The sequence below is a fragment of the Balaenoptera borealis genome, assembly GCF_965194805.1.
Source record: "Balaenoptera borealis genome assembly, chromosome: 14".
In the NCBI taxonomy this organism is placed as follows: domain Eukaryota; kingdom Metazoa; phylum Chordata; class Mammalia; order Artiodactyla; family Balaenopteridae; genus Balaenoptera; species Balaenoptera borealis.
Genome location: NC_138875.1, coordinates 22888871 through 23021016, shown reverse-complemented (window position 1 = coordinate 23021016; position 132146 = coordinate 22888871). Strand labels below are relative to the sequence as shown.

The 132146-nt window shown below is 39.6% G+C and overlaps 2 protein-coding genes across 6 annotated transcripts; one reads left to right on the top strand and one right to left on the bottom strand.

The window, feature by feature from the left end:
* Positions 1–4253: 4253 nt before the first annotated feature.
* On the bottom strand, positions 4254–29330 carry MRO (maestro). 5 transcript variants are annotated; one of them, XM_082355440.1, is made up of 6 exons: positions 29211–29330; positions 17716–17818; positions 16290–16436; positions 15042–15224; positions 12434–12589; positions 4254–11276 (listed from the first exon to the last, which is right to left on the bottom strand). In XM_082355440.1, exons 2-6 carry the CDS (start codon positions 17812–17814, stop codon positions 11019–11021), a joined length of 843 nt encoding a protein of 280 aa, XP_082211566.1. In that variant the 5' UTR covers positions 17815–17818; positions 29211–29330; the 3' UTR covers positions 4254–11018. The 5 variants fall into 5 exon arrangements, with proteins under 5 accessions (XP_082211566.1, XP_082211567.1, XP_082211565.1 ...); XM_082355441.1 differs by lacking the exon at positions 29211–29330 and having other exon boundaries at positions 4254–10707; positions 11169–11276; positions 17716–21422; XM_082355439.1 differs by lacking the exon at positions 29211–29330 and having other exon boundaries at positions 17716–21422.
* A 38604-nt stretch (positions 29331–67934) lies between these two features.
* Positions 67935–131785, top strand: ME2 (malic enzyme 2). Its single transcript, XM_082355424.1, has 16 exons — positions 67935–68172; positions 89214–89333; positions 96457–96590; positions 99178–99327; positions 102058–102133; positions 103540–103701; positions 104015–104118; positions 106402–106511; positions 106607–106704; positions 107003–107116; positions 109786–109900; positions 112339–112481; positions 118953–119055; positions 126268–126338; positions 126841–126939; positions 130926–131785. The coding sequence occupies exons 2-16, from the start codon at positions 89226–89228 to the stop codon at positions 131091–131093; spliced, it is 1755 nt and encodes a 584-aa protein (XP_082211550.1). The 5' UTR covers positions 67935–68172; positions 89214–89225; the 3' UTR covers positions 131094–131785.
* Positions 131786–132146: the final 361 nt, after the last annotated feature.

The following is a 132146-nucleotide window of genomic DNA, read 5'->3' as shown; positions in this document are numbered from 1 at the left end:
GGTCATAATCTTTTTGCTGGTGGAAAGTCTTGCCTTTGATGACAAGTCTTGCCTTTGATGTTGATGACAGCTGACTGATCGAGGTGGTGGTTACTAAAGGTTGGGGCAGCTGTGGCAATTTCTTAAAACAAGACCTATTGAGTTTGCCACACCGACTGACTCTTCCTTTCATGAACTATTTCTCTTAGCGTGCAATGCTGCTTAAAAGCATTTTACCCACAGTGGAACTTCTTTAAAATTAGAGTCAATCCTCTCAACCTTTGCCACTGCTTTATCGACTAAGTTCATGGAATATTCTAAATCCTTTGTTGCCATTTCAACAATCTTCACAGCATCTTCACCAGGAGTAGTTTCCATCTCAAGAAACCTCTCTATTTGCTCATCCATAAGAAGCAACTCCACCTCCACTAAAGTTTTATCATAAGATGGCAGCCATTCAGTCACATCTTCAGGCTCCACTTCTAATTCTAGCTCTCTTGCTGTTTCTACCACATCTGCAGTTACTTCCTCCACTGAAGTCTTAAAACCCTCAAAGTCATCTGTGAGGGTTGGAATCAATTTCTTCCAAACTCTTATCAATGTTCTTAGTGGCATCTAGAATGGTGAATCCTTTCCAGAAGGTTTTCAATTTACCCTGCCCAGATCCATCAGAGGAATCACTGTCTATGGCAGCTATAGCCTTATGAAATGTGTTTCTTTTTTTTTTTTTTTTAAGAATTTTATAGTAATCTTTTTTTTTAAATTTATTTTTATATTTATTTTTGGCTGTGTTGGGTCTTCGTTTCTGTGCGAGGGCTTTCTCTAGTTGCGGCAAGCGGGAGCCACTCTTCATCGCGGTGCGCGGGCCTCTCTTGTTGCGGAGCACAGGCTCCAGACGCGCAGGCTCAGTAGTTGTGGCTCACGGGCCTAGTTGCTCCGCAGCATGTGGGATCTTCCCAAACCAGGGCTCGAACCCGTGTCCCCTGCATTAGCAGGCAGACTCTTAACCACTGCGCCACCAGGGAAGCCCATGAAATGTGTTTCTTAAAGAATAAGACTTGAAAGGCAAAATCACTCCTTGATCCATGGGCTGCAGAATGGCTGTTTTGTTACCAGGCATGACAACAACATTAATTTCATTGCACATGGAGCATCAGAGCTCTTGGGTGACCAGGTGCATTGTCAATGAGCAGTAAAACTTTGAAAGGAATCTTTATTTTCTGAGCAATAGGTCTCAACAGTCAGCTTAAAATATCCAGTAAACCATGTTGTAAACAGATGTGCTACCATCCAGGCTTTGTTGTTCCATTTATAGAGCACAGGTAGAGGAAATTTCGCATAATTCTTAAGAGCCTTGGGATTTTCAGAATGATAAATAAGCATTGGCTTCAACTTAAAGTCACTGGCTGCCATTAGCCCCTAACAAAGGGGTCAGCCTGTCATTTGAAATTTGGAGGCCAGGCATTGACTTCTCTTTAGCTATGAAGTCCTAGATGGCATCTTCTTCCAATATAGGGAGGGCTGTTTCATCTACATTGAAAACCTGTTGTTTAGTAGAGCCACCCACACTGGTTACCTTACCTAGATTTTCTGGATAATCTGCTGCAGCTTCTACATCAGCACTTGCTGCTTCACCTTGCACTTTGATATTATGGAGATGGCTTCTTTCCTTAAACTCCATGAGCAAACCTCTGCTAGCTTCAAACCTTTCTTCTGCAGCTTCCTTGTCTCTCTCAGCCTTCATAGAATTGAAGAAAGTTAGGGCCTTGCTCTGGATTAGGCCTTGGATTAAAGGAATGTTGGGACTGGTTTGATCTTCTATTGAGACCACTAAAACTTTCTCCACATCAGCAACAGGCTGTTTCACTTTCTTATTATTCTTGTGTTCACTGGAGTAGCACTCTCCATTTCCTTCAAGAACTTTTTCTTTGCATTCACAGTTTGGCTAACTGGCATGAGAGGCCGAGCTTTCGGCCTGTCTGTGCTCTCAACGTGCCTTCCTCACTAAGCCTCGTCATTTCTAGCTTTTGATTTAAAGTGAGAGATACGTGACTCTTCCTTTCACTTGAACACTGCGAGGCCACTGTAGGGTTATTAATTGGCCTAATTTCAATATTGTTGTGTCTCAGAGAATAGGGAGGCCCAATGAGAAGGGGAGAGATAAGGGAACAGCTGGATGGTAGAGCAGTCAGAACACACACAACATTTATTAAGTTCATCGTCTTATATGGGCATGTTTGTGACCCTTCCAAATCAATTACAATAGTAACACCATAGATCACTGATCATAGATCACCATAACAAATACAGTCATGAAAAAGTTTGAAATATTGAGAGAATTACCAAAATGTGACACAGAGACATGAAGTGAGCAAATGCTATTGGAAAAATGGCACTCGTGGGCTTGCTCAACGCAAGGTTGCCACAAACCTTCAATTTGTAAAAAATGCAATATCTGGGAAAGGCAATAAAATGAAGCACAATAAAATGAGGTACGCCTGAAAACAAACTTAACTGTGTATATTCCATTATCAAGATAATATCTTTTCTTTGTTTACTGGTAGCTAATAAGAAGCAACACATAAATAAAATAGGTTAACCATCTAAACAAGTAAACTGTGTTTAATACAGGAAATTAGATTGTTCCCTTAAGTCATAAAATTTTTGTTTAGGGAATTGAATTCATTTGCTAAGGTTGTAAGATGAGCTCACTAGTGAATTAATTTAATCCAGCGTTCTGCACATGGTGTAGATTTTCTTGCTGGTCAGAAAATCTCCAATTCCTGGGTTCGTTTTTCTCAGGCTTATAAGGGTCTAATAAATAAACTGTCACTCTAGCAGCTTTAAATCTAAACAGATTGAAACTTTTATTTTTCCCTAACAGAGTCATAAATGTTTTGAGTTAAATTTGATCCCAATATTCGAGTGATCCAAAAGAAAATCACCATGACTTCTGAACATTACTCTTCCTATCATATAGAAAAGGTTTGGGTGTAACTAAATTGTACAAAATAGATCCATGCTGAACTTGTAAATGGAATCCTATTTCACAGAGTAACAGGGGTACTTGTTATCTGGCAAAGCATCTTGATGTAAAGCCATGTACTGTACCTAATTTTACTGTTTTCATATTTTTAAGATTTTTAAATGTAGATTTTTTTGGGGGGGGGGTTGCATCAGGTCTTAGTTGCAGCTCGTCGGCTTCTCTCTAGTTGTGGTGTGTGGGCTCCAGAGCGCACAGGCTCTCTAGTTGCAGCACGCGGGCTCTCCAGTTGTGGCTCACGGGCTCCAGAGCACGTGGGCTCAGTAGTTGCAGCGCGTGGGCTTAGTTGCCCCATGGCATGCTGGACCTTAGTTCCCCGACCAGGGATCGAACCTGCTTCCCCTGTATTGGAAGGCGAATTCTTAACCACTGGACCACCACGGAAGTCCCGATTGTTTGTTATTTTTAAATAGAAACCTGTGTTAATATTGTATTTCATTCTTTCCACCGCTTTCCCTTGTGTAAATAGGCTACAATAATGAGTGGCTACCATGTAAATAACACCTCATCTTGGGGTAACATTTCACAGTTTACACAGAATGTCTCATTTGATTATCAGAATATCTTGTGTGGTGAGCTTTCCTCCCACTTCACAGATGAAGGAACGGAGGCTCTGAGAGATTACGTGACTTGCTGAAGGTAATAAGCCGGCAGGTGACAAAGTCAAGGTGCAGGTCTTCTGTTGCCAAGTCCTGTGTCCTTCCAGTGCACACGATGTCACATTTGGGAATCAAGTTTCTCTCTTTCTCCAGGGAAGCTATATCTGCTGATACAGTCAATATAAGCACGTGGAAAGCTTTGGACTTCTGGTCACATTTTTTCTATGGCAGAGGCCTGTGCCTCTAGTAGCATGGGTTAAGAAATGACATTTTAACTCTCTGATCTACATTTCTGAAAAACATTTCTTCTTGCAGGGAGACATTTGGGCCATTTCCTGGTTAACATTTGCAACTTACTGCAGGAAACTCATTAGCTTGAAAGGAACATGATTACAGCAGTCACATTTGGAAACAGAAGGTAAGGCGTTAATTATTAACAAGAGATCACTCCCAAGATACAACACAGAATGATTAACAGAGCTGTTGGAACCATTAGGACGGAATGAACAGAGCCCTTGGAGCTATCTCTGGAGCAAGAAAAGGCCCACCTCCTGCTCTGAGGAGTCACAGCACCCCAGCAAGAGCCCAGTGGAAAAGAACAACTTGTTATTCTTATTCAGGTACGATTCTTTCTTTTTTTTTTTTTTTTAATTATTTATTCATTTATTTATTTTTGGCGTGCTGGGTCTTCGTGTCTGTGCGAGGGCTTTCTCTAGTTGCGGCAAGCGGGGGCCACTCTTCATCACGGTGCGCGGGCCTCTCACTATCGCGGCCTCTCTTGTTGCGGAGCACAGGCTCCAGACGCGCAGGCTCAGTAGTTGTGGCTCACGGGCCTAGTTGCTCCGTGGCATGTGGGATCTTCCCAGACCAGGGCTCGAACCCATGTCCGCTGCATTGGCAGGCAGATTCTCAACCACTGCGCCACCAGAGAAGCCCACGATTCTTTCTTATTAAGATGCATTAAGCCATTCCAACACCTACAAGGTGGCAGATTCAGGCTTGGTTGAGGCACCAGCATTTGCAATTCAATAAACTCAACCATCTTCAGTGAATATGGGTGGGGGGCCAGGCTCAAAGCTACAGTCTTGGGGGCCTGGTGAGGAGCAGGATGCACAACTACCCCTGGGACTCCAGTCCTTCACTGGGGAGAATTGGGATGAGACCCACATCCCCATACTGCAGGCCAGAATGGACCTTGCTGAAGACCTGGGTGCCTTCAGAAAGAGAAGGAACAATATCTGGAGAGCTGGTTGCAGGTGAGGAGCAAAATTAACTAGAGTTTCCAGAGCACCTTCTATAAGCCAAATTTGTTACCGAGTCCAAGCTCCCTCTGCTTGCTGCACGACAGGCCAATAAATCGGAAGACAGGGTGTTGAGGCAAGGAATAGCGACTTTATTTGGAAAGCTAAGCATCTGAGAAGATGGCAGACTAATATCCTAGAGTACCATCTTATCGAGGTATGGATGCCAGTTTCCTTTATAGAACAGAGATGGGGAGGAGGTGAGGAAGTGAAGTGAAAAGGCCATTAGTCTTGCAAAATATCTCTTGGCTTGGCCAGCATCAGGGAGGGGATGTGTTAATTTCTTCTTTTCTGCAGCCATTCACAGGTGGGCACAGTCAGAATGTCTCCCTGTGAGTTGAACAAAGGCACTTTAGTTTAACATTCAGGCAGACGGGCAGGGTTCCCCTAGGCATGACATTATTTATGCCAACAGCTATAGACAACATCATTTTAGTGATTATAGGAACAAAAAGCAACAGAGAGCAAAGGTTAAATGTAAAAGAAACAGATCCAACATGGAGTCAGATTTTGTTCTTCCCTGTTACACAAGCACTGTGTGAAGAGCTCAGTGTTATTTAATTGGATATTTGTAGCACAGCAACTCTTTGAGTTGGGTTATTGTGTCCATTTCAGAGATCAGCAAACTGAGGCTTGGTGCCCTGGCTTACCCAGAGTCACATGGGTAAGTGGCAGAGCCAGATTCACACTGGGAGGAGGGGCAGGAGGGTGGCTAATTCCAGGCCCCATCCTCCCAACTGCTTTGTTCTCCCTCGGAAGAATAAGGGCATTTGGAATCAGCCCAGGGAATGGTGGGTGGAAACAAGGACATGGAGGGTGAAGTATTCAGGAAGTAGGAATTTAAGAAGAGCCAAGGGAAATTAGAGGTTGCTGTCTCTGAAGAGTCTTATACGTCAGGCTTGGAAGTCTGTGCTTAACTTGGTAAATAACAGGGGGCTTTGAATATCAAACTACCTCTCCTCAGTAAATTGGGATGTATTGGGTTTATCTAGAACCCAAGGATTTTCTAAGAACATTTAACACATAAATAAATATAGAAACAAGAGACTTATTCTCCTATGGTCAGACTGGAAGAATGTAAATTCAGTAACATCAATACCCTGATAATTACCCATAAGCCCTTTCACTTGTCAACAAGTTATGTCATCAACAAGTTAAAACAAAAATGCCACGAAAGGGGACTTCCCTGGTGGTCCAGCAGTAAAAGAATCTGCCTTCTAATACAGGGGATGCAGGTTTGATCCCTGGTCGGGGAACAAAGATCCCACATGCCGTGGGGCAACTAAGTCCCTGCTCCACAACTACTGAGCTCGTGCACCTCACCTAGAGCCCACGTGCCTCAAACTACAGAGCTCATGCGCTCTGGAGCCCCTGCACCACAACTAGAGAGAGAAAAACCTCATGCCACAACTAGAGAGAAGCCTGAGTGCCGCAATGAAGAGACTGCATGCCGCAACCAAAGATCCCGCATGCCTCAACAAAGATCCCACGTGCGGCAACTAAGACCCGATGCAGCCAAAAAATAAAGAGAATGCCACAAAAGGGCAAAGGCAAACACATACTACTGAGAGTAAACAATAACCATCCCAAGCTTTCCAAAATATATCACTTTACACACCAGTAGGCATTTAATTTTTACCTTAAAAGAGCATTTTGGCATGTGTTTTATGATTGTAAAAGTAATACATGCTTATTGCAGAAAACTTGGAAAATATAGAAGAGCAGAAATATGTGTCTGCCTTATTTACCAACACTACCTTCTGGCTCTCCTACTCGGCTGCCCATTCCTCTTTACAAACCACACTCTAGTGTTCTTATAACGTGTGAAGCATTCCCTCAATTACTCTCCAGGATTCTGTTCACACCGATGACCAGTACTGATCACACTTGTTAGGTCCTCAACTTCCTTCTGTGTCTTTTTCTCTCCCTTCTCCTCTCCCTTTAAAAAGACCGATTTCATGAGTGACCAGAAAGCTGGGACCAAGTTTTATGCACACCCCTCCCTGACCACTTAGCATGGTAGCACTTGAACTTTCCTTTCTCTTTCATTCATTCAACTGTCCTATGTCTAGTGTTTCAAAGTAAGAAATGTCAAAGCATTGTCTTTAGGTTGGCATTCAAATTAACAGGTATCTCATGGGGGAAGAGAAACTTTAAATACATAAGCGTAAAAGGAACCTGTAAATTGGTTATAAGGAGAGAAATGATCACCCTCACTTGTCAAAATGGGCTCCTCCCAAGGAGCAATAACTTCAGATGACTTTCTGACTTTTCCCCCCAATCAACATTCATTTACTAAGCACCTACTGAGCACCTTTGAGGTCATATAGGAGATACAAAAATATACAAGATAGGGCACAACCTTTAGCAGCTTCAATCTAACAGAGGGGGGAAAGAACTGTAGGTTAAAAAACTTTCAAATGAGGTAAAACATGTTAAGTGGCAGAAGACTGCTAGAATATTCTGGGCATTCAGAGATGCGAGTTCTTCCCTGATTGAGGGGATCAGGCATTTGACCCAGGTCTTGGAGTAAGGACAAGAAATACACACCAGATGTGCGTGTGTGTACGTGTGAGTGTGCCTGGGTGTGGGAGTGAAGGGATTCGAAGCACAAAGTACAGACTGAGCAAAGGCAGGGAACCTAAGAGACCCAGCAGTGTTTAGGGAAGAGATGGGCCAAACTTCACTGAAGCAGAGAGAGTAACAGAAGAAAAAGCTGGAAAGGAAGAGTGTGAGCCCATGGCTGAGAGCCCAGATGGCAAACTAGTGTTTGGACTCTATTCCCACTTGTTTGGAACTATTCAGTCATTTAGCAAATGTTTCCTTATCATCTGCTATGCGCTGGGTGCTGGGATAGATACAGTGAGATACGGAAAGAAAATCAAGGCATGGACCCTTGCTCTCCATGTTGACATTCCATGACGACATAATTTTCTAGAAGTATAAACTCAAAGTGGACTTATTAAGAGCAAAACAAAACTGGCCAAAAGACAACACTAGTGACAAGGAATTTTTTTTTTTTTTGGTTACTTATTGCTGAGTGACAAACTATCCCAAAAGTTAGTGACTTAAAAATAACACTCACTTGATTACTTACTCACAATTCTGCAGTTTGGGATGGGCTTGATGGAGACAGCTGGTCTCTTTTCCACACGATGACAGCTGGAGTAGCTTGAATGACTGGGGTCTGGCTGGAATGGCCAACTTGTGTCATATGTCTGGGTCTCAGACCTCACCAAGGGTTGGTGTTGGGCTGCACCCCACAGGCCTGCAAGCCTTGTAGCTGCCCAGCCTTGAGGCCAAAGAAAGAGCCTGGAGACGGCGGCGGGGACATCAATGGTTTATTGGACAGGGGGATCTTACGCAAAGGGTCCTGGAGCAACATCCCACCATGTGCGGCAGGCACCAGGCAGGACATGCCAGCAGTCTTGCTACTCAGGGGAGAAGGAGGCTACCATTTATAGGCGGAATTGACATCAGGTGGGCTCACTGGTTACCAGGGGCTAATTAAGCCCTATAATTAAGAGGATTGGATAGTCATGTGAGTGAAGCAGGGTCTGGCCGAGCAGGGCATGTACAGAGAGCAAGAGAATAGCCATCCTGAGTGGCTGAACCGTATAGTTGGGTTTCTCAATTCTCCTCCACGTGGCATCTCCATGAGGTTATCTTAGTCTTCCTTCCAAAATGGAGACTTCAGACATTCTTCTTCATTTCTGGTAGTCTGGCTTCTTACATGGCAGCTGGCTTAACCCAGACTGCAAAAGAGGAAGCTGTTGGGCTCTTAAAGCATAGCCTAGAACTAGCACATGGCACTTCCAGAACATGCTAATGGTTAAAGCAGGTCCCAAAGCCAGCCCAGATCTGAAGGGAGAGATTTACACAAGGACATGAATATCAGGAGGCATGATTCATTGGAGGCCACCGAAGCAACAGTCTACCACAAGTCTTAAAGTCAAAGAATTCAACAGCATCTTCCACAATTTTAATCAACTGAGGGGCATTCAGTGCACAGATGTTTGTACTCTAGAGCATGTAACCTGCCTGCCCCGCTCTACCCCTGCCTTTTTGAAAGCTGGCAGAATGCAGTCATTTCTCACACCACTTACTGATCACTTACTAGAACTGCATCAGATTCTGAACCAACCTTGCGATATAGTTTCAAACAGGCCAACATCTAGGAAGGAAGAGGGCTCTTAGCTCAGAAGCATCTCACCAGCTCACTCCTGAGCCTGGGTCACTCTCAAGAGCTCCTGGTCAGGTACCCAAGCTTCAAAACAGGAAGAAAGAAACCCCATTCGTGTCTGGCTCCAACTGCCCCTTCGGCCACCTCCCACATCCCATCTCTTCTAGGACACACCTCGCCCCTCATCTGTGTTACATGGTCCTGTCTCTGGAGAGCTAGGGCAGAAAAACGGAGCTCCTGGTTCTCAGACCGACATTAAGATCCCTCTGTAGCATGTGTGACCTTCTTGTGTTTTCCATTTTCAATACTGGACATAGTTGTTCCAGGTTTGACCCAAGCACCAAGTTCAGTGGTAGTAACAGGATTTCCGGGAGAAGCTTGGGGAGCAATCTGGTTGGAGGGAAGGTGAGAGGAACTCTGAGAGTTTTCTTGAAACTTTTTATAAGAGTAATGTGACCCTATTTATAACTAGGATTGATCACCAAAACATTGACATAATAGCCAAGACATGATTAATAAAAATATATATTTAGCTCACAAATTAAATAAAAATGTGTACTTAGTACACACAAAAGCGGAAGTTAACTGAGTCAAACAGAAGAGCAGAAGTGGCGGGTTTTTTAAATTTCTTTTATTTTTTACATTTCTAACCATCGGTCAATTATTCCATAACAAGGCAGTATCACACGATGACTGAACGTAGGCTCCAGAAGTCAGGGCTTGAATTCCAGCTCCATCAATTACTGGTCATCTTGGGCAAGTTACTCAATTTCCCTGTGCCTTAGTTTTCTCATCTACACAATGAGGGTAGTAACAGTACCTTTCTCACAGCTTGCTGTGAGTATTAAGTAATACTCGCAAAGCGCTTAGAGAATACCCAGTAAACTACAAACATTCTTAATATATGTTATTTATTATTACTATTCCACACATTACCATTAACTTGAGGTTTTTCAACACATGTTCATCGATTTTTTTCTCTTTATTAATTCTTGTTTGGAATGATCTTGGAGGCACTGACTGTTGAAGATGATGAGAAGCTAATTATCCCCCTCCACACCAACGTCTTGGTACCTTGGCCAACTTTAAATAGGTCTCGCCAAGAAAAGGTGTTAATAGCAAGTGGCAAAGTATCAATAGCAGATTAAAAACAACAACAACAACAAAACACTTCAGGTAGTAGTTATTCTCCTAAGCCTTAGAAATTAAAAGTAAAATTAAAGATAAAAATTGGTGACAGGGATACCCTTAAGAAGAAAAAAGCTGAGAAATAAGCACTGAATCTACATATACTTCAAATGTTTTAAAGTATGCACCTTCTCATCAAATTTGTGTGGGGAGAAAATGAGACATACAAAAGCTATTTAGAATTTACTTTGGGTGTAATTATACAATTCCACAGTATTATTTTTTGCCATCAGTTGCTCTCCCAACATCCCCTTTTCTTTCATAATCACAAGAAGCAGCAGAAGTATCCAAAGAGTTAAAAGGGGGAATATCAGCCCCCAGCAATGTGTTCACTAGAACCATTTCCCTGCTGCTCTGTGTTTACAGGATTTTATTTGCATAGAAGAACTGCAGGAGCTCTGGATGATAGTGGCTCTGAAAGAAATTGGCAAAGGAACACGTGAGGAAGGGAGTCAGTAAACCTCCTTGCCTCTAGAATGAGTAGACAGTTGTCAAAGGCAAAGCATGAGGATAAACAATCTTCAGATTCTCAGAGGAGGAGGAGTCATTATCCAAATGATGATCTAAACTGGAACTGCCAATATATTTCACCCAACGATCTAAGCTGGAACTGCCAATATATTTCACCCAATGATCTAAGCTGGAACTGCCAATATATTTCACCCAATGATCTCAGCTGGCACTGCCAATATATTTTATGCATAATCCTCTGGGTGTTTTGCCATTTACATCGCATTATGGGTCAATTGCAGTTGAAACATACTTGGCCTGAGTCGTTTTATGGGAGTAACTCCCTGGTGTGCCTGACCGCCTTCTGCATTAACACTGGGAGGGCAGGGAATCTGGGAGAACCTCTCCTGCCCTCGCTCACTCACCAGCTGCCGGCAGAGTTTAGGGTTCCTTTGATCCTCTTCACTCTGGAAGCTGTAGTCCTTCCTTTGTCTCAGATATGGAGAACAGGCTCGAAAAGTTGTTTTGCAAGCCTGAGAGAAATAATATTACCATTTTATTGTCAAAAATATTAGAGAGGGCTTCCCGGGTGGTGCAGTGGTTGAGAATCTGCCTGCCAATGCAGGGGACGCAGGTTCGAGCCCTGGTCTGGGAAGATCCCACATGCCGCGGAGCAACTGGGCCCGTGAGCCACAACTACTGAGCCTGTGCGTCTGGAGCCTGTGCTCCGCAACAAGAGAGGCCGCAATAGTGAGAAGCCCGTGCACCGCGATGAAGAGTGGCCCCCACTCGCCGCAACTAGAGAAAACCCTCGCACAGAAACGAAGACCCAACACAGCCAAAAATAAAAATAAATTAATTAATTAAAAATATATATATATTAGAGAGTTTTATAATCCCAAGCAAGGAAAAGTGTTGCACCCAATCTGTGGTCTGGGGGCCACTAAGAGTGAAAGTAACTTCCAGGAAGTTTGAAAACTTGAATCTTAAAGGATTTATGCTTATAAAACGACCATGTCTGTAATTTGGGGCTGGTGGGGAGGGCAAAGCTTTACACTTTACCACAGCCCTTATTGTCTCATCAAAAGTAGTGCTGGATTCCTAAATTCAATCTCAACCTCTCTCTCCCTCTCTCTCTCCCCCTCCCTCATGCGTGACCTTAAAGAAGACAGGTGATTTGGTGGAACCTTCGCTCCTGATGGGTTTGAAACACTCACCTGCTCCAAAGCAGCCCTGAGGTTGATCCAACCCCGTTAGGACACATTTTCTCCAAGAATAAAACAAAAGCTTCACAGAAAACTAAGAAGCCAAGGGTGGGAAATCCGTACCAGGTGCAGTGACAAAAGCTAATTGGGTATGAATAAATCTCCTCTGATAGGAGGTGTTGCCCCACGGAGCAAGCAGCACCTCCCTGCCCCCCCCCCCATTAACCTGAGTGTGTCTGGCGTTGACAGGTCCTGGGACCGGGCAAGTGGGGCAAGAGCAAATGGAAAATAACACTCCTGCTCAGAGAGAGATTAGCCATCGAGGAGGCACTTTCTCCAGGATTCACATGGATACACGGCTGAGTGTCCGACACCGAACTGGCAGGAACTTAGGGCCTGGCATCTCGACTCGGCAGGGCTGCATTCCAACTCCCTTGAGGAATGGCACTGAGGTTTCATGCGGTTGGTTAGAGTCACGGACTTACCTTGGCAACCTGGGGATTCCTATCCTGTAAATGGGTCAGGAGAGAATCCTGAGTCTGATTCACCTGACAGGTGAAAAATCTCTTCCATTTCCGCCCAGGAAAGGCAGCCAGTTGCCCAAACAAGACAAAGGCCGAGTATCTCAGGCTGTCATTCTCCTGTGGGTCCCCCGTGAACAAAACAACAAACCTCGGGTCAGTACCAAAAGGCAGCTGCATCAGAGAACAGCACAGCCCTAGCTCCTTGCTGCATGTTACAGGTGGGCCATCAGTTCCAGTCTATGGCACTCAGCCAGCCGGGCTCGGGGACAGAGTGGAGACGGGCTGAGTCTTCAGTGAACCTCTTCTTCAGCAGACGAGAGGGTTAGACTGGGGGCTCACTGGTGCTACTCCCAGCTTCCCAGCTTTTTTCTTCATTATTTAACATTTTGGAGATGGATTATATTTACTTGGTTCGAAATTCAAAATAACCAAAAAGGTTTATAAAAAAGTAAGTCCCCCTTCCTACACCTCTCCACCTGCCACCAAATTTCCCTCCCCACAAAGTCATAAATTTTGTGTGATTCCTCCAAAAAATAAAGAAGAAAAAAATGAAATATATATTACATAGCCCTTTCCCACATTTTTAAACAAATGGATGTGGACCATCCCACTGTTATACACCTTGATTTTTCATCATTCTCTCTGGGAGCTCTTTCCATGTCAATACGTAAAGGGATTTTTTTTGGCTGCATCATAATTCATTCGACCCATCCCCTGCTTACTACTTCCAGCATGTTTGCCAGACCATCTCTCTTTACCCTGGTCTGAGTTTCTCCCACCTGCAGCAGAAATAACAATTCTGTTTCTTCCCTGACGCCCTGCCAGCTCTCCCTGCTTTGGGTCTGATTCACTGGTTTGTCCCTGAATGCAAGTCAGTGGCTTCCACCCTTCCTCCCTCTCCCAGGAGAGCTGTCTGGTCCGAGTATCTCCCTGCCCCGGTGAGGAGACGGAGGCCCAGGGCATTTCAGTGATTCACCTAGAGTCACACCATCAGGGAACAGCGAATCAGGGTAGCAACCCAGCCTCCTGACTCATGGTGAAGGGATTTTTATATCAATGTCTCTTGATCTTGTCCAGCTCCAAGTGAACCAGAAGGGACTGGTCTGGGACAGGCCTCCTCACCTAGAAATGGGGGTCACAGACACTCAGCAAGAGTGGAGACCACTGATCATCTTCTGAAGTATTTAAAACAATTTTTTAGCACACATGACACGTACAGAAACTGCTTTAGTGTTGCACTTTCTTCACTGTTCTACGTGTGTGTGTGTGTATGTGTTTAATTCAATTCAACTAGCACTTATGGAGACCTAACTCTATCTGAAGCATGACCCTAATGCTGTGAGATGTACAGAGATGTGTAAGGGGGTGCCTGTCCCCCTGGGAGTCTGACAATCATCTGATGGGGCGGAGCCCAGGCAGGCAGTGAAGAGAATTATGACAGGGATACAAACTGTCAGAAACAGCTCCCCATGAGTATTCCCAGGTTTCCCCATGACAAGGAGTTTCTGATCAAAAATTACAGTCGACCTGGGTTTAAAAAATACTTGCATGGCAAACAAGCCCTGGCCATTAAGATGGCACCTCCAGAGAGATTTAGAGACACTTACCCCCAGATATCTGCTTATATTCCAGGGAGGTGGAGAGAGACCTTCCTCTCCCAGCCCCAGAGAGAGCTGGTTTACATCCCAGAGCAAAGGCCTCTCTGCCTCTCTGAGCGGGAGGAGAGGCCAATGTGCCAGCAGCTCCTCTATATGCTCCAAGTTTTAGAATTTCGAGGTTTCGCTTCCTCCCGTGAGGTGCAGGTACCCCGCTTTCGCTGGGTTACTCCTGGGGAATTAGGTGTGGGGAACTCACGCGAGACGCTCTGCGAGTAAATGCAAGTTCCCTGTTGCTATGTTCCCTGTTCTAAAGGTCTTGTCTTAGTGTGTGTGTGTGTGCATGTGTGTATGTGTGTGTGTGTGTGTGTTTGTAACTGGGGTAAGCTAACTGATTAGCTTCTGAGTCCTCGCGTTTTCTGTATCTGTGCACTTTTTGCTCCACCTGCCTCGTCACCTGGCAGTTAAGAGTGCAGGCCCTGGGCAAAGGGCCTGGCTTCATGTGCACTTACTGGCTCTGTGAACCGTGGGCAAGTTACCTAACCTTTCTAGGCCTTGGTTTCCTCCTCTATAAAGTGAAGATAACAGTGCCTGCCTCACAGGGTTATTGTGAAGATTAGATGAGACAATCCATGTAAATTGCCCAGCACCGTGCCTGGCACACAGTAAGGGCTCACTAAGCGCAAACTACTCTTATTGTTACATTTATAAGAGAGCACTGAGTACACACGTGCATCACCATCATCAGTGTATATGTACTCACTGCTCTATTACAGTGAAAACTCCTTGCGGAGTGGTGATGAAATCCTACATGTCTTTATACGTCTTCCATAACCCCCAGCACGGTACCAATCTCTCAACAAGATTTCTTAATAAATAGTGAACAGTAGAGACCTTGTTTCCTGAGCAACACACCAACCAGGGCTCACATTTGACTTTAAGAACCCGGAATCTTCCTGCGTTGTCTCACTTACGTCATCTAACAAAGTCCTGGTCCGAAGGGTGATGTCAATGAAGAAGGAGCCCAAGCCTTTCCCCTGGATCTTGCCCAGGATGATGGTCAGGGTCTTCAGGCTCTCGTGGATGACTTCAGAACTCACGGGGTCATACAGTCCATGCACCAGCAGGTCCAGGACAATCATTTTATACTTTCTCACCTGTTACCAAGGTTTGGAAAGCATTAGCAGCACAGGAGTTGCTCCCCATGAGTTGAAAAGTATCTCCACTCCTAATCTTCCAATAACCCGGGACTTGGACTAAGAGGCCATGGCTTTCTTCAGCACCTGCTGCCACAACTCTCAGCAAAGTACAAATGCTTCCGTTAACCCGACCCAAGAGCCCAATTTGGTCTTGGGAGGAGAGCAGTCTGGAGCATGGCCTATGGGTGGGTGAGGCTGGGGAGGGCACGTCAAGGAAGGTGGTGGACCTGGATGATCTAGCGATCTGGGTGTATTGGGTACCTTTACAGGGGATAAGGCGAAATGGTCCCTTAAGTTTACAGATGCTGAAGGAAGAGGTGGGGAAAACATCTTTTACTAAACAAGCATTAATTATTAGAAAAATTAAATTCACCGGAGGGTGATGTCTAGCTGTGTGTTAATCCTACCTGCAGCTCTGTTTCCCAAGGCTGATGATACTGAGGTGTGATGACCCTAAGATGACCCCAAAAAAGTCATGTGTGCCTTTGTACAATCTCCTTCCCTTGAGTGTGTAAGGAGCCAGTGACTTGCTTGTGGCCTCTCAAACATGACAGTGGTGATGGACGTCATTTCCATGGTTCCCTTACATTATATGAGACTCCATCTAGCAGACAGGAGTGGGAGACACTCTCCCACTGGCCGTGAAGAAGTGAGCTGCCGTGTTGTGAGAGGGTGGCCTCAAGGAGCTGAGGGCGGCCACTCAGCAAGGAAATAGGGACCTTAGTTCTACAACTAGAAGGAAATGAATTCTTCCAACAGCCACATAAGCTTGGAAGATGACCCTGAACTTCAGAAAGGGATGCAGTCTGGCCCACACCTTGATGGCAGCCTTGCAAGACCTTGAGTAGAGGAAGCAGCTAAGTGGTACCTGGACTCCTGACCCAAGGAAACTGTGAGATAATAAACGCCAGGCCCCTGATGTACTGTTACACAGCGGTAGACAACTAGTACATGAAGCCCCACATCCCAGTACTGAGGGCTCCAGGCCATGAGGGCTGGCCAAGCGCCCCCTGCCCTTCCTACCTTGTCCGGGGTCTCACAGGCCATAGTTCCCAGGCTTCTCATTGCCATATGACGTTTTTTAACACTGGGGTCCCAGGCTCTCTCTGCCAAGTTGAAAAACACATTCTTCAGAGGCTCCTGCTTCTGGAGCCTCAGTTTCCAAGAGACCTGGGTGGCGAGTCAAAAATGTATTGATTTGGGAGTGTTCAGGGTCACACCCTACCCATCGCCAACCCTAATCCCTCCCTCTAAAGAAAATCCTGTGTTGCCCGCTCAATTTTAATCCTTATTTCTCCACCTAAAGACATCTGGGTTTTGCTGGGAATATATTAGTTTGATCTACATAATGAAGAATGGATGGAGGAAGAGGAAAGGGGTGGAGAAAAATAATACAGAGCTAATGTTGAGGTAGGTTTGGGGGCATTATGGAGAGAGGTGTCTAGACAGTTGTGGGTGTGACAGAAATAAGAAAAGGGGGCTTTAGAAGTGTTGATGTGATCTGAGAATAGGGATCCCTTTAAGAGGACAAGGTAAGCTGTGTTCCTCCTGTCTCAGAGTTTCCTTGACCCTTCTCCCTCCCCCAGCCCTTCCCCATTTTTCTGCTCTACTTTGTAGCTAAAGCTTGAAAGACATGTGTATACTTGCTTTCTTCAGCTCCTCTCCTCCATTCTCCCTTGAACCTTCTGCAATCAGGTTAATGGCATCCATACCCGCTCCCCACCCCCTGCCCCCCAGTGTAATTAAATCCCAGGGTCAATTCTCAGAGCTCACCTCACTCAGCCTCTCAACAGCATTTGACACAATTAGCAAAGCACATCTACAGGCATTTCAGGGCACCTGAAGGATGTCCTACCTCAGAATGCGAGCATCTGAGCAATTAAGATTAGGAAAAGAAATGCATAAATAATGCAAATTGGAAGCGCTGTGTGGCTGATGCAGAAATCTGTACTTCAAGGACTAAACTCTAATTAAGTGCAAGGCAAGAGATAGGTTTTTAGAGCATTTAACCCCTGATGCTAGGAAGGCCCTGGTGTTCTGCGCATCACAGGACATACCAACATGTCCTGGAGTCAGAACCAAGATCCAGACAAGATCCAAGAACAAACCACTTCCTCACCATCCTTATTAGTGGGTGGGGGCTGGAGAGGAGACCCACAGCCCTATTTGGTATTCAGGTGATTACCAAGTCTCATCAGTATTTCTGAATATTCACTGCAGTTCATTCTATATTTTTATCATTAAGTTCGCAGCAAGCTAAATTCTTCCCAACTCATCTTCTTGTTATCATATAAACATCCTATTCGTGTTAAAAGAGCTGTCATCAAACTTTTTTTCAGGAGAAGGAACCTCAGTAGAAGGAATGGAAGGAACCAAACGAAGGCAGAACAGCAAGCACACAAAGTCGTTGCTGAGCAGGGACATTTGTTCATAATCATTTGTCTCAGACCTTGGAAAAGAAAGATATCACTGATGTCCTTTTCTTCTTGGGCTGGGCAGTGGGGATGGAACGGGGCTGGTCCAGCATTCTTCTCTGTGTTTGGTCCATGGAACTAAAAAAAGAACAAATCATCATACAAGCCACAAACACTCTTTGAAGCCTCATCATTAACAAGCATCGTCACACAAAGCCCTGTGCCAGGGTAAGAATGTAAAGAAACGGCATCCCCGAGGCCTCCTCAGGATGTCACCTTGGTGAGCAAATGGAACAGCTGCATCAAAAGATAAAGAGCAACGCCAACATCACTAATCAGCAGAGAAACGCAAACCAAAACCACAATGAGGGATCACCTCACACCTCTCAGAGGGCACTGTCGGTCAAAGACTGCAGTGGGTTAGGACTTACTTCTTGAGGAACTGGGTGGTGAGCAATGCTCTTTTTTTTTTTTTAATAGATCTTTATTGGAGTACAATTGCTTTACAATGTTGTGTTAGTTGCTGCTGTATAACAAAGTGAATCAGCTATATGTATACATATATCCCCATATCCCCTCCCTCTGGAACCTCCCTCCCATCCTCCCTATCCCACTCCTCTAGGTCATCACAAAGCACCGAGCCAGTCTCGCTGTGCTATGTGGCTGCTTCCCACCAGCCAACTATTTTACATTCGGTAGTGTATACATGTCAATGTTACTCTCACTTCGCCCCAGCTTCGCCCTCCCACCCCATGTCCTCAAGTCCATTTTCTATGTCTACCTCTTTATTCCTGCCCTGCAACTAGGTTCATCAGTACCTTTTTTTTTTTTTTTTTAGATTCCATATCTGTATGCACTAGCATACGGTATTTGTTTTTCTCTTTCTGACTTACTTCACTCTGTATGACACACTCTAGGTCCATCACCTCACTACAAGTAACTCAATTTCATTTCTTTATATGGCTGAGTAATATTCCATTATATATATATGTGCCACATCTTCTTTATCCATTCGTTTGTCGATGGACACTTAGGTTGCTTCCATGTCCTGGCTATTGTAAACAGTGTTGCAATGAACATTGGGGTACATGCCTCTTTTTGAATTATAGTTTTCTCAGGGTATATGCCCAGTAGTGGGATTGCTGGGTCATATGGTAGTTCTATTTTTAGTTTTTTAAGGATGCTCCATACTGTTCTCCATAGTGGTTGTATCAATTTACATTCCCACCAATAGTGCAGGAGGGTTCCCTTTTCACCACACCCTTTCCAGCATTTATTGTTTCTAGATTTTTTGATAATGGCCATTCTGACAGGCATGAGGTGATACCTCATTGTAGTTTTGATTTGCATTTCTCTAATAATTAGTGATGTTGAGCATCTTTTCATGTGCCTCTTGGCCATCTGTATGTCTTCCTTGGTGAAATGTCTATTTAGGTCTTCCACCCATTTTTTAACTGGATTGTTTGGTTTTTTTGCTATTGAGCTCCATGAGCTGTTTGTATATTTTGGAGATTAATTCTTTGTTGATTCATTTGCAAATATTTTCTCCCATTCTGAGGGTTGTCTTTTTGTCTTGCTTATGGTTTTCTTTGCTGTGCAAAAGCTTTTAAGCTTAATTAAGTCCCATTTATTTATTTTTATTTTTTTTTCTGTTACTCTAGGAGGTGGGTCAAAAAAGATCTTGCTGTGGTTTATGTCAAAGAGTGTTTTTTCCTATGTTTTCTTCTAAGAGTTTTAGAGTGTCTGGTCTTACATTTAAGTCTTTAATCCATTTGGAGTTTACATTTGGGTATGGTGTTAGGTAGTGTTCTAATTTCATTCTTTTACATGTAGCTGTCCAGTTTTCCCAGCACCACTTACTGAAGAGGCTGTCTTTTCTCCATTGCATGTTCTTGCCTCCTTTGTCATAAATTAGGTGCCCATATGTGCGTGGGTTTATCTCTGGGCATTCTATCCTGCACCATTGATCTATATTTCTGTTTTTGTGCCAGTACCATACTGTCTTGATTACTGTAGCTTTGTAGTATAGTTTGAAGTCAGGGAGCCTGATTCCTCCAACTCCGTTTTTCTTTCTCAAGAGACCCACAAAAACAAACCCAAAACAATTAAGAAAATGGTCATAGGAACACACATACCAATAATAACCTTGAACGTAAATGGATTAAATGCCCCAAACAAAACAGACTGGCTGAATGGATACAAAAACAAGACCCATATATATGCTGTCTACAAGAGACTCACTTCAGACCTAGGGACACATACAGACTGAAAGTGAAGAGATGAAAAAAGATATTCCATGCAAATGGAAATTAAAAGAAAGCTGGAGTAGCAATATTCATATCAGATAAAATAGACTTTAAAATAAAGACTGCTACAAGAGATAAGGAGGGATACTACATAATGATCAAGCGATCAATCCAAGAAGAAGATATAACAATTATAAATGTTTATGCACCCAACATAGGAGCACCTCAATACATAAGGCAAATGCTAACAACCATGAAAGGAGAAATCGACAGTAACACAATAATAGTAGGGGCTTTAACACCCCACTTACACCAATGGACAGTTCATCCAAACAGAAAATAAATAAGGAAACACAAGCTTTAAATGACACAATAGACCAGATAGATCTAACTGATATTTATAGAACATTCTACCCCAAAGTGGCAGAATACACTTTCTTCTCAAGTGCACATGGAACATTCTCCAGGATAGATCACATCTTGGGTCACAAATCAAGCCTCAGAAAATTTAAGAAAATTGAAATCTTATCAAGCATCTTTTCTGACCACAATGCTATGAGATTGGAAATCAATTACAGGAAAAAAAACTGTAAAAAACACAAATACATGGAGGCTAAACACTGTGCTACTAAATAACCAAGAGATCACTGAAGAAATCAAAGAAGAAATTTTTAAAAACATAGAAACAAATGACAACGAAAACATGACAACCCAAAACCTATGGGACGCAGCAAAAGCAGTTCTAAGAGGGAAGTTTATAGCAATACAATCTCACCTCAAGAAACAAGAAAAATCTCAAATAAATAATCTAACCCTACACTTAAAACAACTAGAGAAAGAAGAACAAAGAAAACCCAAAGTCAGTAGAAGGAAAGAAATTATAAAGATCAGAGCAGAAGTAAACGAAATAGAAAAGAAGAAAACAATAGCAAAGATCAATAAAACTAAAAGCTGGTTCTTTGAGAAGATAAACAAAATTGATAAACCCTTAGCCAGACTCATCAAGAAAAAAAGGGAGAGGATGCAAATCAATAGAATTAGAAATGAAAAAGGAGAAATCACAGCTGACACTGCAGAAATACAAAGGATTATAAGAGACTACTACAAACAACTATATGCCAGTAAAATGGACAACCACAAAGAAATGGACAAATTCTTGGAAAGGTACAGTTTTCCAAGACTGAACCAGGAAGAATTAGAAAATACAAACAGACCTATCACAAGTAATGAAATTGACTGTAATTTAAAATCTTCCAACAAACAAAAGTCCAGGACCAGATGGCTTCACAGGCAAATTCTATCAGACATTTAGAGAAGAGCTAACACATATCCTTCTCAAACTCTTCCAAAAATTTGCAGAGGGAGAAACACTCCCAAATACATTCTATGAAGCCACCATCACCCTGATGCCAAAACCAGAAAAAGATATCACAAAAAAAGAAAATTATAGACCAATATCACTGATGAACATAGATGCAAATCTCCTGAACAAAATACTAGCAAAAAGAATCTAACAACACATTGAAAGGATCATACACCATGATCAAGTGGGATTTATCCCAATGATGCAAGGATTCTTCAATATATGCAAATCAATCAATGTGATACACCACATTAACAAATTAAGGGAAAAATACTATACGATCATCTCAAAAGATGCAGAAAAAGGCTTTTGACAAAATTCAACACCTATTTATGATAAAAACCCTCCAGAAAATGGGCATAGAGGGAACCTACCTCAACATAATAAAGGCCATATATGACAAACCCACAGCAAGCATCATACTCAATGGTGAAAAACTGAAAGCATTTCCACTAAGATCAGGAACAAGACAAGGATGTCCACTCTCACCACTATTATTCAACATAGTTTTGGAAGTCCTAGCCACAGCAATCAGAGAAGAAAAAGAAGTAAAAGGAATACAGATTGGAAAAGAAGAAGTAAAACTGTCACTGTTTGCAGATGACATGATACTATACCTAGAAAATCCTAAAGGTGCCACCAGAAAACTACTAGAACTAATCAATGAATTTGGTAAGGTTGCAGGATACAAAATTAATGCACAGAAATCTCCGGCATTCCTATACACCAACAATGAAAAATCAGAAAGAGAAATTAAGGAAACACTCCCATTTACCACTGCAACAAAAAGAATAAAATACCTAGGAATAAACCTGCCTAAGGAGACGAAAGACTTGTACTCAGAAAACTATAAAATACTGGTGAAAGAAATCAAAGATGACATAAACAGAGGGAGAAATATACCATGTTCTTGGATTGGAAGAATCAATATTGTGAAAATGACTATACTACCCAAAGAAATCTACAGATTCAATGCAATCCCTGTCAAACTACCAATGACATTCTTCACAGAATTAGAACAAAAAATTTTACAATTCGTATGGAAACACAAAACCCGAATGGCCAGAGCAATGCTGTTTGTTCTTTGTTTACGAGGTATAGAATTTGTAATTTTTCCATGTGTATATATTATTTAAAATCTACATTATAAATAAATACAGCTTGCAAAGTGATTCTGATCTACAGCCTGACTTGAGACCCACTAAAGTAAACCAGTGCATCTCAGACTTTAATGTGCACTTGAATCATCAGAGGAACTTGTTAAAATGCAGGTTCGGACTCAGTGGGTTTCGGGCGGGGGCTCCAGATTCTGCCATTCTTATAAGCTCCCAGGTGACACCAATGCTGCCGGGTCCCAAGTTCCACGCTTTGAGGAATGCAAAGTTAGGAGCTCCAAGAGATAAGAGAGGACTGTGGGCTGGAAGAGCTGGTAGAGACGTTCCACTGCATGTGGGTGAGCTTTAATGGAGAGGCAGAAGCGTATTTCACACATTGGGATTCTAATGGGATTCTATGTAGTAAGTATCATGATAGTGGTAGTAATAACAGTTAAAATAGGAGAGTGGTAAAAGATAAGGCTACAGGAAGTAATTAAAGGCCAGCTGTGAAGGACTGACTGCTGAAGAGTTTAGTTTTAATTGTATTTTGTAGATAAGAGTGAGCCACTGATTTTTTTTTTTTTGAGATGAAATCCATGTAACATACAATTAACTATTTTAACAACATTGTGCAACCACCACGTTTATCTGGTCCTAAAACTTTTTCATTATCCCAAAAGAACACCCCATACCCATTAAGAAATCACTCCCCATTCTGCCCTCCCCCCCAGTCCCATTAATTGGCTCTCTGTCTCTATGGATTACCTATTCTGGATATTTAATATAAATGGGAATCAAATAATATTATGACTTTTGTGTCTGGCTTCTTTCTCTTGGCATGACCTTTTTGAGGTTCATCCGTGTTGTAGCATGTATGGGTACTTCATTCCTTTTTAGGTCTGGACAATATTTCATTATATGGATAGGCCACATTTGTTTATCCATTCATCTGTTGTTAGACACTTGGGTCGTTTTCACCTTCTGGGTATTGTGGATAGAGCTTCTATGAACAATGGTGTACAAGTGTTTGGTATCTGCTTTCAATTCTTTGGGTATATACCCAGGAATGGAATTGCTGAGACATATAGTGATTCTACGTTTAACTTTTTGAGGAACCGCCAAACTGTTTTCCACAGTGGCTGCAATGTGCAAGGGTTCCAGTTTCCCCACATCACCAACCGTTGTTATTTTCCAGTTTTATTATTATTATTATTATACATTCAGCTTAGTGGGTGTACAGTCGTATTATTATTATTACATTCAGCCTAGTGGGTGTACAGTGGTATGCCATTATGGGTTTGATTAGCACTTTTTTAATGACTACTGGTGTCTTTTTGTATGTTTGTGATTTGTGTACCTTTTTCAGAGAAATGTCTATTCAAATCCTTTGCCCATTTTTAATTAGGTTGTCTATCTTTTTGTTTTTTTAGTTGTAGAGTTCTTTATATATTCTGGATACTAGACCCTTATCAGATATATGATTTACAAATATTTTTTCCTATTCTGTATGTTGGCTTTTCATTTTCTTGATAATGTTTTTTATGCATAATAGTTTTTCATTTTGACAAAGTCTAATTTATCTATCTTTGTTGTTGTCATTGTTGCTCAGGCTTTTCGTGCTGTATCTAAGAATTCACTGCCAACTCCGGTCATGAAGATTTACCCTTATGTTTTCTAAGATTTTTATAGTTTTATCTCTTAGACTGTTGATCCATTTTGAGTCAACTTTTGTGTATGGTGCGCAGTAGGGGTTCAACTTCATCAGAACCATTGACCTTTACTTGTTTTGGTTTTTAACTTTTTTTTTAGTAGGAGAAATAACAGTGGTTCTCAACCCTAGCTGCATTAGAATCCCCTAAGGAACTTTTAAACATTTTAATGCCCTGTCTATACCCCAGACCAAGTCTACCATCATATCTGGAGGTGGACCTGAGCATCAGTAATTTTTAAAACTCACCAGGTAATTCCAATGGGCAGTCACTGAATAGGGTGACCAGTGACCAATCATCTTGTTTTGTCCCTGTGATATTGTGATTTCTAATAAGAAATATATATTTGGTCTTGGTCCCCATTCCTGGCACAAAACCCTTGGAATTTCCTAAGTGATTAAAGGTATCTTGTATTATATTAATGAAGTGACCCTAGGTCACCTAAGGGTGGGGGCTGACTGCCAGGGGAACCAATCCTGTAATTAGATGGTTGGAAATTTCAGTCTCACCCCCTCTTCTCCTGGGAGGAGAGGAGGGCTAGAGATTGAGTTCAGTACCCAGTGGTGAATGATTTAAGCAATCGTCCCTAGGTAATGAGGCTTCCACAAAAAAACAAAAGGATAGAGAGCTTCCGGATTGGTGACCACATGGAGATTTAGGGACAGTTGTGCACTTGGAGAGGGCATGGAAGCTCCTCGCCCTTTCCCCATGTCTTGCCCTGGGCATCTCTTCCATCTGGCTGTTGCTGAGTTACATCCTTTTATAATAAACCAGTGATTCAGGAAGTAAAACGTTCCTCTGAGTTTTATGAGCTGCTCTAGCAAATTAATCGAACCCAAGGACAGGGTTGTGGGAACCTCCAATCTTTAGCATGTTGGTCACAAGCAGAGGTGACAACATGGACTTGTGATTGGCCTCTAAAGTATGAGGACTGAGCCCTTAACCTGTGGGATCTGACGCTATTTTCAAGTAGACAGTGTCTGAGTTGAATTGAACTGAATTGTAGGACACCCAGTCAGTGTTCACTGAGAACTGGAGAACTGATTGGTGGTGTGCAAAAAACACACATTGGAGCTTGGCCCTGAAGGCTTTCCTGGGACATGGGACCTTCAGTGCTAAGACCAGGAAAGTCCTGGGCAAACAAGGGCAAGTTGGCCACGCTGATTTTACTGGAGTTTGGAACTTATTTAATGCAAGTTACGGATAGAACCCAGTCCTGTTAAACAGCCATGCTTTGGAACATTTGACTCTGTTTGACCTGGAGGTACATGGGGATTTGGTTTCTCCATCATCTCTGTGCCCCTCCCCCCCAGCAGGTTTAGGTCATGCTCTCTTGGTCAGAAGACACTCAAGAGAACCATGAATACACCTCTTCACCCCAGAGCCGCAGTCTCTATTTCTTCTCCATCTCTGGCCAGCAGACCTCCCCTCACCATTGCAATGAGGGAGCCCAACCCACCCCATCCCCCCCCCAGAAAATTGCACTCCCACTAACTAGCAAGATTTTCTTTGAGCGAAAAGGTGTTCCCATACACTTTACATTAAGCCAGTGGTTCACACACCCGAGTCCGCATCAGAATCACCTGGAGGACTCGTTAAAACACAGATTCCCACACCCAATCCCCAGAGCTTCTGATTCTGTACATCTGAAGCAGGACCCAGTAATGTGCATCTGTAACAAGCTCCCAGGTGATGCTGGGATGCTCCTGGTCTGGGGACCACACTTTGAGAAGCAATGCATTGACAGAAAGAAACCAGTATTACTATGCGATTCCTCTCCAGGACAAGAGGATTTAAAAATTCACACAGGACAAAAACATGCTTGGTTGTTTCTTTCTGGGGAATTTCTGGACACAACCTTCTGTATCAATGGAACCTGCCACTCCTCAGGTTGAATGCTCTGGATCGGAGCCGATGGGCGCCAGACAGTGGGTATGGGGAGCTTAGAAGAAGCAAAGTTCCCTCAAGCTGATGGTCACTCACCAAGGGGGGCACAGGTCTCATTAAAAAAACAGCTGGTGTCCCTGTTCTGAGGCATAAGAAAATCATGCCTGAAGCTTCCCTCCATTGGGAAGGAAAGCAAACGTGGTTCCCTTTTCTTCACACTGGCCTTCTCTTGCAGCATTAGCACAGCAGCTGAGGGCTTTAGCCACCCAAGGCCACTTCCCCAGGCCTCAGAAGCCAAGCATCCTGCCTTGTCACTTCTTAAAAGGCACGTCTAGAATTTAAGGTCATGGAAGGCTCTCAAGCAGAGCAAAGTACATGAGGGTTGAGCGCCCTGCTTGGGAGATTCGGCATGTGGTTAGAAAAACACAGGGTGGGACTTCCCTGGTGGCACAGTGTTTGAGACTCCGCGCTCCCAATGCAGGGGGCTGGGGTTCGCGATTCCTGGTCGGGGAACTAGATCCCATACGCATGCCGCAACTAAGACCTGGCGCAGCCAAATAAATAAATAAGAATAAATAAATAAGGATAGTTTTATTTAAAAAAGAAAGAAAAACACAGGGCTCACCACCTCCCACCTCCTGCCTCCCCAGCACAAGATAAAAACTGTGATCTCGTTCAATCTCGGGTCGTCAGGGCTCATCTCCATCTTTGGGGCAGAGAAAGCAAAGCATTCTTTGGCTGGGCCTCCTACATCAGAATCCCCCAGAGTGCTTGTTATAAGCGCCAGGCCGGCTCCATAATTACGGGGTCAGAGTCTCAGGGAGTGGAGGGCCTGAGCGCTGCCCGTTTTTACAAGGTGCCTTGTGACGGTACACACACGCTGGTGTAGAAGGACCCCCGGAATACTCCAGAGGAAATTAACTACCTCCAGAAGTGGCATACTCCACTCACCTGAGGCCACTGGCAGGAGAGATCCCGGAAGTGGGAGGAGCAGCTGGGGCCAGAGGGCACAACAGGGGAGAGGTCAGTGTCTTTGCCGAGAACTGGGGATGGAGGGCACATGTTTGTGAAGCACAATGAACTTCTCGTTCGAAATAAAATTAAAATCACATCGAGCTGCACAGGCTATGATTTGTACACTCCTCTTGGATACTATTCTTAAATTAAAAGTCTGCTTAAAGAATAAAACAAAAGTAAAAGTTCATTCGGGGCTGCAGAGCCCCTTATGGCAAATTAAGTCCTTTTGACCCAACCCAATGAAACAAAACTGTTGCAATACAGGAGCTCCCAGCGGAATGTTGTAAACAAACTCTGAAGAAACAGAGTATATGGATTCAAAGAATTCTTTAGGTGTTCATAACTCCACCTACAAACCCACTCGCCCACAGACAGTCGTTCTTTGCTGGGAGTGTTGGGTCCTCCTTCTGGCGGGTTGCTCTGGGCTTCCCAGGTGCCTCGTCTAGTGTGACTGAGTCCGGGAGGACACCTGGACACCTAAGGCAAGGTTCTGCTTGTAGTTTCATTCATCCCTGCGTACGTTCTTCAACGAATTCTTCCCCCTCTGGGAAGGCCTTCCCTCTGTGCTAATGCCCTGTCCCCGATGGGGACAGTTTCACCGTCACTGCGACCCTGCAGCTTGTCTCCATTGCCATGTTGTGGTCCTACCTGGTCTTCCTGAACAGACATGGATTTGGGGTGACTTAGATGAGTTTTGTGCTTTATGCTGACTCCCAGATGCCTTTGCAAATTTAAATCCTTCTGACTCAAAATATTACGTTTATCGTCATTAATCCTTTAACTTATTAAAGCCAAAATCGATATTACGAAGGCCAAAATTACATAATACTTTGATCTTATCTGTAAAATGAGGGGAAGAAACTGTTAGATGTGTAACAATCCTTCCAACACTGAAGGTATTCATGCTAATAATATTAGTAGCTACTATTACTGGACACGTGTATACTAGGCACTATACTTAGCATTTTGTGTACACGGCAGGAGAGCCTGTTTAGCTGACCTCTGCTTAACCAACTCGTCAGGTTAACCGTGTTCTGCAGGCCCTCCGCGAACGGTACCAACCAATGCTTGTGGCTGACAGTACCCACTGCTAACTTCTGCTCCACTAGTTCTCATAGGCTTACCAAACATCAGCTTATGACAGCTGTACTTGTTACTGTAACTGTGAAATTTAAATATTATAGAAACTGATGAAATAGGAGAATACAAAGAAAGGAAGTTGTTTCTGTGAAGGCAAAATTGAATATTCTGGAAGGATTCAACAATGGGAAGTTGCTAAAAATAGCTGCTGTCCAATTAGGATTCGTGTGGACAGAAGTTTGGAAACAGTCTTAATAATCTGGAATGATTTACTGGAATTGGGATGATCTTACAGAAAGTGATTTTACACGCGTCTTCCCAGAAGCCTTTAAAGTCTCACTACATTGACAGAAGCCAAAACTAGAACTCATAGATGTATGAGTATTATGCATGTGGCTTGTGCAAGAGAGACATATCAAAAAATGCCCACTAGAGGATCCATGTTCAAAGAAAAGGCCATGGCCCTACATTAAAGATTGGGAAATTCTATATTTTAAGGTAAAGTATTGGATTACGTATCATTTTTTATAATTCACTGCTTTAACCAACTTCTTCCGTAAGCTCTCTAAAATCCAATCTCTCAAATAAGAGGTCTTTTCTGTACTTCACTTAACCTTTACAATCATCTTGAGATGTAGGTTTACTTACGCCCATTTTAGAGGAGAAACTGGGGCTTAGAGTAATACAAACAACTCACCCAAAGTAAAAGAGCTAGTAGTGGCAGAGCGGAGTTCCAGACTCCAAAATCTATACTTTCCATCACTGTGCTCTAAGCCTATATCCAGCTCCTAGACGGTGTCCTGGGTGCTGACCAGGTAAGGACACACGGCAGAGACACTTCAGTTTGAAGCATCCATACCTTCCCTTCAGTTCCCTCCCATCTAAAGCTCTTAATACAGTGATCTTAATATAATGATCTATAATCCATCTATTGATCATAGACGGATTGACATAGTTTGCGAAAAGAAAAAACGGCTTCGTCAACATTGCCTAGTACATTTTTACAAAGAGAACGTCAGCTCTCTGATACAACGACCTGAGTGACATTCCAGAAGGGACTGGGGAACCCAAGTGGACCTTAGCCTCTTCCCGCCGCAGCCCGGGCCGCCCCAGCCAGCAGCCGGCCCTTACCTGCGGCGGTCACGTGGTGAAGAAGAGCGGTTTGGCCGAAGCTCAGGTCCCGGGCGGCGCGGAGAGCGGCTGTTCCCGGGGGAGCAGCCAGATGGGGTGAGTCGGCTCAGTTTTCCCAGCCCTGAGTTCCTAACATAGAAGAAGGGAAATGAGAAGGTGAAGCAGGATCTGTTGAGGATAACGGGTCAGCGCAGAGTGTTGGAAAGAGAGACTCATACGAGGGAAAAAAAAAAAAAAAAATCAAAGTTTAGATGGAATTGAAGTGGGGGAGGGAACTGTCCTCTGATACCCACAAGGTTGTTCTAGGTGGGAATAAGCATCCCTTGTGCCCTTTACTGCGCCAAACTGTGCTGAGGTGTTTTTCCTCCTTTCCTATGCTGTGTTTGCCCTCATTCCGAGTCCCTCATTCCGAGTCCCACCCACAGTTTCTAAAGAAAAGACTGCAATTCTAGGGTCCTGCCCCTGCAGCGAATGAAAGGACTCTGCCCAGCGCCGTTCCCCGTGAGACCACTAGATGGCGGCATCACTCAATGGACCGGTTCCAGGCGGCCTCCGTACCCAGCAGCCGCTGCAGCGCTTCCCTCCCTAATCCCTGTTGGAGCAGCTTTTAATCTCAGGACAGGACACTGTGCTCCAGGCCAAGTAGCTTCATTGTGACTGACTGGTGTACCACCAGCCAAAGCTTTAACCGTTGAAGCCCCTTGCAGCCCAACAAACACCACAGGACCTGAAACGACTGACACTCAACAATTTAAATGATTTATTGGGAAAACCAAACCAAACCAAAAAAACCTGGGTACTTGCAGATTTGGGGAGCTTCCTTCCCCCCATCCTTCCCTGGACTCTCCATCCAAGTGCGAGAATCTATTTATCAATAATTACTTATTGTCTGGCTCTGTGTTGGGTGACGTAGGCAATGTGTCCTAAAAGGAAAAAGTTATATTTTCAAAACTCTAGGAGCTTATTGTTATGCTAATAGGTAATGTTCATTGAATATTTCTATGTGCCAAACATTGGGGTAAATACTGCATAGACTATCTTGTTTGATTCTTATGTTAGTACTCTTATTATGATCCTCATTTTCATAATGGGGAGATTGAGGCACAGAGATGACCTTGCCCAAGGTCACACAGTTAATTAGTGGCAGAGTTAGAATTCACCCACAGGCAGGCTTATGTCAGAGCCTAGACCCTTAGCCACAATGCTAGGCAGTGGGCAAGTTTGGGAAATCTAACTAGGAGTCAGATGGGCAAATATAAACCAGAGAAGTACATCAGAGTGGAAGGTTGGAAGAAAAAAGCAGAGGGATAGAAAACCAATGCCCTGAGAAAATAAGAATGAGGCTAAAACAAAACCCTCTTTGGGTGCACAAGGGCACCCAGGTGACTACTGAGAATGCAATTTCAACAAAGAAGCTAGACTGCAGAGCTCAGGGGCTATGTGGAAAGAGGAAATGGAGGCATCTTGCTGCAAAAGGAAGGCAATAAATAGACTAGAAGGGACAGCAAGGTCAAAAAAGGCATTTCGGCTTTGTTGTGTGATTTTAAAATAGAATAAAGCTTGGGCATGTTTGAAAACAGTTGCAAGGGAACCCTAAGAGGTGGGTAATGCAAGCAGTGAAAAGCAAAATAGAAAGAGCTGAAGGGAGGGATCAAGGGGACAGGGGACAGGGTTAGCTCTGGGGAGGAGGGAGAGAGATGCCTCCTCTTTTTATCTGAAACTGGGAGACAACCACAGAGATGGAGATCCATCAGCGTGAAAATGAGAAGGATGGGCAAGTTCAGTTCATCCAAATCAGCCTCCGTCTTCTCAGTAAGACCAGAGTTGGGTTATCTGCCAAGAGTGAGAATAAGATTGGGGAGGTCATATCCTTGCATTGAACTAATCCGTGTAGTGCTTAGGATGACCAAAAAGCAGATAAAATTAAACCAGGCCACAGAAGCAGCTGGAGAAATAAAATCTGTGCTGCAAGTATAAGGATTCTCTGCCGAGTCTCACAGGTGACTCAGGACTGAAATCCCACACACACACACAGCATGGACAGAAATACAACAGATAGACTCTTAATAACCCCTTGTGTCTAAAGTTTCTTTGTGTTCAGGTGTTGAGACATTTTGCAGAGAAATAATGTCTTCCTCACTTGCCAAATGGGAAAACAAAAGGGCAGACAAGTTTTCCTGATTGGCTTAAGGTCACAGAGAATCAGGGCACAACCAGAATTGGTACCCAGGAGACTTATTGATCCAAATTCAGCTCTATTAAGCACTTCCCACAAAGGACACAGCTAACAGCCCCAAAGAGTCCCAGACACAGCACAAACTTGGGAAGCATCCAGACCAGGACATGATGCCAAAAGAACAAAGGTTCTCCTAACATGGCCTTAGGACACAGCACAGTTCTTCTGGGAATGAGAGGGGAAGTCTCTCTCATAATTCGATTGCAACAGATTGATGGGCTGATGACATGATGTCCTTCACATACCATAATTATTTAATTTTATTGTTTAACAACTCGGTTTTCACTCTCAATATTTCCTTATTGTCAGAAGTGCAAGGGCTGATGCCACTGGAAAAAATCAAAAGAGGGTAATTATTAGTCTGCATTATTGATGAAAAGGGCAACAGGCAGAACTAAATCAATCAGCATTTCACTTTTGATTTAGACTTGGGAAGTGAAGACAAATGATCGCAGCAATCAACATGGCTTGATCTCTAGTGTCAGGATTTTCAGAAGCCCCTCCTTGTGCGTAGTCTTATCAGGAAACTGTTAAAAGGAATGGTTTTTAATTTCTTCCCTCTCATCTTCTTTCAGGAACTACCCCCAGGTCAGGCCAAACTCTGTCTTGATTTTCACTTCGAAAAAGAAATCAAATTGGCTGTCTGCTGAGCCACTAATTGGGAATGCCAACTTCTCATTCATTCATTCCTTGTTCTTCAAATGCTTATGGAGATCCTACTTTCAACAAGGCAGAGCGCGCATATCAGGTGGCACTGTGCCCTCTGGAGACCACTGGGAACGCAGGTGAGATATGGTCTCGGTAAGGGCCATAGAGAGGAGGTGACGAAGAGCAGTCCCTCAGGATATCCTTCGTAAAAGAAGGTGCATCAGCACCTGGGCTTACTGGTTTAGCAGGGAGAGGCAGAGAAGGAAGGCAAAGGCGTTCCAGGAGACAGGAGGAGCACGGGCGCGGGGCCCCAGATGGAGGACCATGGATGAGCCGGGGAACCTCGTGCTCCCCAGACTCTTCCACGAGCCCCCAGCACTGATGGGAACCCAGAGCTGCCCGTGGCAGGCGGACATCCCTTGGGAAGCTCTTCTCAAATGTCACCCGCCCCCCCCCGCCCCCCGTTTGCTTCCCACTCTACTACATATCTGGTTTATTTTAATATAAAAGCAATAGTCTTTTTGTTTCAAATCTTTGAGTATAGTAGATGCCACAGGGAGAAGCTCCAGCTTTATCCCTCTTCTTCAAATACCCTCAGGCACAGAGAAGCAGGAGCCTATGAAGTCTCTCCAGTTCTACAAACTATGAACAGAAAGCCGTTCTCAGCCGTTTCCTTATCCAGCCCACCGTCCAGCTGTCCTGCCTTCTGTTTTCCTGACTATATTACTTGGCAGTCTTTATTAGTACCGGGATGCGAGAATATATTCAAACTCTTCTGTAAATAGCCTGCAATGATCTCTGAAAATGCTTCGCTACTCACTTGACCCAGGAAGCTGACAGAATCATGCAAATCGAGAGGTTCAAATCTCCATGTTCACTGCCCAAACCACCAAAGTGTGCATATCTAAAAAAAACCACCAAGTCTCTGAAAGATGCCACTTTGCAGAAGCAATGTGTGCCCCTCCATCGTCACGATGGCGGAATGCCCAGGAGAAACGGTGGGGCTGGCACAGCATTGGTGGCCCCTAAAGAGTGCTGAGTGTTTTCTGCAAATGCTTTAACATGCAGAGAGTAATGCTGAACTTAAGTGCTCTGATGTCAATTCTCTCTGGGCATTGAGCTCATCCAGGTGAACAAAGCCCCAAGATGTGCCTCTGGATTTACAGAGCTCATGGTCCGATTCACCCCTGCGTGAACTCCCTCTGCCACCATCCAGTGAGCCTTACTGAAAAAGGGCAGATTGTTGCACAGAAAAAAAGATATCCCAGAAGAAGCTGAAGAAGCAAAAACTTATGGGGCAAGAATAAATTCAGCATTAAACAAATGCAAATAAAAGTAAAAAAAAAAAAAGAAGAAGAAGAAGAAGTTCAAGTTTAAACACCTTTCCTATCTGAGACATTAATTCACACCATCACCAACACCCCTACTTCCAAAAATTAACCATAAACGTATATAAACATTTTCCAGCCCAACTGGTTAAATCTGTAGCAGTCAATGAACTGTGTTGAACTACAAGGTTTAGTAGAATCGGTTGAATCCAGAACATGTTCTGTGCTGTCTTACCTGAGCTGGGTGATGAGGCTTCTTCCTCAGAACTCATCCTGATAAAAGGCAAAGTGATTACCCCCAGGAACGCCACTGTCCTTTAAACAAGCTCGGGGCCGGCTGTAAGCTGCATTTTGTCCTTGAAAATGAAACATTAAACAGATCAGAGTTTTATCACGAGAGGGAAATACATAATAACACCTTTTTAGGCTATCTGCCCCTGATAGTTGCTAGAGATTCATTACAGGCCATGCTGTTTTGCAAACTTTGAAGATTCTCATGTTAGTTTCCTATTTCTGCAAGGGCCCAGGGAGAAAGCTACACGAGCTTCATCCTGGAAGAGAATTGGATCAATAGACAGCACCATGAGCAGCAGATCAAGCCCACGGACATGACCACGTGTCATCTTGGCCCTGCTTTCAACATCCCCAAGCATTCTCATGCTCTTTGTCACGTTGTACCCCACAATCCTAGGAAGGGGGTCATTCTCAGGCCTCTTTGACAAGTAGGGAAACTGAGGGGCAGGCAGAGTGAGCAGGGGACTTGCCCAAAGTCTCAAAGCTGGTTGATGGGGCTGGGCTTCCTCTCCTGCTTTGACCAATCAGAGTCATTGGAGGGTTCGGCCACTCACCTCTACAGGCCATTCTTACTCTCTATGGTCTTCCTTTCTCTCAACTTTGACCTTTCCCCACCTTGGTTTCTTCCCCCATCCCTCACCTTCCTTGTCTCCATTTTCAGTTTGCTGTGGACATTGCTTCACACGTTCCTTCCTCCTCAATGAATCTGTCTCAGGATTGCACTTACTTTTCCTTCAATTTTGCATTTACAGTAGAATCCAATAGAATTCCAGTGACTGACAAGTGTATAGGCATTTTATGACAATGAGAACAACGTCAGGCACAATTTGACCAACAGAACAGTACATCCATGTCCAAAAGTGCCCTATAATGTGTACTGGATTAGAAATCCAGGCTATGATTGGGACAGCTGACTCTTCCTTGAGGGACTGGAGAAAACTACAGTAATAGAGCATTCTTTCATATAGCCCACAACAGATGTATTTCAACAATTCCATCTTTATCCCACAATACCGACCTCCCACCATAGCTCCATCACAGTGTTCCTGCACCTTTCCCAATATTGTTCATTTAATTCCCCCAGAAAAGAACAAAAAGGGGCTTCCCTGGTAGTCCAGTCGTTAAAACTACGCTCTTCCACTGAGATTCCACATGCCGCGTGTGCGGTGCAGCCAAAAAAAAAAAAAAGAAAAGAAAAGAAAAGAAAATAGAAAAAGAAGTCAATTTTATCAACATATATTTGTTCAGGAATCAAGTCTGCAGACTTTAGGTGCTCTGGGCCTAGAGCAGCTGCTTCTCTCTCCTACTGGTCTCTGTTCCTTCAAGAGAGTATACGTTAGATCGTCCCCTGAAAGGAAGGGAAATTAGCTAATGAGCAAATCACCCAATTTTACCCACTAGGAATTTTTTTTGTAGCTCTTAAGTTTGGGAGGAAACTTGACAATATCTATCAAAAGTCCATGTGCATGTGCCCTTTGACTCAGCAGTTCTGTTGATAGTGGCTCACCCAGGGCGGTGATGATTTTGTGCAAATTAGAAAAAAGAACCTCTTCTTCAAGACATTTTATGTCTATCTGCCAAGAAAGTATCATAATAAGTATTTAAAATTATGACGTCCACCTGAAACTAACACAGCATTGTAAATCAACTCTACTCCAATAAAAACTTTTAAAATATATATATATATAAAATATTTAAAAAATAAAGTTATGATGTCTACAAAGTGATTGGTGCCCACACAGATGAGGCACTTTGTGCAGTGTACAACCTATGCAACTGTATACGTTAACCCTGGTTACCTTGTAAATACATATGAAGAATGACATCAGGATATATGTTAAAATGTGTTCATTGAAATATTATTTGTAATATCAAATAAATTATTGCAATGTCCATCAGCAGGGGACAGTTTAAATAAATTAGGGTACCTTTATACAATGGAATACTAGGGAGCATTATAAAACAAATAGAGTAGATCTATATGTGCTGATATATCAAGGTATATTATTAAGTAAAAAAATCAAGGTTCAGAGAATATATTATAAATCAATGTACGTAAATTTTTAAAAAGAAATATGTGCTGATATAGCCATTTTTTTTTCTAAAAGGGCACTCAAGAGATCATTAACAGGAGTATCCTAGGAGGAGAGTAATTGGGTGAAGAAGGAAGCTTTTAGTTCAAATGTATACCTTTTTGTGTAGTTTGAATTTTTCTTACCAAACATATTTATTGCTTTCAATTTAAGAAATCAACAGGGATTATCAGAATAGAAAGTTACAGGTGTTTTTTATTTCATGCACTTTTAAGCATAAAAAAAGTCTAAGACATATTTCTTAATTGCTGTGCACATCCCCCCAAGAGAACACATTAAAAAAAAAAAGCTGTAGTGTTGTGTTTTGTTTTGTTTTTTGTAGCAGTGGGGCTGAGGAGGGGAAGGAGGGAGAAGGCTGGTTGGAGAAGCAGGAAGGCAGAGCCCTCTGTACATCTTAGGACATTTTCACCTCTGAATTCGTGCTTCTGAAAACAAATACTAAAGTCATTTATCTGTTAGACAACGAATATATTTAATCATAGATGAAGAGTATCATTAACTCACCTTTTTCTATTAATTCAGTTCTAGTTGGGTGTAAATTCAGTGCTTCCAGAGTTGCCCATTATTTAAAACCCAGGGACCTGGTAGAAAGCTACTAATTGTGTGTTACTTCACTTTACAGTACGAAGTGGGTGTAGAAGAAGCACATTAGCTGTCTTTCTCCCTTTGATTTTGATCCCTAGAGAAAAGAGAGTTCCAATTGTTCCTTTCTATTTGTTCCTGAATTTAAAACTCTATTAGAATAAAAGTAAAGTTGAATTCATTATTACAAATTTTGTGCTAAGAATTCACTTTCCCAAATGAATGTTTATTTAGGCCACAGATACGTTATTCCTCAAAAAAGGGAGAGAAGGAAAAGAAAGATTGTTCTTGGATGAGCAGAAGTGACATTTAATATAATCAAGTAACATAGCAACTGCAAATCTAACAATAGAGTGACATTTATATTTTTTTTTAAAAAGAACTATTTGTATTTCTTTCAAAAAATATTCCCTCCAGGAACGAATGTAGGAGGAGAGCACACTGAATGTGATAAATTTTACAGAACATTTTTTCTACTTCGGAGTTTTACATTGTGAATCATGCATTTGTTCCAGTGTTAAGGGTATCAGACCAGTGTTAAGGGTATCAGATCCAGTGTTATGGGTATCAGACCAAGTTATACACATTCTACACATTGGAAAATAAGTTTTAAATACTGAACTCATTCCAGGGCAAGGTCTTCCCTCCACACATTAATGTAACAAATACTCTTTCTACCTTGCTGAATTTCTGTTTGGAGACTGATTATTTAGAGGCCAGTATTTATTTGCTGACAACATTTGCCTTGGTTGCCCTGACTGTGTCGTTAAACAAATATTTATTCATTCAATAAACATTTATTGAGAGTCTCCTTGGTGCCATGCTCTCTGCCCAACACGAGGGCATAGGGAATATAAAGATAAATATACAAATAAAAATATCAATACATGATCCCCGCCCTCTGAGAGGTCACAGGCTGGGAGCCTAAGGGCTCTTCTGGATGTTTGTTCTGTACAATCAGGGCCAGGACTAATGTAAGGCAAGAGAGACACCTAGGACAAAATTCTAGGAGACGCCCGCTCTTCGGGGTGTGCAAAATGCAGACAGCATTACCTGGCCACCTGGCTGCCTGACCTCCCCACATGGCCTCCTCTTCCTTTCTGCTACCCTTCTCCCAATTCACTGACACACTCACTGTTATCTCAGTCACTTCCCCCCACAATGTCTACACTCGGTGTCTATTTTTCATGCCCAGGTTACCCTCCCTGTAACCACCACTTGTTTAACCACTTCTTCCAGGTCTTGTTCAAACCCCATCCTGAAAGTCCTCCCCAGGCCTAACAGCCTGGTCAGTTTCTCCTCATGCACTTGCACTCCTGCAATGGCCTTTATCACTAACCAATTTTTGAAAAATAATTTTGATTTTTTTGGAGACACTGCTTTGGGAGAGATCCTTGATGTTCTCCTTACTTGCTAGAAGTAATAAATCCTTCCTTCTCCTGAAAAAAAATTTTCTTCTAATTTTTAAAATTGAAGTATCATTTTTTTTTTAAGATTTATTATTTATTTATTTATATTTGCCTGTGGCACGTGGGATCTTAGCTCCCTGACCAGGGATCGAACCCGCGTCCCCTGCATTGTAAGGCAGATTCTTTACCACTGGACCACAAGGGAAGTCCCGAAGTATCATTTTTTTGTTTGTTTGTTTGTTTTGTTGTTTGGTGTTTTGGGTTTTCTTGGGCCACACCACAGCTTGCATGATCTAAGTTCCCTGACCAGGGACTGAACATGGGCCATGGCAGTGAAAGCATGGAGTCCTAACTACTGGACCACCAGAGAATTCCCTAATTGAGGTATAGTTAGTTGATTTACAATGTTTCAGATGTATAGCAAAGTGATTCAGTTGTATGTATGTATGTCTGTGTGTGTGTGTATAAAATATTCTTTTTCAGATTCTTTTCCATTATAGGTGATTACAAGATTATCACTTGTATTCAAATTATTACATAGGAACCTATCTCCCTGACCCAGAGTTGGGAGGCTGTGGAAAGCAAGGCCTGTGTTCCAGTCTTTGCAGACCTCACTCCAAACCTGTGGAACTCAGCACAGTGCTTTACACATGTGTGTGTCTTAGTCCATTCAGGCTGCTATAACAAATTACTGCAGACTGGGTGGCTCACCAACAAACATTCATTTCTCACAATTCTGGAGGCAGTGAAGTCCAAGATCAAGGAGCCAGTAGATGTGGTGTCTTGTGAGGGCTAGCTTCCTGGTTTGCAGACAGCTGCCTTCTTGCTGTGTCCTCACATGGCGGACAGCAGAGAGAGAAGCAAGCTCTCTCTCAGCTCTTCTTTGTAAGGGCACTAATCCCTTTCCTGAGGGCTCCACTCTCATGACCCAATCACCTCCCAAAGGCCCCGCCTCCAAACACCATCACATTGGGAACTAAGTTTCAACATATGGATTTGGGAAAGGATGCAAATATTCGGTCCATTAGAGCAGACTTTTAGCAAATGATTCCTTCATTTATCTGAATCTTTACAACCTTCAGCACATATTTAGTGTTTCTTTTTGCTTTAACAAGAGCAAACATTGGTTTGAGGCATTTGCAACACTTGAGTTTAATTCTACAGAAGCGAGATAGGAACTGTAATAAGTTAGCTTGCTAAAAAAATGTGTTTTCTTATTTCCCAGCAGCTAATTAAATGCAATAAGAGATTAAGTAAATGGACATTTTGCTAAGCACTAATTTCATTTGCATGGGTGGTGTTGGGGGGGAAAGTAAATTGTTCATGACCAACTAGGCTCTCTCTTTATTGTATAAAAGATGGCCACTGGGTGAAGGTCTCCACGGCTACTTTGGGGCTGGCGGGGATAACACCACTATTGAATGGCTCCTAATAAGGAATCACACTGGTGACCCTCCTCAGATTGGGAAGCAACAGCAAGATCTTCTCTTTACTGGTGTTGATAATGTGGTATGGAATAGAATTGGATGCAGCCAATTTTATAAGCAGCGTTCCCTATGTATTTCTAAAACACACCACTCCCTCATTGTTGGAAACACCACACATGCACCACAAATGGCCATCTAAGTGTGCAGTTACAGTACTTCTTGAGATGGTGTCCTGGAGGAGTTAGTGGCCTGGGACCCTTAGCATAGCTCTACTAATGGCATTTGCTCTATACAATGACATTTGATCTATCACAATTATTTCGGTATTGATCCCACCTGAGCTTTTGTGAAATCCATCCTGGAATTAACTTAATGGCCAAAGCTTGAATCTGCCCAATCACTGGAACTCAAGAGTCACCCTTCCCTCTTCTTGCTGTTTCCTTACTATAAGGACCTGCTGGATGAGATGTTTGTCTTCATGGCGTGACTTGATAATGCAGAGTAATTTTACCAAAATAGTTTAGGCAAGCAAATGCAAAATACTGAATGGAAACCCCTTATCTTTTTTGGAAGATCTTAAAGCTCTTTGTTTTTCCTCCCTCCTCCCTGCACATTCAGGCATCACTCCTCTTCTACCTAAAATGTGTAAAAATCAAAATAAGCACCACATGCTGAATGTAGAACAGAACAGCGTTTTTCTAGTCCATGACGACTTTACAACTGCAATCAAAATAGGTCTTGTCAACCCGGAATGGTTCCAAATTTGGAAGTCCCAGAGCACATTCAGGAGATGTGCCTTGAAATGTAGCAACATTATAGCCAGAGGGTAAATAAAGGGAAACTGACACTGCTCAGTATATGTGCTTCTGAACTTCTGTAAGATCAATGAGATTTTTAAATTAGTTAATTGGAAGTTGGTTGTTTGAAAGGAGATAGGAATGAAGAATCATTGATTTTATCTGCTTATAAGTTTTGACTTTAGGGCTTCCTAAAAGTATGGAGGTTCCTCAAAAAATTAAAAATATATCTGCCAAACCTATCTATGAAGCAGAAACAGACTCAGAGAACAGACTTGTGGTTGCCAAGGGGGAGGCGGGGTGAAGGAGGGAAGGATTGGGAGTTTGGGATTAGTAGATGCAAACTGTTATATATAGGATGGATAAACAAGATCCTACTGTATAGCACAGGGAACTATATTCAGTATCGTGTGATAAACTATAATGGAAAAGAATATGAAAAAGAATATATATATGTATAACTGAATCACTTTGCTGTAGAAGAAATTTTGCTTCGCAGAAATTAACACATTGTAAATCAACTATACTTCAATAAAATTTTTAAATAAATAAATAAATAAAATCTTTTTCATAAAGTCCAATTTTCTTTTTTGCAACTTATTTTTCCTCAATAAGTTAACTGTCTGTACTTTTCCTATTAATACCTTTCCCACCTATTTGAACCAATATCATTCAATTGTTTTACAAACATTGACAAAGCTCTTATTTTCTACCTCATTCTGGGAATATAAAGATGGAGAAGAAACCATTTTTTTGTCTACAAGCAGTTTATAACCTAGGAGAGAGACAGATTTATAAGTCAATAACGTATAAGAAATAGGGTGTCATAGGTGCTACCAGAGAATTATAAAGGTGAAGGGGAGAGAAAGGCAGGAGTGGTCACTTCTTGAGCAGATCGAGTCAGAATTCTAAGAATCTGAGTCATTAACATCAGACAGCTTCTCCAGAACTAGCAGTTTCTGGTTTGAGTGTATCTTCGAGGGACTCGTTCAGATGTGTCTGCCCTTAGTTAATTGCGTATGTCATAAACTCTTCAGTTAAAGATTATTTGTTAGCAGGGGAAAGTCTTTGTGTTTTCAGTGATGACAGGTATATTAGTCATTGCCTATCATGATGATCTCTGGTTTATGGGAAGATAGCCAAAGGGGAAATTTAATTTCCCAGTTTCCTTCAGGGTCAATGGGAGATCACTCACTTTTCTGCCTTTTGGCCACGTGGCTCCCCTGACACACTTTTGTACACAACACTAGTAGGTAAGCAGGCATCTACTTGTGATCACCAGCTTCTGAATTCACTCCCTCAACTCTTAGCTAAATATGGATGAAATTTAAAATTCAGTGACTTCTTATATCAACTAGTGTTTCCAAACTGCAGATCGTGACTCATTAATAGGTTATGAAATCAATTCAGTGGGTCTTCATCAGCTTTTTAAACAAGAAGTAGAATAGAAAAAAAAACAGAATAGAAAAATCAGAATTCCTTTCACCCAGTAAGATAAAAATCGTTTGGTGAAACTTTTTTTCCAGTTTTGTGTGTATGTAGTCACAACATAAAATGTGTTTCTTACTGTGTCACAGGGAGAAAGTTAAGCCACTGAGCTAAATTCTAATCCTCATAAAGGCACTTATTAGCCATCTAGCAAATATTTGTTGAATTGACCGAATTTGTATGTGTGTTTGTGGATTTACTCAACAAATACGAAGTCTGCATGTGTCAGTATGATACTGACCATTGCAACCCCTCATTTAAATTTTGTAAAAATGAAGGACAAGAGCAGGTTTTCAAAGGTTAATCAGATTCGGTAAATGCTCTTTTTTTAGGGAAAAGTCATTCCATTTACCAGGACTGCTTTATAACCTTTAATCTGGCTTAACCCCCCACCTGCTGTATAAAACAGACCCTAAGGTCTCTAAACGATGTCCAGAAACAGATCGTAGGAAAGTGTGAAGCCCATGGGTCCTTAGCAAATAGAGCCTTCAGATACTTATCTGTCCGCTGCTGGTCCAAACCCCTCCCTCACAGTCAACCCAAGCAGGTGGGCACAAGTGTCCTTGCCCCCAGCATAGAGGTTGTCACAGGTGCCTGTCCCTAGTGTTCCTTTTTCAGGCCTTGGATGCTGAGTGCTGATCTTTCCTGGCTATGGTGAACCCCACCCCACCGGCACTGCCACCGGAGGTTTGGCTCTTCCTGGAAGCCACATCCACACTGTCCCTCAGCGGGCAGAGCCTCTCCGTCCAGGACTATCACGATCCTCAGCGCCCATGAGGGTCACGTGCTGTACCCAGCTTGCCAGATCTGGGCCAAGCTGAAAGGCGCCTGCACCATCCCAACCACTCTTCCGTTCTTCCATCTCCCTGCCTGCGTGGGGTAGACTGTCCTACGAATTCTTAAGTTCTCTGCCTGTGGGTGCACAGTGGGTGGGGGGAGGGCTGGGAGCGGGCTGCGGGGAGAGGAGTTGTGGCAGAGGCATCCGGTGAAGAATGCAGTTGGTGACTAAGACGCAGCCTCCGACCGCTTGCAGCCTGGTGGAGGGCATGGTACCATGATGGTCCACAGATAACCTGAGCAACCAGGGTATTGGGCAAGACTCTCAGAGATCCCCTCCTCCCTCACCCTCCCTACTCCAAAATAGAGCGCACCACCTGTGCCCTAGTAGCAGGGACCAGGTTTCTAAGGTTTCACAGCTGCCGCCACGACATGTGTGCGAGTGCTTCCTGGAGCAGGGGCTTATCACATCCCCAGTCCCCACCCCTGAAGGTCAGGCACGTTCCTATCAACTAAGCTCCGAAGCTTGGGCAACCCTTACGAAAGTTCACCCTGGGTCAGTTAGGCTCTGAACAACCTTTGCTGCTTTTCTGAGCTTTCTGAAACTCCCTGGCAAACAGGCAAAGTGTGAATGCTTTCACAGTAAGCAATCAACATTCTGAAAGTCCTCTTTGCCTCTGACCTGAACCTGATCTACCTTATGCTGAAGGTGAGTGGGTTTGCGGGTGTGTCTCAGCCTTGTTCCCAATCAAACCCTTGGCTGTGGGCTGGTTCTTCCTCCTCTCTGCCAAGACTTCCCCAGGCCCCGGGACCCCAGAGACATCTGTTGCCTGCCTCTCATGTGAGGCCATTCCTATCCTGAGTCAGGAAAAGAGCATCCCGGTCAACAGGCAGCCAGGGCTGAACTGTCTTGTCTTACAAATTCTCCCAGTGTCTCGTCATTGTGGACACTCCCTAGTTTGTTCTGTGCAGAGAGTCCAGAGCCCTCTAGATTTCTGTGGGGAGCACAGATGTGGCTCCAGCGGGATGGAACACCAAAGCCCGCTACCCAGACAGAATCTGCAGTGGGGTCCATTTCTGTGCCCTTGGTCCCAAATCCAAACATCCCAGCAGCCTTGTCTGTCTCTTAGTACAACCCAGAGTCCCAGCATCCCAAGGAGGACAACTCGTGAATGGGGCAACACAAAAATGAAATAGACTCTCTGAAACCCCCTTAAGGAGCCCCTGCTCAGAAACTGAAGAGAAATTCGCTATCATTCCTGTGTGATCTGGAAGATCAATTACATTCCAGAATCTTCCTCTAATTAAAAAAAGCCAGCAACCAGCAAGGAGTTTTTAGGCTGTCAGTTGTCTAGATTTTGGCACTGCAGCAAAATGGCTAAATCTAGATCTGAATCAATTATACCCCAATAAAAATTTTTTAAAAATTAAAAAAAATAAATACTATACTACTTCTTAAAAAAAAAAAATCTAGATCTGGGATCAAATCCCAGCTTTGACACTTAAAATCACTTAACCCTCTAAGCCTCAGTTTCTCTGTCTATAAAATAGGGATAATTCTACAGCTTACCACATTAGGTTGTTATGAGGATTGATAGAGAGAACCTATTTTTTTTTTTTTTTTGGCCTCACAGCACATGGGATCTTAGTTCCTGGACCAGGAATCGAACCTGTGCCCCCTGCAGTGGAAGCACAGAGTTCTAACCACTGGACCCAAGAGAAACTATCTTAATTATAGAATATAGTATCTGACACATAGGAAACAATAAATGTTAATTATTGTTGTTACAATTATTAGCAATTATGAGAACTGGTAAAAGAGTAGGATAAGGTAATTAAGACTAAGACAAATGATAGAGAGTTTATAGACCAGGGTCCTTACGTCAAGGTAGAAATTAAATTGATTATATTTCAATGTAACCTACTTGTTTGCTTGTCCACACGACAATGCATTAGAGACACAGCACATAGTACAGTGGAAAGAACATGGACTTCGGAGTCAGACTGTGCTCACATCCCTTTCTTCTACTTCCTGAGAGATTTGGGCAAATTATCTAACCTATCTAAGTCTCAGTTTACTCATCTACAAAATGGAGTAATAATAATTAACTTGCAGGATTGTGCTGAGGATTTAAAAAGCCTCCTCTCATCCCCAGCTCTCCCAGGCTGGCAGCCCCTCCCATGGGCACAAACAATTCTTACCCTGTGGGAGCCCGTATCACATTGTACCATATTATCTCCCCCACTATAATGTCAACGTCTCGATTGGAGTAAGTCTATTTTGTTTGTCTTTCAATCTCTGGTATTTAGCGAGGTCCTTGGACATAGCTGGTGCCCAGCAAAAGCTTGCCAGCTGACTGAATGAATTACTGAAAATGGCAGAAAAATAGAGTTGATAGGAAAAATGACCCATGTTTATTACCCATATTCCAGGAACAACCTTAGTAGCTATTATCATAAGCTAACTGTGTTGTATGCTGAGATTTTCTCACTGTAGTAGATGTAATTTGATTTATGGTTCATCCAAATCTTCATGATAAGTGGTATTATAATGCATCCCACCATATCCCTGTGTCCTCTGGGTTGTTATCTGACCTTGCTTCTAAGCATTCCTCCGAATGGAAATCTTTTCTTAAATTTCATTACACAAATAACACATGGTCACAAAAAAAATCACAAGTCTGGATAAGCTAAACTAAAAATAAACCTAAAACACTCCAAATTCTACCACCAAATAATTATTGTTAACATTTTGGATGTAGCCTTCTGAAATTTTTTTACACAGTCTTATTGAATTATAATTCTCATATTGTATTAGTTTGCTAGAGCAAGATATGAGTCAGGGTTCTCCGGAGAAACAGAATAGGATGTGTGTGTGTGCATGTGTGTGTATGTGAGAGAGAGAGGAAAAAAAACAGACAGAGAGAGAGAGAGAGATTTATTGATTAATTTTAAGGAATTGTCTCACACGATTGTGGAGATGCAAGTCTGAAATCTGCAGGGTAGGCCAGGAGGCTGGAAACCCAGGGAAGAATTGCAGCCCAAATGCAGTATTCTGGCAGAATTCCTTCTTGCTCAGGGGAGGTCAGTCTTTGTTCCATTAAGGCCTTGATTGATTGGATGAGACTCACCCACATTAGGGAGGGTAAACAGCTTTACTCAAAGTCCATGATTGAAATATTAATCTCATTCAAAAACACTTTCACAGAAAGTCCAAAATAATGTTTGACCAAATATATGGGCACTGGTTGTCCAACCAAGTTGATACTTAAAAGTAACCATTGCAGGTGACCATGACAAAATACCACAGAGTGGGTGGCTTAAACGATAGGAATTACTTTCTCACAATTCTGGAGGGTACAAGTCCAAGATCAAGGTGTTGGCAGGGTTGGTTTCTTCTGAGGCCTCTCTCCTTGGCTTATAGATGACCATCTTTTCCCTGTGTCTCCACATGGTCTTTCCTCTGTGTCTGTGTCTTAATCTCCTCTTCTTAAAAAGACACCAGTCATATTCGACTAGGGTTCATCCTAATGACCTTCATTTTAACTGAATTGCCTCTTTAAAGACCCTCTCTCCAAATATAGTCACATTCTGAAGTACTGGAGGTTAAGACCTCAACAAATGGATTTTGAGGGGAACATAATTCAGTCGATAACAGTACCATTCTGAAACTGAGCAGGAGTGGGGTCCTCCCAGTACATAAACCTTCTGTGTCCCCTGTTTCTTTTTTTTTATTAAATAGTTTTAGTTAGCAATAAATGCTCATTATATAATATTCAAAAAACAGAAGAAAATTAAAAAGACAATAATTGTACCCAGAAACGTAGTAGAAAATTTTAACAGCTGTGCAGAAATAGCTTTCTTGGGGACTTCCCTGGTGGTCCAGTGGTTAAGAATCTGCCTTCCAATGCAGAGGACGCGGATTTAATCCCTGGTCAGGGAACTAAGATCCCACATGCCATGGGGCAACTAAGCCTGTGCGCCATGACTACTGAGCCCGCATGCCACAACTAGAGAGCCTGTGTCACAACTACAGAGCCCACGTGCTCTGGAGCCCACGAGCCACAACTAGACTGAAGCCCGCATGCCGCAACTAAGACCCAAGGCAGCCAAAAGTAAATAAATAAATAAATGTTAAAAAATCCTTTTTTTGCTTAACTGCTTTTCCCTTGTTTCTGCATTCCCTCACTTTCCTAATTAGTAACTGATGTGTCTTTGGAACTAGGGGAAGGCCTAGGAGACTAAAGCCTTTTTACTACAAACAAGAAACAGATGGGCTTTTGTACCTGGGAAGGCCCCACAGGGTCTTGCTTGGCTTCACAACCAACACCACAATGAAATATAGAACATTTTTGTCACCCCCAGAAGAATTCCCACACCCATTACCAGTCACTTTGCATTTGCCACCCCCAGTTTGAGGAAACTGAGGTCTGGAGATTAGTCCAGGGCTAGAATCCAGCTGAGGAAAACCACAGGGCTTCCTCCAGGGAGGAATTTGAGATACTGATCGACAGTATAACTTGTTCAGTTATACTAATTCTTTTGTGTCAAAATAAGAATTAATATCCCAAGAATTTTTCCATCTGTCAGTAATTCCCATGGCTATCCCAACTGTGTGACTGTGCTGCTAGATATTTGCTTCTTGTACTCTGGTTCATCAGCATGTCACAGCCTTCTACTTATGCATCCTGTTTATTCCCCCCTGGAAGTAGGTACAAGGTGCCCTTCTTAGGGAGTGAAGAGCTATCCAAGTCAAAAGCACTTGCTTTCCCACACACCTAGGGTTTAGCTCATAACATGAATGTCAGCAAAGAACCATGATATCAATTGTTCAGAAGTGCTTCCACAGTATCCCCACTTCGAAAAGACACACCACTTAGTTTTATTTACGTGCTTTAGAAAGGACGTTGGGAAATGCCACGATAAGTTATGTCATGGGTTATACAGTTTTTTGGTTGAAAAATAAAGCACAAGGGAGGGGGATTTCCCTTCTAACGATATACGTCCCTAAGATGCTGGTTTCTTTAGAATTTTTGTTACTTTTACTGACTAAAGTGACCTTAAGCACAGCACTTGGCAGCCACCATAGATTTCAAGCATCATCACTGTGTGGTTTGAAGATGCCCACCCAGTACACTACTGTTTTATAAAACAAATAAAAACAAATAAGTAAAATTATTCTGGGGTTCTGGGGTGCTGGGGTTTCTATAAAAGAAAGCATGGTAGGAGACAAGTTCCAAGAGTTCAAAAACACTGTCATGGTGGGGTGGGGTAGATACTGGGTTGCAAAATAGCGTAATTAACCCAGAATTGCCTATGGTTTAATAGCTGACTACAGCCCGCTGCTAGGGCCAAATTCCTATCAGTGAGAGAGGCTTATAGCCACTTGCTTGGACTTTGCTTTGCTGTGCAAAGATATTCCAGTCCTATAATCTGGGAACTGGCCCAACAGCACTTCTTGAGAATCAAAAGTCAGAGCATGGTCAAAGTTGCTGTTATACTCCTGTTTCAGTTCATGCCCCTTCTGGCTTGACAAGCCAGTCCACGCCCATATTTCCAGCTCTTCAGGTCCAAGAATAAAACCAGAAATGTGCACCATCCTCAACGGAGAAAAAGACAGGGAGGCTGCAAATGTACACACCCCTGCTCAGTCGGATACCCCTCTCTCAGCCTAAACAAAGACAGAGATTGTCCATTTTTGAGAGGTAGTCAAAAAAGGATAATCCAGAATTTACATACAGATTATGTTCTTGCTTCTCTATAATGTAATTATCTGTTAAGAATAAAATAGGAAGCTACCATTAGCAGCATTAATTGTCTTTCAGATGAACTCATTGAAATAGGGAATCCTGAAAATACAGACAGATTCAGGTCAACAAGGAGAAGCAAGAAGTACTAGGACCCATGGTTTCTCCCCCTCAGTTTAGGGAAAAGTCTTCTTTCCCAACTTCCCTAGCTTTGTCTAATGACATCAGCAATTTCTCAGTCACTTAAAATTCCAAAAGAAGCACCTTTGACTCACTCTTCTTTTTTACCTCCCTTATCCCTTTAGTCATCAATTTCTAGGCATTTTTTCCTTGAAAAGTCTCACATCCTCCCTTCTTCTGTCCTCAGCCAGGGTAAGTCCTCAGTAACCACACGCCGATCATCACATCTGACTCTAAGCTCCTCTCCATCCCGTCTGCTTGATACATCCATGCCGGATATCCCTGAAATGCCATCTTCATTGAGTCATTCCTCAGCACAAACACATCGAGTGGCAGCCCCCTGGCACCTCCAACATCAGTCTGTAATCCCCTACCAGGTTTTTGAAGTCCTTTGTAAATGAGATTCCTCCACTAGACTTTCAACTCCTGGATGGCAAGGCTGGTCTTGATGATCCCCCATTGTCACACAGAGTAGGCAGGGAGTAAATTCACCAAATGAACCAACAACAAACCCTGAAGCCCACGGAGCAGGTCATATCACTCATTTGATTATATTTACTGGAACAGAGAAGTTAAAGAGGGGTGTGGATGTTTTGCTTTTGTACAGGTGAGGAAGCACAGGAAGGGCATTTTGACAGGTCAGTGCTTTGCCTGGTCATGTAAGCTCTTGAGATCTTTCTTGAGTGCAGAACAACAAAACACAATTATTTCATGACTACTTATAAACAGTAGTATAGACTCAGAGGAATTGATGTCAAACATTTCTTATAAACAGTAGAATAGACTCAGAGGAATTGATGTCAAACATTTCTTAAAGTTGACTGCAATATTGTGATTTATAGGAAAAATATATATTTGGTCTTTATCCACAGTTCCTGGCTCACAGCTCCCAAAACCCTTGGAATTTCCTGAACGATAAGAGCAATGGGATATTTGGCTTCTTGTCCTCTGTTCCTGAAAATACTTCAGGGAAGGTGACATTTGGATCCCACCCGAGGGTGGGGCTGGTTGCCAGGAGAACCGACCCCATGTTTAGAGGGTTGGAACTTTCAGTCCCACTCCCCACCTCACATTCCTCATTTCTGGGGAGCATGGAGGGGCTTGAGGTTGAATCCATTGCCTTTAGCCAATGATTTAGTCAATCATGACTATGTAGTGAAGCCTCCATGAACACCCAAAAAGGACAGCTTCTTGGTCCTTTTTGGAGAGCTTTCATGTTGGGGAAGAAGAAGGCTTCTGTGTGCCCTTGAGCCAGGCCCCAAGCACATCAAGGACAGAAGCTCCTTTGTTGGGGACCTCTCCCAATGTATCTCTTCATCTGGCTGTTGATTCATGCCCTTTAATATCCTTTCATAATAAACTGGTAATCTAGCAAGTAAAATGTTTCTCTGAGTTTTGAAAGCCGTTCTAGCAAATTAATTGAACCCAAGGAAGGGGTCAGTCAGAAGCACAGGTTAACAACCTGGACTTGCTCTTGGCCTCTGAAGTGGAGGGTGGTCTTGTGGGACTGAGCACTTAACCTGTGGAATCTGATTCTATCTCCAGGTAGAGAGTGTCAGACTGAGTTGAATTGTAGGACACCCTGCTGGCATCCGAGAATTGGATGTGGGGAAGCCTCCACGGACACAGGTTGGAATTGGGTCCAGGAACCCTTTTCACTTACTGTACATAATTTGAGGTTATGATAAATACCCTGTCTGACAAAAGCACATTGTTTTGTTTGATCACATACACTCACACACAAGTCAGATACACTTTAAATAGAGCCACTTGAAAATATAAAAATAAAAGGACACATAACTGGGGCAGTCACTTGACATTTCTGGACCTCAGATTCCTTATCTGTAAAATGAGGGGGTTGCACAAACTAGATGATCTCTGTGTTCCCTTCAAATTCTGATATTATTTTATTCCGTATTCTAGAAAACCATCCTCTGCTCCTTAAATTAGCAAGTTTATTAGTTTGAGTATTTAGTTTTAAGAGTACACAGGCCAGTAAATTCTCTTATCTCCAGTGTATTTCTGTGGAATCTTCAGAAAGGAGATTTTTATTTTTAGCACCACCATGCTACCAACAGTTACCATCATATCATTTTTTTTTTTGGCTAGTTATTTATTTCTTTATTGCACTTAATCTTGGCAAACTATCTCTGATCTTTGATCTATGAATGAATCAGACCAAGTTTATTCATCGTCGTTTTTCTCATCTCTTTTCTGGCTCTTTTTCTCTCATTGTGAAAGGATTATTTTAAAGAATGTTTTTAATTATAAAATGCCATCTAATGTTGCAGAAACTTAGGAAGCAAGAGAAATTTATTATAATCCTATAATCACCAATTTTTCTGTGTGTTCCTTTCTAGTCCTTCCTTTCCAGAAATTCTTACAAAACTGTACATTACTCCTGCTTTTCTTAGTTAGCTTTATAGCACAGACTTTTTTCTATTTTAAATTAGTGTTCACAATCATCATTTTTAATGGCTGCATAATATGATGTTGGCTAAATGTACCATAATTACCATCATATCATTTTAACACTACATTTTAAGACCAAAAATTTAATCTCTGGATAAAGGATAATCCTTGTGTTTAATACATTTATTTTATTAAAAAAAAAAAACTCACTGCAGCCTCTTTATTTTTCTCATTTCACCACAGACTAGTGAAAACTTTGTCACAGACTGATATCTGTTATCATCCTGACATCATTTCTTTTCCTCTATGTGACCTAGGATGTATTAAATCCAGCTTCCCCATCTGCAGCATAAGGATATGAGTAAATCCACCATTTTATCATCCATAAATATAAAATCAAAATTTCAGCATTGGAAGATATATTAAAATTAAATAGAAGTACTGAAAAGATACATTCCACCCCAATGTTTATAGCTGCACTATTTACAATAGCCAAGATATGGAAGCAACCCAAATGCCCATCAACAGATGAATGGATAAAGATGTAGTATACAGACAATGGAATACTGCTCAGCCATAAAAAAGAATGAAATAATGCCATTTGCAGCAGCATGGATGGACCTGAGAATATTAAGCTTAGTGAAATAAAATACTGCATGATATCACTTATATGTGGAATCTAAACAAAAATACAAATAAATGTATATGCAAAATAGACTCACAGATGTAGGAAAAAAGTAGTGGTTACCAAAGGGAAGAGGGAAGGAGGGAGGGGCAAATTAGGGGTATGGGATTAAGAGATACAAACTACTGTGTATAAATAGATAAGCAACAAGGATACAGCACAGGGAATTACAGCCATAATTTTGTAATAGGTTTTAAGAGAGTATAATCTGTAAAAATACTGAGTCACTATGCTTACACCTGAAACTAATATGATATTATAAGTCAACAATATTTCAATTAAAAAAAAAAAGAAGTAAGGGTAATTGGGTCCATCCATCCATCAGAGGATGTTTGCATTCTTTCTGCTACACCACCACCAGTTATCCAAACTGACAGCTGACGACGGGGAGGTTCTCTGATTCTGAAGGTGAGGATGGAGCCATAACAACACACAACACTTAAAAATGCTTATTTACCATCAGCTTCCTTTTTACAAATCCCACATCTGTGCTTTCTGCACTCTGAAAGGAGACTGAGAAACATGAACGTTGTTAAGTGTATGCATTTGGTATAATACAGATAGAATGCCCCATTTCTACATGTTTAAATTGTCTCCAGTTTTCAAGGCTTAATGCAAATGTCCCCCCCTCCAGGAAGTCTTCCTCACCCCTTCCAGCCAGAAGCAATCTGCCCTCTTCTGACCTTCCTCAGTTTTGTTTCACCCTATTTTATTGCACTTTCCAGTTTCTTCCACCTTCCAGCACCAATATTATGGTAAAGGATGTAAAAAATCTTATTTCTCTACTCAGTTGTAAAGTCCTTGGTGTCAAGAATGAAGTCTTTGGACTTCATGTGTGGCCAGGCACATTTAGCAGAGGATCCTACAGGAGATGGATTCTCAGTAAATCGAGGGAAGAATGAAGCAAGGGAAGAAAAAAAAAAAAAAAAAAAGACGTGTGTTACTTAAAGGAGAGGACTTCCTACCTGGAGAAGTCCTTTAAGGGGGTATTCAGGAGAAAGCGAAGAAGCAGAAAAGAAAAGAGAGCTGGTTTAAAAAGCCAGCTGATGAATGAAAGAGATTATGTCTAAACAAACAAGGGGCAGATAGAGGAGGGAGAGGGATGCGTCTGCGAACGTTTTCTTTATGGAAGATGCTTTGCTTCATAGCCTTTCCTTCTTCTCTCTCCTGTTGCATTTCAAGTCCACTTGTTGAATGTGTTTACCTGCTACCGGAAAGAAGTCAGAGCTAGCCGTGTATATGCAATAACTGCAGACAGGCTTGCACTCTAAGAAGCCACATTAATTCCTTCTCTAGGATATAAGCTCTATCCCTCTGAAGGCAGTCAGCTGACTGACTTAGTCAGGAACTTTTCTCCACTGCAAATGAGCAGATTCGTTCCTACAGCGAAATCACTGGAACATCTTATTCAGCCAAATCATTTCTTCTTCGACAAAGCTATGCCAGCTGTCACAATGCCAGGCTGTTCCTCCCTCACCCAGGACATTGTCTTGATAAAGCAACTTAGCCTGAGTCAGCAGGGTCATGGGGCAGAACACTCCGTCTTAGATAAGAGGCATATCACCCATATACTACCTGTCTGACCATCCTTCCCAACTCAGAGCTTATTTTCATTTGATGCTAGCTTTGTTCCAACCATTGAGCCCCGTCAGTCCAGGTCTGGCTCCCCACGACTAGACTATCTTCATAGAGTCAGCACCTCAGACTCAAGGGTTCAAAATAGAACACTTTGCCTTTCCACACATCAAGCTTGCTTTTCTTTCTGATTCCTCAACCCTTGATAAACATCTCTCTCCCAGGTCAGGAAGCCTCCAGACCTTTCTACTAAGCAGCCCTTGGTGTTGCTTAGGCTTAGGCTGACCTGTGGCCGGCCAAACAATACCCACTTGTCATGCCAAATGAAGAAAGAAATGTTACGGAAGAGGCAAAAGGCTTTCAGCCCTCAAGATCTGCAGCTCAGCAGGAACTTGACGGGAAACGTGCTTCTCTTACTCCTGTTATTGTGGGTCCCCCCACGGCCAACAAAGAAGAAAAGAGTTTACTTGAACTGGAAGTAGATTTGGATAATTTGGAATTAGAAGATATTGACACAACAGGTATCAACCTGGATGAAGATATTTTGGATGACTGAATAATGCTTCCCATTTACTCAACTAAACAGATCATTATTATGGACAGGTATAGGTCGTCACCCTGACCACAGTGCTTTGGACTCTGAGAAACTCCTTAGATTTTTATATGTAGATACTGTGGTCCACTGAGAGCACAATGCCCTCATATTCGGAGGAGTTTATGTGTAGCATCTAAATCACAATGTTTCCTTGTTAACTAAGACTGCTGTGGGCTTTGACTTTTTTCATACTGTCATTAGACTGTATCTCATAAAATCTTTTGAATTAAAAAAAAAACAAAAACCCTTAACTCTTTCTCTCTTGAGCCTAATTAAATGCCAGGATCTCCATCCATCTTTGCTACAAAGTCCAGGGATGAAGCCAGAGTTCCCCTCCTTATCCAAAAGTTGCCACCAAAGCCAAAATTAAGTCAAAAAACCCCTAATCAAACCTATTGTATAGCACAGGGAACTATACTCAGTATCTTGTAATAACTTACAATGGACAAGAATCTGAAAAAGAATATAGATAGATATAATATATATATAATTGAATCACTTTATATCTGAAACTAACACATTATAAATCAACTATATTTCAATAAAAATTAAAAAAAAAAAAAGATAATGAGGACTAATCACACCACAAAAAAAAAACACCAAACTTAATCACTTTTCCTAGGAAGGGTTTTATAGCCACTCCCATGGCACAGGAAACAGTAGTTCTCTATAAATACACAGTACATAGTTTACAGTGTTCAAAAGGTCATGGTCTTAGGAGGTTTCCAGACTCTGTTTCCAGAGGCAAAGCCTATCAAAGCTCACTACTCTGCCCCCTCTGGCTGGACCTTCACCCCAAGAGTGGGAAATGCTCACAGAACAGTTGAGCTGCCCGCTATCAAGTAGGTGGTTCGCATTTCTAACACTCTCCTGTTCCTGAGATCTGACCAAAGAATGATCACTTTCCATTTTCTTACATTTTTCTTTTAACCAACGACGCTTTTTTTCTTTTTAATTTATTTTTGGCTGCATTGGGTCTTCGTTGCTGTGCGTGGGCTTTTCTCTAGTTGTGCGAGCGGGGGCTTCTCATTGCAGTGGCTTCTCTTGTTGCAGAGCACTGGCTCTAGGCGCGCGGGCTTCAGTAGTTGTGGTGCGCGGGCTCAGTAGTTGTGGCTCGCGGGCTCTAGAGCACAGGCTCAGTAGTTGTGGAGCACGGGCTTAGTTGCCCTGCGGCATGTGGGATCTTCCTGGACCAGGGCTCAAACCCGTGTCCCCTGCATTGGCAGGTGGATTCTTAATCACTGCTCCAGCAGGGAAGCCCTGGTCTTTGTTTTTTAAATAATAATTTGTTTTTGTTAAATAATTTAAAGGCTAAATTATTTAACTTCAAGGTCCTGCAAATCATCTTGTGCCTGTCCCTCTCACCTCATCATCTTGGTATCAATCAAACAGTCCTCTGTCAAAGTCTCCTTCTTTGGAGTCACCATACACCCTGAATACTCTTTCTTCACTTTGCCCATTTTCTGCTCAGCTTCAGGCCTCAGCTTTAATGTCATTTCCCCAGGAAAGCCTTCACTGATTCCTAAGCCAGATTACCTCCCCCTGTTAAACACTCTCTGGCACTTTGTGCTTATCTCTTTGGAGAACTTATCTCAATTATAAAATTGTATGACTCGTTTAATGTCTGTTTCTCCCACTTAGTAGATTGTAAGCTCCATGAAGGCAAGAACTAGGCTTATCTTGCAGCCTTAGTGCCTGGCTTGATAACTGACAGATAGTAGGTCCTTGCTACAGTTTGCTGAATGAATGTTAATTAATGTTTGAATTAAAATTAATGAGTTTTCCTTTACTTTTGTCTCTATATGAGATGATGGATGTTCATTAAACTTACCTTGGTCATCATTTCATGATATATGTAAGTCCAGACATTATGCTGAATACCTTAAACTTGAGCAGTGCTGTATGTCAATTATATCTCAATAAAACTGGAAGAAAAAAATATGATACAATTAAATTAAATGAATGAGTTTCCTCACCCCTATCCCAGATGGGTTAGATGTGTCTTCTCTGTGTCCCCATTATACATTGTAATGCTCTTTCTGTTACTGTACTGACATAATTATCTGCAGATGTGTCTGCTTCCCACCTCTCTTCACTCTGCAGTCCTTCACCTGCCCTGCCACCTCCGTCACCTGAACCCTCCTTGAGGGTGGGGACAACCAAATGTTTGTTTGAAACCAAGTAGGCACTCAAAAAATGTTTACTGAATGAATGGAGCCTTTTGGGGGGAAAAGAACAGGATCAAAGGTGAAAACTCAGCATAAGACCCAGATCTGTGGGTCATCTCAGTGGGTTACATTTAGGATTGAACCTTGGGGGTCACCCTTCATTATGGAGCAGGAAGAAGAGGAGATGGCAAAGGTGAGGCCAGAGATCCAGAGGAGTATTGTGCCAGGGACAACAAAAAGAGTTTCAAGAAGGAAGGACAAGTCCATTGGGTCAGATTTTGCTGAAAGAATAAGGAAGTTGAGGACTAAAAAAATATGGTTGAATTCTACTAAAAAAGAGGAAGTTTTGCACAGTTTTAAAAAACATTGTGGAGATGGAAGCCAGATTGTATGAAATGAAGAAAGGAACGGTTTCACAGGAGAGAGCAGAGACGTAGGCTGTTTGTTGAAAGGGCTTGGCAGCATGGAGGCGAGTCCAGCTCCCCTATTTGGACAGAGTAAAATGAGCTCCAGAATGTTCCTTGTCACATTTTCTTCTAACTTCTCCTTTCTCCCCTAATAAGTATGGAATGGGCTGAATTCATGACAGAGAGTTCAATTTCCGTTTTCTCACTGTTGGCAATAATGCTTATTGAATGTTATTTTCACAGTTGGCATGAAATAACATTCTATTCCTTCCCCAAACTTACATAAGGACTACTGCTGCTTTTCATGTCTATTCAGAAAATGTGAATGAAATCTAAAAATGTAAAAATCATTTTTCTTCACAAAAGGCGCTAAAATACATTTTTCTACCAAGAAAAAAAAATTGAAAATGCTTTTAAAAAAAATCTTCATGGAAGCTTTTGAAAATGTATTCCAGAGCAATTACTCCAAGAGTAAGAATGTCAGGAATAAATTACTTTCTTAATACGTCTAACAATACGTGCCTCTGGCACAGGGAGAGACGTGAACAAATTCCTCTTAACAAAGAACAGATGATGACTAACAGAAGTTTCCTAAATTACAGACCTTGGAGACTGGGAAATTTGGCCACCTTTCAACTTGAAAGCAACCTCTGCAATGCTAGACAGGTAAATCTGCATTCGTGTCATAATTCTGAGTCACCAGACTACAGGAAAGCCCAGGTAACATTGTCCCAAGCAACGCTCAACAAATTAAAATGGAGTAAAATTTACTGAAAGTCACAAAAGACCTTTTGACAGAGAATGTCTCCACATAACCTTGAAATTGGAGCTCTGACAACAGAAATTGCTACAGGAAACTATTTTCCAATATCTAAAGTTGAACTCGTAAATTGCCAACAGGTAGAACGAGGTTCTTAGCTGAACTCGGACCAAAACAGCCTAGTACAGGGGGGTTCTTAACCATAGGTAGTATCTGAACTTGGACTAAGAAAAATATATTTATTCTCACTAATCTCTACCTGGAATTTAGCATTTTCTTCAATTATGGATGTAGGTAACAAACTGCTACGATTATAGAAACCATGAATTTTCGTATCACCTTCCAGTTGTTGTAGGTACTGTGTAATATCATTTATACTCATCTTTACTAGTTATTAGACCCATCGTTAGATTTTTATTTAATGCAATATAAAGTAGCATATGTATTATTATACCAGAAATTTGAGGTTTAAAATATTTTGATAACTTTATTTCATTATAATTGGATTCTTCAGTTATTCTATGTATTTTATTTTATGCACTTAAAAAAACATTCTGAGGAGTCTGTAGGCTTCACCAGACTGTCAGTGGTGTCCATTGCACACAAAAGATTAAGTACCCCGATCTGGTATTTTATGAATAAAGCTTATGGTTCATCATTTCTAATTGCAGGCACAAAGATATGAACAACAGATTCTGTTTGCACCATTTGGTGCCCTTAGTAAGTTAGAATCCAGATATTTTTGCAAGGTTGCATTGTTTAGGTTGCATTGCATTGTTGTTCTGTGCAATTTAATTTTGGTTCAAGTGTAAGAAAGGAAAGATATTCTATTTCCCTTTGGATGCCTGTTAAAACAGAATGCTCCCTATTAATTGCTGGAGCTGTTGCAGACCCCAACATGAACCATCAGAATTGAATCAAACCTCCAGGGAGGTCCTGGGGTCCCCCAGACATTCCTAAGATAACCAATGGCCATGGAAATAACATCTAGAATTCCCAGCCCAGGAATGCAGCTTGGTTGAGGAGGTGATTCATTTTGGGAAGCATTTCAGAGTGCTAGTAAGTTTAAGGTCAAAGACCACTGGGAGGAGAGCACACCAGGTTTCCTTTGTGGTTAGACCACATCTTGTTGATGTAAAAAATATGAAATATTCAACTTAGTATCAGAGCTGTTCTAGGGTTCTAATATTCCATGCACCAAGAACCCACCATTTATTGCTCAGTAGGAAAATATATTGGATAATCAAACTCAAGTTATCAATTCAGGTTCTTCTGTAGCTACTCTCTTGGCCAGAGAAATCTTGAACACTTTATAGAAAAATGTCCCTGTACTGCCCCCAAGAGATAGAATCTCAGGTAGCTTTTCATCCCACGTAGTCAGAGAGCCATGAAGCCTGCTGGGTCTATTAAGGACCTGTATATAAAATTATGCTCAAGATACCAGGAACACTACTTGGATGGTCAAGGCAGATATTCCTGAGATTTTGTTCCTAGACATTATTCAGAGACTTTACATGCATCCTATTCGGTGCAAACATTCCACCTGGTGCCTAGTTCGTAATTACACATCTGGTGAATTAACAATAAAATTGTACTGCTCAAGATTTAAGCATTACGTACTCTCAGTGTGAGAAGGAAAGAATAACTGTTTGCCCTGGCATAGGAACCTTTTGAAGGTACAGAAAGTATCATGGGCTTCTTCTTATTCTGTATCTAGAAATAAAAATCCATTCACAGCAACATGAATTCACAGAATCTAGGACTTCAGGAGTCCTCCGTGCTTCTCAAGTGCTAATTTGTGTGGAACCGCCTAAACCTGTTGGATTCTGATGCTGTAGGTCTGGAGTGGGGATCCTGATTTCATTTGTCTAACAAGTTCACAGGTGATACCAACGTTGCTGATCCTGGAGCCCTCCCTTAAGAGCTTATAGATAATGATGGAGCCCGGACTAGGATTTAGAATAAGTAACACCAAGCAGCCTCTGACTCAGGAAGATCTTAGGGGCAGCTTAGCAAGACCATATCACTTTGGATCACTGAAAGAAAGAGGTTATTTCCCCAATGACATGACGTAGTAAATTTTTGCCTTACTCTCTCCAGTATACTTGAAAGTCTTAGAGAAAAATCAAGTGTGATACAATATTATCCATAAACATCAAAATGCTATTTTTCCTTGAGGGGTAAAAGTTCTTCGATTATTAACAAGCCTATGATATTAACCTCTTTGTTCTTCACAAAAATTTCCAGAACTTTCCTTAAAATATTTTGGTAATGAAGGCACTGTTTATTATGCTATTAGTTTACTCTTTCAGACAGCCTGTAAAGTTATATTTATTTTAATTATATAAAGAATTGTTAGCACTTTTTTGGAGGTAATTATCATCACTAGCACATCGTTTTTGGGAATAATGAAAACATTGTTGTTTCTTAATGATAGTACTTACCTTCACCAAATGTTTTTATGTCTCACCCCCAGACTAGGCTGACAAGTTTGTTTTTGCAGAGTGTCTAGCACAAATGCCTTTAGATATACTGTTTACTTTCTCTTGTATTTTTAAAGAGTTTGCATTTTTAATAACCCTAATTTACTGAGGGATAATTCCCAGCAGTGCGGTCAGCATTCATTATTCATATTTCCTATTCTAAGGCAGATGGAGTTGTGTAAATCTAAACATGTGATTATGACTTCCCTGGTGGTGCAGTGGCTAAGAATCAGCCTGCCAGTGCAGGGGACACGGGTTCGAGTCCTGGTCTGGGAAGATCCCACATGCCGCGGAGCAACTAAGCCCGTGCGCCACAACTACTGAGCCTGCGCTCTAGAGCCCAAGAGCCACAATTACTGAAGCCCGTTTACCTAGAGCCGGTGCTCCGCAACAAGAGAAGACACTGCAATGAGAAGCTCGCGCACCGCAACGAAGAGTAGCCCCCGCTCGCTGCAACCAAAGCCCGCGCACAGCAACGAAGACCCGATGCAGCCAAAAATAAATTGATTAATTAATTTAGAAAAATAAACATGTGATTAGCACAGTCTGCTTTTGCGATAGATGATGTGCCAACCTAAAACCAATGATCCTGCTCACGTATATTCTCATTACAAAGAGAATGACCTTCCATAATTCTCTGAAACCTCAATAATACGGTTTTCCCTTAAGAAAACACATTGTGGTGTTTGGATGAAATCAAGCTGCTCTAGGGAATTACCTGGCGGCCCAGTAGTTAAGACTTGGTGCTTTCACTGCCAGGGCCCAGGTTCAATCCCTGGTTTGGGGAACTAAGATCCCGCAAGCAAAAAAACAAACAAAAAAAGAAAGAAAGAAAGAAATCAAGCTGCTCTATTTTCATGGCAATTGATACAAAAGTTTTTCCAAGCATCCTTCTTTGATTTTGAGAAAGTGGGCAAATGTGTACCCATCTCGAGACAACTGGCTACACACCTCTTTAAACTTTGCCTAATGAAGTTTTACAGGGAAGTCATGTAGCCAAGTGTGCTGCAGCAACCTGCCCCTTTATAGCTCCTCCCACTTCACAGGTGAACCAGCCAAACCAAAGGCAAACCCAGAGATGGTGGGTGGCCTCAACTCCCAACAGCACAGGACTCACACAGGCTGCTCCACACCCACATGCTTCTCTGTTTGTTCAGTGACCTACCCCAATATGTATTTCTTCCTCCTAGTTTCCTGTTGATTTGGGCCTTGGCGCCTTGTTTTACCAGATCACCTGCCTTGTAATCATCCTTCCAGGAAACGCTTGTGCCTTCTTTCCAGGCTCAGCATTTTTTTGTATTTTCTGCATGGCTATTTTGACAACTCCAGAAGGCCTGGTGAGCTACATTCTGAGCAGCCAAGAATGGTCCCCACCTTTTTCTTAGAGGGTCCAGTGGAGGACACCAAGGAGGAAAGCCTAGAAGAAAGGTATTAGATCCATAACAGTTTCCATGGGGAACATTTGCTCCAAAAGAAATAGCAATGCACAATGCAAATGGTTTATTTTATATATTTATTGGGGTGAATATAAAATTCATGCAGTAAGGTATGTAAATTACCTCACTCAAACTTGATGAATTTTTACACATGTATACACTTGTATAGCTAGTGTCCAGACTGAGATATAGAATGTTCCCTTGTGTCTCTTTTCAGCCAACCCCCTTAAAGCTAACCTTTACTGACTTCTATCATCAAAAATTTCTCCTTAAAAGCTAAGTTCTCATAACTCATCCAATCAGTCATTTCTGTGCTCACAGCACCAAGTAAACTGTCATGATCATTTCTCACTCACAATAAATTTAGCTTTTTAAGTATTGTAATAAACAGTATTTACATAAAAAATTTTCTGCTTAATCCCAGCAAAATTGAAATTAAGAACTATACATAGTTTTTCCCTAATTTCTTTTGCCATAAGAAGGATTGCACTTTTGGCTCATCCAAATGGATGAAGTGCTTGGAGCCAGTTGGGCTTCAGAATTTAGAAACTTTGGGATTTGGGAAAACATTATAAGGAGCATATACTGTATGTTTTATAATATCCTCAGTGGGATCTGGGGTAGTGCCACAGAACATTCTTGTTACTGAAGAGAAACGTGAATATTTACATTATGTTGGAGAAATGAAGACTATAGACAGCCTTGTGACAAATTCTTATTTGTCACCAAATAAATTCTGGCTCCACCAAAATTACAAAATCATGGGGAAAAAAAACCTTCTGGATTCCAGAATTATGGATAAGAGTTAGTGAACTTGTAGGTAATACATTATTTAAGGAACTTAAGTCAAGATTTGCTCTTGTGTTCTTCCACAGAGCTTTCTAGGTGACCCAAGTTTAAGAGGTAATCGCTTCTGGGAGTATGTCTCTGTTTGCCAGATGAGATGCTGCCTGATTCATGAATAAAGCCAATTAAATCTTCAAATTTACTCAGTTAAATTTTGTTTTTTAACAGATTGGAGACAGTGATGGGCTCCAAACTGAATTTCTGACATTTGGGGACAATGAGAAACAAAGGTATGGCACCCAAGAACTCTTTGAGTTCATTGTCTTTCTCATCATTGCTGAGGGTTGTTGAATGAAAACTTATTTCCTGGTATAGAGGAAACCGGTCAGCAGTTGGGGAGAGAGGCTGCGTGCAGGGGTGCAATGGCTCTCCTCAGAAGCTTCTCACCCTGGCAACCTGCCTATCTCTCCCACCATCACACAAAGTCAGCCCTGCACCCACGACCTCTGTCCAATCACATGGACACAGGACGGAGTAGACATGCAAGAGGAGATCTCATGCTTGAAGATGCCTGCTCTAGAGCTATATTACAAAATTCATATCTAGTCTATTTCAGGTGATATAATGGTAATGGCAATGAAAATAATCAATAAACAATCCATAATAGGAATAGAAAGGAGTCTTATTTGCGCCAAGCTGAGGACTATAGCCTGGAGACACAGATTCGAGGAGCACTTGAATTGTGTTCTGCCAGACTACAAAATGGGGGAGGCTTATAAAGGCAAAACCCACAAAGTTGATAAGTTGTTTGTCAATAATTAGGATTGGAGCTGGCAAGAAGTTAGGGTGCTTATTAAGCAAGGATTGGTTGGGGTTTGAAATGGTGGCAGAGTTACAGGAGAGACGTTGAGACCATAATGTTGCAGCTGGCAGCTGCTAGCAGACATCGTTTTGAGAAAGGCTGGTGGTGTCCTTGAGTCTGATTATAGTTCAGAAAATTCAAGTTCTCAGTAATGCAGGCATGTGTCTGAAAGCATATCCACAATGGCCACGAGGCTCCATTTTGAATGCCTGAACCACAGTTACCCCATTTTGATTTTTTAAATGCATCCTTTTCTTTAATGGTTAAAGCAGATGTGCAATGCATGTTTAACAGGCCTCAAAATAGGCTGTCCTAGTTAGCTTAAGGTTTAAGTTATGTAAGCCAGAATGACTTTCTCATACCTCAGTGTGAACATTTCTTCCATCAGTAACAAGAAGAAAATATTTTTTAAAAGCTCTGCATCGTGTTTAGATCTAGAAAATAGTGGAAGCACTTTTGTTTAAATTTATTATAAACTTCTTCAGAAGGGAAATCAAATTATAATTGCCATTGCAAAAACAAAGACTGCTGGGATTTTATATTTTGGAAAACCGAGAGAAGCAGGAAAAGAATTTTAAAATGTTCATTTTGAGTTAACATCTTAACATCCCAACATCTCACTTTACGATGTCATAAATACAATAATGAAATAAAAAAGAAGTAATCACTCCTTTTGAACAACTACAATGCTTTGAGCTTATTCTTTACATATTGCCTTTATATTTTTTATAATGAAATGCTCAATTATATGCAAAAGTAGAGAATATAGTATAATAATCCTAAAAGACAGCACCTAGCCTTAACAAATAGTGACATTTTGCCAATCTTGTTTCATCTATCCCTATTTTTCTCCCTAATGTAAAGCAAACTCAAGACGTCATGATTATGTCATTTCATCTGTAAATCATACTTAAAAACAAACTTCTTTTTAAATTATACCTACGTGAAAAAAAGCTTTGTCTCCATATTATAAGGTAGACTCCTTGAGGGTAAGCATTTTGTCTTCTTCATCCGTGTTTCCCAGTTAGCTCCTCTCAGTGAAACTTTTATGCAAAAAGTAAACCACACTCTGAGGATTGCTTAATCAATACATGGCCTCAGACAGTAGTTCTTAAACTTGAGCGTGTATCTAAATCACCTGGAGGGCTTGTCAAAACACAGATTGCTGGGTCTCAACCACAGAGTTTCTGATTCAGTGGGTGTGGGGTGGGGCCTGAGTATTTGCATGTCTAACAAGTTCCCAGGTGATGATGATGATGATGATGATGATGATGATGCTCCAGAACCACACTCTGAGAACTCTTTCATTAGGACAAGGAAGATGTCAACATTCAAAACCTGCCCACTAATTACTGAAACATTAATCATATGTGAGGACTTAGGAGGAATACAGGGAGAAACAATTTTTATAAATCCCTACTTTCATGGAGCTTATACTACATGAAAAGTACTTAAAAAATACAAACATGAGAACTAATAAGAAACACAGGTGCTGGAGTCTCACATCAGAAGATTCTCTATTTAACTGGTATAGTGAAGGCAATATTTTTTTTAAGCACCAAGGTAACTCCAATGTGTATTTACATACTATTACACCAGGAGTCACTGAAGAGATTAGAATTTGTCTTTGAGTCATGAAGGGGATTTCAATAGACAGTTTAAGTGGGGAGAGCCTTCCCACTTTCCAGGTTGGGGTGGGGGGTTCCAGATGCTCTTTCTGGTCTTTCCAAGACATTGAATTGCACATAAAAATACTCAAAAATGTTCAGAGCGAGTACAGCATAATTTGTATCTCTCTTCCTCTTATTATTGGTACCCTTGGACGAGTCCAACCTGTAAGTCCTCAGTTTGTAAAATGGGGATAATAATAATACCTACCTCATAGTGTTAAGACATTTAACACTTAAAATGTTAAGTCATTTTAATATATACACAAGGAGCCTTAAAGCAATGCTTAGCAGATAATAAGTGCTCAGTGAATGATAATTATTATTTATTGAACATCACCTACATGCCTGGCAGGGAACCTGAATGAGAATGCTTCATCTGCATTGGTATCCTTTTAACTTTACAAAGCCCTTGCTTATTTTTTGTCACATTTCCTCCTTTCAATGCCCTTTGATACAGGAAGGGGAAGTTTAACTTTGTCCACTTGACAGGAGAAAGATGTTGAGTGATTTTTTCAAGACAGTGTGAGAGATAGTACTAGAATTGAGTATTCGAAAATCCCAAGGTAAGTAAAAAAAAAAAAAAAAGGAAAAAATGGTTGAAGAACTGAGGGATTTGTTCAGATAATTTGCAAACACACCTCCCAACACACATACGTGTTCATAGAGATCTTGACGATCTTCTTCTATCATTCCCAAATTATCCATAAATGGGATGTCTAATCTGTTGATAATCTATATTCCACTTGGAGTTGTATTTCTTGTTCAGCTGTATTTCTAGTCAGGATTGTCAGCTTCTAACTCCATTTACTGAAGAGAACCCTGCATTTTGGAGAGGTTCTTTCATTCTTGCAAGGAAATCCAGAAAGTGGAAAACATAAAACAAGTTTCAACAAAAAAGTCCTCTTCTCCAACACACACACATGCATACTGGAAGTTAATATAGCAACTAACATGTTCCTTTCATCTCACAGGTACTTGGTGATATATTACATATATTCTGCGTCTAAATAATGAAAGCATAGGAAAAAGAACAATGTAATTGATTACATGAATAATCATTAATAGAGACATAAAATCTAAAACCTTCCACAGTTTCTCTGCTGGTTTCTATAAGCAAGGACCACACCAAAAGATACAACTCCTGGGTTAAAGTGGTTGTCACTCTGCAACCAGTGGTGAATTTTCTGTATGATTGAAAACAAATGTGTGGAACGTCATTCCAACACTTTAAACACAATAAGCCTCCTAAGCTTTGAAAAATACTGTGCTCTTCTGAATTTGCCTTTTTAGCCTCTATAGGTCCAACATTCTTGCTTGAATTGAGCTATTTCATCTGTAAGTGATGCTATTTTGATTCAGTAATAAAGTGAGACACTAAGATGTCTCATTAGTTTAAATTTAAATAAGCCAAGTGCAATTACATACTACATCCCTAGGTCTCTAGAATTAATATGTGTATAGACAAATTTCAAGTATAGAATTATTTTTAAATGAATTTAAAGGTCCAGTATCTAATATAGTAGGTTAGGGGCACACAAAATCAAAGCAGTATTATTATCATTATTAATGCAGTAGTAAAATAGTAACTTTAGATCTGACATCCTCGATTTGACCTAATGGGAATTATGAGCTATTCTAAAGAAAGAAATATAAATTAAGATAATATGACAGGAACCAAGATTTTTGTGCATTTTAACAGTAACTATTAGAAGTTATTGTTAGCCCAAATAACAGAAAACCCTATTTGAGGTGATTTATACAAACAGAGGCTTATTTCACAAAACAGGAAATACAAGCATAGGAATCAAGGCTGAACGTGGCTCAGTAATACTATTGGGGACCCTGGTTTTTCAATCCTGCCAACATACTTAGAGTGTAGGCCTTCAATCTCTTGCTTGTCATCTTATGGTCTGATGATAGGTGCCAGGCTTCCAAACATTTCTAGTGAGGAGAAGTGGGATGAAGCAAAAGGTACATGCCAGTTGAGTCTTTTGGAAAAAGCCTTCCCTTTTTTAAAAAAGCCTTTTCAAAAGTCCCACCCAACACCTTCCATGTATGTGACTCCAACAGGGTCCTTGCCCAACTGAAATATAAAGCAAGCCACAAATGGGAGCTACATATGTAATTTTAAGTTTTATAGTAGTCGTGCTAAAAAAATAAAAAGGGAGGTGAAATTAATTTTAATAATATATTTAATTTAACCCCAAATATCCAAACTATTATTTCAACATGTGATCAATATTTTAAAAATTGAGATATTTCATCTTTTTTTTTTTTTTGCACTGTTCTGGAACTCAGTGTGTATCTTAATTTAGACTAACCATATTTCAAGTGCTCCATAGCCACATATCACTGTACTGGATAGGAAGCCTCAGACCAATCTCCTAAGCGACTAAGAAGTGCATTGGGGCGGACCAGCGAAACAGCGCTGTGTGCCTCTTTGACATTAACATATATTTCACTTAATAAGGAATGAACTGACCTCGATTTAACCAAAAAAAGTCCCATCCATGATAGCTCTCTACAACCCTTCAACCTGGGATTATTCTACTGTAGGACAAACTACCTTTCAAAGACAAAATAATTTTACCTCTACTAATGAAGCATTTATAATGACACTTCTAATTTTTAAATTTTCTGTCATTCCGCTTGCGGCATCTTGACAATTTCTGGCAAGCAGGGTTATTTTAGGTCATGCTTGTTTATAGTTTCTCTTTCCCAGCGGTGGTTACTAGAGTAGCCATACCTATCATTTATGCTCCAACTACTGTTTCCCCAATATGCCCCACCCTTCCATGCTTAGAGTGACATGGCTACTCCAAATTTTACATAATTGTCAATGAGTTTAGGAGGGGAGGGAATTCACTTTTTTCTACTTCTGCTCAATTTTCTCTATCCTGCATCTCCATCGCTTTTAATTTTCTCATTCAATCTGCCTTGCCTCTTTATCCTTTACATCTTTAGTTAAAAACTATTATTACTATACTTTAAAAGCACACGAACTCGATTACAGTAAAGAATTTTTGGTGATAACATTTTCCGAAGTAAGAATGAAGAAATATCCTCCAATATCATAACCGTGGGTGGGTATAGATGTATTAAGCTATGGTCCTGCAGCTTTCAAGATGACAATTTAGGGTTCCTGTGCTTTTCTGAGAGGGAACATTGAATATCTATTTATGGTGACTGTGATTGTAGGGATCATTAGTAAATTCCCTGCAGGCCAAAAAGTGTGTCAGCAACCGTGGAGAGTAGCAGAGAATTCGGCAGAAGAGCAACTCTTAGACAAACAAAAATTGCTCAGAAACATAAAGCGTTCCTCAAGTGCGGAGGCTTCGCATTTCCTGGGTCCTCCCTCTTCTGCTTCTCCAGTCTCCTGGCGTGTATCCCGCTCTTAAATCTCTCTATCCTCTCCCTGCCTCCACTGGCTGTCCAGAACCGACCCAAACTCACAGCCTTCCTCTCTTCTCGGGATCAGAGACTGGTACCCGTCGACACGCCCCACCCCACCCTATTCCCGGCCTCGCCCGCGCCTGCGCAGAGCCTCTAATCGCGCGAACGCGCAGCCATCACCCTCAACCATACCGCCAGCCGCGGGAATGCGAAGTCGGCTGTAGCCAGCCCCAGGTCTTTTCGTGGGGCGGTGGTTATCGTCTTTATATCCGGACTCCTCCCACCCTACACGACCCCTCTCTCACTCCTTGGGGTCGGGCCCTTAAGGGCATGCACCTGGCCCCAAATGGTAACCTCTAGCCACCAGACAGAGTACGGTCCTGCGAAGCTAGAACGCGGGTGCGCCGGTCGCGAAACCTCAAAGCGGAGCCCCGCCCCTCAAGGCTGGCTTCCTGCCTCCGTATTGGTCTGCGCGCCCGTCAGTCTCCCCCCATGGGGCCGCGCCGGCGGTACTCCCTGTTCCCTCTTCTCAGTACGCGGATTTACTGGTTGCCTCGGCTAGTAGCCAGCCGACCCAGCCAGTTCGATCCTGACCTGGAGCCGGCTCCGGGAAGCCTCGAGCAGGGGAGGGCCGAACTCGGCCGGAGCTGAGCATCATCCGGGTGGGCTGCGAGGCCGCGGCCTCTCCGCCGGCAGCACCACCTGTCGCCTGGCTAGACGTCGGGTAAGGCTCCGCACGGCTCGCAGCTGCGGGCGGCCTGCCGCGGCGGGGCCCGGGCGGGAGTTCCGGGATGGGAGCGGCGCCGGTCTCCTCACCCCGGCCCGGGGAGCCGAGCGCGGACCCGCTGCCGGCCTCCGCGCGTGCGGCCCACAAGGTCCCAGCTTGGCGGATGGGAGGGCGGGGTGAAGGGAAGGGGTTCGTCGAGTCCTGGCTGAGAGCGTGGGGAACGGTGGGGTCTCGGCACCCCCTGTTTGACCGTGGGCGGCTCTTCCCTGGCGCACGGTTTGGGGACGCGACTTCCCGGTCGAGACTCGCTAGTCCCAGGGCGCCCCGCCTTCCCGACCTGGAGTAAGGCCCTGCGGCTTCCTTAACAGGAGCATCTCTTCTACCCTTTACTCCCGCGCCCCTTAAAGACCGATTTTGTGGCTCCAAATCCCTTTATCGAATAGTTCTCTTTTTCTGCAGGGATGAATTAATGGCAGGAGTTAGGCATTTTGTTTATGTGTTGTGATTGATCCTTGCTTTAATGGAAGTTTGTTGCAGGCTAGAAAGTTCTAAGATTGGAACGGTTCTGTCCATTCATGTGAAATGACATCTGTGGACCAGGTTTGGCAGGTGTTTCTTTGATGCTGGTGATATCCATTTCTGCTTGTGTGGTGTTACATTGAGGTCCCGGATTTGACTTTCTTGGTTCCAAAGATAATTCTAGAAAATTTCCGTTGCCGTTTAGTGAGAAGAAGCTTAATCAAAATAACAGATCTCAACAGAAGTGCTTCCTTACAAAACGTGTAATCGCGTATCTGTTTGATTTACCTTCTTAATGTTTGTGGCAGTCACTTGAAAACAAAACAGTTGATAGCACTGTTATTTCTTTTAGTGTTGCAACTGATAACATGGAAGCACGTATTAATTGTTAATCATTGTTAATCAGGAGCCGAGCGCTGTTTTCTGCAAGAATTATTTCAAAATAATGCCCTGAGGTTGGTACTCTTTATTATCTCCAGGTTACAAATGAAAATTAGAAAGGCTAAGTAACTTACCCAAGGTCACAGGTTTTACGTGGCAAAGCCTGGATTCGAACTCAGGCAATCTAACTTAATAGCTCCAGCCTCCTCTTAAGCTTGTATGCTCCTTAAGCATTGTTCATGCTGTAAAGCTAAGTGCAGTGTTGTGCTCCTAAGTTTTGATCTTTAGTTGCCAAGCATCCTGGAAATTAGAGAAGAAACAGTCATTTCCTTACAACCCCCCCCCCCGCCACATACACAGCTGTGTGTGTGCGCGTGTGTGTATACATATATATATACACACACTATAGTAGTTACGCAAATGATAGGTAAATATATATTGTGTAACTACTATAACTAGTTGAGTTATGTTACATGGTTTGCAGAAATAAAGGAAAAATGTTTAGTGTTATCTTCTAATAGTGGACCTTTAAATAATAAACTTTGAGCACTGATTTATAATCTGTTATCTGATTCTTTTATGGTAGCTATAAAGACTTAATTAAAAGTTAGGCATAGAGGCTAGAAATGCTGATATACCTTTACCATATGTTAAAAGGAAATGTTGGGCTATGCTTTTGTAGAAGTTTTGCATTCTCTTGAGAATTAAAACTTACTCTTGCTCAATAGTTATTCCTGAGAAAGAACCGCTTACAGGTTTCACTCTTAGAAGGTGTTTATGTATAATGTTTTTGTCTTTTAATAAATTTGTTATGAAAATGCATTAAAAATTCATAAAGAAAAAACCCATTTACCATTTGAGAATTTCTTTTGTAAATTAACTCTTACCGTAATGCTGTTTGTGCATAAATTGTATTTAATTTCATATAAAAAAGTAAGCTATTCTGAACTACATTACATTTTATATTAAGTTAAACTAAAATTAATTATAATTTATATTGGTGAATTTCAGACCAACTTAACCATATTTTAAAACATAAATAACTATGGACACCAAGGGGGGAAAGCTGCGGGAGGGTGGGGATGGTGGTGTGATGAATTGGGCGATTGGGATTAACATGTATACACTGATGTGTATAAAATTGATGACTAATAAGAACCTGCTGTATAAAAAAATAAAATAAAATTTAAAAAAACAGTTAAAAATAAATAACACTAAAATGTATAGTTGTTTACCGAGGGTCAATATTACAGAACAAAATTCATACTAAATATCAAAATTACTCCACATTTGATTTAATAAAACAGTAACCATTTTATTAAAAGTTAATTATTTTATTTGAAAGTCACCACTTTGATTATATGGCTGCATATTGTACCTGCCTTGATCAATATGTACAAATTTCAAAAGTTATGAAAAATATATTGATTATGTAGATATTGTTTAGGATGACATTTGGTATTTGTCTGGATCTGTATGTCATCCAGATTCTCATTCTTGACCTAGAGATTTAATTTGAAATAGTTTAAATAAATGTTAACCATGATTTTCCTCATAGCCTCCTTTTAAACAAAAAACTTTTTATTGAAGTATAGTTAATATACAAACCTCATAGCCTCTTTTTTTTTTTTTTAAGTTATTTTTTTGGCTGTGTTGGGTCTTCATTGCCGTGTGCGGGCTTTCTCTAGTTGCGGCAAGTGGAGGCTACTTTTTGTTGCGGCGCGCGGGCTTCTCATTGCGGTGGCTTCTCTTGTTGCAGAGCACTGTCTAGGCCCGTGGGCTTCAGTAGTTGTAGCACGCAGGCTCAGTAGTTGTGGCTCACGGGCTTAGTTGCTCTGCGGCATGTGGGATCTTCCCAGACCAGGGCTCGAACCCGTGTCCCCTGCATTGACAGGCAGATTCTTAACCACTGCGCCACCAGGGAAGCCCCCTCATAGCCTCTTAATATGGATTTTACATTGGAAGATGTTGATGCAGAAACAGGCATTTAGAAAGCATCTTCTGACCTCTTCAGTTTATTACTACTAATAACAATAATGCATAGATAAATAACATTTATAGAGCACTTAGAGGGCACTGTGATAATCATCTTACATGGATTACCTAATTTTAATCTTAAAATGGCCCTATTTAGTAGGTCCTGTTGTTTATCATCTCCATTCAAGTGATGAGATAACTGCAGTCCAAGGAGACTGAGGCTTAACTCCGACTTACTCAAGATCATGGAGCTAGCAGTGTAGCAGGGGCAAAGCTAGGATTTAAGTCCAGTGGTCTGATTCCAGAGCTTGCCTTTGACCACTCTGCCAGATTGCCTGGATATGGATTTTATTGAATAAACCAAGTAAAGTGGTCGAGCTCTTTATGATGATGATAAAAAAGCTCTAAGGGGTTGATGCTTTGTTTAAATATTATCATTACTGCACACAACTGCAAAATAGAGTTTTCCTTCCCCTTCCCTACTTTATTGATAAGAAAAGTGAGACTTAAGTTAGGGGTTCCCAGACCGTTGGACTTCATGGGTAAGTTAAAAAAAGAAAAGTGTGTGTGTAGGGGGTCAGTTGGGACCAGACGTAAGATCACCAACTTTTAATTCTGTCAAGGTTATGGACCTTTTTAAAAACTACTACAATCTACCATCCCCATCCTTTCAAAACAAAAAAAATTTTTTTTTACCACCAAAAAGGGAGGAAGATAATTACAACATGAAAACGCAGACAATAAATTTAGTATTATGAAAAACTATACTGAAACCACGCACCTCAGATTGGAACTTGAACCCACGCGGCCGGGACTCAAACCTGGCCAAAACCCAGACTGGGACTTGAACCCACGAGGCCAGGACTCGAACCCAGGGAAAACCCACAGTCTTCCAACTGAGATCACACACCTGGTTTCAGGACTTAATGAAGCTCAGGTTCTTGATGTCTCATCGCAGAAAGAATTCAGTGAGAGACAAAGTGACAGGTAAGAAGTAGGATTATTTAGAGAGAAACACACTCCGCAGAGAGAGTGTGGGCCATCTCAGAAGGCAAGTGCGGCCTTGGGAGAAATGCACTCCACAAACAGAGCGTGGGCCATCTCAGAAGGTGAGAAAGGCACCAGGGTACGGGGTTGTCAGTGTTTATAGTGGTGGGTAATTTCATAGGCTAATGAGTGAGAGGAGTATTCCAGCTGTTGCGGGAAGGGGCAGGGATTTCCAGGAATTGGGCCACCGCCCACTTTTTGATCCTTATGGTCACCTTAGAACTGTCATGGCACCTGTGGGTTTGTCATTTAGCTTGCTGATGTGTTACAGTGAGCGTCTACTGAGGCTCGAGGTCTAATGGAAGTCAACTTGTCCACCGTCTTGGACCCATTTGGTTCTAATCCGTTTATGTCATGTCCTTGGGCTATGTCATTCTTTCAAAGGTTGTGCCCTGCCCCCTTCCCTCCTGTTTCAATACTACGTTGTCCTAGTTTTTCTCATTTGGTTAGACTAGTGAAAAACGTGTCCCAGACAGACACCAATTCAGAGACCATTTGGGAATGCTTGGGTAACATAACTGATTCCAAACTGGTAATTAGCTGCATCCAGATTCAGACTGACGGCAGAGCTTGTGCTCACTGTACCTAGTCATGACCTCTCTCTAATTTTGGTCTATTACATTGAACTTCTGCTTTCTACCCCCAGCTAGGGAGCCAGGGAGAGTGTTCTCCAGCAGCCAGTGGCCTAGCGGTTTCAGTCCCAGTCCAGTTTATAAACACCACCCAGAGAGTAAATTCACTAACCCCCAGGGTAAGGCAGGATGAATGGCACACCAGAGGGAGAAACCACAGGCATACCTCAATATCCAGGAAACTCAGGTAAGCAGCTTGAGTTTTCATATTTATTCAAAACGGGAAGCCCCACCTTATTTTGTTTCCTGTTTTTACTTCACTCATTTTTACAGTTCTTCCATCCTGTCTGTATAACATGAGGAGTTAGGTGTGGGTTTTCCCCATTTTGTCCTGTTGCCTCCAGCTGCTATTAAGCCTGCTGTCTGTCTGTCTCTCTCCTTAGTCCTTGGTTCTATTTTTGGCAGAGATTGATTTTTCTCCTTAAGTTGTTTCTTAACTTATGCCTACTTGTTTTAAAGACACTATTAAAATTACTTTTATATTTTATTTTACTCTCTATCACTTAGTCATAAAGTAATAATTTGAGTGCTGTAACACTTTACTCTTTAAGTCTTTAATACTCTTCTGCATCCATTCTCTCATTTGATCATTACAGTTACCTATGAGGTAGATTTAAAAGGTAATCTTTATTTTACAGACTAAATTCAGTATTTGATAGAAGCAAAATTTTAGCCAGGAGCTGAAAATAGAAGATTTTATATGTCAGAATGCTGATCTTAAGTTAACTACTGAAGGGAAAAACTGTTTCTTCCTACTCACAGACTCAACTCTTCTGGCCCCCAAATGTGTTTTTTCCCCACACCCAGGAATTCTCCAGCTCTAGGCAGACACTGATGGGGTGTGCTACAACTTAATTCTAACACTGTCTACCTGGAGGTAACTTCGGATCACACAAGTTAGGGACTCAGCCCGGAAAGACCCCCCACTTCAGATGCCAGTCGCAAGCCCCAGGTTTTGACCTATCCTTCTTACCAACCAGCTGTAAATCAGGGCTTCCCACAACCCCTTCCTCAGGTTAGATCATTTGCTGTAATGGCTCACAGAACTCAGGGAGACACTTTACTTATATTTACCGGTTTCTTATAAAAGGATACAACTCAGGAACAGATGGAAAAGACACATAGGACTAGGTATTGGGGTCGGGGAGGGCATGGCACTTCCTTGTCCTCTGCGCTTGCCACCCCCCAGCACCTAGGTGTGTTCACCAACCTGAAAGCTCATCAACTCTCCTTGTTCAAAAGTTTTTATGGATCTTAATTGCCATCGTTCCCACCCCCTTTCCCGGGGGAACTGGAGTGGTACTGAAAGCTCCCACTCTCTAATAATCACTTGGTCTTTCTGGTGACCGAGGTTCTGTAGTGACCTCACCCTAAGTCACCTCATTAGCATAAACTCAGGTCTGATCAAAAGGGGCTGCTTATGAATAACAAAAGATACTCCTGTCACTCAAGAAATTCCAGCAGTTTTTAGGAACTCTGTACAAGAACTGGGGACAAAGACCAAATATATTTCTTATTACACCACAAGTACTAATTGCAAAGTGTATTTTTCTCAGATAGTCTTTGATTTTAAATAAACTAAAAGGTATTCCATACTGTTTTAGATTTTCCAACCTCACCAATATGCTGCAATACTAATCCAGTCTTTTGGTACCAAAGTTTTAATTGTGATAAATAATGCTTTCTCTCCTGGAAGAACCACACAAACATGATCAGGGCTGCACTTTCAATTTCTGTCTTTCAAAATTTATTTTGAAATAATTTGAAAGACGTGGTTGTATACATCATACTTCTTGGCCCCTTAATACTTCGCTGTGTATTTTCAGAAAAGGATACCTCTTACATATGGTTATCGAACTCAGAATATTTAAAATTATACAGGACGTTTATGTAAGTTACAATATATCTCCCAATTTTGCCAGTTATCCCAGTAATATCCTTGATGGCATTTTGGGGGATCAGGTTTTGCATTTCGTTGTCCTATCTGTCCGGTCTTCTTTAAATTGCAATGGTTCTTTAGTGTTTTTCATGGCATTTACATTTTTGAAGAAAACCAATCAGTTATTTTATGGTGTCTCTCTTGATTCTTTTTTATTACCATTATTGAAATACATTTCACATAGAACATTGTGTAAATTTAAGGTGTACAACAGGTTAATTTGATACACTGTAATATTGCCACTGTACTGATAATTAGCACCTCTGCACATTATGTAATTATAATTTCTTTTTACTGGTTGGAATAATTAAGTTCTAGTCTCTTTGCAAGTTAGATGATTATAATACAGTACTGTTGTCTGTGTTCACTATGTATTAGATCTCTAGGACTTATCTCTTAGGCCTCTTGCTGAAAGTTTGTACCTTTAAACAACATCTGTCCTATCCCTTTCCCCAGTTCCCGTCTCTCATGATTCTTGATGTGCTTATGATCATTTAGATTTCTTGTTTTCTGCCCATATTTAGGTAGCACATTTATATGAAATATCCAGAATAGGTAAATACAAAAATACAGAAAGCAGATTGGTGGTTGCAGTCACTGGGGAAGTGGGGAAAACTGCTTAATGGGTATGGTATTTCCTTCTGGGATGATGAAAATGTTTTGGAACTAGATAGAGGTGGTTGTACAACATTATGGATTTTCTAAATCCCTCTGAATTGTTTATTTTAAAACAGTGTATTTTGTTATGTGGATTTCATCTCCATAAAAATTAACTTAAAATACTAATGTAGATGATTTTGCTGCACCCCCATATACAGCCCATGGATTTCTCAGCAAAAAGAAATTCCATTTAAAAACTATTGCATGAAGAAAGATACACAAGATGAAAAGGCAGAGGGCTACATACCAGATGAAGGAACAAGATAAAAACCCAGAAAAACAACTAAATGAAGTGGAGATAGGCAACCTTCCAGAAAAAGAATTCAGAATAATGATAGTGAAGATGATCCAGGACCTCGGAATAAGAATGGAGGCAAAGATCGAGAAGATGCAAGAAATGTTTAACAAAGTTCTAGAAGAATTAAAGAACAAACAAACAGAGATGAACAATACAATAACTGAAATGAAAACTACACTAGAAGGAATCAATAGCAGAATAACTGAGGCAGAAGAACGGATAAGTGACCTGGAAGACAGAATGGTGGAATTCACTGCTGCGGAACAAACTAAAGAAAAAAGAATGAAAAGAAATGAAGACAGCCTAAGAGACCTCTGGGACAACATTAAATGCAACAACATTCGCATTATAGGGGTCCCAGAAGGAGAAGAGAGAGAGAAAGGACCAGAGAAAATATTTGAAGAGATTATAGTCGAAAACTTCCCTAACATGGGAAAGGAAATAGCCACCCAAGTCCAGGAAGCACAGAGAGTCCCATACAGGATAAACCCAAGGGGAAACATGCTGAGACACATAGTAATCAAACTGGCAAAAATTAAAGACAAAGAAAAATTATTGAAAGCAGCAAGGGAGAAATGACAAATAACATACAAGGGAACTCCCATAAGGTTAACAGCTGATTTCTCAGCAGAAACTCTACAATCCAGAAGGGAGTGGCATGATATACTTAAAGTGATGAAACGGAAGAACCTACAACCAAGATTACTCTACCCGGCAAGGATCTCATTCAAATTTGATGGAGAAATCAAAAGCTTTACAGACAAGCAAAAGCTAAGAGAATTCAGGACCACCAAACCAGCTCTACAACAAATGCTAAAGGAACTTCTCTAAGTGTGAAGCACAGAGAAGAAAAGGACCTACAAAAACAAACCCATAACAATTAAGAAAATGGTCATAGGAACATACATATCGATAATTACCTTAAACGTGAATGGATTAAATGCTCCAACCAAAAGACACAGGCTTGCTGAATGGATACAAAGACAAGACCCATATATATGCTGTCTACAAGAGACCCACTTCAGACCTAGGGACACATACAGACTGAAAGTGAGGGGATGGAAAAAGATATTCCATGCAAATGGAAATCAAAAGAAAGGTGGAGTAGCTATACTCATATCAGATAAAATAGACTTTAAAATAAAGAATGTTACAAGAGACAAGGATGGACACTACATAATGATCAAGGGATCAATCCAAGAAGAAGATATAACAATTATAAATATATGTGCACCCAACATAGGAGCACCTCAATACATAAGGCAACTGCTAACAGCTATAGAAGGGGAAATCGACAGTAACACAATAATAGTGGGGGACTTTAACACCTCACTTACACCAATGGACAGATCATCCAAAATGAAAATAAATAAGGAAACAGAAGCTTTAAATGACACAATAGACCAGATAGATTTAATTGATATTTATAGGACATTCCATCCAAAAACAGCAGATTACACTTTCTTCTCAAGTGCACACGGAACATTCTCCAGGATAGATCACATCTTGGGTCACAAATCAAGCCTCAGTAAATTTAAGAAAATCGAAATCACATCAAGCATCTTTTCTGACCACAACACTATGAGATTAGAAATCAATTACAGGGAAAAAAACGTAAAAAACACAAACACATGGAGGCTAAACAATACGTTACTAACTAACCAAGAGATCACTGAAGAAATCAAAAAATACCTAGAGACAAATGACAATGAACATACGATGATCCAAAACCTATGGGATGTGGCAAAAGCAGTTCTAAGAGGGAAATTTATAGCTATACAAGCCTACATGAAGAAACAAGAAAAATCTCAAGTAAACAATCTAAGCTTACACCTAAAGGAACTAGAGAAAGAAGAACAAACAAAACCCAAAGTTAGCAGAAGGAAAGAAATCATAACAATCAGAGCAGAAATAAATGAAATAGAAACAAAGAATAGCAAAGATCAGTAAAACTAAAAGCTGGTTCTTTGAGAAGATAAACAAAATTGATAAGCCATTAGCCAGACTCATCAAGAAAAAGAGGGAGAGGACTCAAATCAATAAAATTAAAAATGAAAAAGGAGACGTTACAACAGACACCGCAGAAATACAAAGCATCCTAAGAGACTACTACAAGCAACTCTATGCCAATAAAATGGACAACCTGGAAGAAAGGGACAAATTCTTAGAAAGGTATAACCTTCTAAGACTGAACCAGAAAGAAACAGAAAATATGAACAGACCAATCCCAAGTAATGAAATTGAAACTGTGATTAAAAATCTTCCAACAAACAAAAGTCCAGGACCAGATGGCTTCACAGGTGAATTCTATCAAACATTTAGAGAAGAGCTAACACCCATCCTTCTCAAACTCTTCCAAAAAATTGCAGAGGAAGGAACACTCCCAAACTGATTCTATGACGCCACCATCACCCTGATACCAAAACCAGACAAAGATACTACAAAAAAAGAAAATTACAGACCAATATCACTGATGAATATAGATGCAAAAATCCTCAACAAAATATTGGCAAACAGAATCCAACAACACATTAAAAGGATCATACACCACGATCAAGTAGGATTTATCCCAGGGATGCAAGGATTCTTCAATATACGCAAATCAATCAATGTGATACACCATATTAACAAATTGAAGAATAAAAACCATATGATCATCTCAATAGATGCAGAAAAAGCTTTTGACAAAATTCAACACCCATTTATGATAAAAACTCTCCAGAAAGTGGGCATAGAGGGAACTTTCCTCAACATAATAAAGGCCATATACGACAAACCCACAGCAAACATCATTCTCAATGGTGAAAAACTGGAAGCATTTCCTCTAAGATCAGGAACAAGACAAGGATGTCCACTCTCACCACTATTATTCAACATAGTTTTGGATGTCCTAGCCACGGCAATCAGAGAAGAAAAAGAAATAAAAGGAATACAAATTGGAAAAGAAGAAGTAAAACTGTCACTGTTTGCAGATGACATGATACTATACATAGAGAATCCTAAAAATGCCACCAGAAAACTACTAGAGTTAATCAATGAATTTGGTAAAGTTGCAGGATACAAAATTAATGCACAGAAATCTCTTGCATTCCTATACACCAATGATGAAAAATCTGAAAGAGAAATTATGGAAACACTCCCATTTACCATTGCAACAAAAAGAATAAAATATCTAGGAATAAACCTACCTAGGGAGACAAAAGACCTGTATGCAGAAAACTATAAGACACTGATGAAAGAAATTAAAGATGATACCAACAGGTGGAGAGATATACCATGTTCTTGGATTGGAAGAATCAATATTGTGAAAATGACTCTACTACCCAAAGCAATTACAGATCCAATGCATTCCCTATCAAATTACCAATGGCATTTTTTACGGAACTAGAACAAATCATCTTAAAATTTGTATGGAGACACAAAAGACCCCGAATAGCCAAAGCAGTCTTGAGGGAAAAAAACGGAGCTGGAGGAATCAGACTCCCTGACTTCAGACTATACTACAAAGCTACAGTAATCAAGACAATATGGTACTGGCACAAAAACGGAAACATAGATCAGTGCAACGGGATAGAAAGCCCAGAGATAAACCCACGCACCTATGGTCAACTAATCTATGACAAAGGAGGCAAAGATATACAATGGATAAAAGACAGTCTCTTCAATAAGTGTTGCTGGGAAAACTGGACAGCTACATGTAAAAGAATGAAATTAGAACACTCCCTAACACCATACACAAAAATAAACTCAAAATGGATTTGAGACCTAAATGTAAGACCGGACACTATAAAACTCTTAGTGGAAAACATAGGAAGAACACTCTTTGACATCAATCACAGCAAGATCTTTTTTGATCCACCTCCTAGAGTAATGGAAATAAAAACAAAAATAAACAAATGGGACCTAATGAAACTTCAAAGCTTTTGCACAGCAAAGGAAACGATAAGCAAGATGAAAAGACATCCCTCAGAATGGGAGAAAATATTTGCAAACGAATCAACGGACAAAAGATTAATCTCCAAAATATATAAACAGCTCATTCAGCTCAATATTAAAGAAACAAACAACCCAATCCAAAAATGGGCAGAAGACCTAAATAAACATTTCTCCAAAGAAAACATACAGATGGCCAAGAAGCACATGAAAAGATGCTCAACATCACTAATTATTAGAGAAATGCAAATCAAAACTACAATGAGGTATCACCTCACACCAGTTAGAATTGGCATCATCAGAAAATCTACAAACAACAAATGCTGGAGTGGGTGTGGAGAAAAGGGAACCCTCTTGCACTGTTGGTGGGTATGTAAATTGATACAGCCACTATGGAGAACAGTGTGGAGGTTCCTTAAAAAACTAAAAATAGAATTACCATATGACCCAGCAATCCCACTACTGGGCATATACCCAGAGAAAACCATAATTCAAAAAGACACATGCACCCCAATGTTCATTGCAGCACTATTTACAATAACCAGGTCATGGAAGCAACCTAAATGCCCATCGACAGACAAATGGTTAAAGAAGTTGTGGTACATATATACAATGGAATATTACTCAGCCATAAAAAGGAACGAAATTGAGTCATTTGCTGAGACGTGGATAGATCTAGAGATTGTCATACAGAGTGAAGTAAGTCAGAAAGAGAAAAACAAATATCGTCTATTAACGCATGTATGTGGAACCTAGAAAAATGGTACAGATGAGCCGGTTTGTAGGGCAGAAGTTGAGACACAGATGTAGAGAACAGACATATGGACATCAAGGGGGGAAAACTGCGGTGGAGTGGGGATGGTGGTGTGCTGATTTGGGCGATTGGGATTGACATGTATACACTGATGTGTATAAAATTGATGACTAACAAGAACCTGCAGTATAAAAACAAACCAACAAAACAACTAATACTAAACTTTCATTGGGTTATTTGTATGGAAATATGTTAATATAAATGTTTCAGACATTACATGAAATTTCTAAAAATCTTATATGTTCTGGTATAATGTTATAAGTCATAATTCTAGTTATTACTTTAAAATGTATATCTCAGAAATAAAAAAAAAGAAGATTAACTATGAGTTGAACCTGGATGATGGATACAGAAGAGTTCATTATACTGCTATTTTTGTTTATATTTTATTGTTTTTATTGTTTTCTATAATAAAATGTTTTTTAAAAAAATAAAAATGAAAAAAATTAAAAAAAATATAAACTATTGCATGATAATTATAATGGTTTATGATGATTAAAGAAATAAATGAGCGTTGCAAATTGATATTTAGTAGGAGAATTGATATGCAGAAGAATCTATTATATTCCCATCAGTAAATATTTAAGGTTTAATGTATTATGTAGTTTTCCATTTTGAAAAATTCTCATAATGTTTGCGATGGATGTGAAATGACAGAAACATGTTTTCAAGACAATTTGCATGATTTTTAAATATTACATAACAGGTTTTCTAAAAAAAAATTTTAGTACACTGAATTTAAATATTGAATAATATTAGTACCTTAAAATTTGACGTCTAGATTAAGAATCTGGATGGCTTCACTTCCTCTGAAAGTGTGTGCTCCAGGCTTTTCTCTTATTTACATTTCCACCTTCAACCTAAACTGTCCCACACCTGTTTACATTGAAATCACTTCCATGAAAACACTTGCTGTTTACTAGATGTTTCATACCTTGTGTAATACACTTGTGTGGATTAGAAAAAGGGTAAATATTTGGCACACTGTAGTAGGTAATACATAAAAAGTAGCAATGATTATTATCCAAGGACTTAGACTGTTGTCAGGAAAAGTAAATCTTTGCCTTCACCTTATGTTTTGTTACTCTTTTATAATCCCTTACAACCTGTACCAACATAACTGTATTTTTTTAACATCTTTATTGGCGTATAATTGCTTTACATTGTTGTGTTAGTTGCTGCTGTATAACAAAGTGAACCAGCTATACATATACATATATCCCCATATCCCCTCCCTCTTGCATCTCCCTCCTACCCTCCGAATCCCACCCCTCTAGGTGGTCACAAAGCACTGAGCTGATCTCCCTGTGCTATGTGGCTGCTTCCCACCAGCTATCTATTTTACATTTGGTAGTGTATATATGTCCATGCCACTCTCTCACTTCGTCCCAGCTTACCCTTCCCCCTGCCCGTGTCCTCAAGTCCATTCTCTACATCTGCGTCTTTATTCCTGTCCTGCCCCTAGGTTCTTCAGAACCTTTTTTTTTTTTTTTAATTCTCTATATAAGTGTTAGCATACAGTATTTGTTTTTCTCTTTCTGACTTACTGCACTCTGAATGACAGATTCTAGGTCCATCCACCTTACTACAATTAACTCAATTTCATTTCTTTTTGTGGCTGAGTAATATTCCATTATATATGTGCCACATCTTTATCCATTCATCTGTCAGTGGACACTTAGGTTGCTTCCATGTCCTGACTATTGTAAATAGTGCTGCAGTGAACATTGTGGTACATGACTCTTTGAGTTATGGTTTTCTCAGGGTATATGCCCAGTAGTGGGATTACTGGATCATATGGTAATTCTATTTTTAGTTTTTTAAGGAACCTCCATACTGTTCTCCATAGTGGCTGTATCAGTTTACATTCCCACCAACAGTGTAGGAGGGTTCCCTTTTCACTGCACCCTCTGCAGCACTTATTGTAGATTTTTTGATGATGGCCATTCTGACTGGTGTGAGGTGATACCTCACTGTAGTTTTCATTTGCATTTCTCTAATGATTAGTTATGTTGAGCATCCTTTCATGTGTTTGTTGGCAATCTTTATATCTTCTTTGGAGAAAGGTCTAGGTCTTCTGCCCATTTTTCGATTGAGTGTTTGTTTTTTTGATATTGAGCTGCATGAGCTGCTTGTATATTTTGGAGATTAATCCTTTGTCCGTTGATTTGTTTGCAAATATTTTCTCCCATTCTAAGGGTTGTCTTTTCATCTTGTTTATAGTTTCCTTTGCTGTGCAAAAGCTTTTAAGTTTCATTATGTCCCATTTGTTTATTTTTGGTTTTATTTCCATTTCTCTAGGAGGTGGGTCAGAAAGGATCTTGTTGTGATTTATGCCGTAGAGTGTTCTGCCTATGTTTTCCTCTAAGAGTTTTATAGTGTCTCGCCTTACATTTAGGTCTTTAGTCCATTTTGAGTTTATTTTTGTGTATGGTGTTAGGAAGTGTTCTAATTTCATTCTTTTACATGTAGCTGTCCAGTTTTCCCAGCACCACTTATTGAAGAGGCTGTCTTTTCTCCATTGTATATTCTTGCCTAATTTATCAAAGATAAGGTGACCATATGTGCGTGGGTTTATCTCTGGGCTTTCTGTCCTGTTCCACTGATCTATATTTCTGTTTTTGTGCCAGTACTGTAGCTTTTTAGTATAGTCTGAAGTCAGGGAACCTGATTCCTCCAGCTCCGTTTTTCTTTCTCAAGATTGCTTTGGCTATTTGGGGTCTTTTGTCTTTCCATACAAATTGTGAAATTTTTTGTTCTAGTTCTGTGCAAAATGCCATTGGTAGTTTGATAGGGATTACATTGAATCTGTAGATTGCTTTGGGTAGTATAGTCATTTCACAATGTTGATTCTTCCAATGCAAGAACATGGTATATCTCTCCATCTGTTTGTATCGTCTTTAATTTCTTTCATCAGTGTCTTATAGTTTTCTGCATATAGGTCTTTTGTCTCCTTAGGTAGGTTTATTCCTAGGTATTTTATTCTTTTTCTTGCAATGGTAAGTGAGAGTGTTTCTTTAATTCCTCTTTCAGATTTTTCATCATTAGTGTATAGGAATGCAAGAGATTTCTGTGCATTAATTTTGTATCCTGCTACTTTACCAGATTCATTGATTAGCTCTAGTAGTTTTCTGGTAGCATCTTTAGGATTCTCTGTGTATAGTATCAGGTCATCTGCAAACAGTGACAGTTTTACTTCTTCTTTTCCGATTTGGGTTCCTTTTATTTCTTTTTCTTCTCTGATTGCTGTGCCTAACACTTCCAAAACTATGTTGAATAATAGTGGTGAGAGTGGACAACCTTGTTTTGTTCCTGATCTTAGTGGAAATGGTTTCAGCTTTTCACCATTGAGAACGATGCTGGCTGTAGGTTTGTCATATATGACCTTTATTATGTTGAGGTGAGTTCCCTCTATGCCTACTTTCTGGAGGGTTTTTATCATAAATGGGTGTTGAATTTTGTCGAAAGCTTTCTCTGCATCTATTGAGATGATCATATGGGTTTTATCCTTCAGTTTGTTTATATGGTGTATCACATTGATTGATTTTTGTTTATTGAAGAATCCTTGCATTCCTGGGATAAACCCCACTTGATCACGGTGTATGATCCCTTTAATGTGCTGTTGGATTCTGTTTGCTAGTATTTTGCTGAGGATTTTTGCATCTATGTTCATCAGTGATATTCGCCTGTAGTTTTCTTTTTTTGTGACATCTATGTCTGGTTTTGGTATCACGGTGATGGTGGCCTCATAGAATGAGTTTTGGAGTGTTCCTCCCTCTGCTATATTTTGGAAGAGTTTGAGAAGGATTGGTGTTAGCTCTTCTCTAAATGTTCAATAGAATTCGCCTGTGAAGCCATCTGGTCTTGAGCTTTTGTTTGTTGGAAGATTTTTAAGCACAGTTTCAATTCCAGTGCTTGTGATTGGTCTGTTAATATTTTCTATTTCTTCCTAGTTCAGTCTCGGAAGGTTGTGCTTTTCTAAGAATTTGTCCATTTCTTCCAGGTTGTCCATTTTATTGGCACAGAGTTGCTTGTAGTAATCTCTCATGATCCTTTGTATTTCTGCAGTGTCAGTTTTTTTTTTTGTTTTTTTTTTTTAAGAAATTCACATTCTTTTATTTATTTATTTATTTATTTTGGCTGTGTTGGGTCTTCGTTTCTGTGCGAGGGCTTTCTCTAGTTGTGGCAAGTGGGGACCACTCTTCATCGCGGTGCGCGGGCCTCTCACCATCGCGGCCTCTCTTGTTGCGGAGCACAGGCTCCAGACGCGCAGGCTCAGTAATTGTGGCTCACGGGCCCAGTTGCTCCGTGGCATGTGGGATCTTCCCAGACCAGGGCTCGAACCCGTGTCCCCTGCATTGGCAGGCAGATTCTCAACCACTGTGCCACCAGGGAAGCCCTGCAGTGTCAGTTTTTACTTCTCCTTTTTCATTTCTAATTCTGTTGATTTGAGTCTTCTCCTTTTTTTTCTTGATGCGACTGGCTAATGGTTTATCAATTTTGTTTATCTTCTCAAAGAACCAGCTTTTAGTTTTATTGATCTTTACTATTGTTTCCTTCACTTCTTTTTCATTTATGTCTGATCTGATCTTTATGATTTCTTTCCTTCTGCTAACTTTGGGGTTTTTTTTTTCTTCTTTCTCTAATTGCTTTAGGTATAAGTTTAGCTTGTTTATTTGAGATGTTTCTTGTGTCTTGAGGTAGGATTGTATTGCTCTAAACTTCCCTCTTAGAACTGCTTTTGCTGCATCCCATAGGTTTTGGGCCGTCGTGTTTTGACTGTCATTTGTTTCTAGGTATTTTTTGATTTCCTCTTTGATTTCTTCAGTGATCTCTTGGTTATTTAGTAGTGTATTGTTTAACCTCCATGTGTTTGTATTTTTTACAGATTTTTTCCTGTAATGGATATCTAGTCTCATAGCGTTGTGGTCAGAAATGATACTTGATATGGTTTCAATTCTTAAATTTACCAGGGCTTGATTTGTGACCCAAGATATGATCCATCCTGGAGAATGTTCCATGAGCACTTGAGAAGAAAGTGTAATCTATTGTTTTGGGATGGAATGTCCTATAAATATCAATTAAGTCCATCTTGTATAATGTATCATTTAAAGCTTCTGTTTCCTTATTTATTTTTATTTTGGATGATATGTCCATTGGTGAAAGTGAGGTGTTAAACTCCCCTACTATGACTGTGTTACTGTCGATTTTCCCTTTTATGGCTGTTAGCACTTGCCTTATGTATTGAGGTGCTCCTATGTTGGGTGCGTATATATTTACAATTGTTACGTCTTCTTCTTGGATTGATCCCTTGATCATTAGGTAGTGTCACTCTTTGTCTCTTGTAATAGTCTTTATTTTAAAGCCTATTTTGTCTGATATGAGAATTGCTACACCAGCTTTCTTTTGATTTCCATTTGCATGGAATATCTTTTTCCATCCCCTCTCTTTCAGTCTGTATGTGTTCCTGGGTATGACGTTGGTCTCTTGTAGGCAGCGTATTTACAGGTCTTGTTTTTGTATCCATTCAGCCAGTCTCTGTCTTTTGGTTGGAGCATTTAATCCATTTACATTTAAGGTGGTTATTGATATGTATGTTACTGTTACCATTTTCTTAATTGTTTTGGGTTGGTTATTGTAGGTCTTTTCCTTCTCTTGTGTTTCCTGCCTAGAGAAGTTCTTTTAGCATTTGTTGTAAAGCTGGTTTGGTGGTGCTGAATTCTCTTAGCTTTTGCTTGTCTGTAAAGGTTTTAATTTCTCCATCAAATCTGAACGAGATCCTTGCTGGGTAGAGTAATCTTGGTTGTAGGTTTTTCCCTTTCATCACTTTAAATATGTCCTGCCACTCCCCTCTGGCTTGCAGAGTTTCTGCTGAAAGGTCAGCTGTTAACCTTATGGGCATTCCCTTGTATGTTATTTGTTGCTTTTCCTTTGCTGCTTTTAATATTTTTCCTTTGTATTTAATTTTTGATAGTATGATTAATATGTGTCTTGGCGTGTTTCTCCTTGGATTTGTCCTGTATGGGGCTCTCTGCACTTCCTGGACTTGATTGACTATTTCCTTTCCCATATTAGGGAAGTTTACAACTATAATCTCTTCAAATATTTTCTCAGTCCCTTTCTTTTTCTCTTCTTCTTTTGGGACCCCTATAATTCGAATGTTGGTGCATTTAATGTTGTCCCAGAGGTCTCTGAGACTGTCCTCAATTCTTTTCATTCTTTTTTCTTTATTCTGCTCTGCGGTAGTTATTTCCACTATTTTATCTTCCAGGTCACTTATCTGTTCTTCTTCCTCAGTTATTCTGCTATTGATTCCTTCTAGAGAATTTTTTATTTCATTTATTGTGTTGTTCATCATTGTTTGTTTGCTCTTTAGTTCTTCTAGGTCCTTGTTAAACATTTCTTGTATTTTCTCCATTTTATTTCCAAGATTTTGGATCATCTTTACTATCATTACTCTGAATACTTTTTCAGGTACCCTGCCTATTTCCTCTTCATTTGTTTGGTCTGGTGGGTTTTTACCTTGCTCCTTCATCTGCTGTGTATTTCTCTGTCTTCTCATTTTGCTTAACTTACTGTGTTTGGGGTCTTCTTTTTGCAGTCTGCAGATTTGTAGTTCCCGTTGTTTTTGGTGTCTGCCCCCAGTGGGTAAGGTTGGTTCAGTGGGTTATGTAGGCTTCCTGGTGGAGGGGACTGGTGCCTGTGTTCTGGTGGATGAGGCTGAATCTTGTCTTTCTGGTGGGCAGGACTGCGTCCGGTGGTGTGTTTTGGGGTGTCTGTGAACTTATTATGATTTTAGGCAGCCTTTCTGCTAATGGGTGGGGTTGTGTTCCTGTCTTGCTAGCTGTTTGGCATAGGGTGTCCAGCACTGTAGCTTGCTGGTCATTGAGTGGAGCTGGGTCTTAGCGTTGAGATGGAGATCTCTGGGAGAGCTTTTGCTGTTTGATATTATGTGGGGCCTGGAGGTCTCTGGTGGACCAGTGTCCTCAACTCGGCTCTCCCACCTCAGAAGCTCAGGCCTGACACCCTGCTGGAGCACCAAGACCCTGTCAGCCACTCGGCTCAGAAGAAAATGGAGAAAAAAAAAGAGAAAAAATGAAATAAAATAAGAAATAAAAAAATATTATTACAAATAAATTTTTTAAAAAGTAATAAAAAAAAAGAAAGAACAACCAAACCAAAAAACAAATCCACCAATGGTAACAAGCGCTAAAACGTATACAAAAAAAAAAAAGGACAGACAGAACCCTAGGACAAATGGTAAAAACAAAGCTATACAGACAAAATCACACAAAGAAGCATACACATACACACTCACAAAAAGAGAAAAAGTAAAATATATTTTTTTAAAAAAAGGAAGAGAGCAATCAAATCAATAAACAAATCTACCAATGATAATAAGCTCTAAATAAGCTTAAGCTCTAAACTAAGATAAACATAAAACCAGAAACAAATTAGATGCAGAAAGCAAACCTCAAGTCTACAGTTGCTCCCAAAGTCCACCGCCTCAATTTTGGGATGGTTTGTTGTCTATTCAGGTATTCCACAGATTCAGGGTACATCAAGTTGATTGTGGAAATTTAATCCGCTGCTCCTGAGGCTGCGGGGAGAGATTTCCCTTTCTCTTCTTTGTTCGCACAGCTCCTAGGGTTCACCTTTGGATTTGGACCCGTCTCTGGGTGTAGGTCGCCTGAGGGTGTCTGTTTCCTGCCCAGACAGGATGGGGTTAAAGGAGCAGCTGATTCGGGGGCTCTGGCTCACTTAGGCTGGGCGGTGGGAGGGGTACGGAATGCTGGGCGAGCTGCAACAGCAGAGGCCAGAGTGACATTTCAGCAGCCTGAGGCATGCTGTGTGTTCTCCCAGGGAAGATGTCCCTGGATCACGGACCCTGGCCGTGGCGAGCTGCACAGGTTCCCGGGACGGGAAGTGTGGATAGTGACCTGTGCTTGCACACAGGCTTCTTGGTGGCTGCAGCAGCAGCCTTAGCGTTTCATGCCCATCTGTGGTGTCTGCGCTGACAGCTGCGGCTCGTGCCCTTCTCTGGAGCTCACTTAGGCGGTTCTCTGAATTCCCTCTCCTTGTGCACCCGGAAACAATGGTCTCTTGCCTCTTAGGCAGTTCCAGACTTTTCCCTGGACTCCCTCCCGGCTAGCTGTGGCTCACTAGCCCCCTTCAGGCTGTGTTCATGCAGCCAACCCCAGTCCTCTCCCTGGGATCCGACTTCCGAAGCCCGAGCCTCAGCTCCCAGCCCCTGCCCGCCCTGGCGGGTGAGCAGACAAGCCTCTCGGGCTGGTGAGTGCTGGTCGGCACCGATCCTCTGTGCGGGAATCTCTCCGCTTTGCCCTCTGCACCCCTGTGGCTGCGCTCTCCTCCTTGGCTCCGAAGCTTCCCCCCTCTGCCACCCGCAGTCTCCGCCCGCGAAGGGGCTTCCTAGTGTGTGGAAACCTTTCCTCCTTCACAGCTCCCTCCCAGAGGTGCAGGTCCCGTGCCTATTCTTTTGTCTCTGTTTTTCCTTTTTTCTTTTGCCCTACCCAGGTACGTGGGGGAATTTCTTGCCTTTGGGGAAGTCTGAGGTCTTCTGCCAGCATTCAGTAGGTGCTCTGTAGGAGTTGTTCCACGTGTAGATGTATTTTTGATGTATTTGTGAGGAGGAAGGTGATTTCCACGTCTTACTCCTCCACCATCTTGAAGGTTCTGCCAACATAAATGTATTTTGAAAAATTCTTTTCACTTGTGGGTAGTGAAGCTTTCTAAATCTGCTTTTGAAAACTAGTCCCTGATATACATGCAGTTGTATAATATGTTTCTCATCATCTTTATTTGCTTTGTTTTTCCCAGGTGAGAGAAACCATGTTGTCCAGGTTTAAAATAGTTGCCGCTCCTTGTACTCTGGCATGTCGTCATTTGCACATAAAAGAGAAAGGCAAGCCACTTATGTTGAACCCAAGAACAAACAAGGTTAGTAACATTAATACGAATACACATTTTCTCTCTTCCCGGTAAAGGTTTGATATATCTTAGACTGATAAAGTATGAAATTTTTGTATTCTGTAGCTTTATACTAAAACTATTCAGAAGTCCTTGTTTTTTCTGCATGAACTTTCCTCTTTTTTCTGCATTGCAACAATTATGGCTGCTTTATACCTCCCAAATTTCACCCTCACAGTTTCTACCACCCAAAAAGGATTGAGTTTATTTCCTAGTTCTAGCTCAAAAGCAAAACAAAACAAAAACCCAAGAATAGCATATTGGCCAGAACTTTTGGCCAGATGCAGTATATTTAGATTTATCCCATTTAGTCATATTGTCATTTTTATAAATAAGTGTTTGGTGATTTCCTAATCCCTGATGGATTATTCTAACTGCACTTGGAGGGAAAGAAATAGAAGGGGCCTTTTATTTCCCCCCCTAATATGCTTACCTGCACACTGAAGAGTCTAGTTAAGGGATTTTTATCAATATTGACTTATGTGGAGAAGTGGCATGTGTCTAAAGGAAAATAGCTCAAGATCAGCCGAAGTGTAACCGAAAGTAGGGTCCAGCTGCTCGCTGCTCAAAAGCCATTAAAGAGGCAAGATTGGTGGAAAGTTAAGTTTGCTTTATTTTGGATGCCAGCAACTGGGGGGAGGGCAGATGCCCGTCCAAAGGCGTACACGCCCCCTGCAACCAGTGGCCAAGAGCTTTCATAGGTTGAGGGAGGGGCCTACGTGCAGAAGCAGCACAGTCAGCTCTGACAGTCATCTTGAAATTGGCCATTGGTGGTCCGACCAGTGTCACCTTGATTGTTTTAGGTACAGTTCATCTTCAGTTCCAGGGTCGGTTTGTTTCCGTTTCTTTGAGGCCAGTTCTCGCAGTTGTGGCAGCTTATGTCGTGGCTACAGCCTGGTCATCACGTAGTTCACTTCTTCCACCTGGTGGGGGCTTCATTATCTATAAGACAGCTCCCAGGATATGGCACAGAATGTTATCTGTAGCCCTTAAGGAGGAACTAAAGGGCCTTGACTATGCTTAATGACTAAAACTATGTTATTTGGTCTCCTTTGACTGTTTTCCTTTGTTTCTGCATTTTCTCACTTCTCCGATTAAACTTATTCTCTGGCTGGAGTCTTTCCACAGACAAAAGGTACGCTGAGGACATGGGGGTGGGCAAGGACCATAGGGTCCTGCTCTGTTTCAGAGGGAGGTACACTTCTATGTAAATTGGGAGGGCGTTGCGGTTGCGTAGATGAGCAAAAGAGTTTTGGTGGAACAAGTGGCGTTGGAAGACAGAAAAGAGTAGGAGAAGGGCAGGTGAGAGGAAGGTTGTTTCTGCTGACTGTTAAAGAGCTAATCAAGACATCTATTTTAAACTATGTTGTCTTCACTTACACCAGGCCAGCAAATTTAAGAATTTTATCAACTATTAACATAAATACTTAATACATAAAATTATTTCTATAATAATTTTAATTTCTACTGTACATTATAAATAAAACACTTTTGAGTGTCTCTTAAATCTAAATAGGAGATAGGCAGTGAAACCATGTGTAGCTACTCATTTATCTTTGACAATAGGATAGGTAAAGCACTTTTAAATGAACTGCACAGTTCATTTAAAACTATATAAAAATACAGGGGTTTTAACCCCTTTATATTTTCCAGCCTTAGATAAAATCTTATAAGGAGCAACATGAGGCACAAAGGATTTAGTGATTTGAGTCTTCTCCCCCTTTTTTCATTGTAAAAGTTCATCAATTTTGTAGGTCTTTACAAAGAACCAACTTTCGGTTTAATCTTTTAATTTTTCCAATTTTTTTTTCTATTTTATTTATTTATTTTCACTGTAATCTTTATTATTTCCTTCCTTCTTGCTTCAGCTTTAGTTTGTTCCTTTTTCCCCCTAGTTTCTTAAGATGGAAGGTTAGGCAATTGATTTGAGATCGTTCTGCTTTTTTAAGCTACATTTACAGCTACAAATTTCCCTTAGCATTATTTTCACTGTATCCTATAAGTTTTGGTGTGTGTGTTTTAATTCATCTGGAAGTATCTTCTGATTTCCCTGTGCTTTCTTCTCTGACCAATTGGTTTTTAGGAGTGTGTTGTTTAAGATCAAAGTATTTGTGAATTCCCCAAATGTCCATTATTAATTTCTTTTATTTTTAATTTTTCAAAATTTAATTAATTAATTAATTAATTAATTTATGGCTGCATTGGGTCTTCGTTGCCATGCGCAGGCTTTCTCTAGTTGCGGCGAGTGGGGGCTACTCTTCGTTGTGGTGCACGGGCTTCTCATTGCGGTGGCTTCTCTTGTTGTGGAGCATGGGCTCTAGGTGAACGGGCTTCAGTAGTTGTGGCTCGCGGGCTCTAGAGCACAGGCTCAGTAGTTGTGGCGCACAGGCTTAGTTGCTCTGTGGTATGTGGGATCTTCCTGGACCAGGGCTCGAACCAGTGTCCCCTGTGTTGGCAGGCAGATTCTTAACCACTTTGCCACCAGGGAATTATTAGTTTGTAATCTCATTGCATTGTGGTTGAAGATCATACTTTGGGTGACTTAAATCCTTTTAAATTTATTGAGACTTGTTTTATGGCCTGATGAATGGTCTGTCCTGGGGAATATTCCTTGTGCACTTGAAAAGAATGTGTATCCTGCTTCTTTTGAGGGGAGTGTCTGCTAGGTCTAGTTGCTTTATGGTGTTGTTCAAGTCTTCTTTTTCCGTGTTGATTTTCTGTCTAGTTGCTTTCTCCATTATTGAAAATGAGATATTGAAATTTTCAGCTTGTTGAATTGTCTTACTCCCTAATTCTGTCAGTTTTTGCTTCATGTATTTTGTTATCCTCTTTTGTTATCTAACAAAATATGTTTATAATTGTTGTATCTTCTTAATGGATTGATGCTTTCAGCAAAATGCCCTCCTCTAGTAAGGATGTTTGTTTCAAAGTCTATTTTGTCTGTTACTAATATAGCTACTCCAGCTCTCTTTTGGTTACTATTGACATGGTGTGTCTTTTTCCATTCTTTTGCTTTCCACCTATTTGTATCTTTGAATCGAAGTGTGTCTGTTGTAGTCAGCATATGATTGGATCATGTTTTTTTATCCATTCTGCCAATCCTTTTAATTAGAGTTTATTCCATCTACATTAATGTAATAACTAATAAGGTATGATTTATGTCTGCTATTTTGCTATTTGTTTTAAATGTCTTATGTGCTTTTTGTTCCTCTTTCCTCCATTGTTCCCTTCATTTGTGTTAAATTTTCTACGATGCCATTTAAATTCCCTCGTCTTTTCTTTTCCTTCCTATTTCTGAGTTATTTTCTTAGTGGTTTGCCCTGGGGATTACAATTACCATCTTTAAAACAGTCTAGTTCAGTTTGATATCAATTTAATTTAAACAGTACACCAAAATTTTGCTCCTGTAGAGGTTCATCTCCTTCTTTTGTGCTGCTTCGTCATACAAATTACAAAGTACAAATTACATTTTATACTTTGTATGACCGTCAACACAGATTTATAATTACTGCTTTATGTAATTGTCTTTTAAATTGGGTAGGAGAAAAAAAGACCTACAAACAAAAAGTACATTTATACTGTCTTTTATATTATGTAGTCATTTTATCTGTGTTCTTTATTTCTTTGTATGGATTTGGATTATTGTCTAATGTCTTTCATTTAGACTTGAAGGACTCCCTTTAGTATTTCTTGTGAGACGGGTCTGTTAGCAATGAATTCTCTGTTTTTGCTTATCTGGGAATGTCTTAATTTCTCCATTTTTGAAGGATGGATTTGTAGGATTTAGAAATTCTTGGTTGACAGGTTATTTTTCTTTCAGCACTGTCTATGGCCTCCATGGTTTCTGATAAGAAATCAGCTGTTACTCTTTCTGAGGATCCCCTGCACGTGATGAGTCACTTCTCTTTGCTTTCAGATTTCTCCTGTCTTTGGCTTTTGACAGTTTGAATATGATGTGTCTAGGGGTAGAGTTCTTTGAGTTTTTCTTGATTGGAGCTATTGAGCTTCTTGGATGTGTGGATTAATGCTTCTCATCAAATTTGGGAGGTTTTTAGCCATTATTTTTTCAAATATTCTTTAGCCTTTTCTCTCCTCACCTCTGGGCGTCCTGTTATGTACATGTTGGTACTCTTGCTGGTCTCTCAGGTCTGTTCACATTTATTCCTTATTTTTCCTTTCTGTTTCTCAGACTGGATTATCTCAGTGACCCATCTTTAAATCTGATGGTTTTTTTCTTCCACTGCTCAAATCTGCTTGTTGAGCCCCTTTAGTGAATTTTTTATTTCAGTTGTAGTTTCAATTCCAGAATTTCTATTTAGTTCCTTTTTTAGCTTCTCTGTTTATCGATATTCTCTGTTTAGTAGGATGTCATTCTCATACTTCTCTTTTAGTTCATTAGACAATGGTGTTTTTTTAGTTTTTTTGATATATTTAGAATAACTAATTTTTTTCTTTTTTTAAATTGAAGTATAGTTGATTTACAGTGTTTCAGGTATACAGCAAAGTATATTCTTTTTCAGATTCTTTTCCATTATAGATTATTACAAGATATTGAATATAGTTCCCTGTGCTGTACAGTAGGTCCTTGTTGTTTATCTATTTTATATATAGTAGTGTGTTAATCCCAAATTCCCAATTCATCCCTCCCCTAGAATAACTAATTTAAAGTCTTTGTCTAGTAAGTGCAATGTTTGGGCTTCCCCAGGGGCAATTTCAATTAACTGCCCTTTTTTCCTGTATATGAGTCAGACTTTATGTGTTTTGTTGCTGTTGTTTGTTTGTTTGTTTTTTGCTTGCCTTATGATTTTTGGTTGAAAACTGGGCTTTTAAAATAATGTGGCTGCCCTGGAAACCAGATATTCATTCCTCCCAGTCGTTTCTGAACTAATTCTTTCTTCTTGTTATATATGCCTACTGAAGTCTCTGCTTTGTTAACTTAGTGATCAGCCAATGATTAAACAGAAACTTAAATACCTAGAACCATTAAGTCTCCCATTCTTTGCCAAGGGGCTTTGTGTACCTGCTGGGGTGTGCCTTCAGGACTCAGCTAGGCAGTTTACAGCTACGCATCAGCCTTCACTTCCTGCTTACACAGAGCCTCAAGGTTAGCCAGAGGTGGGAGCTTAGGGCTTTCTCAAGTCTTTCCTGGACATGCGTACAGCTGTGCATATGACCTTCTAGGTTCTCAGGAATATGTCTCAGCATTTCAAAGTTCCCCATGGACATCTCGTTTCTCAGCTTTTCCTTTTCAGCTTTTTGGTTAGCCTGTTGTTTGCCCCAGCTGTTATCTACTGCCTTGGGGAGCTGCTATGTTAAATAATTGCCTCTGATTGTTTTCAACAGACTCTTCTGGCGGGAAAGGCTGTTCACACTGCCTGAGCTCCAAGTCAGGTCAAATAAAGACAGCCTTGCAGATAGGGTTTTCCAGGTCAAATAATAACAGTTTCCTGGATATGGGGCTTTAGAAGAATCTCCAAACCCTCCTGCCTTCTCCAGTGACTGGCAGGCTCTGATTTTCAAAGTGATTGTTTCCCAGTGATTGCGTTTTCAAGGTTACTGTGGAGCTGGGGAGGGGAGAATAGGAACAAGGCAAGTTAAATGCCATGAAGCTTGCTGTTCTTACTGAAATTCAGCAGTTTTTCTTGAATAAATGCTCTCCAGTTGCTGAAAGCTTTGGTTAATTTCCAGAATTCTGATCATTTGGCCAGGGTTCTTGTTGCTTTTATGGAGGAAAAGATTTTTAGAAGTCCTTTCTCTGGCATTTTTACTGATATCACTTTGATAAAAAAAAAATTTAACCCATAGCTGAATACCAGAAACTGAAAAAGAATTTATTACATAGGTTAATTTTTCTTAAGTATCATTCTTCCTTCCCCCTCCCTTTGTTCAGCCTCACTCCTTTCTAGTCATGGTAGCCTCTTAATTTGGTTTGTGTTCTTTCAAACTGTATTCTGTTGATTTCATTTTTAATGTATGCATACATCTGTATATAATATGTACTTTATGGGGGTTTTCTAAACATAATAATAAACAGTGAATTTGTTTTGATTTTCAACTTGACTTTTTTTCCTAACTGTGTATCTGGGAGATCATTCTACTGCACACTTACAGATACATGTTTAAGTGTTTGTATGGAAATACCGTAGGTTGCTAACTCTTCCATAATTGATGGACTTTTAGTTAGTTTGTAATAGGCAAGAGAACTGGAAACAAGGCTACAACTAATCTCTTCATATATGCATCTTTATATATGAATATATCTCTAGGATAACTAACTAGAAGTAGAATTGCTTTATGTGCACTCAAGATATGGAAGCGACCTAAGTGTCCCTCAACAGATGAATGGATAAAGAAGATATATGTACACACAATGGAATATCATTCAGCCATAAAGAAGAATGAAATTCTGCCATTTGCAACAATATGGATGGACCTGGAGTATTATGCTTAGTGAAATAAGTCAGACAAAGACAAATACTGTGTGATGTCACTTATATGTGGAATCTGAAAAACAAAACAAGTGAATGGATATAACAAAACAGAAACAGACTCACAGATATAGAGAACAAACTAGTGGTTAGGAGGAGAGGAGAGGCAAGGGGAGAAGGGCAAGGTAGGGGTAGAGGATTAAGAGGTACAAACTACTTTGTATAAAATAAATAAGCTACAAGGATATATTGTACGGCACAGGGAAATATAGTCATTATTTTATAATAATTTTAAATGGAGTTTAATCTATAAAAACATTGAATCACTATGTTGTACTCCTGAAACTAATATTGTAAGTCAACTATACTTCAGTTAAAAAAATAATAAAGTATGTGCATTTAAAAAAAAATCTAAGAGTACTTTGAAATTGGCTTTCAAAAAGCCTAAACCAGTTTATATTCCCAGCAATGGTATGTGAGAGTAATTCTTTTACTATACCCTCCCCAGTACTAGATATGATCAATCTTATAAATTTATGAAAGTCTGGGCAAAAATGATATCTTGTTGATCTTTTTAAGTTTATGTTTAAATTATGTTTGGTAGGACGCACCATTGCTACCCCTGTAAGTAATAATTTTTAATCCTTTTATTTTTTCCTTTTTAGGGGATGGCATTTACATTACAGGAACGACAAATGCTTGGTCTTCAAGGACTTCTACCTCCCAAAATAGAGACACAAGATATTCAAGCCTTACGATTCCACAGAAATGTGAAGAAGTTGAATGGCCCTTTGGAAAAGTAAGAGTTGATTAGATGTTTAGTTTTTTTATTGGTGTTCTGATCAGAAAAATTGGGAGTATTATGATTATTATGGCATGAGAAATATACAGTCTCATAATGAAACTTTTGTTTTAGTCAGTTGGTTTATAATGATTGTTTCCTTCACTTATTTTCACTATTGTAAAATTTAGCAGAAATCAGTTTTTTATGGTTAAAATCACAGAGCATTTCAGGTTTGAATGGAATGTTAGAAGCAGAGGCTATCACCTAATTTGCACCCATTCTATTCAATAACTTTTACTGATCACCTACTTTGTGTGTGCCGTTGCTAGCCACTGAGGATATAAACTGGGTGATAGATAGGGTGGCCATGTAATATATCATCCAATCCCGGACACTTTGGGGAGTAAAAAAGAAGTAACTGAAACTGTCCCGGGCAAATTAGAATGTATGGCTACCGCAGTAACTCACAGCCTGCCTTCTAGGAGCTTATCAATAGATAGTTATACTATGACTGTCATTGTGTAGCACAGTGAGAAAAAGGGACCTGTAGAGTACATTCTGAAAACCTGAAGAGGAGTGCCGGCCAAGCCTGGGGAATCACTTCCTGGAGGAAGTGATGCCTGAGCTGAATTTGAAACAGTATGTTACAAGGAACAGGCAAAATGAGAAGGAAGGGCAGGGTATTCTGGTAGAGGGATCAGTCTGACTGTAGAACTAAAAATATTTATTGGGTTTATAAAATATAGGGGATTATTAGATATTGGTGACTAGTGAGAGTGGTTTCTTTACATTATAGGGCATATATATATACATGAAAATATCTATAGTCTCGAACTCATGTTACCATGGAGGGAAGACAAATTCAAGAAGTGGCATGAGAGTTACAGAAGAGGGAGGAGAGTATTAACGGGACCTGAAGACAGGAAACTCTAAAGTGTATCTGTGTGTGGTGGGGGGCAGGGAATGACGGAAAAGGACCCCCGAGAGTGTGCCAACTGAGCTGCATTTGGAGAGCATGAGTAGAGGACTGTGCCTGGGCAGAGGGTGTTCCAGGCAAAGGGTGTGTCGTCCTATGCTGCAACTCCAAGGTCAGAGTTGTGGTGCATTTGAGGAGGTGAAGTAATTCAGTATGAAGATGACGCAGGAAAGTAGTCATTGAGGTCTAGTTAACTATTTTAGGAGCTTAAGCCTATGAAACTGGCGTTTGGAAGCCATTCAGGGAGAATAGAAATGATCAGAGGTATGTTTTTCAGAGAAGAATAGGATTGGAGCAGGGGAACAAAATTGTGAGAATAGAGACTACAACACTGTAAAACATCTATACTCCAATTAAAAAAAAAACTAACTTTACTATCTTTATTTTTAATTTTCTTCAACAATACCTCTGTGCTCTTTTAATCTTTGGTTACTTGTTCTCTAGTTTTTAGCTTAATGGTTTGTTTACTAAACAAATAAACATAGAAGCTTTAATCCTAAAATTAAAAAATAAAATAAAATAAAGGCTGTTGCTTTGATGCCTGTGGTGTTAATAAGATTTGAAAAAAAAAGGTTCTTGAGGTAGCCCAGGTGAGAAGTGACGGTGGCTTGGGCTGGGTGGGGATGGAGGGAGGAAATAAATATTTGAAAGATATTTCACAGGTAGTCTCTGTGGGACATATTGATTTATTAGGTTGGGGTGGGGGAGGGTGGGAGAGGAAGAAATCAAGAATGGACTCTGGATGGATTCCCATTTGATCAGATGATAACAAGAGGAGAAACAAATGTGGGGAAAAGACAATGAGTCTGTTTTAGACATATTTAATTCAGTGTGATTACTGGTTTTTCAGGCCAACATCTCCCTGTTTTCTAAACTTTATTCTTTAAAAGCTGTTATTTATATATTTATATGAATTGACCGTTGCCTCCTTTTGTGCTACCTATGTGCTCTGTATAGAACTTAAAATGCCTATAAGCCTCCTGGATTATAAACTCCATGAGGGAAATTCCCTGGTGGTCCAGTGGTTAGGATTCCTCTCTTCCACTGCAGGGAGGCATGGGTTTGATCCCTGGTCAGGGAACTAAGATCCTGCATGCCATGCGCTGCGGATAGATGGATGGATGGATGGATGGATGGATGGATGGGTAAATAAATAAACAAACATACAAACTCATTCCATGAGGACAGGGGCACTTCTTACATCCCTGGAGTTCAGAATAGTACCTGGCACATAGTTAGTATTTTGTAAATATTTGAATGAATGCCACTTTATTTTATTTCCTTATTTACGTGTCAGTCACCTTGAAGATTAGGTCCTTGAGGGTGGGGCCTCATGGTAATTTTCGCATTTCCAGTGCCTGATACAGAGCCTGACTCACAGTAAGAGCTCAATAAATGTTACCTGTTGCTTCTGTTATTATTCTTTTCATCATCACCATCTACCATTTAAGCACATTTTTATTTTTGTTAATTTTTAGTCCTGGGTATTATATAATGATAATGTAGGGTTTTGTTTTCCAGGGGGAGGGAGTCCTCAATTTTAGATGTTTAGATTTGACTTCAAAGGCCAAAGTCTTTAGTCTAATGCTGGCTGATGTAGACATTATTTGCTGTGCTTAATTTCAGATACATCTATATAATGGGAATACAAGAAAGAAATGAGAAGTTGTTTTACAGAATACTGCAAGATGATATCGAAAGTCTACTGCCAATTGTATATACACCAACAGTTGGTCTTGCCTGCTCCCAGTATGGACACATCTTTAGAAGACCTAGGTAAGGCTTATTTTTAAAAATATATTTGCAGATGACTATTGTGTAGAAACAACATCACTTCATAGCCCCTATTACATTTCTATTTTATGTGTTGCAGTCTTATCCAACCACATTTCCCACCTCACAAAAGCTTAATTTGGACCAAAAGGGATTAATAAAAATATAACATGTCATATCTTTTATTTTGTGGAAATACCATCATTTATTCCTAACCTTCTTTAAGTATTTATGATTGTTAGAGGAAATGTGCATTTTTGTACCAAAAAAAAAAAAAACCCACAGTATTCTTAATTTTGGTGGCATATTCTGCAGAATAATCATAAAAGTTTTTGACAATCTGGCCAATTAAGAGTAGATTCTCATTTTTTTATCAGCTTTAATTCTATTGTTTGTCCTTTTTTATGAATTTACACAAATTTTACTTTCAGATAATTCAAGCACCTCCAAATTTTTTTTTTTAAAGCTTTTCCTACTTTTCTGTAATTCTTGTTCTCTCTTCTATTTTAATTTATTTATTTATTTATTTATTTTTGGCTGTGTTGGGTCTTCGTTTCTGTACAAGGGCTTTCTCCACTTTAGGCGAGTGGGGGCCACTCTTCATCGCGGTGCGCGGGCCTCTCACTGTCGCGGCCTCTCCTGTCGTGGAGCACAGGCTCCAGACGCGCAGACTCAGTAGTTGTGGCTCACGGGCCTGGCCACTCTGCGGCACGTGGGATCTTCCCGGACCAGGGCACGAACCCGTGTCTCCTGCATTGGCAGGCGGATTCCCAACCACTGCGCCACCAGGGAAGCCCCCCTCCAAATATTTTAAGTGGAAAGGGTACTGGAATGAGCATTGGCTCAAGTCTTTGAATAAGTTACTTTATTCCTCCGAATCTGTTTATCATAAGGTAGGAATCCCAGTACCTTTCAAAGAGCTTCTAAGAAGGTCAGATGAGGAAACTGATGTGACAGTTTTTTGTAAACTTACAAGCATTGTATAAATGCTATTTTTACTTAATTAGAGTTTTCTTGTCTGTTCCTCTAACCTGTAATCATTTTCCACAATCCTTTTGTTTTTCCCATGTCCTGCTTACATATTGATACAAATGTAGAAATTCAAACACTGTGTGATAGCATTTATCTTCAGTCTCCTCTCATCTAGTCTAGTGGCTTTCAAACTTTAATGTGCCTATGAAACATCTGTGGGGCTTACTTAAAATGTTGATCCTTGCCAACTTTCCTCTCCTTCCTATTCCCAAGATTCTGATGAAAAAGAGAAAGGTCTGGAGGTCCGGATTGTAATGAACACCGTCGGTGATGGTGTTGCAGGTATTCCCCGGAAGACACTTTGAGAACACTGTCTGTTCTGTCCTATGTGCTGCCATCAATTAATGTGTCTAAGCACTTCTGTGGTATAACCCAGCTGTTCAGCGCTTTTATAGTTTCATTTTCACTTACAATAGTATTTCCCAATCCAGATTAAAGGACAAAGGAAAACAAAAAGATATTGATGCCTGGGCCCCAACCACAGAGATTCTGATTCAGTTAGTCTAGAGTTGGGCCCAGGCGTTGCAGTTTCATAAAATCTCCTGGTGTGATTTTGATGTGCACCCAGAGTTGAGAACTCACATGAAACATAAAGAGCTTTTGGGTGAGGGCAGATACTGTGTATCATTTGTGCAGGGGCAGTGGTTTTTGTTGTGTTTTTTACATAGAAGATGGTCAGTAGGTCTTGGTTGTTTAACTCCAGGCTAGTTAAATCAGAATCTCTGGGGGTAGAAACCTGGCATTTTTTAAAAGCTCATCAGATGATTCTACTATGAAGCTCTGGTTGAGAAACTGTTTAAACTGATTTAAGCTGGGATAGTAATGCCAAAGTTAAGATGTCAATGAGAAGAATGGATAAGCAACAAGGTCCTACTGTATAGCACAGGGCACTATATTCAATATCCTGTGATAAACCATAATGGAAAAAAATATGAAAAAGAATGTATATATGTATGTATAACTGAATCACTGTGCTGTACGGTAGAAATTAACACAACATTGTAAATCAGCTATACTTCAATAAAATAAATTTTTTAAAAAAGATATCAGTGAGAAAGTTGAGTCAGTTTGAAGGCACTGGGGGCCCACTGGCCCTCATCTTTACTTGGCCTGTTTTCTAGAACCTATGTTTCTTTTTTCTGTCTCTCTTCCTGCCTTCCTCTCTTCCTTTTTTGAAATCTGGATTATCTCAATTGGATAACAATATACAGTGTTTAAAATAACTTTTTACTTTTTCCTAATGCTTCAAGGATGTATTTTTTATGTGAAATTACTATAGTTTTCTTCTCTCCCTTCCTGCTCCTTCAGATTTCAAATTTTCAGTTTCAGTGACTTTTAACAGTAGTTTACCTTAGCCTTATCATGCTTTCCTGCATTGGTGGGTTGTCTTTATATTGCTTTTTACTGGAGGTATATTGAGTTTATTTGAATAGGAGATGTGGATACATTTCTTCTTGGGTAAGAATGATCACATCATTTAATAATAACCTTTGTTGCAGCTACTATGTGAACAATGCAATTACAGTTTGAAGTGGTTGAAAATATTTGAAAATAAACCTGTGTGACTTAGGTAAATCTGCTTGGAAATGACACTGTGTCTTGATGTTTTATTAAAATATCTAAATATTCCAATTATGAACAAAAACTTAGAAAAAACCAAAAACTGTTGTGAAATGCAAAAGTGTTTTTGTTCTGTTGCAGGGGATTATTTATTTCAATCTCAGACAGAGGTCATGTTAGATCAATTGTGGATAACTGGCCAGAAAATCATGTTAAGGTACTAATAGCACAACCTTCCTTTCACAATGTTTTTTCTATGTAAGTTACCTCTTACAAGGTAAAATTTTCAAGAACAATTTTTTTTCATTGTTGCTCTGATTTATTTTGTACTTGCATACATGTAGATTTAGTGCTCTGAGGAAATCATGATAGTAATTATAAAATGGGGGACTGGTATAGAGTTTGCCCTGGGAAAGCAGTTGGACCTAGTAAGGTGAGCCTGTTCACTTCAGTACCGCTGGTATCTCCTGCCTTCTCTATATTCCTTTACTTTTTCAGTTAGTATTATTCTAGGTAAAGAAAATACATTAAAATGCCATTAAAACTTTTATTCTGGTGGGCAATGGGGAGGATTCATTGTCTTTTTTCTTCTAAATCTAAGATAGATTTAGATCCTTAAGCAAATATAAAACTCTTAGCATTTCAAATTTAGCAAATATAAACAGCTGTCAATCTGGCTGTCTTTCATAAAACAAAAACTAATGGCTATTTAAGATCTTTTGGTAGGCTTTAGTGTTTATTACAGGCAGTAATCTTACTTGCCTGTATTTCGTGTCTTCCTCACCAAAATGATCTTTGATGAATTATCATTTGTTCTAATAACCTAAAAAAAATTTGGTCAGATAATTAAATTCATAGTATCCTCTTAAAACCTTGTAGGTGTATTTTTTATTCTAGATTTTTTTCTCCATTGCTAAGGTTTCTCTTATTTGGCTTCAGTTATTATTTGGAGTAACATGTTATTTCTAAACTCTTTTTTTCTCCTAGGGTTAATCTTTATCAGAAGTTCCCCTCTCCCCTTTTTAGTCATTGTGAACATTTTCAAGTTGATCCTCTAGTCAGAAGCATTCTACTCCTAAACCAAAGACACAGGGAAAGCAAATCTAGTTAATTCTCCTCTTTACATCTAGATTCTAGAAACCCTAGAATTTTAAGTATTCTTGGTTGGTTAACTTTGAAAGTTAGTTAAGAAACAATTTTATTTTTAAAAGTGAGAGTGAAAATATGTGAAGAGAATCTTTTTTCGAGGTTTTTTTGTTTTGTTTTTAATAGTAGCTTTTCTGAGACAAAATTCACATACAGTGCCATTCACTGGCTTAAAATGTAAATTCAGTAATTTGTAGTATATTCACGGAGTTGTGCAGCCATCGTCATTGAGAACATTTTCATCACAGCTCCCTCATCCCCACCCTGCCGGAAAAGCCCTGTACCCATTAGCATCACTCCCCCCTCAGCCCTAGACAACCACTAATGCACTTCTCTCTCTGTAGATTTACATGTTCATGTGAATGGAATAATCTAATACGTGCTATTTTGTGATGAAGAGAATCTTTTTATAAATGTGTTTCTTAAGTGCCCCATTTTGGACAACTTATAATTTATTTTACTTTATTTGTAATTAAGGCTGTTGTGGTGACTGATGGAGAGAGAATTCTGGGTCTTGGAGATCTGGGTGTCTATGGAATGGGAATTCCAGTAGGAAAACTTTGTTTGTATACAGCTTGTGCTGGAATACGTCCTGATAGATGCCTGCCTGTGTGTATTGATGTAGGAACTGATAATCCAGTGAGTAAAATCATTTTCCCCCTTTGACCCTTCTCCCATATTAAAAAAAAAAAAAAAAACTGCTTTATTACATTCCTCTTTTGAAGAAATACAAGAAGAGAAAATTCTGTGATTAGATATTAGCCTTTGTCTTAAACGCCTTTTAATATTTATGCAAATAATAGTAAATTAATACTATTAAGTTTTTTGAAGAAGGGCAATAAAGTTTTAAAAATTATTAACTTCTTTATTTTACAATTTTTGTTTTATAGAATATGTTTAAACTGGTTATATAACAGAATGCTTTTATTTTTACGTTTGTTCTGTTTTATAGGCACTCTTAAAAGATCCATTTTACATGGGTTTATATCAGAAAAGAGATCGATCACAACGTTATGATGATCTGATTGATGAGTTTATGAAGGCCATTACTGACAGGTATTTTTTAAAAGTTTGAGTATATGAAAGCATCTCTTAAAAAAAAAAAAAGGAACCACAGTTTTGTTTTCCTTTATCTTTCGTGAAGATAGGTAGAAGGAGATTAAATTTTGGAGAACTTTGGTTCTTTCCTGCCTGATTCAATGTGCTAATGTGTGGTGATACCCTCTGCCTTGCCCTCCTGAGTTATGTGACATCTTGAGCACACTGAAATCTTGAAGTCTGCACTCACTGCTCCTAAAATACCCTCACTGGGTAGTTCTTTCAGCCCTTGGCATCCAGGCGAACTCCACCATTCCAGTGAAACTCTTGTGCAGCTTTCGTGTTTTAAATTCGCTGACCATTTGGTCTTCTTCTCTCTCCTCTTTGCAGCATCTGACCAGGTTTTCCACTCCTACATCCTTGAAATTGTTTTCTCTTGACCACTAAAAGACTTTCCTAACTTGGGCTTTCTCCCACCTTTTTTCTTTCCTTTGTCATCTCCACTGGTTTTTCTTCCTCTCTTATTAAATGTGGGTGAATACATAGTTCTCTTCTCTTCTCATAGTCTTGTAAGCTATGACCTTTATGCATGTGACTCCTAAGTCCATGAAAACCCATCTCTGTAGTCCCACCTCCCTCTGAGGCTTGCGTTTCCAACAGTTGGAATCCTCCATCTAGACATTTTGTTGCTCCTTCATATTCATGTCCAGAACAACTTCCCTTTCTAAATTGCCTATCTTCTGAAAATCCAGCCTCTAATAATGGCATTAACACGCACCCTGTCGCCAGACCTTTGATCTTGGTCTAATCTTTGACTCTTTCCCCTCCTCCATCAACCCCATATAGTGTCATTCAATCCTCAAATCCAGTTGGTACTATCCCTTAAATGCCTCAGAAATATATCTCCTCTTCTCCATTGCCACAGCCTTTCTGCAGATCCTCATCTCTCTTTTGGATTCTTTAAAACCTTCCTCCAACTTCTCTCCATTTCCTCTCCACCTTACCACCAGATTAGTCTTTTGAAAACATGCACTTCATTGTATCATTCTTTTGTTTGAAATCTATCAGTGGTTTCCTATTGCCATAAAGTCCAAACTCTTTATGATCTAGCCCTGCCCTACCTTGTAGATTACTGGTACATGGAAGATAGTAAAAAATTAACTCCTTTTCAGAATCAAAGTTGACATATCTAAAACTAAACTTTTTATCTTCCCCAAAATTGCCATCTCCTCCCCTTCCCCTTACTTCCCTACCTTGGACAATCAGATAGTATCTCTTAGTCATCCAGGCTGCCTTGGCATTTTAACAGCATTTATCTCACTTCCCAGGTGGTCCTCATCGTCGGCTTCTTTTTGTTCATTCAGATGTCTCATAATTGGCCCTTTCACTTCCTGTGGCTTCTGCTTCAGATCTTCTTGTCATCCTCTCATAATAGCTGCCTAGCTATTTTTCCTTCTTTCTCATCTCTCCCCAGGTTGATATATGCTGTGTATCACTGGCAGGTTTATCCTTCCTAAAGGGAGTCTCAGATGAATTCTTGCCTTCTCTAGCCTTCAGTGATTCTAGATCAGATACGGAATAAAGTCCCCATTCCCTAATTTTGCATTCAGCGTTCTCCATTATCTGGCTCCAACCTACCTTAACCAACTTCTCCCTTATACTTTCATATAAACCCTGAAATATATAGCCAGACTGTTGAAAATTCAGGGTCAGCAAAATACACCTTGTTTTTCTTTCTACCGCTTTACTTTTTGTTGTTCTTTCAGGACCCAAATAAAGTCCCACCTCCTTTTCAAGCCTTCCCTTACTCCACCCCACCAAGATGATTGATATCTTTTTCTGAATGCCAGTGAACTCATACAGCAATTATTCTTTAACCTCTTATTTAATATATACTTTCCTGTGTTGCTGTTTAACTGTGAATGTAATAAAAATTCACATATCAAATATATACTTTTTGAGACTCAGAGACAAAATCTCTTTCTTTTTAGGAAGTTACTTGTGCTTACATGTGCTGGACGCCCTCCTAGGCACTTGGAAATAGTTTATGCAGACTAATATCCCATAGGTCCATCATAGTGCTACATTCATTTTAAGAACCCCATACATTTTTCTGAATGAGTAATAGATTTTTCTACATTTTGAGTTCTAGTCTTTCACAGACTCTGAAAATTGCCAGATGGCCTTAAACGAACTAACTTTGTACATTATTTTAAAATGTGATCATAAGGACTATTAGACAGGAAAGCTGTTTAAAAGTGGTATTTTCAACACAACTATTATGGGCTTTGTTGTTTTTAGATATGGACAGAACACACTTATTCAGTTTGAAGACTTTGGAAATCATAATGCATTCAGGTTCTTGAGAAAATATCGAGAAAAATACTGTACCTTCAATGATGATATTCAAGGTAAAGCAAAAGAAAACCTTAGGTTTTTGATTCCTACTTAAAATTTTTTTTAATGTGCCTACTTTTTACTTTACGATGTTTTACTTGTCTTTCAGGGACGGCTGCAGTCGCTCTAGCCGGTCTGCTTGCAGCCCAAAAAGTCATTGATAAACCGATCTCAGAACACAGAATCTTATTTCTTGGAGCAGGAGAGGTAAAGTTCCTGTAAGCTTCTAGGATTGAAAACCAACACCCTCCTTTAGAATTGGAAAATAGGGTATAATGAACTTATAATTTTGTTGAGATAGAGGGTATAAATTCAAGATCAGTGTTGTGAAGTAGGTAATTTAAAATGTTTGGAAAGAATATCACAAAGAATCAAGCTTTGTGTGCTTTGTAAGGGAAGAATAGACCCAGTATTCCTCATAACATATAATTCTCATAAGTAAAGTAATTTAGTATTGCATCATACTCTAGTACTTGTTTTTTAAAATTTATGTTTTGTTGCACAGGCTGCTCTTGGAATTGCAAATCTTATAGTTATGGCTATGGTGGAAAATGGCCTCTCAGAAGAAGAGGCACGAAAGAAAATTTGGATGGTTGACAAATTTGGTTTATTATTTAAGGTAAGGTATTTAAAATTTGGAGAAGCAAAAGAATGTTGTTATAGTGATATGTTTAGGTTCTTTTTCATATTCAAATCATAATCTCTGTGTTGGCACCAGACTTATTCTTTCTTGCTTTATTCTCTGACTCTTGACCCGTCTAAAACCTAGTGGTTTTTCATAGGAACTCAGAAGTTTCTAATTAAATCATTAGCAGGACATCTGATATTTGAGCAGAAATTCTTTAACCCTTTGGAGATCATAATCTCCTGTAGCAATCTCATGGAAATCTAAGGACCTTTTCCCCAGAAAAAGGCACATATTCCTAAGGTCAAATGATGGATAATGAAGAGTTTTATCCCAGATCAGCTTGGTATCCTTTGGACCTACCTGCCTTCCTATCATTGATTGCCATTTTTAGTAGCTTAAGAAATGCCTTATATCTTATACTGTGTAACACATTGAAATGTAGGTAAACTGTCTCATAGTTGAACTTATCCAGTACACAATGCTGTTGTATTTTTGCCGTATATATTGATATAGAGGTTACTTGTCATCTACACCTTTGAGCAAGCTTATGTCAGTGTACTTTGCTCCAGTTCTGAAATCTTTTCTTAATTAGTACCAGTATTCTATTAGTACAAAAAATGAAATGAAAAATTAAAGTATGTGAATGAAAAATCTTGAATGCTTAAATTATAAATAATTTTTTTTAAGTATTTTAAAATGTATCAGACATTGTGATAAGACTTTACAGGTATTATCTCATTTAATCTTTTTTTAAAAAATCTCATTTGATTTTATCAAAAATTCAGTGAAATTTTACAAATGAGGGAAAGAGTTTTAAAAAGGTCAGCTCACTTTTCCAAGGTCATCACCTTATAAGTGATGGAGGTAGGATTCACACCCAGGTAGCCTGACTGTGAATCCTATGCTCTTAATCATTCAACTGTGCCACCTCCCAAAGCTGTAACTGCCATATTTGCTTGTATGTAAGATGCAAGGATTACAAGACATTGTACTTGGAAGGCCATTGGGGGGTGTATCTGTTTTTACTGGTACACAATTATGTTGGTGTTTCTTTTCCTTTTACTCTTTTTTTTTTTACTTTAATTTCTTTCTTTCTTTCTTTCTTTCTTTCTTTCTTTCTTGCTTGCTTGCTTGCTTGCTTGCTTGCTGTGTTGGGTCTTCGTTTCTGTGCGAGGGCTTTCTCCAGTTGCGGCAAGTGGGGGCCACTCTTCATTGCGGTGCGCGGACCTCTCACCATCGCGGCCTTTTTTGTTGCGGAGCACAGGCTCCAGACGCACAGGCTCAGTAGTTGTGGCTCACGGGCTCAGTTGCTCCACGGCATGTGGGATCTTCCCAGACCATGGCTCGAACCCATGTCCCCTGCATTAGTAGCAGACTCTCAACCACTGCGCCACCAGGGAAGCCCTGGTGTTTCTTTCTGTGATGTTGATTTTCATAAATGTTTTGTGATTCTTTATCATATTTGTAATGAGTCGAGTTTAGAATGAATACAAGTGAGAAACCCTGTGCATCTGCAAGTTCAGGGTATATTTTTCTTTTACGATGAGTTTTAGGCTTCGTATCTCTCCTGAGAACCCAAAACACTGCCCTCCTTTTTGAGACTTAGAGAGTTTCCTGTTGAAGCCCTCATGGAAGAGCTGTGGTCTTCCTGGGAGCAGGCATGTGAAACCACTGTTCTGAGAACTTGGATCTGTTGAGGCTGTATTTCACTCGTTCAATTACTTCCCAACCAAGTGATGATGGTGTGCTACTTTTCCCAGCCCCTGCTGGTCCTTACCTGGAGTTATTCTGGAGTTCTGATGGGAAAAGTCACCTTTGCATGGGAGGTCTTCTCTTTTAACAAAATAAGGATTTCTCAGTCTGGTTGGTTTTTGCATTCCACATGTTTTTGTCTGCTTTACATTGTTGAGAAATTCTTCGTTGTTCTAGTGTGTCAGTGGTATATCTCCTGCCCTTGTGACACTACTAAGGAGTTAATTTTTATAGTTTTTGACCTGGGATTTGGTGAGGAAAGCATGTTCCTTCATTCAGCTATCCTGAACCAAAATTCCCCTTTCCTCTTGTTTCTGAACTTTTGGTAGTGTAAGTCCATGATGTCTATCTGAAATTCTGAAATCCTAAAAACTCTGAAATCCCTGAGTGTTTCTTGAAATTCATTTGGTAATAAATCTGACAGACCTGAACTTACCTACTAACTTTGGTAGCAAGACCAAAGAGGGTATTTCTAACCTTCACCTTTTGTACTTGGTGTGACTGTTCATAAGTTCTGTTCAGTTGTGGAGTGCCCATTGCAAGGGTATTTGTGATATATTATCATAAGACAGTTCTAAAATATTAAATTCTGAACTTTAAAACACAGCTAGTCCAGATAAGGGACTGTGGGCCTTTGTGCTCTATTGGATTTCGGAGGACTTCACAGAGTAAATGAGCTTCTGAGAGGGATTAGTAAGTTTCTGGTTATAATGGAATTTGATTTGTGTTTTATATTTGGGTTTATGAGCAATATGAAGATAGAATTGGAAGATATGGGTTAAAAAGAAAGGTACATGAAAATGAAAGATATTCTTATTGTAGAAACAATATGTGACTTATAATGATGTCTTTTCAATTAATCCTTAATAAGCAATTACTAAAAAACTGTATCTTATCTAAAAATTCAGGGGCGGAACGCTACAATAGACAGTCATCAGGAACCATTTGCTCACTTAGCCCCAGAGAGCGTACCTGATACTTTTGAAGATGCAGTAAATATACTTAAGCCTTCAGCTATAATTGGTAAGTAAAGTTGTTGTCAAGTCATTCTGTTACTTACCTGTGTAATGCCAGTCATAACTTCCATGCAGGATTACTCAAAATGAAATGACAGATTTTACCTAGCTTTCAGCATATATAATGTTTTCTGTGATAGCTTTTTATAAATTGAAGTATATCTGATGTGCAATATCATATGAGTGACAGGTGTAAATGTAGTGATTCACGATTTTTAAAGGTTATACTCTGTTTATGGTTGTTATAAAATATCGGCTATGTCCCCTGTGTTGTCTGCGGTGGCTTTTAGGTACAGTGTGCAAAGTTTTGTTAATGGATGTTGCTTGTACTTTGAACTTCTAAAAGCTGTGTGATCGATCATGCTTTGCTTTTAGAGTTGGTATGCCTGGTGGGCTCAAAACCTGAAAAAGACCAAGGTTATTTGACAGACCAAGAAAATCCTATGCAGAGTCAAAGATTTTCATTGGCAACAAAGCTGTAAGCCTTTGGTAGGTTTTAAGAGTCAGGCGTTGCATAGCTGACATCAGACTATGCAACATGGCATTAAGTTCAGAGCAGAAAATGTAAAAGTCTTTAAAAGACGGACTGTTTCATTTCCTATATAGCTGTAAGATTTGAATCTATAATTTTTCTTGTAATTTTGCCAATTTCTTGGAGGAGCCCTGTGGAATGTTAAATAGTAAACTTACTGTTTTAAGTCTCAAACAGTCTTTATGGTTAGGAAAAGGATGTCTGTATTCGCTTCTTCACTGATTAGAACTCGTAATTTTTTAGAGTGAGAAGTAATCTTAAAGATTGCAAGTGTGTCTCTCTCAAAACTCAGTATGGAAACCTAAGAATCTGTCCATTGACTCAGTCCCTGGAGGGTCAAGGAAACAAAAAGAAAAAAATGTTTAATTCTTTTAGAGCTCATGGATTCCTAAGACTATGTCCACACACCTCCACATGGGCAAACACTGAGTAGAAGTTCCTTTTTTACACGAGAAAAACAAGCACAGAGATGTTAAGCAACTTGCCTAAGATTTGTGAATATTTCATATAGCCAGTAGTGACCGAGCAAGCACGAAAACTTTGGTCTCCAGATCAGTATTTTTCTTTACTACATATCAGTTTATAAAATGGAATTTAAAATTTCTTTGACTGTTGAATGTAAGTCTTATTGGATGAAGTGTGTGAGCACTCGGCCGGGGCGTTGCTGGTCATCCCCAGATGCCCACCGTGGGCTAAGTATTCCTCCTTCGTGCTGTGATTTTATGCACTGCATGCTTAGCACCTGTGACAGGTTTTCTGATTTTCTGTTTACTCTGTTGTTTTTCCTCTCAACTATAAGCTGCCTGCATTATACTCAGTTTTATATCCTAATGGCCTAGTACAGTGTCTGAGACATTGTAGGGGCTTACTAAAAGGTCATTAAACTGAACTCTATCAAGAAAGTGGATTGCTTTAGTCAAGAAGATCTTTTATCGCTTCTGAACTCCTATTTATAATCAATACCACAGAGTTTAACAAGTTAACATTTGAGGTGCAAGTTTTTAATTAAAAAAATTTTTTTAATCGTGGTAAAACACGCATAACATAAAATTTGCCCATAACCATTTATAAGTGTACAGTGAGGTAGTGTTAAGTGCATTTACATTGTTGTGCAACCAATCTCCAGAACTCTTCTTACCTTGTAAAACTGAAGCTCTATGTGCACCTGAAACTATCACAACATTGTTAATCAGCTATACTCCAATATAAAATAAAAAGTTAAAGGAAAAAAAAAAAACTGAAGCTCTATGCCTGTTAGACCAGTGGTCCCCAACCTTTTTAGCACTAGGAACCGGTTTCATGGAAGATAATTTTTCCGCGGACCAGGGAGGGGGGATGGTTTTGGGATGATTCAAGCGTATTACATTTATTATGCACTTTATTACTATTATATTACATTGTAATATATAATGAAATAATTATACAGCTCACCATAATGCTGACAGGAGGCAAAGCTCAGGTGGTAATGCGAGCAGTGGGGAACGGCTGTAAATGCAGATGAAGCTTTGCTCCCTCACCTGCCGCTCACCTCCTGATGTGCGGCCCGGTTCCTAACAGGCCACAGACCGGTACCAGTCTGTGGCCCCGGGGTTGGGGGCCCCTGTGTTAGACAACAACTACATGATGAAGGTAGTCTTATACTCTTTTTTTTATTGCCCACAATTTACTATATCTGGGGTAGACAATAAATATTTAAGTGAAAATTTTTAACATTTTATTGTTTCTCTTTTCAGATTTAAGATTGGAATTATCTCAGCAATGCAAAATCTTATCTTTATAATGGGATAAGCACAGGTCTTATCTTTACCTGTGCTTTTGTTGTGTTAAACCTATTATAGAAATGCTATCGAGGAGAAGACTATGTTTTACCTGTAATGAAGTTCCTTTTTTTTTCCCCCCTTATTTTATTACAGGAGTTGCAGGAGCTGGCCGACTTTTCACTCCTGGTGTAATCAAAGCCATGGCTGATATCAATGAAAGGCCTATAATATTTGCATTAAGTAATCCTACAGCACAAGCTGAGTGCACAGCTGAAGAAGCATATACACTTACAGAGGTATTAATAATAGTATGATTTGGTTATGTCTATTATTTTCCCTCTATTAGCCTATTAGTTATACATTCTTGAATAATTCTTTTTGTGGTTGCTCTAGAGATTACAGCGTGTATCCATGGATCATCAAATTCTGATGTAAATGATTGCTTGTATCAATTCTGGAAAGCAGTTACTTTATATATCCATTTTAACACCCTCAGGCCTTTTGTGCTATTGTTGTGCATTTTAACTCTCTCTATATTTTAAATCCCCAAAGACATTCTTTTTGTTTTAAACAAAAATTATTCATTTAGATTTACCTACATTTTAATATTTTCCATTGCCATTGTGTCCTTCATGCATACCTGTGCTTCTATCTAGGATTATTTCTTCTACCAGAAGAACTTACTTTAAGTGTGGGTCTGATGAATTCTCTCAATAATTTTTTTTGCCTTCATTTTGAAGGATATAGTTTCACTCTGCATAGAAGTCAGAGTTGGTAGATACTTTATTTCAGAACTTTGAATGTATCATTCTTTTGTTTTCTGACTTCTGTTTTCTTTTTGATAGACCGTTTTGTCTTCGGTTTTAAGCAGTTTTTCTACTATGGACTTAGGTGTGGTTTTCTTTGTATTTATTCCACCTGAGGACTGTAGAGCTCCTGAATCTGTGGCTTAATGTCTTTTTGGACACATTCTGTCTCTTCTCTTGTAGGACTCCAGTTATGTGAATGTCAAGACTTTTTCACCATATCTAATATGCCTCTTACACTATTTTCTATGTATACCATCCTGTTTGTTCTCTGTGTTTCAATCCTGTGATTTTCTTTGGACTTATCTTCCAGTTTGCATATTCTCTTTTCAGCTGTGCTAAATCTGTTGTTAGGTTCTTAATTTTATTGTATTTTTCACTTGTGGAATTTTATTTCATTTTTTCCAGAATTCATTAATTTAGCATCACAGACTTAAAATCACGTATTATAGAAATAATCAATTTATAAATACTACTTTCGTGCCCTCACATGTCATGAAATAATTGTTTTTACCCTCTTCACATGTATCTTCACCATTATAGGGCCATTCTTTTGAGTCATGTGACAGCTCTCTGGAACAAATTTTTACTTTCATCTAAATTGTTTAAAATTTAGCTCTTTTGAATTCTTTGACACTGCCACTGGGTTATATCCCAGTTAAAAGTATCCACTTATATACCATTAGGACAGTTCCTTTTCCCCTACTGTTCTGTAGAGATATATTTGTAATCTCCACAATGTAATCACTTTCTGTATAGTTCTTGCAAGTGATCTTTAAGTGACTCTAGGAAGTGATTTTTTTCTTTTAAGTTGGTTACAACGTTGTGTTAGTTTCAGGTATGTAGCAAAGTGATTCGGTTGTATACTTTTTCATTTTTTTGTATTTGTTTCCATTATAGGTTATTACAAGATGTTGAATATAGTTCCCTGTGCTATACAGTAAATCTTTGTTGTTTAGGAAGTGATTTTTAAAGCCTTGTTTACAATGATATATAGGAGTAGTAATTGTTAGGTCATACACTTGAGAAAAATTAATAAATCTTATAAATGTTTTTGTCTCTATTAAAAGTATTTATTATGGAAAACTTTCAAGCATACACAAAAGTAGAAGGAACAGTATAATTAACTCCCATGTACTAATACCCTGCTTCAAGAGTGATAACTTATTGCCAATCTTGTTTCTTTTACATCCTACTCACCTTAGATTTTTTTTTTAAATTAATTTATTTATTTTATTTATGGCTGTGTTGGGTCTTCGTTTCTCTGCAAGGGCTTTCTCTAGTTGTGGCAAGGAGGGGCCACTCCTCATCACGGTGCACGGGCCTCTCACTATTGCGGCCTCTCTTGTTGCGGAGCACAGGCTCCAGACGCGCAGGCTCAGTAATTGTGGCTCACGGGCTCAGTTGCTCTGCGGCATGTGGGATCTTCCCAGACCAGGGCTCGAACCTGTGTCCCCTGCATTGGCAGGCAGATTCTCAACCACTGCGCCACCAGGGAAGCCCTCACCTTAGATTTTGAAGCCAGTCTCAGACATTGTATCATTTTATTATAAATATTATAGTATATCTCTCAAAAGTTAAGGATTCTTTTAAAAATATAATCACAGTATTATCACACCTCACAATTTTAACAATATTTTTTAAATACTTATTTGATTCTTTTGTATAGCTTTCAGTTCTCTGCTAAAATTTTGTCTTGTCATTTAATTTCTTGAATATATGAATCTTAATTAAGGTTAATGTCTGATAGTAACAAATATCTCACTCTCTGTGAGTCCATTTCTATTATCTGTCTTTCTTCTTGGTTATCCAGTTCTTGTATTTTTGTAAACCTAGTTTTACTTCTGTCTTTCGCTTCCTTATTGAGTGCTAGGTAGTGTGGATGAAGAATAGTAGCAATAATTTGAGGCTTGGAATGAAGTTACCTTCCTCCATAGGAGCTTTGCCTTTCCTTTTGGAGGCTGTTAGTCTGGGGCAGCTCCATATAATTCAGCAGGATGTAGTCCATGGGAGGCCTCATCTATTTCCACAGTTTACGTTTTCTCTTGGGTATGAATCAAAAACCCTGGGGTATTTATCAGCACCCCTCACCCCTAGTCGTCTCTGAAGTATACTTTTTCTCTCTCTGTCATCATGAGACTCCTGATAGCTTCAATGCTCAGGCACTCAGCCACAGATTTTCCTTTTGAAATCACTCACCTGAAGGAGGAAAGCTGCAAATGCTGGGCCCGAATATCTTGCTTTCCTCTTTTTCTGGATCTTGACTGTCTCCACCTCCAAGCTCTCCCTATCTTGGTAGCACTCCCACTTCCTTAAAACATATTTTTAATATATTTTATCCAGTTTTTCTCATTGTTACCAGAGGGAGAATTGGTGTGAAACAACCTAGACTATTGCCAAAGTAGAACTCTCAGAACTTTTTTTTTTTTTAATTTATTTTATTTATTTATTTATTTTTGGCTGTGTTGGGTCTTCGTTGCTGCGCGCAGGCTTTCTCTAGTTGCAGCGAGCCGGGGCTACTCTTAGTTGTGGTGCGCGGGCTTCTCATTGTCGTGGCTTCTCCTGTTGCAGAGCACAGGCTCTAGGCGCGCAGGCTTCAGTAGTTGTGGCACGTGGGCTCAGTAGTTGTGGCTTGCGGGCTCTAGAGGTCAGGCTCAGTAGTTGTGGCACACGGACTTAGTTGCTCCGCGGCATGTCGGATCTTCCCAGACCAGGGATTGAACCTGTGTCCCTTGCATTGGCAGGCAGATTCTTAACCACTGCGCCACCAGGGAAGCCCCTCTCAGAACCTTCTGAACTTAATATTCATGCTCTTGATATATTTAGCATTGTTTTTGTTTGTTTGTTTGTTTTTATTTATGGCTGTGGTGGGTCTTCGTTTCTGTGCGAGGGCTTCCTCTAGTTGTGGCAAGCGGGGGCCACTCTTCATCGCGGTGCGTGGGCCTCTCACTATCGCGGCCTCTCTTGTTGCGGAGCACAGGCTCCAGACGCGCAGGCTCAGTAGTTGTGGCTCACGGGCCTAGTCGCTCCACGGCATGTGGGATCCTCCCAGACCAGGGCTCGAACCCGTGTGCCCTGCATTGGCAGGCAGATTCTCAACCACTGCGCCACCAGGGAAGCCCTTTAGCATTGTTTTTTTTCTCATTGTTATAAATTTTATTTTGACACATATATTCTCTCAAAATTCCTTTTGATTCTATATTGCCACTTTGTGTTAGTCAAATTCCCTTGACTAGTGGCTTCCAACAGTTATAATAATTACTGAAACTTCTAATAATTATTGAAATCTCTTCTTTTGAACTCATCCACAAAGTCAGCATACAGATATATTAAAAAACAAAATCAGTCTCTTTAGTATACTGTCTTACTTCTTTACCAAAGAATGGTATTACTATTAGCTTGATTGCTCATCCTCTTCACCTGTCTTTACTACTTAAAACTAATGGTTATTGCCCCCCAAATTAAATCTTAGTCTTACACAAAGACTAGTTGATAAATATATACTCCATGTATTATGGGTCTTGGCATTACCAAAATATAAAAAATTTAAATATTTTGGGCAGTAGTAGTACATCAGTAGAAGACTGTTCAAACATTTAAGAATTTTATTTTTTGAATAAATTGTTATTGTAATAGATGTACACCGTTTGAATGAATAAAAATTCCTCAAGGAAACCAGTTTGATATACTGGTTGTATCAGTGTATCAGTTCTAAGATGCAAATTTTCTCACAATTTTTATAACTTTGAAATTGTGCTATCTCTTAAAAATGGTAAAAAAGCATTGTGTCATAGTTTAATTTAACATAATTTTTTTCTTAGTGTTACATAAAATAATGGCATAAATGTATGTATTTGTAGTTACTGCTTAAATTTTAAGTGTCCTTTTGTTTTTGGTGGAGGGATGTCTCAGTGCTAGTCTAACACCCTCTGCTGCTTAGGGAGAAAAATACATTTAAAAAAAAGTGTTTTCATATGTTAATGGCCAGTTGCTCAAAGAACAAAGAATAGGCTAACCTGGACTTCAGAATGAGAATACTGTTATCATTAAGGTCTTGCCACATTTAAGCTATAGGTTGATTATGAAAGAAGAAGAATTAAAAAAAAAAAGATGGCCTGTTGTGACCACTTAGAGGGGTGGATCAGGGAGGGGGACGCAAGAGTTGGGGGATATGGGGATATATGTATACATACATATAGCTGATTCACTTTGTTATACAGCAGAAACTAATACAACATTGTAAAGCAATTATACTCCAATAAAGATGTTAAAAAAAAATGGCCTGGAGAAGATGAACTGCTGTTGAATCTTTCCATTCTAGAGAAGATGCCCAAGATCTTTCTAAATCTACAAATTTACTGATATCATGAGGACATAACATTTTCCCCATAAAGAGCTATATTGTATAATCCACTTTATAAATCTATTGAAATTAATGGTGGCACAAAAATAATCTATATTATTATATACATTGTGGTAACTCGTATGGCATTAACCATGATCTTCAAAGAAACAAAATTTTTGTCACAAATAAAGCTAGGCTTAGAACAGGTGGAGAATGGTAATAGCTATCTGTAGAAAATTCTATAGCTTTCTGGAGTTGTAGGTCCAAGACACTCACCTGGGCCCACCACTGGCACAGTTGACTTGCTTCTACACATAAACCTGAGATCATTTTGAAATTGAAAGTACGTCTTGTAAAAGTAATAATTACTACACATGGTAGATCTTCAGGTTGTCCAAAGGGTCAAATTCTTGAGCGCTAAATCCACTAATGCCAAGGGTCTACTATATTTCAAAGAATAATCACTCTTGCTATAATACACATCTGTAGATGTAGGGAAAAGACAAAGCATTATCTAAACACTTAAAATAACTCTGTCAAATGTTTAGGTGTCATGTCATTTTGTGCATCCTACTGTGTGGAGATAGTTCAGCTTTCTGTTAATCACCTTTTAACTTCATCTAAATAGCTGTTTAAACATGACTTCCTTTAGTTATACCTCAAGTATTCTAAGATAAGTTATTCCTGTTTGAAAACTTGTTTTCTTGCCTTTTTTTTTGTGGTCAGGTAGGGGTGCGACGGATGGAATTTGTGGGGGAATATTATATATAAAGGATTAATAAATTAACCTTCAGGTACTTTTCAATTCCATGGGCACCAAATTCTCTTAGAAATACTGAAGGTGCTAGTAAAATGTATTATATGCTATTATAGAGCACAGTACTAAAATTGATGGATACAACAAATTTGGAGACTTCCTTTTCTTTAACAAGACAACATGCCATGTTTTTCTGGGGTGACTGTGGTTATACCATATGCCTGTTCTATAAACTGCCTATCTGGAGGGCATTGTAGCATAATAGAAAACCATGGGTTTTAGAGTTATAAAAATCTGGATTTAAATTTAACTGCTACAGTTGTGATGTGTGACTTTTTACAAAGTACTTGGAAATATTTAAGCCTTTGCTTTCTGAGATTTTTAAAAAATATATATTAGTGAAATAGAGATGATAATCTCATAAGCCTTCTATGTGGGCTAAATTAACTGAGTTAACACATATAAAGCACCTGGTACAGAGCCAGAAACAGCAGATGTACAGTAAATGGTAGCAGTTTAATTTTTGATGTTTTCCCCTCATTCACAGATGTTTATAGCAGTCTTTATTATTAGGGATGATATTTTTTTGCCGTCTACGTTTTTTAAGTTTTAAAGGAAATAGAAGTGTCAGGTTTTAAAGAATTTATTAATGGACTTTTTCAACTTTGAATGCTTGCTATGCATAAAACAAACCTTATTCTAATAAGGATTTGAATGAAAGGATTATGTTATATAGTAGATTATGCCTGTTTTGCAAGTAATATATTGGTCTACTACAGGGTTTAATTTTGTTTTAATTCACCTCAATTTTCTAGTCCACATAAAGTAACAAAATTGAGGTTATTTCATTTCTCAACAGGGAAGGTGTTTGTTTGCCAGTGGCAGTCCATTTGAGCCAGTGAAACTCAGTGATGGGCAAGTCTTTACACCAGGTCAAGGAAACAATGTATATATTTTTCCAGGTAAATGCCACCATTATTTATGTTATAGAGTAATCATTAATAATTACATTAAAATTCCTTATGAAATTCTTTAGAATTTAAGATTTAAAAAACAATGGTATTTACAGGATTTTGCTATGAATGTACAGGAAAACTCAAGGAATTCAGCAAATCCAACTTGCTCTATTTCCCCTGAAAATTTATATATTCATACCATTCATTAAATTTGTTTTTATTATAGAAATAAAGTAGTACATGGTTCATAAAAATGCAAAAGGAACAGAATGTTAAAAAATTATTTAACCTCTTTATCTCCCCTTTGTACCTCCTTATCATACTTATCAGCTATAACCACTGTGGTTTCCTTTGAGTTTTTCTGATGGTTACCATCCTGACTGGCAAACTTATCTCCCTTATCTTGATTCTTCCAACTCTAGACTGTATGTGTAAACTTCCAACTGTGAAATCTAAGTAATAATCCACATGTAATAACTAATACCTCCTAATACCTTGCTTTCTCTCTCTACCTCTCAATTTCTGTTACTACTTTTAGCTTTCCTAGTAGTTACCTTTATCTCTATATAATAAACTTAAAGAGCTTTTGTAAGCAATTTAAGACAGTTTTTATTAGCTTGCCACAGTGAAAAATGAAAAAAAAATCTGGTATTTAGCTTTCTTATCTCTTCTTATTTTCTCTCTCAACTATGGTTGGTGATATTTCTACATTGCAGAGAAATTTTTGAAACTTACATTGTGTTCTGTTGTTTTCCATGTTTTGTCACTGGATTGATTCTGAAATTACATGATTATATGTTATTCATGTCTAAACAAGACTGTGGTTTGATAAATACAGTAGAACCTGCAATTCTAGATCAACAAAATTTTTGACACTCAAAGTCTTTTAAGTGTCAAGTATAATGAATCCTCCTCTAATTTCTTGCCAGCTTTCTTCATTTCATCCTGATCCTGCTCCACAGCAAATCATTTCTGTGGTGGTTCTCTCTTGTCCATGTACACTATTCCTCTTTGTCTTGGTCTCATTTTTCTGGAATACATCTTTGAATAAGCTTTTTTATGAAGCATGGATGAAAACTGAGTTTTTATGTATCTGAAAATGTCTTTATTTTGTTCTCTCGCTTGATGGTTTGGTTGGGTAGAGATTTGTAGATTCAAAGTCATTTTTGTCAGACCTTTGGAAACATTTCTCCATTCACTTCCAGTGGCCAGGGTTGCTGATGAGAAATCTAGTGTCAATGAGATTCTCATTCCTTTATACCTACTAGCTTTGTCTCCCTAAAAATGTTTCAGTGTTTCCTTTATCTTTAGATTTCTGAAATATTCGTGGGATGCATCTAGGTTTGGGCTTTATTTCCATTTATCATGCGTGTCTGCAGGTGGGCCAATTCACTATATTTTCTTTTCCAAAGGATTTTTTGTTCTGTTTTTTTCCCCCCCTCATTTCTTTCCTTTCATTATTTCTGTTTTTCCCTTATGGAACTTGTGTCAGACCATGGTCAAATCCCTCTGTTGCCCTGACTTGTAACTTTTATTCATATTTTCGCCTCTTACCTTTTTTGTTCTGTAATATGGGGGATTTCTGTGGTGTTTGTTCATTTATCTGTATCTGTTTTGGTTTCCTTTTTTCTTATTTTTAGCACTTCTAGTGTATGTTTTGTTTCAACAGTCTTTTTTCTTTTTATTATGGAAAATTTCAAACATATACAAAAGTAGAGGGAAGAATGAAATCCCATGTTCCATTCTCCCACTTTTTGGCAGTTATCAATTTGTAACCAGTGTTATTTAATCTATACTCCCACCCACTCCGCCTTCACTGGGTTATTTTAAAGCAAATCAGAGACATCATACAATTTCATTAATAAGTATTTCAGTATGTGTCACTAAAAAAATAATTTTTTAAAAATTAAACATAACCATAATAGTGGTATCACACCAAAGGAAATAAACAATAATTGCTTAATATCATATCATCAACTCAGTAGGTTCAAGTATTATTTTTTACTCTCAATACCTTTTCTTGTCATAGAATAACTTTTTAATAGCCACTTTTTTTAAGCTTGCAGCATCCTTTCAAATCTCTCCTGAGAGTTATTAAGATTCTTTTAAATATTTCTTCCTTTGTGCTGTTTATTTTCCAGAAGTTTCTGGTAATCCTTAGCTTATTCGTTTTAATGAAAGAATTATGTTGAGTAAAATAGTGATTTGGTATGAATTTCCTTTGTACTTGTGTCTTTCTCCTTGTGGGCCTCTCCCTGAATAACTGACAACAGGCTCTAAGATTTTAGGACAGATTTATAGCACACATAGGCTGGCATCAAGGAAGCACATTATTATAACTGTTGTTAAAATAAAGATTTTGGGCCTGTGCAAAATCTTTTGGGCCTAGTGCACTTTCCTCCTTTTTCTAGTGCACTTTCCTCCTTTTCCCCCCAGCAGAGTGGTTGTGTAGAGTTCCGCTCTGCTTGTCTCTTGAGATCTAGCATCTGTAACAGAAACTCTGCCATCACTGATGATCCCCTTGTGGAACTTGATAATGTTCAAAATCAGTCTGTTCCATCCAACAATATTTCTCTGGCATAAAGACCATGAAAAGAATACTTCTCTGCTGATTTTAACAAAGCCATTTTTAATATTGTATTTGACTAACAGAATTTGGCAGTTGATTACTTTTATATAACATTTCAATGTTCTAACTTTATTAATAACAGTTATTAGGACTATAAATATAGACAAAAGAATGACTTGGTAGCAGAGGTTAAAATGGGCTTAAAAACAGGATTGGCCAAAAGAATGATCAAAAAGCAGTTAAAAACTCAAGGCTTTGGAAATGTCTGAATTACCTACTCCAGCAATTATACCTGGATGAACAACACAATTAAAACCTAAAAGGGGGGCTTCCCTGGTGGCACAGTGGTTAAGAATCTGCCTGCCAATGCAGGGAACACGGGTTCGAGCCCTGGTCTGGGAAGATCCCACATGCCGCGGAGCAACTAAGCCTGTGAACCACAACTACTGAGCCTGCGCTCCCAACAAGAGAGGCTGCGACAGTGAGAGGCCCGCGCACCGCGATGAAGAGTGGCCCCCGCTAGCCGCAACTGGAGAAAGCCCTCGCACAGAAACGAAGACCCAACACAGCCATAAATAAATAAATAAATAAATAAATTTCTATTAAAAAAAAAATTCTACTGCAAAATATACTACAAAATTATTAAAAAAAAACAAAAACAAAAAAACCTAGAAGGGCCAGAGCCTTCCTAATCAGGAAGAAGTGACTGAGAGGTAAAGCTGTGCTTTTCATGGAGAGGTCGAGAGTTGGAGTCTGGCACCTGTGAAGGATGGGATGCTAGTGAGCCACTTCCCACTTTGGGCTGAAACCTTAAAGGACTGTACCTTGGAGTGTGGGTACAGTTTGCACTTGAGGTGATCTAGAAAACCTCAAGCCTTTGTTTTGGCCTACCAGTGCCCACAAGTGCCTGGCAGAAGCAAGCAGAAGTCTTCTCTGGTACAAGATAACACTATCCTATTCCTCAAGTTACTTTTACAAATAAATTTTCAAATACAACCCTAGTTAAGAAATAAAAGATAATGAAGCACATAAAGAGACAAGCCAACACAAGCCAAAAGTAGCAGATACAACAAAAAGAAAACTCTGGAACTCTAAATATCAGACAAGTGCTATGAAACAAATACGCTTATTATGTTTATGGGATAAAAGCCAAGCTTGAAAAATTCAGCCAAGTAACACGAAATTCTACAATTGAAAAATACAATAAATTAAGAACGCAGTGGATGAGGCTTATAACAGATTAGACCAAAGGAAATTAATAAACTGGAAGATAGGCCAGAAGAAACGATCCAGACACCAAAAAAAGGGGAAAATATAGAAAAACAGATATATACCGTTAATTGATATACATTTAATTGAGATCCCAGAGGAAGATGAGAGTAAGAATGAAGCAGAGGCAATATTTACAGGCTTCATGGCTGAGAACTGACAGATGACATCACTACACAATATTCAGGGAGCTCAGTGAAATCCACATGGGATAAGTAAAAAGAAATCTACATCCAGTAACATCCTTGTGAGGCTTCAGAAAACAACAACAAAGAGAAGACTGTGAATTCAGCCAGAGCAAAAAGATTTCCTTCAAAGGAATAATTGTTAGGCCAACTGACTTCTCAACAGCAACAAGATGCCAAAAGACAGTGGAGTGACCTGTGTGAGTGGCTTCTACAAAATACTTGTGAAGCTAGAGCTCATTACACAGTGAAAAGCCCCTTCAAGGATTAAAACAAAATGAAGATATTTTCAGAAGAGGAAAAAAAGAGGATTCACCATATGCAGACATGTAAGAAAGGAAAGTAAATTCTAAAGAGTATTCCTTAGGCAAAAGACAAGTAATCCCAGCTAGAAGCTCAGAGATGTAGGAAAGAATGAAGAGCAAAGAAAGTTGTGAATATTTGAGTTAAACAAAAGGAACGTTTTATGTGTAGGGTAAAACAATAATGACATGTGGGATTTTGAAAGATACAGAGACAAAATTAAAAGGCACAATAATAATAGCTTATCAGTTACATAGAGTTAAACTGTTAGGAGGAAATTCCATTGTCTGGCAGGAGGGCAAACTAAAAATTAACATGAAACTTTGATTAGAATGCATGTTATAAATTTTAAGATAACCACTAGAAGACTAGAAGAGCTTCCAAACTATGATAAGAGAATATTAGGGGAGGAAATGAAATTATTTTCTTTTTTAATCCAAAAGGTAAGAAAGAATAGGAAAGGGAATATGGAATAGACAAACATAAGAAGACAATAGATTTTGCCCCAAACATTTAATTAACTACATTAAACGTAGATGGAACGAATACTCAACTTAAAAAAAATTTATCTAGAGGCTAGATTAAAATAATGAAGCTATTAACCACCGTGGTCCTCTTCCATCCCTGAGTAACTGAGTTACCATACTTCCCCACTCTGGCCAAAGACTGCTGGGATACTCTTTGAATAGTGTGAAAGCCCGAATAGGGTTTGCCATATTCGTGCTCATAGCAAGCAATTTTTTAAGTTCCTAACTGTTACATATGAGAAACACTCAAAGAAAGGGATTTTAAGGAAAATCCCTTATATGAACAGTTTATTTCATAAAAGAAACTAAATAGACAAACAGAAAAAAGCAGTTTAGGAAAAAACAGGTTATGTGGGGAGATGGAATGTTAAAAAAAAAAAACTATCAATATCCTCATGGAGAGAAATATTCCAGACACAAGACAGAATTTTATTTTTAAAGAATTAGAAAACAAAAATGAGCTCTGGAAAATGAAAAGTTTGGTAGAAGGATTATAAGAAAAAGTTGAAGAAGTCATCTGGAAATAGAGCAAAGATCAGAGGATGGAAAATAAAGAAAAGAAAATTAGAGGACTAGTCCAGGAGGTACAATATCAGAAAGCAGAATTTTCAGGGAGAGAGAACAGAAAAGTGGAGGGAAGTAAATTATCAAAGACTTCATGAACATTTCCCCAAATTGCAAGACCCAAATTTCCAGACAGGAAGGGCCCACCTACCAAGTGCCAAATACGGTGGGCAAAAGTAATGCACCTCAAGGCATACATTGTGAAATTACAGAACATTAGGTACAAAAAAAGATCCTACATACTTCCAGAGATGCAACAAAAAGATAATTGTTGAAAAAGGATCTGGAGTCACATTGGCACCAGACTTCTCACCAACAATGCTGGAAGCTGTGAGGTATTGAAATAATGCCTCACAATTCTGAAGGAAAATTATTTCCAAACTAGAATTTTAAACCCAGACAAACTATCAAATAAAGTGGAAGGTAGTAAAAATGTGTGTGTGTGTGTGTGTGTGTGTGTGTGTGTGTGTGTTGGGGTGCTGGTGGGGGCTCTTCAAAAATGCAAGATTTCCAGAAATGTATCTCCTATGCACTGTTTTTCAGAAAACTACTGGAGAATATATTCTACCCAAAAAAGGGAGTAACAAAAATACTAGGAAGAAGTGAGATTTATAGGAAATGGACTCAACTTAGAAGCAAAGGGAATCCCCATGAAGATGAAGAGAGTTTCCAGGATGATAGCTCCATATCTGGAATGGAGAGCAACCAAGCCAGATTGGAGTTTCAGCAGAAATTTATTCTCGAGGATGAAATTAGAGAAATGTGAAATAGCTGAAATTACTAGATGATTTAGACAACTAAATGAATAAGTGTCTCAGCATGAAATAATTTTAAGTACCGAAAAATCAAAGGAAAAAGCAGGACAATAACCTTAGGGAAAACAAAAAGGCAGAAGAGGAAAAAGTTAGGATATAATGTTAATACACAGCTCAGCTGTGAAGAGCACTTATGAAGTCATAATAACATAAACACTGAACACTGATTCAACCAAAATTATGCTCTAACTATATTGGTAAGAGGGCTGGAAATGTGCAAGAAAGCTAAATACTTATTTCCAACAGGAAGGAGTCAGTGATCTCCAAAACTAAAAGTCAAGCAGAAGAAATAGAAGCAAGCTGTGAGAGAGAGAAATACTAAAATAATCAGCTAAAAGAATTAAAAGTAGTTACTTCTGTAGAGCAAGAAATGGAGGATTAGAGATGGAATTGATTTTTTTTAAGTCAGTATCAACATTTTTTTTTTAATATTTATTTATGTATTTTTGGCTGCGTTGGGTCTTAGTTGCGTCAGGTCTTAGTTGCAGCGCACAGGCTCTTCCTTGTGGCGCATGGCTTTCTCTAGTTGTGGCGCGTGGGCTTAGTAGTTGCGGTGCGCGGGCCTAGTTGCCCCGCAGAATGTGGGATCTTAGTTCCCCAACCAGGGATCAAACCCCCATCCCCTGCATTGGAAGGCGGATTCTTAACCACTGGACCACCAGTGAAGTCCTGGGAATTTATGTTTTTGTAACAACTGTTGATGAATTGTATGCATTTGTAATTTTGATAAATCTGAAAACTAAATTGAGAAAAGCCATTTGATATTTCTAAAATTATTTCTTCTAATAAGTAAGAATTATAGCAATTAAAGATCACTTAATTTTAGTGCTCAGATTTCTGTTTTCTCTTGACTGCTTCATTTTTTGAAGGGGCTGTTTGGGGTAGGGGTGGGTTACCATTAATTTGCTTTAAATCTAGGAATTTATTTGGCTACTTTCATAATTGGAAGTGACCTTACTAAGTAAACTATTTAAAATGTATTCCAGGTGTGGCTTTAGCTGTTATTCTCTGTAACACCCGGCATATTAGTGACCATGTTTTCCTAGAAGCTGCAAAGGTAAATGTTTTAAATATTGTTTGGTTATTTTATAAAGGATGAATTATAAAGCTGAATGGATCTTAAAAACAGAGAGAGAATGGGTTAAATCTGCCTTAGGAGTGGAAAGGAAGTTACTCATCCGTTGCTTTTTTGATTTACCTTCTACTTTTGCATAAAATTAATTTATCATTTTTCCAGTGTTTGATTGTAAGCTATGAATCTTTTCATATATACTGTACCTGTATTATACATATCTGAAAGTAACATAATTGTGACAGCATAGATAAAATGTCTTTAAATCTGATTTTTTAAAAAAGTCTTTAAATCCGGTTATTTCTTTACTGTTTAGTGGTAAACGGTTTTAATTTCTGCAGTGGTTTAAGTGTATTCCTGCTAGAAATAAGGAAAACATGTTACCTGTATTATTCTCTGCTCCCCCAACCCTTTCCCCATTTTATTAGTCCTTATTATTCTGTTATTTAAGCAAACAAAAGTGAAATTCTTTTTTTTTTCTCTTCAGGCTCTGACAAGTCAATTGACGGATAAAGAGCTAGCTCAGGGGAGACTTTACCCACCACTTGCTAATATCCAGGAAGTTTCTATTAACATTGCTATTAAAGTAAGTAATAATTTATACCTCTTCACATAAATTTTAATGGTGTTTTCTTCATGCAAGTAACACAAGTTCATTAGAGAAAAATCAGAAACATTTAGAGGGTACAAAGAAGAAATTTTAGGTTGCTCATATTCTTACTACAGAATATAACTTGCATTTGTTGCCTTCTATTGTTTTTTCTTCCCAAACACATAATAAAAATGCACACACATGCAGTCACCTGTGCCTGTTTTTAAAATTGGTTTCTCATTGCAGTTTTTTCCACTTAATATATTGTAAGCCTTTCCCCGGGTAAATCAATAATAATTCTCATGATCACTAATGCTTCATGGAATTCTCTTTGTTGTTATTATCATAGTTTGCTTAACCATTTCTCTATTTTGGGGGACATTTAAGCATCTTTCGTTTTGTTAGAAATAATATTGTAGTGAACATCCTTAGATAAGTCTTTATGTGCATTTGTGATCTTTTTTTCTTAAGATAAATTTCTAATCCTAGGAACAAAAGGATTAACATGCTAAGGCCTCTGATACACATTGCCGAATGATTCTTGAGAAAAAAGTATTGATTTACATTGCCCCTGTTAGATATGATGTATCTGTTTTCCCATACCTCTGCCAATATTATTTTTTTAAATTTTACATATCATTTTTATTTAAAACACTTATTAAACTGAAGAATTTTTTTTGTTTTTATTGAACAATAGTACTCCTTCCATATTTGTCTTCTACTTTCTAACACTGTGCTCTTAAAATATTAAGGGTAATGTTCCTTCTGTTTTGTGTGGCGCAGGTATTTTCCCACTTGTCATTTATTTTAACTTGTTTGACATGCCATTTTCACAAGGTTTTTTAATGGAATGATCTATTTTATAGATTGTTTCCTCACCTCCTATGAATGTTAGTGCTTTCTCCCACTCCAAAATCATAAATATCTACCTGCATTTTCTAATAACTTAAAACTTTTAATCCCTCTGAGATTTTAGTGTGTGATGTGAGACAGAGAAACATTTTTTTCTGAATAGTTAACCAGTTGCCCCAGCACCAACTGATTGGGAATGTTCCTTTTGTTAACATAAAAACCTTGATTTCTTTACTAAGAGTCTGTTCCTGACCATATTTGCCTATTATTAGGCACTGTTTTAATTTAATAATGTGTACTATTTGATATTACACATTATACATGCTAGAACCATCGTTATGGTTTTTCAGTATTTTCTTGTCTGTTCTGAACTGTTTATTCTTTTGGATGAATTTTTGTATCAGTTTTTTGAATTTAAGAAAACCCTGCAAACTGTGTATGAAACTATGTCATATTTATAAATTAAGTTGGTGAAATTGAGTCTTTCTGTATTGAGTCTTCCTTATTCAATTTCTCTCTCCACTTATTAAGGTTTTTTCCTTCTTTTTTAAGTTTTTCAGTATAATTTTGTTGTTTTCTTCATCTAAATGTGGCATGTCTCCTGTTATTTTCCTAGATATTCAGAAATTTTGTTATCCTTTAAAATAACGTTTTTTCTTTCCATGTATATGTCCTCACTGGTCATTTCTAGTATATAGGGAAGGTATTAATATTTATGAATTTATTTGATAACAGGTTTCTTTGTTGAACAATCCTAATTCTTTTCATAGTTTCTCAGTCAATTCTTTTGGAATTGTTGAGTTGTGAATCATCTGCAAATAAGTTTTTTTTTTTTAATGTATAGTTCATTTTTCCCTATCTTACTAAACTAGTTGCTACTTAAAATCAGTTTTAAACAATTGGGTTGATAAGGGCATCCTTATATTTTAATAAGGATTGAAATAAGTATTTTTTAAATATTTTTGAAGAAGTAGGCTTCTATTTGTACTATTTACTAAGATTTTCTTAAATATCAGAATTAGATGTGGAATTTATCAACCACACTTTCAACTTGTATACTGATGATCATAAGATTTTACCCCTTTGGCTAATACTGTTATTGTTACATTATATTAATACTCGTAAACTAAGCAAAGATTGGGAACTGGTAAAGGATGATATGTTTAGGAAATAACCAATTCAGTTGATCGTGGAGTCTAAGGTATAGATAGGAAAAAGGCATTAGATAAGATTTGAAGTTATTTTAAGACCAGCTTGTACAGATACACAAATGCCAGACTAAGGAACCAGAATACCTTACTATTGTAAAACAACTGAAGAATTTAGAGCCCAGAATTAGGATGAATAGAGTTCAACTTGAGAATTACAGGATATTACAGGTGGGACAGATTTGGGGAGATATCAGTTGATTAGATTACTGGTGTGTCTGGCATGAAAGGTAGTACATGGGGAAATAGAAGGAGATCTGTGCTGGGGTTGGTATAGGAGCAGAGTCCCCAGGATCGTCTCTCTCTTCCCCCTCCTTCTCCGGTGTCCTAAGGCTTTCCTGTTTAGGAGCCAAGGGATCAGGTGAGCAGCCAGTGCTGTGTACCTGTCCCCCAGCAGTACCCACAGCCAGCGGGCAGCCCCATATAGTCACCGGTCACCTCCTGCATGCCTACTTGATCAAGGAGGACTCCCTCCGATCTCAGGCCTTGCCCCCAGTCATCTCTGTGGGTACAAATATGTTTCCTACAATAGCCTAGACAATACAGTTGACCCTTGAACAATGCGGAAGTTAATGGCCGATCCTCTGCGCAGTCGAAAATCTACATAGAGCTTTACTGTTGGCCCTCAGTTTTCCAAGGTTCCACATCCACAGATTCAACCAACTGGGGATCACGTAGTACATATTTAGTGAAAGAAATTCACATATAAGTGGACCTGCACAGTTCAAACCTGTGTTGTTCAAGGGAATTCTGTCTCAAAATATAGTGAGGTTGAACTCCTAAGACCAAGGACTATCTTTAATAACCATCATTTTTCTTTAAATTTTTCTTTTAGAAAACTGAAATAAACTCTAATAGTAGTCACCATTTGGAATGGGAATTAGAGGAGAAAGACATAATTGTTTGATTTTTTTTTTTTTTTTTTTTTTTTTTACCACGTATCACTGCATTGTTTTAATGTTAAAATTAAACCATAACTTGAGAACTTAACTAGATGACAGGCACCGTGCTACCCTGTGAGGAAGCTCTTCATACTACCCCATCTTACATCAAAACAGCGAGTCAGAGGCTTTATCTTCACCACCAGTCATTGTGTGTGGCTTGCCACAAAGATCAGAAATTCATTCAAGCCAGTTTAGGTGGGAAGTAACCTAGCTTAACTGTTTACGGTCTGGGACCTAGAATCAGAATGCTTTGGGTTTGAAACATCAGTTCTCACTTTAAATAGCTTGGGCAAGTTACTTAAACTCCTCAAACTTTGGTGTTCTCATGTATAAAATGAGAAGAATAATAGTACTTGTCTCCTAGGGTTCTTGGGAGGATTAAATGAGATACCCACGTAAAGCACATAGAACATGCCTGGCACTCAGTGATGGTGGTGGTGAGTTGCCATGTATAGGTTCTAGCCCTAACTTTACTTGACCTTATAGTTCTAGTGTCCAACACCCGATTTATAACAATTTCTATGTCTTTTAATTCAAATTCTAGAGGAAAAACATCTGGCTCACTTTGGGTTAGATTTTCACCCTAGTCCAGTCAGCTCTGACTAGGAAGTAGAGTCTCCTACACACGGTCTCAGCAGGGCGGTGGGGAGGGACACAGGTGGGGCAGGCTACCAAGTAGGTCTGCTGGACCAACACACGGTAGAGCTTAAAATTATTGAAGTATTAAGGAAATGCTGATAATAATTTGGAGGGGGGGACTTTAAAGTCACTTTAAAACATATTGAACTTATGGTGAGACTGCAAATGTTATCTTTTAATAGTTTGTGAATGTCTTGAAGTAAGTCAAAGTAATGTTATTTTTTATTATGAAAAAAACGCCATTCTTCCAAATTCATTACTTTGTGTTTTAATAATACTTTTTCTCTTAAATGGGTTAATACTCAGAGTCTACACAGTAATCTTTTGTATTTTTCAGGTTACAGAATATCTGTATGCTAATAAAATGGCTTTCCGATACCCGGAACCTGAGGACAAGGCCAGATACATTCGAGAAAGAATATGGCGAAGTGAATACGATTCCCTGCTGCCGGATGTGTACGATTGGCCAGAGCCTGCGTCATGCCCTCCGCCAACAACGGAATAGAAGCACACCACTGGTGAACACTTTCCATGCTTCAGGGACTCCTTTCTTCAGACAAAAAGAGAGGACGTTCTCAAACGTATGGTTTTTTCTGTGTTTTATTCTCCCCCACCACTTTGCTTATTTTTTCCCATGAATCTCCACTTCCGTACAGGGTGGACCTGTTGACTACATTGTTAATGCCCACCTGCACCCTGAAATGAGATGACCATAATGCTTTCATTCTGATTTGTAGCTCATACCACATCAGAGATATTAAAAATGTACTTGTGAATGTCTTCACTTGTGCTCCTGTTCACTCTTGCCAAAGTATTTGCTATTTACTATTATAGCTAATCATCTTCTCTCACCCAGTTCTTTTAGGGCTACTAAAATAGAAATTTACTTCTGTGGGTACGAGTACAGAATTTTGGGAAGAAGCCAAATTTAACCAAATTCTAAGGACAAATTGTCAGTATCTAAAAATGTCCTTTTATTTCTGCTTCATTTTACCTTCATGCTCTGAAATTCCTTTTCAGTAGATAGATCTGGAAAAATCTACTCTATTATGTATTTTCTGGGACTAAACTGAGGCTTAACTATAACGTGGGAGAAATGGGAAGTACTGCTGCCTTTAGACAAATAAACTAGTCATTGTTTTCAACAGTGTATAAAAATCTCAGTGTAACTTTTTAAAATAAATATCTTAAATTTAATTGCTTCAATTTTGCTATTTTATTGCCCAACGAGAAATTTAGGTTTGCTTATTATGAAAAACACATATTTTCATTTTCTTCTAGATGATTCTAAAGAAGGGGGTCTAGGATACCTGATGCATGAATTATGGTTTTTGACAGCGTGTGACCTAACCGATTAGCCATATGCTTCACATCTGAATGAGTCATATTTAGACTCATCTGTGAGTCTATACCCTTATTCCAGTAGTGATGCTCTTTATTACTTGAGATAATTTTGGAATGTTCATATGATACATTCCTTTATCATTAGTAGTGACAACTCTTTCTCCATTGAAGATGGATTTAATTGTTTGAAACCACCAAAATTAATTTAGAGCTA

Coding starts and splice junctions, on each gene's coding strand:
- ME2 (XM_082355424.1), top strand. CDS start 89,226: ATGTTGTCCAGGTTTAAAATAGTTGCCGCTCCTTGTACTCTGGCATGT. Junction 99,328..102,057: donor CACATCTTTAGAAGACCTAG/GTAAGGCTTATT, acceptor GTTCTGTTGCAG/GGGATTATTTATTTCAATCT. Junction 106,705..107,002: donor TATTTCTTGGAGCAGGAGAG/GTAAAGTTCCTG, acceptor TTTGTTGCACAG/GCTGCTCTTGGAATTGCAAA.
- MRO (XM_082355439.1), bottom strand. CDS start 17,874: ATGATGAGGCTTCAAAGAGTGTTTGTGGCTTGTATGATGATTTGTTCT. Junction 16,437..17,715: donor TGATATCTTTCTTTTCCAAG/GTCTGAGACAAA, acceptor CTCGCCACCCAG/GTCTCTTGGAAACTGAGGCT. Junction 12,590..15,041: donor CCAGGACTTTGTTAGATGAC/GTAAGTGAGACA, acceptor GGGGACCCACAG/GAGAATGACAGCCTGAGATA.